The 144,179-nt window shown below is 34.2% G+C and overlaps 2 pseudogenes; one reads left to right on the forward strand and one right to left on the reverse strand.

Annotated features, from left to right (window-relative positions):
• Nucleotides 1–23,166: 23,166 nt before the first annotated feature.
• LOC143388626 (zinc finger protein 280D-like) lies at nucleotides 23,167–116,224 on the reverse strand (annotated as a pseudogene).
• On the forward strand, nucleotides 82,198–82,655 carry LOC143388625 (ran guanine nucleotide release factor pseudogene; annotated as a pseudogene).
• Nucleotides 116,225–144,179: the final 27,955 nt, after the last annotated feature.

Raw genomic sequence — 144,179 nt, forward strand, 5'->3', positions numbered from 1 at the left:
AGATTGTTAACTTCAGTGACTATCTTCTTGGTTAGTTATTTACTTAGTTGTTGGTCACACTCTAAAAGTGTGACCTCAGGGGAAATGCCAAGGAAGATATACAGTAAAATAAGTAGAAACTATCAATTGATTATACCTTTGTAACTTAAGTAAGGTTTTTGAAGTACTATATGACTTTAATATCTCTCTGCCTTCCATTTAAAATCAAAATATAAAATTCATCTTTATTTTTTATGTATCACCGATAACTTTCTAAAAATACAATTTACACCTATTTTTTCTAATCCTGTTCATGATTTGTCTATTTTCTTGATTATATGATTTTTTTATAACTGATACTAACTTGATAATCTGTATCATTTGTATCATTTGTTTACAAACACTTATGGATTTTTGTATCTTTTTTAGTTATAGTTGGCCTCCAGTAACTAAGGGAAAGACCCCTTTCTGTCTGCTCCTTCCAGCCCTCCTCCAGGCTCTCAGCTTCCCAGACCCTTATGCAGTTGGTTGAAAATTCTACAAAATTTTTCACTATTTTTCAAGACTAAAAAAAATCAAAAACTTTAAGATATACTTTGAAAAAATGTGCAGGGAGAAAGCAGCAACATATTTTTTCATAATTAGGCTTTTTAAATTTTTTTTAACATTTGTCTGTATTTAATGTGGTTCAGCCACTGATACTTCATCAAAATAACAGTTTCTTTGCTGAGTTCAGGTGACCAAGGAATAGCCACACCCTCAGAACAAAACAAAACACACACACAAAAAAAAGAAAAAAAAAACAACACAGAATCATCTTTAACCTAACTTTTTAAGGATGTTTCATATCTCCATAAGATTCTGTGTTTAGTTGAATTTTAACTTCTTTTTGTATTTGAGGAGAGTGTGACTCTTGAACTTGAAACCTTTTATTCTAAGTAACTTTGTGGTTTCTGGTGAGGTTAAGGGGGTGAGAGGGTGAAGGGAAAGTGGGGGATTCTTTTGTATCATAACATGAAGTTTCCCACACAATCTGCTTTCAGGTGCCAGACTTCAAGTTTTTCTTACACTGGTATACTTTGATTAATTTTACTTCCCCTTTACCCAAAAGTTTTAACAGCATTTTATCAAACTGCACTTATTTAGAACAATTTTAAAAAATATAGTTATAGTTCACTTCACCAGTCTGCACTTATTGCTATGGTTTCACTCCCCTGCTATGCCACTTTTTGGTGTCTGAAAAGTAAACATAGTATTTTCCATATTTTACCCAGTTTCCTGTAAGTATATACTGGAAAGAAAATCAGGTCTGGAAATATTCCACTTAGATTGAATGCTATATTCAAGAAAATAATATTTAAATATGCTAAATATATCTCCAGAATTTCTCAAGTAGCTACGCTTAAAAAAAAAAAAAAAAAAAAAAAAAGAGAGAGAGAGAATATCCTGAAAAGAAAAACCATGGTCAGCTTCAAGAAAGCAAAAATAGAACCTAAGGATTTATCTCTAATGATGAATTATAGATGATAAATACAGAATAACCTCATGATTTTAAGGAAAACTAGTATTCGATCTGGTATTCTAAACTGAAGCAGACTGTCCTTTAATGATAAATAAAAATAGATTTTCATAAATGATAAAATTCTAAAAAGCTATTTTCTGTGCCTAATTTCAAAGAGAGTTACTCAATATAGGAGAAATATAAAACAAAGGGAGCTGAATTTGTGGACGAAACAGTGGCTATAACTACAGAGCTGAAGAAAGTTATGCTGATTCTTCAGTAGACCTTGAAAATGGTTTTGTTAGCATACCTCAGTCCTACCTTCAAAATGATGGTTTAATAGAAATATTAGCTAGTGAGTAGTCAAGTGACTGAATTTAGCAAAAGTTAGAATATTCTAGTGATCTATTTTCCTCACCACACACACAAAAAATGAATATTAGAAAATACAGAAAAAAAATTGAGGAAAAATAAAGTAAAATCCCAATAAACATAAATAATGGAAACTCAAATTCTGCATATGAAATACAGTAAAATGTGCAATTTTTTAACATTTGATGGGATAGAAGAAAGTAGTATTGATTGTTCTTGATGGGAAGAACATCCGTCCATGAGCAGCATTCATGTCCTGATATTGGATATCAGAAAGGCTAATAAATTAGACAAAGAAATCATTCTTACTTCTGGTGTGTGTTTTGAGATGAAAACTATTTTAAAGTCAAATCTGTGAAAATTCCTACTGGTTTTTAAACTTTATAAATTTTATGTAGACAAAGAATGCAACACATAATTATTTTTAAAAGAGAATAACTAACTGATGAAGCATGAACACAGGGACTTGTAACTATTAAATAATACAGTGGGGTGTAGTGGTCTGTACAGATGCTGATACTCAGAAAAAATAAAGTGTCCAGTGTAGATTAAGCAGGAAATCATAGAACACATATCATTATGATTACATAAACAATAACCAATTAAACACTAAACACTTTTAATATTTGACTCTTTGACCTTAAGAGAAAGAAATGGCCCCATAAGCTAAATTGTTTTTCCTCCCTCTCTCATTGCAATTGGAGAAAATAATGGGAATCCTTAATACTTTGTGAAGGGTCTTCTATGTATATATTTCAAAATTATGATCAATATCAGACAAGTAGTAGTAGGTATTGCTAAATTTAGTTGCCTTTTAGAACTTTACAAAGTTGCAGATAGATTGGAGGCTACTGATTTGGGTGAAAATTTTGGAAACTACTGTTTTATATAGTCCTGGGGATTGAACCCAGGGGTGATTTATTACTCATATATATTCACAATTCTTCAGTATTTTATTTTAAGACCCGGTCTCAGTTACCAAGGCTGGCCTTGAAGTTTTGATCCTCCTGCCTCAGACACTATGATTTTTGAGATTACAGGAGTGTACCACCACATCAAGCCTGGACACTATCTTTTATATTTTTTACACGAATCTAATAATCAAAACTATTTTAAATATCCCTGCTTTTTCTTTGTTATAAGATATTCAATACTACCTTCCCAAATTGATTTTCACCATCACATTCTTTTTTTTTCAAAAGGCCAATCTTCATGTTGTGTAGTTATACATTTTTTTTACCATAAAAATATACTCAATAGATTGTATTCTGAGTTAGCAAGTCAATTTTATATGTTTCAGAAAAACAAATTGCCATAAATTGTTCTGGTCATGCTATTAATAGTAGTACCTTTCTCTTAGTCATCATCAAAAAAATAGGAGGAAAATTTAGTAAAGTCAAAATCTAAGATTCAACAATTGGCTAGTTGTTTCAACCAGATGTTTAGATTTGATTGATTCTCTTTAAAATTTCTTATTCTGATTGCTCTGATGGCTTTTCCTATGATATTTAAAGCTCAATTTAAAAGCACTGGTTTATGTGAAAAGTGGATACTAAGGGAAATAAATATCTGGAATAAATTAATATTACTCAATATATTTCTGATGATTATGTACAGCTTACTCCTACCATTCTGAGATTGCAATTCATAGTTTTAAATGACTTCCATTCCTCACTATATTTCACTAATCAGCACATGCAGAAATAATTTCTCAACAAATTTATATTAAATAAGTAGCAATTTAGAGAAAATCAGATGTACTTCACACCTGTGAAATTAAAAAAAAAAAATATATGTTGCATTTTGCCAAAGAATACTTGGCATATTCAAAGAATAAAATGAAGAAATATTGCTTTCCTTTATGTCATAGGGAACAGTTTATTGTCATGTTTTTTCAAAAAAGCATTGACAGGATTCTGGGGATTTGACTCAAGCGGTTGTGCACTCACCTGGCATGAGTGTGGCCCGGGTTCGATCCTCAGCACCACGTAAAAACAAAGATGTTGTGTCCACCAAAACTAAAAAATAAATATTAAAAAATTCTCTCTCTCTCTCTCTCTCTCTCTCTCTCTCTCTCTCTCTCTCTTTCTCTCTCTAAAAATGGACAGTTTCCTTATGAAGAAATAGTTGTTATTGTTTAACATAAATTTTACTTGAATTTTTTTTTAAAATTTTTACCCATCTGAACACTGAGAAGGTATTTGCTGTGGTCAAACACAGTGAGATACTGTTGTAAAATGCATATCTGGAACATTTGCAATTGTTCTCATTTTATATAATAGCATCATGCACACTCAGCACGAAAAGAGGTTGCTCATTAATTTTGGTATCAATACTGGGTTAAGTACATTGAAAAGATGCTGAGAAAATTACTTCTATAATGTTGGGATCTCCCAGTTCTTTGTTTTCTTTTTTCCTGTGGTGCTTCTACTATTGATATTAGTATGTTAACTTTAATTTGAATTGTCCATACAGTTTCTTAAAACATAAGACACTTAGAATTGAGGAAGTCACATATAGCATGTTTATTTCATAAACTGATATAAGATTCAATAAAATACTTCAGCATTATTAATGCACATTTTATCAAAATTCCATTAAATCACAATGTGAGATACAGTATTAAAATTTTATATAGCTAAAGGTTTTTTAACATTGAATTATTGGAACCCTAAGCAAGTATGTAGTTCCAATTATTCATTTACTTAACTTCATTCATTCATAATATAATAGTGGATAAAAACCACACATCAGAGTGCATGTTTTCGAAAAAAAATTGTTTGGTGAATTACTAACAATGAAGCATGCAATTTTTATTTATTATTGGTTTATCATACCCACAACTTACCCACACAGTAAGATTGTTATAATATTCAATAAGTTGTAGCTAAAAACATGAAATACCACATATCATATTGTACAGATTATATATATTCTCATATTATTTCTTCATCCTTTTCACAAATATTTATCAGGAATTTACTATATGCTAATTAGAACTAAGTTCATCCTAATTATTTCAGATATTTAAAAAAAAAAAAAACCTGCAAGACCTCATTTGAAAAGGACAATATCTATTTCAGAAGTAACTACTGTTTCTCTAGTGAATAATGTATATAGAAATCTGCTAAGGTGTTGGGGTATGCAAATATATTCAGGATGCATCAGAGAGTGCATATGAAAAAAACATACAATTTATCATGTTATATAAATGAAGTAAAATATCATACCAAAAGGTTAAAAAATTAACTTTTGGGGAAAAAAGCAAAAGGGTGCACTAGTATTTGAAATATGCTAATAATAAATTTTACTATAATTAGTTGTTTCTGGGTATCATTTCACACTTTACTTTAATTATCTATCCATTTTGTTAAATAACCCTAGGGTGTTATTTGAAAATATTGGCATTCAGTGAATAATGCCACCAATTTTCTGTTCTGCAATATTAAAGAACTATTTCAAATTTATTGCAATGAATAGTTTTGTTTAAAGGTAACAATAGTTTTTCAATGTACAAATTACTATGATAAATTTGGGTGACCCCAAAAAGTCTTTAACACCCATATTTGATGCGTTGGTTTCTAGATTGTCATGGATCCCTCCTAGTAAATACTGACATGTGTGAAAGGTTTAACAAGCATAGAAATTTTCTTATGAAAAATAAGCCATGTTGTACATGGGAAGTAAAAAAGTAAAGATGCAAAAGTACTCCTCTAAACTTGTATATGCTGATACTACACAAGGTTATTTTAATGATGTCTGCTTTGGGGTAAGGAAGCAGCTTTTCTTATACATTATGACACAAACTTCATGTGCTGACATTCCCATTTACACTTTAATAGAAATTCATTGGATTGCAAAAAGGGCCTTTGGTCCAAATCCTAAACTCACTATTCTTCCTTACCCTACACTGGAATCCTGCCTACTCTCTCTATTTCACTGCAAGTTCTCTTTTACATTCAGTAGTCCCAGGTACAAGATCTTAGGCCATTGTCTATGGATTTAGAGGATTCATCTCTGCAGAACATAATTCAAAACTATGTATCCAAATCAAGGGCCCAACAAACTTGTGTGCTTCAGATCTTACCTAGTTTTCTATTTACATACTTACATTTCACCTTACATTCGTACAAATATCCCAGTTGCCCAATACCTGTATTCATCCAGCAGAATGACTCCTATCCCAAATCGAACATGATATGTCCCTTAACCATACTCTGTTCCCTCAATCTATTTTCACATGACAGCAGGTCCTGAGTTGATCTTGCCATACAGGTATGTAGGGAAACCTACAGCTGCTGAGAAGCTCAAAGGTAGATGGAGAAATGATCCCTGGATCAAATGTAGGCAGCTAGGTAGGACCTGTGAGGTCTAAAGTCATCTTCCATGGCCAACAACCCAGTCAGGATGAAAGGATGAGGCTGAACCAGCCTCTCGCTTCTCAAAGCAAGGAAGATGGACACAATCAGTTCTGTGTGGATTGCTGATCCCGGGCTCCTAGGGTATATAGACCTTTATGTCTTGTGAAAATGTCACAGGAAGGTGGGGCAGCCTCCATCTCATGGGACCCTTGGAAACAACTGTTAGGACAAAGTGGTTGCCAAGGCAGTGACCTCATTCACTTCCCTGAAGGAAGTGACCTCACCTCACTTCCTTGGTGATGGAACTCTCTGAACTTGGGATCCAGGAGGCGAGGCATCCAGAGGCAGTTCCACTCCCAGTGGGCTCACTTGATTGTCTGTACTAAGGCCAGAGTCATTCTTTATTGGTACCTAGTGATGTGTGGATAGCCAAATGCCTTGAATGGTCTCAACAGGGGCCTTTCCTGAGAAAGAAGTGTTGGCTCATTGATGGCTCCTGACAACTACACAGAGAAGGCCAAGGAGACCAGAGCTGAGACAGGACAGGCCACTGCTGAGGAACTTATTTTCACCCACCAGTCAGAGGACAGAGTGGATAGATGCAGACCAAATACAGGGGTGGTTTGTGTGTCTCAGTGGGTATGTGTTTCAATTTGTCATTTTGTCTCATGTTCTGAGAACACGAAGGAAAAAACTTGTTTTTTTTTTTGTTGTTGTTGTTGGTGGTGGTTTGAAATGGACTGTTAACTAGTGAGCCTTTTTATGTCAGTGGATCCCACTGGGTTTGTGGTTAAAGAGAGTAGAGAGAAGAATGCAGCCATGAATGTGTCCTGTCTAGTGGAAATCTTTGCAGGACTCCTCATGGCTAATTTATGAATGGACTGCTAGATGGGCAACATCTACCAAGATCCTAAGTTTCTGTATTCTTCCTGATTTTTGGCCACTCTCTGAAGGGGTTCGAGGTTTTGTGTCCAAGATGTGTACCACATTCAAGCTCTGTGACATGGCCATGGACTGGATTGCTGAAGGGCATGCCAAGCATCTCAGAAAACACAAAAATTAGCATGACTGGTAAGGATCTCTCTGGAGAATCCCTGCTTGCATAGATAGTAACCCAAGTTGCATGATCAGGAGCTGTCAGTGCCACAGTGTTCAATTAAAGACAAGTTTTTCTCCAGGCTTCTTTATTCCCTATTGTTTTGTTCCCCTGAATGTCAGGGAGGTGTTTGCCTTAGGGCACTCCTTTGGGACTCCTCAAGAAAACAGTTTCAAATCGAAATGAAGAGGCCTAATCTGTGCGTTTTAAGTAAAGTGCTTTGTAAAAGCTGTGTCTTAATCAGACTCTTGGCCCTGTGTGTGGCTGTGAATTACATTCTCAGCACCCCAGGAAACTCAAGAAAAATCCCATGTGTCCATCCCAATCTAAAAGGATGAAAAAGAAGTGTACTATTGGATGAAGTCTCTTGCCTTCCTCTGGTCAGGCTCCTGACCCCGATGAAGTCAGAACAGGGATCCTCTGGGTCAAATGAGTTGTTGCAAGCCCTCCAGTAACTGGTACACAGGTGTTTGGGTTTTTTCATGAGTCCAGTACACATAAAGAATCTACCCTTGGCAGGCAGGAGGCCTCTAATTTGACAAGCAGAGCAGTATTAACTACAGGCCCATTTTATCTATCCTGTTTATCAGGAAGGGTGTCCAGGCCACCATGACATTTGGCATATGATGGGCATGAGAGCTTTCTTTGCACACCTTCTAAGGCTGCTCACCCTATAGAAACCCCCAGCCAGAATGTTATGATAAGTGTCTGTATGGAAGAAGATGATGGCCATGTGGGAGTGTTTTTGTTAGAATAGTGGTCTTTTGTGTGGTGATTGGAAAAGATGACTGGGTCCACCTCAGCTTGAACTCTGGTGCGATGCCATTAGAGAATGAGTACTGGAAGTGATCTCAGAGAACGATTGCCATGAATTGTGTTGGGATTTTAGAAGGCCAGGCATTAGAGGAGCCTTTGGAAACTGAGATCTAGGCCGAGGGTGGCTTTTTCCACAGCACTGGGAATCTCAGCCAGGATTTCACATGATTTTGTTGTTAAAGCCTTCTCAGCTATAGTTGAGAGCCAAAACTCACAGGAACCTCATATTTTAGACCCCCATGGGCCTGGAATCCTGTGACCTTTCTCCACTCTTTGGGAACCTTGTCTGCATGCTTTTACTGAAAGGAGATTCCTCAACACTCAATCGCTCCTGAATGAATTAAAACCCACAGTGTCCACTTCTTCATTCTTGAAATATGGCTAGGCCAATACCATGATGTTTTTGAGAAACCCATGACCAGAAATCCCTGGATAACCTTTAGATCTCCTGTTGCTCTTTATGACTGAACCAGCGAGTGCCATTTTTGACTGAGTGGAATTCATGACCATGGTGAAGAACAGAGAGGACAGTGAGTAGGAGCCAGCAGGGAACTTGGCCTGGAGCAATGGAGTGCAGGTGTGTGATCCAACATCTGTTGCGAGCCCCTGTGGTTCTGTCATTGGCTTCCAAATGATATGTGACTGACAAGGTGCAGCCAGTAGACCCGAAAATATAAAGGCATGTTGTTGTGGGGAGAGGATGTGGTGCAATGCTCAGAAACAAGTTGCTACGCTCAAGTGGGAAAGATATATGGGGTAGCAGCCCAGTTTGTGTTTTTGCCTTCAGACACTGACTCACCCCATGTGGCAGATCTCCCTCCAGCACTGTGTCCTGGTTGACCTTTTTTGTATTTCAAAAACAAACACCAATTTTCCAGGGAAGCTGCAAGAAATGCCATTAAAACTGGGCTTTGAGCCAAAGGCTTCACAATGCACCCAGGGAGACATTCATACCCCAATGGCCACAGTGACCTGCATAGATAGGATTGAGCTTTGTTGCCTCCTGTTCTTATTGGAAAATATGAACCCATGTCCTCCTGTTCACATAGACTCAGACCAAGCTTTTATGATCTCACTACAAAGGAAGCTAAAAGACCAAGCTATATTTCTAGTGGATGAATGACAGAGGCAGATAGTCAAGAAGTCATTAGGCCAGCAAAGATCCATGTTTGTGGAATGTTTACCCTGTCCTCTACTTTTGGGATCTCTTCTGCCACACCCAAGTTTGTGAGCTCCTCAGAATTTCCAAATCCAGATATGTATTCACAGATTTTTTTCCTCTTCTCCTCTCATTGTGTCTTCTTTGGGATGATAGTAATGTCCAAGCATTGTGGTGGATGACAGTGGAAGATTTTTATGTGCCACGTATTCCCATATGTATTAGACTCATTTTCCGTTTTGCCATCTGAAATATTGAATCTCTGACACTAACCCATAACCTTCTAGGCTCTGACTACTTATCCTAACATCGATAATAATAATCCTAAAGGAATACAAGTAGAGGCATTAGATAGGAGGCATGGTGTATACTTGGACTTGCCTTTTGCTTCATCAGAGATACATATTATAAAACCTGTGACATATTTTTCTCATATTACTTCTCCAAGAATTTTCAAAATCAACAAATATGTAACTTCCTGTCTCCCTGTCTCTGTCGCCTGTGTCACAATGTATATTTTTATATACATATATATAATCCTACTGCCATCACAGGTATATTTTTGAGAGTACTCTCACTTTGGTAAATACGAATTTCATGAAGAGATCACTGCCCCCCAATACACTGAAGTAACTAAAAATTCAAGCTGTGGTGAGCTTTATACTTTAACAAGTTTAGACATGAAACAATTTAGAGGAAAATGAATATTTTGGGTACATATGTGAAGGATATATAAGGATATATATCCCCTTAGGAATTTCGATTGGCATACATACTATTACATTTTAATGTATTAAATATATATATATATATATATATATATATATATATATATATATATATATATATTATGAATTTGGAAACATGAACTATATGTGTCATATACTTATACTACCTTGATTCTTTCATGTCCATCTGTGTGGATTTATAATCAACTTTTCAGGAGATATTTTTCAGAAATATTCATTTTCTTGACATACATATTCATTTCAGAATACTCAAAATGAACTTCTGTGAATATTGAATACTAACCCTAATGTTTCTACAGTAAGTGACCCAGTTTAACATCAATGAAAGTATATTCATATGGGACATGATGTGTATTTTGAATTAAATTTTTATTCAAAATTGTTATATTCCTATTTCTTCAGTATATATACATCATTCACTTTCATTCACTCTCTGTATCAGATCCCATGTATTTCTCCATTAGATTGGGAAATTTTCTCATATTATGTCATTGTAAAGATTGTGCAGTTTAGCTGTTGTGAACTGTGCCGCTATAAACATTGATGTGGCTGTGTCCCCGTAGTATGCTGTTTTGAAGTCTTTTGAGTATAACCGAGGAGAGGGATAGCTGGGTCAAATAATGGTTCCATTCCACATTTTCTGAGGAATCTCTATACTGCTTTCCATAATGGCTGCACCAATTTGCATTCCAATCAGCAATGTATGAGTATACCTTTTTCCCCACATCCTTGCCATCACTTATTATTGTTTGTCTTCATAATAGCTGCCATTCTGACAGGAGTAAGATGATATCTTAGAGTAGTTTTGATTTGCATTTCTCTAATTGCTAGAGATGATGAACATTTTTTTCATATATATGTTGATTGATTGTATATCCTCTTCTGAGAAGTGCCTGTTCAGGTCCTTGGCCCATTTGTTGATTGGGTTATTTGATTTTTTGGTGCTTACCTTTTTGAGTTCTTTATATACCCTAGAGATTAATGCTCTATCTGATGTGTGAGGGGGAAACATATGCTCCAAGGATGTAGGCTCTCTGTTCACCTCACAGATGGTTTCTTTGCTGAGAAGAAACTCTTTATTTTGATTCCATCCCATTTATTATTCTTGATTTTAATTCTTGCACTAGAGGAGTCTTATTAAGGAAGTTGGGGCAATCCCACATTATGAAGATTAGGGCCTAAGTTTTTTTTTTTCTATTAGATGCAGAGTCTCTGTTTTAATTCCTAGGTCCTTGATCCACTTTGAGTTGAGTTTTGTGCATGGTGAGTGATAGGGGTTTAATTTCATTTTGTTACCTATGGATTTTCAGTTTTCCCAGCACCATTTGTTGAAGAGGCTATCTTTTCTCCAATGCATGTTTTTGGCACCTTTGTCTAATATAAGATAATTGTAATTTTGTGGGTTAGTCTCTCTGTCCTCTATTCTGTACCATTGGTCTACCAGTCTGTTTTGGAGCCAATATCATTCTGTTTTGCTTATTATTGCTTTGTAATATAGTTTAAGGTCTGGTATAGTAATGCCACCTGCTTCACTCTTCCTGCTGAGGATTACTTTAACTATTCTGCATCTCTTATTTTTTCAGATGAATTTTATGATTGCTTTTTCTATTTCTATGAGGAATGCCATTGAGATTTTGATCAGAATTGCATTAAATCTGTATAGTGCTTTGGTAGTATGGTCATTTTTATAATATTAATTCTGCCTATCCAAGAGCAAGGTAGGTCTTTCCACCTTTTAAGGTCTTCTTTGATTTAGATGCTCTTCAGTGGATGAATGGATTTTAAAATGTGGCATATATATACACTGGAATTTTACTCAGCAATAAAAGAGAATAAAATCATGGAATTTGCAGGTAAATGGATGATGTTGGAGAAGATAATGCTAAGTGAGGTTAGCCAATCCCAAAGAAACAAATGCTGAATATTTTCTTAGATATAAGGAGGCTGATTCATAGTTGGACAGGAAGGGGGAGCATGAGAGGAATAGATGAATTTCAGATAGGGCAGAGGGGTAGGAGAGAAAAGAAGGGCTAAGGGGATTAGCAAGGATGGTGGAGTGTGATAGACATCATCATCCAAATATATGTATGAAGACATGAATTGATGTCAACATACTTTATATACAACCAGAGATATAAAAAAGTGTGCTGTATACATGTAATAAGACTTGTAATGCATTCTGCTGTCATTTAAAAAAATCAATAAAAATTTTAAAAAAACATTTAGCCAATGTAAAAAAAAAAAAAGAAAAATTGTGCATTCCTTTGGTTTGTATCTCCACACCTTCATCTCTTCTGATAAATCTTAAATTTGGTCTTTTCATGTTATTCCATGTTTCTCAGATGTTCTGTCCATGGTTTCTTACTGTCTCTTTACAGTCAACTTTATATTCAAGAGTATATATTTTGTCTTTATTGTCTGAGTTTCTGTTTTCCATGTGGTCTAGTCTGTTGGTGATATTTTCCATTGAATTTTAAATTTTGTTTATTGTTTCTTTCACTTTGAGGATTTTTTTTTATAATCTCTGCCTCTTTATTGATGTGATCTTTCACTTCCTGCATTTTCTCTGATATCACCTTTCATTTTGAAGATCAGTCTAATTATGTACCTTCTAAACTCCTTCTCTGACATTTCTTCTACTGCATTGTCTATGGATTCTATTGTTGTAATATTTTGGTTTGTTTGAGATGCTCTGTTCCCTTGACTTTTCACATTGTTTGTGTGTCTTCCCATCTAGTGGTATAGATCTGAGGCAGTAGAGTTTCTACCCCTAGTCTTATAGTGTCCCTGAATGCTTCTGGTACCTCACCTTTAAGGGAGAGAACAATATTAACAGCATCCAATGCAAACAACAATATACAACCTTAGTCTAAATAGCTCCTATTAAGGTGTCCACAATTTTGTTGCAATAAACATAAAGGATGTGTTTAATTTTTGTGTACAAGATAAACAGTAAGTTTGCTAAAACGGTTTACCATTTCAAATTATGAACATAGAAGGAACAGAAAAACTGTAGGATGTGATGTTTATGAGGGAGGAAAGAAGACAGATGTAAAAATTTATAGTAAGTGTGAAGAAAGAATTAATAGAGGTTGGTTGTTAGCATGAGAGATGTGAGCAAGAGAATCCAGGGAGATAAGTGAGAGAAAAAATATATACAGATTTTTTTAAGAAAAAGTAAAAATATAAGACTACACAACCAAACTGTAATATACTATTCAGACATCCCACTCCTCAATAAATTGACATTTGAAAAATATTTGGATTCAAAGATGGTAGAGATGTGGGGGTGGGGCTTTCAAAAATTTTCTCAGCTTCCCTCTCCACTGATAGGTGGGGTTGTCTGAAGTTTAATGATAGCTCCAGTCTGGTGAGTGGCAGACCAGTTGGCTGGGCTAGCCAATAGTAAAGTGCCCACATGCCCTCTTCCATGCAATCTGATGGACCTGGGCTTCAACTTCCCCAGGCTCTACCTTGCTGCAGTTTCAAGATCTCAATGCCATTCCAACTTGCAGAGAGACCACTAGGGATGTGGTCACACAAAAGAGCATCCCTGTAAATGGGCAGTCAGATAGTGGCCACTAGTGCACCCAGCAGGAAAACCTGGAGGTGCAACCAAACCTGTAGGTACCCTGACAATATATCTCCAGACCCTGGCTGGTAACCCAAGATGGTGGCGGCTTTGTGTAACCAAACCTGTGGGTAGTCTTTTGACAATTGACTTCTAGCCAGCAATGGGCGGGGGCAGCAGGCAGTCTGTGGGTGGTCTGCGGGCAAATGAAGGTGCATGGCGGGTGGATATCAGCTGCAGTGATGGGCAAGCAAAAAGCAGGCAAATGGGCAAGCAGCAGCTGGCAATGGTGGTCAGTGAGCGATCTGCATGCAAAAGGTGGGTGATCTACTGGCAAAGGGCTGGTGATCACAGTGACACAAATGGGGTACAAAGAGCAGGGGATTGGTGGGCAGTGAGGGTTGACTCAGAGGAACAGTATTTCTTCTGTTTGAATCTAGAGTCACAGAGTGACAAGGAAGGCAGCCTCCCTCTAGTTCTCCAAATTGGATCCCTGCTGCCATCCAGGATTTTTAAAGGTATGTTTCCCAAACTCTTCCTCATGCTTAACTGGAGTACCCTGAGCCCGTAGATGTAGGTGGAAGACTGACACTTTACTCTGTTTCCTATGTGATTTTGTCTAACTGAAAAGATTCTTTGGGTATTGATATTTTCAAATTCCTGACAGAGATAAATATTTAGATTTTTGTTGTTGTTGGTACTAGGGATAGAACCCAGGGGCTCTCTACATCTGAGCTACACCCCTGGCTCTTTAAAAAGTTTCATTTTGCATCAAGGTCTTGCTAAGTTACCCAGACTGGACTCAAACTTGTGATCTGACTCAGCCTCCTGAGCTGCTGGGATTACAGGCATGTGGCACTCTGCCCAGCTCATCATTATTTTTTCATATCATTATACTTAACATTTTTAAGTCATTGGGTGACCAAGATAAACTGAATAATTTTGTGATAGTTATACTAAATGTTTCATAAACATTGTTTAAAAGATAAATGTATGTTTTTTATTATTATACAACAAGATGATATACATAATATAGATATCTGAAAAGAGAAAATAAAGGAAATAGTAACACAAATGTAAAAGTAATCTTGAAAATTGAAAGTACCACATATTATTTATTTAAACTTTTTCTTAAAATGTAATTTCAAAAAACAAAATATTAGTTGCCCTGATATTCCTTATTTTTTTAAACAAGTAGTTCAGATATAAAAAAATAGTTTGATTTTCATTGATAAGTTATTAAAGGTGTGTCCAAAAATATCTTCAAGTTAGTATTAGGTTAGATTACATATTGCTTCATAGAAGTTTACCATGTCCCATCACCATACTGGGGATTGAATCCAGGAATTATGCTCTACCACTGAGCTACATCCCCAGTCATTTTTATTTTTTGAGACAGGGCCTTCTAAGTTAGAGTTTTCCTCAAACTTGTGATCCTCATGATCCAGCCTCCACGTAAACAGATTATAGGCATGTACCACCATGCCCAGTGATTTTTTTTTAATGATGAAAATATTTTGTCTGTTTGCTCTGATTTAGTGTTGCTATTGGAGTTAAGTTTCTAATTTTTTTCATGTTCCACAACATTCACATCATCATTTCTTTGCATTTCTTAAGTATCTGCAAAGAATAGTAGCCTTTGGCAAATCAACACTGGAAAGTGCCAACAAATTTATTTGGTAATATTTGCATAATGTAACATTTGGGTTTTTTAGAAAGGTTCACAGCACTACATGAATCATAAGTTGAAACTGCCAATTGAAGGATTTGTTTTGCTTCCACAATGTGTTATTTCTTAGAATAGCATTGATAAATTTGCATAAAGAACACTATGTATAACTTTTTAAGGGTGATTCACCAGTACCAGCAGATATGAGGCACAGACATGTACATACAGTACTTAAGTGAGAAAGTGATTAGACTGTGACCACTTCTTTTTTATGGGCTCTTGTTCTGTTTCCTGGAAATGTTGACCTTACCTGTAAACTCCACTTGTCAACTTTCCTTGCTCTTGGTTTTGAGCTTGACTTAAATAGATTACCCTTCAAACAGTCATGGTTCTAAACTGATTATTAAACTTTAATCTCAAAGTACAGTATAACACAGTTCCCTCTTTCAACAATTTCTTGATTGAGATTTGAAAAATAGATAATTTTCCCAAGAAATATTGGAATTCCCACACTACGAGTTCTCTTTTTAACCTAGTTACAAGTTTAACAACTAGTGTGATGGCTATATTGTTGATTTAATTAAGCTTTTGTTTAAAGGCCTTCTCCTTTTACTGGTTAGGGATAAGAAGTTATTGCTTCTTCTAACTCTGTAAGTATCTGAATTTCTAAACCTTTTGATCCTCTTTTGTTCCCACTTGCAATCCTACCATTTCCCATCTGTCTCTTTACCTTAAATTATCTTACCAAAAGCTGTTAATATAGTAATCAAAATACACTATTAATGTTGTTATTGAAAGTGTCCTAACAGAAAGATTACCTCTAGATAGGGAATAGGGGTGGAAGGGAAAGGGAGGGAAAAGAGGAATAGCATGGATGGTGAAAGGACACCCTCATCATTATACAAAATAAATGTATAAAGATGTTAATTTGGTGTCAACATATCTTATATACAATCAGAGATATGATAAATTATGGTATAAAGGTGTATTAAGAATTGTAATGCAAAAATAAAAATAAATACCTCTAACTATAAAAAAAGAAAGTATCCCAACAGAAATAGATGTTCATGAAGTACATTGTCTTTCAAATATTAGAGGCAACAGTATATCAAATCTTCCATCACCACAGAATGTGGATTTCCTCATGTAGTCTCACCATCTGTCACCAAAGCCTCAGTAATAGTTTAGATTTAATTTATGCCAGTACTCCACTTTCTGGATTAAGTCCTATATTGGTCAAAATAGGCTAGGTTATACTTCAAGAACAAAAATTCCTTAACTCTAGTAGATCATAACAAAATGTTTTTCTCTTTCACCTTCCCTTCTGAATACACAGAAAGGCTCTGTTCAAAATAGTTCCTCAGAAATTCAGCCTGATGGAGCAATCACTGTCTTGAATATGACTGGTCAAACTGCCATGGGGAAAAGTGAGTTCTAAAACCTCTAATATCAATAATTAAATGCTCTAAACCAGAAGTCTGTTTCACTCACAACTCATCTAGCCAGGAATTAGTCACATGGTCACACAAAAGAATTACTTGTTGAAATAGCAGGGATGACTGTATGCATAAGAGCTGAAATTCTGACTGGAGTGAGATGAAATCTTAAGAGTAGTTTTGATTTGCATTTCTCTAATTGCTAGAGATGATGAACATTTTTTCATATATGTGTTGATTGATTGTATATCCTCTTCTGAGAAGTACCTGTTCAGGTGCTTGGCCCATTTGTTGATTGGGTTATTTGTTTTTTTGGTGCTTAGCTTTTTGAGTTCTTTATATACCCTAGTGACTAGTGCTCCCAAGATGTAGGCTCTCTATTCACCTCACAGATTGTTTCTTTTGCTGAGAAGAAACTTTTTAGTTTGATTCCATTCCATTTATTGATTTTTTATTTTAATTCCTGTGTCAAAGGAGTCTTATTAAGGAAGTTGGGACCTAATCCCACATGATAGAGACTAGGACCTACTTTTTCTTCTATTAGATGCAGGGTCTCTGGTTGTATTCCTAAGTCCTTGATCCATTTTAAGTTAAGTTTTGGGCTGGGGTTGTGGCTCAGCGGTAGAGCGCTCGCCTCACACGTGCGAGACCCTGGGTTCGATCCTCAGCACCACATACAAAAATAAACAAATGAAATAAAGGTGTTGTGTCCAACTACAACTAAAAAATAAATATTAAAAAATGGGGGGCCAAGTTGAGTTTTGTGCATGGTGAGAGCTAAGGGATTAAAACAACAATAAGTGTTGGAGAGGATGTGGGGGAAAAGGTACATTCATACACTGCTGGTGGGACTGCAAACTGGTGCAGCCAATGGAAAGCAGTATGGAGATATCTTGGAAAATTGGGAATGGAACCACCATTTGACCCAGCTATCCCTCTCCTCAGTCTATATCCAAAGGATTTAATAACAGCATACTACAGGTACACAGCCACATCAATGTTTATAGCAGCACAATTCACAATAGCTAAACTGTGGAACCAGCCTAGATGCCCTCCAAAAGATGAATGGATAAAAAAAGTGGCATTTATACACAATGGAATATTACTGAGCAATAAAAAGAATAAAATCAAGGCATTTGCAGGTAAATGGATGGAGTTAGAGAAGATAACGTTAAGTGAAGTTAGCCAATCCCAAAAAAACAAATGCCAAATATTTTCTTTGATATAAGGAGGCTGATTCATAGTGGGATAGGGAGAGGGAGTATGGGAGGAATAGACAAACTCTAAATAGGGCAGAGGGGTGAAGAGGGGAAGGAGGGGGCAGGGGTAATTAATGATAGTGGAACGTGATGATCATTATTATCCAAAGTACATGTATGAAGATACAAATTGGTGTGAGTATACTATGTATACACCCAGAGATATGAAAAATTGTGCTCTATATATGTAATAAGAATTGTAATGCGTTTGGCTGTTATGCACAAATAAAAATAAATAAATAAAGAAAGAAATAGCAGGGATAAAAAAAATCACATTAGGTTTAAAAAAGAAAAAGGAAATTGACTTAGAAGAATGGAAAAAAATTCTAGATGAATAAATTCTCAGCTCTTAAGAGTCTATGCTGAGACACGAAGCTTTCCAGAAGTATTGTGGTAGGAGAATTTTCACTTTTCATGTTACAGACTTATGTAGTGCTTTCATATTTTCGTCTAAAGATTATTTTAATTTAACAAAACAAGTCTGGATGACTTCTAATTTAAAAGTAAAATATTCATCAATCTAATAAACTACACACTTAGAAATCTAGTACAGTTAATAAAAATGTAGACCAAAATTTATGAACTAAGAGTTTCACAATATTACTTATAATAGTGAAAATAAAAGACTGGTTATAAAAGTATAATCTGCCTATACAAAAATATATAGCAGGGATTGGCAAACTTTTGTTTAAAGAACCAGATTGTGACCCTGTAGGCTTGTGGGCTATATGGTCTCTGTCACATATAACTGCACTGTATATAGTCGAACATATAAGACGCTATGTAAACTAAATACCAAAGAAAATATATAAACAAAATGGCATGGCAGTTCCAATAAAATTTTGTTTATAAAAATAAGAGGCCATGAGCTGGGGTTGTGGCTCAGTGGTAGAGCGTTTACATACCACATGTGAGGCACTGGGTTCGATCCTCAGCACCACATAAAAATAAATAAACAAACAAACAAATAAAGGCCACCTGTTGGCCATAGTACAGTAATTAAAACATCTGTAAGGCAGTGGTGAAAACCAAGATATTTTAAAACTACACTATAATGTATAGTTCTCAAATTCTCCATAAATGGTATACTTTACTTTAAAAATATTTAGGGAGAAAAAAATCATTTTAAAAAGTGGTTGGAGTGGACAAATAATACAGGCAATATTTCTGTTCTGCTTTTTGAAAAGACAAATGATTCCAGAATTACCGGGGATATTTTCCAGAAATCAATATCTGAGGGATTGTGTATTATCAGCCATCATTTAGGCCATTAATATCTGCAGCTAGATCTTCATTTATAGCTTTCTCCATTAATCTTCATTATAATGACAGTATATCATCAATAAAGTTTAACTATGCTTAGTATATATATTTAATAATAAAATTAATTTTATAGTAATTTTAACAAGCAATTAAAAATCAGCTTTCATTAACTATAAAAGTAATTTGACTCAATATATCTCCTTCATTAATCATATTATGGGTTTTGTTACAGATGTGTTTAAGTTCACACAAAATGATGTGTTAAAAGTATCTTTTAGTCTAAGGCTTTTGGGTTGAAAATGAATATTTTCACAACTTTCAAAAATCTATGTCTGTATTGATCTGCAGATGCTGCTGAATAAAAAAAAAACTAAAAAAATAACTGCTTCTTTTTAACAATCAGAAACATGTAAATTATTTAATTTCTTAGCTGAATAAAGGTCTTAGTGCTATAATAATCCAGTAAAAATTAAGCATTTATAATGGTCTTTTAGTTCCTGTATACATAAAACGTCCTATTTCATTAAAGTCAATATAAATGAAAAGTCATGGAGTAATTTTGTTGAAACAAAAATAATGTCAATCATAAAGTCAAATAATGACATAACAAAAGCCTAAAAAAATGTAATGATGTTGGGGCTGTGGCTGTGGCTCAATGGTAGTGTACTTGCCTAGTGTGAGTGAGGCACTGGGTTCAATTCTCAGCACTGCATATAAATAATTAAAGGTCTATCAACAATTAAAAAATATATAAAAATGTGATGATGTTAAAATTTCAATAATTATTATATAAAGTAAAGTACATGCTTTTCTTTGCTAATAAGAGATTTACTAATCCTGTTGAGGTTTAAGTCTTTGATTTCTATTAATAAAAGGGATGATTAGACCTTTTTATTTAAGATAAGTCTTTTATTTCATATGCAAATAGTCACCTATAGGAATAATATGTGAAAGTACATTAGTCATCAATGAGTTGTTTGCAAAAAATGTTTTTTGTTTCTTTTTTAATGGTGAGGATTAGGCAAGTGCTCTATCACTAAGCTCGTCCTCAACCCCCAAAATGAATTATTTTAAAAGAGAATATTCAAGATAAATGCTAGGAATTATAGGTGTGGTGGGAAAACAATAATTTCAGAATCAGATCAAATTGGGCAAATCTTGGCTTTGTAACCTTAGCCAAATAATTTCCCAGATATTTGGTTTCCTTATCTGTTTACTTAGAGCCCAAACAAAGCAACTCATTCTTTGTCAGGTCCTCTTAACAAATGTCTATAATAGCTCTTTACAAATTAATGGGGTAAAAGACAAAACAAACAAACCAAAAAAACTTATAATTTCTTCCCTAAAACATTTGAGAGGCAAAGGAGAAGAAATAACACAAATAAAAAAGGTACTCAGATTTTCAATATTAATTAAATATTTAGTTCCATAAAATGAACATAACATGTCTTAATATCATGAAACTGCCCTTGTGTTCAATAATAATTCTATTATTAGGTAACAGAGAACTATGAGCCATCTTGGATAATCTTAGGCAAATTCACTAGTGTGCCTAATCTAACTGGCCTTCATATCCACATTGAAGGTGTCTAAGTACTTTATGCAAAACATGGTCCATGGGCCAAATCCAGCAACATCCTGTTTTACAAATAAAGTTTTACTGGAATATAAACAGGCTTTTTATTTACATATTATTCATAGGCTGATTTCAGGCTACATGGCAGAGTTGTACAACTATCACCACATGACCCACAATTATTTATTATCTGGTCTTGAGGAGAAAAAGTTTGCCAACCACTACTCACTGATCACTACTCAAAGATTTAGTTTGTTTATTTGATGTGTTAGTTTCTGATTGGGGATTAGACAAAGAGATTGTGTAAGAATGTAAACCAATTATGCTACCAAGTTCAATGCTTATTTCAACTTTATTTTTTATTGCCAGACTTTCTCAATAAAAGACAGTCAGATACAGATTCCTTTTCTCAGTTGTAGGTAAAAATCATTTCATTGACCAGCTACTTTGAATATCACTACTCTAAAGGTATATGGTGGAAGAGGGTAGAAATTACCCAAATCTCAAAAGGGATTTTGGTGTTACTTACAGATGTAATTTGGCACAAATTTCTATAGAGTTTTGTGGCATAAGGTGATAGGCTTGGCAACAAATTAAATAAAACTGAGAAAGTGGTTCTTACAAAGACATTTTTCTACTCCCTGCTCCTCTATCGTTTATATTATTCCCCAAATTTTCCCTGCTATAGATTTCTGTTTCAACAAGGTAAAAGATGACAGTTAATGGGTTTCCCTGTCTTTTCTTGTGAGCAGGAAAGATGAAATATTAGTTCTTCATCAAATATTCAAGAAAATAATACAATCATATATTTTTTCCTATTTAGTCTGAGCATATTTAAAAATGTACAATATTAAATTGTATTTCTGTTTAAGTAAAAGAATTAATAAAGCAATTATTCTCTGTAAATATTGGCAATATTATCCCTTGTATTTTAATTTCTGATTTAAAATAAATCATGCCAGGTGAAGACTACAGAATGGAATTCTAATAACAAATTTCTTTGAATGAGTATACAATTTCTAACAGCACCAAAAGTAATCTGAATCAAGCATTGATCTGAAAAGTAAAATGATTTAGGGACAGATTTTTATTGCAAATATTTACTCAAAAACTACTATACAACAGAATTTTAATAGCCACTTAAAACATTTAACATTCAGTGAAAGAAAATTTAAGAATTCAAAGCACATTTTAAGAAGTAAAAATGTAGCATTTAAATAAAGTTTATTAGTACTTAAAGCAAACTATTATTCTTCATATTATTCTATATCTATTATGTTCTAGATGATAAAAAACTGAAAAATCAATTTAGCAGTCAACTTATGGGTAAATTAGGCTACTTTCCCCAAACCAGTCTTCTATATCACTCTTTTAGGTCCCGTTTGAAGTTTCTATTTTACAATTAAGAAAAAGTCACTTAAACATGACTGAATACATGTTAGCACATGTTTTCAGTTTACTGCTTTACGTTATCTACATTATACCATACTTTGGTTTGGCTTCCAGATCATTTTTATGGGTCTATTTCTAAGGAAGATATTAAAACAATATTAAAAGGATAGTAGCTACAGGAGTTTCAACAATGAATTTCTACTTTATACAACTAATACATCAAGGGATTTTTTGCGCAGCTTACATACTGACCAAAAGCACAAATATAAATTTATGTTTTATAATTCCACTTTCACTTAAAATTTAATTAAAGGTAAGCTTACAGCCTGGCAGGCTAACACTTGTTATGGAGGTACACAGATTCAAAAATTCTGTTTACATGCTTCTGACAGACTGGAATGTTATACTGAATTCAAAATTAAGTTTGTGTTCATCCAAATTCTCATTAGATCAATTTAGCACTCTAAGCATGCTCCATTTGCCAGCATTATACTTAAAGCCTTTATTAACCATGCCAATCAGCCATTATTTAAAATCTATTACTCTGAAAAGTACATGATTTCCAAATCTCTTTCTTTAAAAGTAACTTAAAAGGTTATACAGATAATAAGGATTTTAAGCTTAGGACTGAAAGTTTGAAAAATTTTAATAATATAACTAATCTCATAAATCCATTCATATCTACAACCAAGTCCTATTTCTCCAAAAACATAGCCTTTGATCTCACACTTAGCTTTCATTAAAATCCTGTTCCTGTTTTTAAAAACTTGGAAATCCATACCATGCATGCTGTAGTTGGTGAACTGATTTAATAACTTAGATTGAACATACATGTGAAGCGTATGAATTACCTCCCTCACATTTTCTTATTTCTGAACTCTACCACAGCACTACTGAGCTCACCTGATTGCACTGTTCCAAATGCTCTTTCTGTTGGCGTGCTACAACTTAGAATGACTAAATTATTTCAACTTTGTTCTTTTTCATCTGCCAAGTCTACTGTTGTCTCTCCTGTGCTTGGACTATCTTCTCCAGGAATGTCATTTGTTTGATCAGATACTACTTCATCAGTGTTGGCAGAAGAATCACCATTTTTCTGAAGAATCTCTGTACTTTCATACTCAAGTACCTCTGATGGTGTCAAAGGTTCCAAATGAATACTGCCTTGCTCGCTAACATCAGAACTAACAGATTCTGATTCATCTCTTTTTCTCAAAAACTGATCAATGCTAACATCACCTGATGGTAACCACAAATCCTTAATATTCTTCGAAGAAAACCTAGCTTCACTGGACTTGTGATCTTTAATCTGATCACTTGAAATTATGTTTTCTGAACTTTGGCCCATTTTCAATTCCATTTCCTGACAAATGTGCTGTCTTTGTTTTTCTTTCTCCATTTTATCTGCCTCAATATTTGAATCATAACTGAAGATTTTCTTTGAGCCAGTTTCCTTGCCTGCAAGACAGTTATTATTTTCTTTATCTGAAACTGTTGTGTTTTCTTCACTTTTTGTTGCTAATGAATCTTCAAATAAATTTGTATCACATCCATTTTTTTCTTCTGGTGAAGAAGCTTTATGTTGCTTGCTGAAAAAGAAAAAGTCATTTATTACCTTTTTCTTCATAAAACAATATATTTGAGCACCATCAAAATAAAGACATTTGCTAAGAGAAAAAAAATCAAGGCATCTTTGCTAACTGAAAAGGAAAACATATGCAGATTCCCTGTCTTTGATGGGAGGTTACAATTTAGGAGGAGGCCATTTTTTTTAAGCAAGACTGAGAGAAACTTTGGAGACATGTTAAAAAGACACTCAGGTAGTCTATCAGCTGATTTTAGTCTCAGCTGTCATTATTTCATCTGTTTAAGACCCTGGCCTGTTTTTAGTTAAAATTTAAGTGTTGTTATTAATTTGTCAGAGCACCTAACATGAGGAATATATTTGAAAAAAAATATCTTTTTCTATACTGGTTTTTGTATTCTCTTATGCTTAAAAAGTCTTTTCCTATGCAAAATCAGATATGCATTGACAAACACGTCCCTAATTTTTCACTAGCTTGATTAAAAAAAACTGCCTGAAAAAACATATACATATATACAACATAGGCCTATCTTTGTGTGTACAGATTAAAACTACCTGCAACTCCCAATGAATTATGCCAATATCCTAGAAACAATTTCAAATAGTCATTTATGATTTATTGAATTAATATATCCATAAAGCTATTTTTCTAAAATTTATGCCATTCCATTGATCTGTTTTTAGATTATTTTGGGGCCAATACCACACAGTCTTAACAAAAGATTAACAATGTACTTTATTAGGTAGAGCAAATCACCTATATTCTGTTACTATTCATAAATTTTATAATTTAAAAACATAAAGGACATTTATTTGCACAAAAATGATCATTAAAATTGTGCTTAAAATAGTAAACACACAAATTAGTATCTAACATGGAGAAATAATAAAATACATTATGGTATTAATAAATGGAAATATATAAATCTTATTTTAGTTTGCCAGTTTCCAAACCAAGTCTCACTGAAATATTCAACTTAATACTGATTAAATCTACAAATTAATTTGGCAAATCATCCATCATGCAAGTTATCTCAGTAAACTTTTTCTTTGTTTTATACACATTTCTCATTTTTGTTACTATTGTGAATGAGATTTTTGTTCAGTATGTTTTATAATCTCTGATCTATCAGAAAGATTCTGTTTTTTTAATTTTTTTACATTAAACCACCTTATTAATTTCAATCATTATTAGTTAATTTTCTTAGATTTTTACTGGTCAGTTACATCACATGCACCACCTACCTACTCCAGAACTCAAGGAAATTTGATAGATGAAGATAAGGTTAGATTACTTTACTACTAAAGTCCAATATATACTTTCATAAGGCCTTATTCAGTTATTTACTTTTGGGGGGACAAGAAATTAATTAATCTCAACAGACTACTAATTAATCCATTGTAAAACACAGAATAAATAAAGAAAATGGTAAAATACTTAATCTAGAACCCTGAATAAAGTTCTAATTAGAATGCTTAAAAGGACTATGAAACATGTTGTGTTTCATTGAGATCTACCTAAGCACTGAAATTTTAAAAACCTCAACCTCTGAATTTTCAAATTTTTAGCTTTATAGCTTTTTGAAAACATTTTAAGATTTCTTATTTGCAATAATTGTCCAGTGTTATAACCTGTAGGATCTTATAACTGTTTTCATTTAATAGGGATAGCTAAAATTTATTAACATTTAGTTACTTAGTAATGTAAGTATTATTAAGTACTTTAAAAATATTTTACAACTTATTTAATGTACTGTACATGTTAATAAGATTTAAAAACCAAGAATCTGGAATATTTTTGTTGAAATAAAAATTTCAACAAAATCATTATTGAAACCAATAATATATACAAAAGGCTATACAGCCCTTTGTCAGTTAACTATGAAATAATGTGGTTTACATGTTATTTTATAGGCTTAAATTAAAAGAGATTCAGTTTTTCCTTATATTTACCTTTCAGAATTTGATGATTCTGTTTTTTTTTTTTCAGTCACATTAGATCTTGCAATTTCCTGACATGATTCACAATACTTTACTTTTACATTCCTGGCTATTTTTATAAGACTAAACATTCTGGATAGAAGGAACTTAAGTATCCAACAAAGAAATTCTGAATACAACAAAGAAATAGGAAAACAATTTTTTAATCTCAACTAGATTAATTCTCATAATAGAAATTAGAATACTTATAATTATTAGAAAAAGTATTAGAATAATTCTCATAATAAAACTAGAATTTGTAAAAATATCAACCCATAAGGATTTCAGTGAATCAAAAATTTCTGGATCAAATTCAAGAAGTAGTTATCCAGTGATATCAATACCTCTTTTCCTTATATCTCTTTCAAATATCAGCTATAATTACAGTGGAACAAAAAACTAGTAAAATAAAACTGAATTTTAATAACAAGATGCATCCACAGGGGGTGGGAGGAGGAAAAGAAATAACTGACAGTATTTGCTACTAACAAAAGTAAAAAATTAATACTTTGGAAAAATTCACACCCACCACTGATGGTTAATTATTTCACTAATAATGGTTATTTAATATCACTAATATTAATGAATGTGATTTCTTGATATTCTATAACATAACATGTCAGCATTTGGGATATCCAAATAATTCAATGAACCAATATTCTTCAAATGACCAATGCATAATGTTACAAAATTACACATGGTAAAAAAATCCATTCAAAGTTTAAAACAGACCAATAGATTTTGATGTACAAAGTATAAAGAAATTCAATGATGCAGAGTCAGATTGTACACTGCAACAAACAAAAAGATTTCACTTGTCTAGTTCTGGTGTAGTATCAGAGGAAAATAATCACAATTATCTGAAAAGATTTAAAATACTGGGTGAAGCTGGATATTTTTCAGATATTTCTACCAAAACAACATATCACATTATACCAAATTCAGAAATATAAGAATCTAGTTTTCTTCTACTAAGACAGACATTAAAAATATATTCATGAATGAGTATAAAACAATACCATTCTTCTAAATTTCTTTTGTTTGGGAGAAATAGTTATTTTTCAGAAATAAAAAATGTTATTTGTTAACATACACTGGGTTTATTGCTATTATATTAAATCAATCAATAGCCATTTTAAAAATTTCTAACATGGTAAATACAGATTATTTTTTATAGTACAAATGGGTATATGTAAAAAGTACCTTCGGAAGTTCTGCAGTACACACCTATATGGCTATGCAAGTCATCCCTGTCTCCATCTAAACGCAACATTTTCAATGGACTTTTGAGCCTCACTCTTTAATCATATGTGGACAGTAATCAATACACTACAAGACATCTGCTAACATGAGAAAGACCAAAATAAACAAAAAAGGAACAAAGAAAGAGGTCTGAATACATGAGAGATGTTGCTGGGGACAAAAGAAAAAAATTGTACCTATATACTTACTATTATCAGAGAGGTATGTTATTGTACCTATTAAACAATAAGAAAACCTCCAAAAACAGAACAAACTGAGAATAAATGACTAAAGAGCTCTTCAAAATTATAAATATTGCAATGAAAAGAGATAAGCAAGCAAGAAAAGAAAATACCATACACTGAAAGGAGTTAATGCAGGTGATCCAATGCAGTAAAACTGACACAGAGCTCATGAGTGAGCAAGCACATGACAGTAACAAAGAAATAACAAAAGGAAACTGTCTAAAAACAGAAGTCTTCAAATGCAGGTTTGTCAAATATACCTACCATAATGAATGAAAAAAGGACAATGAGCAAACATCACGAAATTTCCAAACACTGGTATAAATATAATCATTACGGTTTCTAGAAAGAGCAAAGTAACCTAAACACCAAGAAAAAGAACAAAAATTGCTATAAGACTTATCAAAAATACTGGGTGAAAGACAGTGGAATACCACTTTAAAACTGCATAGAAAAATAGTTATCTATCCACATTAGCCGAAATACCATTTAAGTAAATATATTTTTAGAAGTGCAAAGACTGTAAAAGAAGATGCTCTGCTTCTGGGAAAGCTGGTAGAACACACAATCCAACAAACAATAAGGAAACCAAGAAAAGAAGAATTTATGCTTTAGGAAACAGAATATCCAACACCACAGAGTGACAAAGGAAAACGCATCAGGCTTAAAGAGCAACTAGTTTAAACTGGAGCAAGGATTGGAGAACTCCAGACCTCTTCAAAATTTCTCGGTGTGTAAAAACTTTGAAAAAAATATTTTCAAATATTAGAAAAATTGTACTTTTAAAAAAGCATTATATAAACGAAAATTTTTTAAATGAGCAAAAAAAAAAAGTTTTTTTTTTTTAAATTAGCTTTTAAATAGTTGGACACAATACTTTTATTTATTTTTATGTGGTGCTAAGGATGGAACAGAGCACCTTGCATATGCTAGGCAAGCGCTCTACTGCTGAGCCACAACCCCAGTTCTGCAAAAATGGATATTTTTAAAAAATTCATTTATTTATTCTAATTAAGTGTATATGATAGCAGAATGCACTTTAATTCTCTGTGCACAAATGGAGCACTTTTCATTTCTCTGGTTGTACACGATGTAGCATTGTACCCTATGTGCAGCCACACATGTACCAAAGGTAATGATGTCCGCCTCATTCCACCATCTTTCCTGCCACCATGTTCCCTCTCACCCCTCCCCACCTTTGTCCAATCACATTTCCTCCATTTACCCATGCCCTCCTGCCCATTATGGATCAGCATCCACTCATCAGAGAGAACATTCAGCCTGTGTTTTGGGGGGATTGGCTTACTACGCTTAGCATGATGTTCTCCAGCTCCACCCATTTACCTGCAAATGCCATGATTTTATTCTCTTTGAATGTCAAGTAATACTCCATTGTGTATATATACCACAATTTCTTTACCCATTCATTTATTGAAGGGCATCTAGGTTGGTTCCACAGTTTAGATATTGTGAGTTAAACTGCTATAAACATTGATGTAGCTGCATCACTATAGTATGCTGATTCTAACACCTTTGGGTATAGACCAGAAGTTGGACAGCTGGGTCAAATGGTGGTTCCATTCCAAATTTTCTGAGGAATCCTTTACTGCTTTCCATAGTGGTTGTACCAATTTGCAGTTCCACCAGCAATGTATGAGTATACCTTTTTCCCTACATTCTAGCCAACACTTATACTGCTTGTATTCTTGATAATTGCCACTCTGACTGGAAGTGAGATTAAATTTGAGAGTGGTTTTGATTTGTATTTCTCTAATTAAAACATATGTTGAACATTTTTCATGTATTTGTTAATCTTTTCAGAAGAGTCTGTTCCGTTCCTTAGCCCATTTATTATTATTATTATTATTATTATTATTATTATTATTATTATTAGTGTTTTTTGAGTTCTCTATGTGTCTTGGAAATTAGTGCTCTAACTGATGTGCATGTAGTAAACATGTTCTCCCACTCTGTGGGCTCTCTCTTCACATTATTATTTCCTTTGCTGAAAAGAAGCTTCTTAGTTTGAATCTATCCCATTTATTAATTCTTGATTTCATTTCTTGTGCTTTAGGAGTCAAGTTAAGAAAGTCAGGACCTAATTGGACATGATGAAGATTTGGGCCTAGGTTTCCTTCTATTAGGCACAGTGTCTCTAGTCTAATTCCTAGGTCCTCGATTCACTTTTGACTTTTGTAGATGATGAAAGAGAGTGGTTTAATTTCATTTAACTGCGTATGGATTTCCAGTTTCCCCAGCACCATTTGTTGAAGAGGCTATCTTTTTGCCAATGTGTTTTCAGCACCTTTGTCTAGTATGAGATAACTGTATTTATGTAGTTTGTCTCTGTGTCTTTTATTCTGTACCATTGGTCTATATATCTACTTTGATGCCAATACCATGCTGTTTTTGTTACAATATCTCTGTAGTATAGTTTAAGGTCTGGTATTAGAATGCTTCCTATTTCACTCTTCTTACTAAGGCTAGCTTTGGTATTCTGGGTCTCTTATTTTTCCAAATAAATTTTATGATTGCATTTTTCATTTCCATGAGGAATGTTCCTGGGATTTCAATTGGAAATGCATTAAATCTGTACAATGCTTTTGGTAATATGGTCATTTTGACAATATTAATTCTTCCTGTCCAAGAATATGGGAGATCTTTCCATCATCTAAGGTCTTCTTCAATTTCTTTCTTTAGTGTTCTGATGTTTTCATTGTATAGATCTTTCACCTCTTCTGTAAAATTGACTCTCAAGGTTTTTTTTTTTTGAGGCTATTGTGAATGGGGTAGTTTTCCTAATTTCTTTCTCAGCGGGTTTATCACTTATATATAAAAATGCATTTGATTTATTGGTATTGCTTTGTATCCTTCTATTTTAATGAATTCATTTATTAATTCTAGAAGTTTTCTGGTGGAGTTTTTTGAATCCTCTATGTATAGAATCATGATGTCAACAAATAGTTATAAGTTTGAGTTCTTCTTTTCCTATTTCTATTCCTTTAATTTCTTCTGTCTAACTGTTCTGGCTTGAGTTTCAAGAACTATGTTGATTAGAAGTGGTGAAAGAGGGAATCCCTATCTTGTTCCAGTTCTTAGAGGGAATGTTTCCAATTTTTCTGTTTTGAATGATGCTGACATTGGGCTCATCATAAGTAGCTTTTACAATATTGAGGTATGTTCCTAATACCCCTAGTTGTTCTAGTGTTTTAAACATGAAAGGATGTTGTATTTTGTCAAATGCATTTTCTGCATCTGTTGAAATGATCATATGATTTTTATCTTTAAGTCTATTGATGTGATAAATCATGTTTATTGAGTTCCATATGTTGAACCCAGCTTGCATACCTGGGATGAATCCCACTTGATTATGGTGCACTATCTTTTTAATATATTTTTGAATGCGATTTGCCAGAATTTTATTAATTTTTATATCTATGTTCCAGGGACATTGGTCTGAAGTTTTCTTTCCTTGATGGGTCTTTGTTTGCCTTAGGTATCAGGGTGATACTAGCCTCATAGAATGAGTTTGGAAGGAGTTTTCTATTTCATGGAATAATTTGAGGTGGATTGGTATTAATTCTTCTTTGTAGGTCTTGTAAAACTCGGATGAGAATTCATCTGGTTCTGGGCTTTTCTTTGTTGGTAGATTTTGATGGCATCTACTATTTCATTTTCAAAATTGATCTATTTGTGTATGTCCTCATAATTTAGTTTGGAAAGATCATATGTCTCTATAAATTTGTTGATGTCTTCAAGATTTTCTATTTTCTTGAAGTATAAATTTTCAAAATAGTTTTCAATTACCTTCTGTATTTCAAAAGTATCTTGTGATATTTTCCATTTTATCAAGAATTTTAGTAATTTTGAGTGTTCTCCTTTTTTGTTACGGTGGCTAAGGTTTATCAATTTTAGTTTTTCAAAGAACCAGATTTTTGTTGTCATTTTTGTCAATTTCATTGATTTCAGCTCTGACTTTATTTCCTGTCTTCTACTTTTGCTGTTGATTTGTTCTTCTTTTTCTAGAGCTTTGCATATTAACTTCTTATTGATTTTATGAATGAGCTCAATGCAATGAACTTTCCTCTTTGTAGTGTCCCAGAAATTTTGGCATATTGTATCAGAGTTCTCATTTACCTCTAAATTTTTTTTGAGGATGTCTTCTGCTATCCATGCATCATTCAATAGTGTATTATTTAGTCTCCAGGTATTGAAGTAGTTTCTATATTTCACTTTATCATTGATTTCTAATTTCATTTCATTATGGTCTGGTAGAATGCAGGGTAGTATTTCTTTTTCTTTCTTTCTTTCTTTCTTTTTTTTTTTGTATTTGCTAAGAGTTGCTTTGTAGCATACCATATGGTCTATTTTAGAGAAGGATTCATGTGCTGCTAAGAAAAAACTATGTTCACTCATTGATTGATGAAATACTCTATATATGTCTGTTAAATCTAAATTATTGATTATATTATTGAGTTCTATAGTTTCATTTAGTTCTATAGTTTCTTTGTTTAGTTTTGTTTGGAAGATCTATCTAGTGATGAGAAAGGTGTGTTAAAAGTCACTCAGTAATATTGTGCTGGGTTCTATTTGATTCTTGAAATTTAGAAGGGTTTGTTTGATATATGTAGATGCTCCATTGTTTGGGGCATAAATATGCTTGTTATGTCTTGTTGATATATGATTCCTTTAAGCAGAATGAAATTTCCTTCTTTATCCCTTCTGACTAACTTTGGTTTAAAGGCCACTTTATCTGATATGAGGATATATACCCCTGCCTGTTTCCACAGTTCATATGAGGAGAATGTTTTTTTCAATCCTTTCACATTTGATCTGTGGATATCTTTTCGAAATAAAATGAGTCTGTTAAAGGCAGCATATTGTTGGGTCTTTTTTTTCCAATCTACTAGTCTATGTGTTTTAGTTGATGAGTTTTTGCTACTAACATTCAAAGTCATTATTGAAATATGGTTTGTATTCCCAGTCATTATGGTTTGTTTTTGGTTTTGTATTTGACTTGGTTTCTCCTTTGATTGTTTTTTCCTTCAGTGTAGTTACTTCCTTTGCTGATTTTAATTTCCTTATTATGGAATATTTTGCTGAGAATATCTTGTAGTGCAGGTTTTCTCATTGTAAATTCTTTTAACTTTTGTTTATCATGGAAGGTTTTTATTTCATCATCAAATCTGGAGCTGAATTTTGCTGGATATAACATTCTTGATTGGCACCCATTTTCTTTCAGAGGTTGGTATATGTTGTTCCAGGATCTCCTAGCTTTGTGGGTCTAGGTTGAGAAACCTGCTGAGATACGAATTGATTTTCTCCTTTACATAATCTGGAACTTTTCTCTTGTGGCTTTCAAAATTCTATCTTTATTCTGTATGCTAGGCATTTTCATTATAATGTGTCTTTGTGTGGATCTGTTGTAATGTTGTAGATTTGGTATCCTATAAGCCTTTTGTATTTGATTTCCCAATTCATTCTTCATGTTTGGAAAATTTTCTGTTACTATTCATTGAGAGCATACATTCCTTTGGTTTGTATCTCTGTACCTTCTTCTAATCCAATAAATCTTATATTTGGTCTTTTGATGCTATCCCATAATTCCTGGAGGTTCTGTTTATGGTTTCTTACCATCTTCACTGTGTGGTCAACTTTATTTTCAAGATTATATATTTTGTCTTCATTGTCTGAGGTTCTGTCTTTTAAATGATATAGTCTACTGGTGATGTTTTCTATTGAATTTTATTTGGTTTATTTTTTCCTTCATTTCAAGGTCCCCCGCCTCCTGCAAATCTATCTTTTGCTACTTGTATTTGCTCTTTGTTGGAGTGATGGATTGTCACCTGTATTTGCTCTTATTTCATTGTTTGATATGTAGATCATTTTAATTATGTACATTCTGACATATTTCTAACATTTCATCTACTCTACTGAAAACGGATTCTATTATTGTATCATCTTGGTTTGTTTGGGGCACCCTTTTCCTTTGTCTTTTCATTTTTCCATGTGTCTTCTCCTCTAGTAGTGCAAATCTGAGGTGTTATAGTTTCTATCCTATAATCTTACAGTGTCCCTGCAAGTTTCTGGTGTCTTGCCTTTAATGGGGAGATGGATATTAACAGCACCCAATGCAAATGATATACAGCTTTAAACCAAATAGTTTCTGTTTAGATGATTACAGTTTTATCACAATAAAATAAATGATGTGTTCAATTAATATCTGCAATATAGACAGGTTTGCAAAAGAGTCTACAGTTTCTATTGGTGGACAGAGACAGAAATGGGGTTGGGGGTGTAGGGTATGTAAGGTAAGAGGTGAGAATATAAAAGTATTAGATCATAGGAGTGAACATGAATCAAAAGAAGTTGGCTTTTAATAGGAGAAAAGAAAGAGGCAACCCTGCTCAAGGCTCTCTCCTGTCTGCAACAAGATGGTGGCTATTAGCACACCTAACAGGGATACTTCTGGCATAACCAAGCTTGATGAACTTGATGATAAGTCTTCCAGGTGCTGACTGTTGTCCCTAGATGGCAGTCACCACATTGTAGTTGGCAGCAGTGATAGCATCAAACCTGTAAGTACCTTGGTGTTGAGCTTTCAGTCAATGGCTGGTGTCCCAAGACAGATACTACTACAACTAAAGATAGTAGCAGTAGTAACAGAGGTAACTCAGAATGGCAGTGGGGGTGTCCCAAGATGGAGGCAACCACTTTCAGAGGTGGGCTGAAAGGGTGGGACTTACAATGACTTTGGGCTGCCTGGTAAGAGATACAGTGCTGTGGCATGCAGTGCTGTGGTGGGAAGCTGCTGCCAGTCCCTTTCTGTTGTTCCAAGGTGGAGGCTAGTATGTGGGGAGAGCTTTGGTGATGGCTGCAGTGTCCCAAGATTGAGGTGGGCCTAGGGAGCCATTCATTGGATAAATGGGGTGCAACAGCCTGGTTGTCTGCTCCATGCAGTGGTGGTCCTGGGCCTGGGCCCCTGTGCAGGTCATTGGGTCAGGGAGTGTGGTCCTGGGCCTGGGTCCCTGCGTGGTTCACTGGGGAAAGTCCTGGGCCTGGACTCTTGCATGGGTCTGAGGGGCAGTCCTAGGCCTGGGCTTGGACTTTTCCACAGGTCACTGGGGGCCAGCCTGGACTGATGGGGGCCAGGATACATATTTTTTTAACACCAGAAAAATAATAAATATAGGGAAGGAAAGGATCATAGTACACTTACTGATCCAGCATACGTAACAGTATTAAAAACTGTGATGTAACTACGCTGGGATCAGTGCTGTGTCAAGCCACACATGGGTCTGAGGAGGAAGAAAAAAATGCATATCTCTATATACAAGTTTTTGTGTATTTAATATTATTTCTCAGAACATTAGTCTACGAATAATGAAAAACTGAAAAGTTCCTGAATTGAAACCCAAAACTGCCGCAGTCTCTGGCTGGGCACAAATCACGAGTCACCACACAGCTTGTAGATTCAAACAGCAATTCTTTATTCCCGAACTCACACCGGGCCGTCTACAAACACGTTCTGGGGGAATCCATGTTCCCTGCCCAAATCCACCACTCTCTGCCCAAATCCACTCTCTGCCCAAATCCACTACTCCTGGGCTTCTGTCTCCCAAAATATACTGTCTGACCCTAAGAACTCAAGAGGAACTCAGCAGCAGGATACGCCCTATTCTAAAGGGGGAACACCCAATCTCCTATTATGCTAAACCAGGAACACCCTAAACATGGATCCGTCCTGGTCCTTGAGCAAGGTCACCTTACATGCAATGTCCTGCAAAATGTCCTATTTCCATGAGTCCTTCCACTAAAGAAACATGGGGGTACGCTGGCAAGGAAATTGTCATACCTACTTGGCTGATGGCTCCCAGCACAAAACATTAGCTTAAGTTAAATATTCTAATCAAATCAGGATTTATTATCATTTAACTTTCTTGGCCTCATCGAAAGTAAACATATCAATAAATATTTTCAAAATCTAAGTTTTCTCTTGTTGCAAATGAGCAAACTTCCATGTTTGACAATTTCTCTTGACCAATGGACAATTTTGAAAATTTTTAACATTGTTAATTTACTGACATTTCTTTTGCAAGATGCAACTATGGATACAACTGTTAAAATCTCAGAATACCATTTGAAAATCTGTATTAGACTGCACTAAGCCCAATGTTGTTTTAAAACATTATGTCAGTTGTATATTACAAATCATTGATATGGTATATTGCTTTAAACTATTTCAGATCAAACCTCAACAGAGATTAAATTATCAAAAAATTTAAGTGCCAAATCAGTGGTTCTTTTATGTAAATTGTATATAGTTACAGCAAACAACTATTCTCTAATTTAAAAATTTGAAAGCGGGGCTGGGGATGTGGCTCAAGTAGTAGTGCACTCATCTGGCATGTGTGAGGCACTAGCTTCAAGCCTCAGCATCCCATAAAAATAAAATAAAGACATTGTGTCTACCTAAAAGCTAAAAAGCAAATATTAAAAAAAATAAAAATTTGAAATCTAAAGAACACTTCATTTTTCATGTCTATTTCAAATATAAAATCAGGCATGTGACTATATGGTTGTCTTCTTCCTCCCTTACCACTCCACGAGTGTCCTACCAGAAGCTGCGGGTTTGGTCAAGGGTATACACATAGCTGTGCTAAAATCTTTCAAACAAGTTCTCAAAACATTGGTAATCTTAATTTCTATTTAATAAATACTTTCCTCATAACTACTGATATTCTCATGCAGTGATTCATGTATTTCAACTTCTTAACTTTTTCATTTATTTTAAAAGTTGTAAAGAATGTTCATCTGTGGCTAATGTTTTGCATTTATTGACTATACTTTCAAAATTGCTTTCTGTCATTTGTTGTAAGCAGAGAGAGACAGCCTTTCATGAAATGTGCAGTTTTATGTACACTCATTGTATTTTCACTAGAGAGCTTCAAATTATTCCATTTGATTCAAATTTCATACTGTAAAGATAGTTTGCATGGTATTTTATAATCAAGATGCTTTTGGGCTGGGGCTTGGGCTCAGTAGTTGAACTCAGGAGCACTCAACCACTGAGCCACACCCCCAGCCCTATTTTATATTTTATTTAGATACAGGGAATCTCTGAATTGCCCTAGCCTTGTTAAGTTGCTGAGGCTGGCTTTGAACTTGGGATCCTCCTGCCTCAGCCTCCCAAGCCACTGGGATTATAGGTGTGAGGCACCATGCCCAGCAAATATCATCTCTTTCTAATTAATTAATAATTTCATAAACCAGATAATATCTAGATTTTTTTAAGTTTTATTGGGATAAAATTTTCTAATTATTTCTTTTGTGTCAATCAAATCAACAAAACTTTATTTTTTGTCATGACATTATTCTTAATGTAAACATAACTAATAATCAGATACATTTATTTATGATTGATTACATAAATAAAGTATTTTCCTTTTATTTTCAATAGTATTTCAGATTTAACATAATTTTCTAATAGCATTATAAATGTTTTGAATTTTCTTAGACAAATAAGACATATTCCTTTGTATGATTATGCATATCATTACAATATGTCTTATAAAAGTTCAAATAAATTAGAAATAGTCTTACATCAGACTTTCAATAATTTCTTGTGTACTCTTAAGAGGCAAACTGTTTTTGCATAAAATATATATCTAGAACCACTCACAAATATTTTAACATATTCTATAAGGCATCATCTATTATCAGTTTAAATATATTTTTTAAAAATCTTCAATTTAGTGACTTGGGAGGCTTAGGCAAGAGGATTGTGAGTTCAAAGCCAGCCTCATCAACTTAGCAAGGCTCTATGCAACTCAAGGAGACCCTGTCTCTAATAAAATACAAAAAGGGGCTAGGCATGTGGCTCAGTATTAAGTGCTCCTGGGTTGAATTCCTGGGACCAATGGAGGGGGGAAAAAAAGTATGAATGAAAACGCAATAAAGCAAGAAGTTTTAAGTATACATGAGGAGATCATGATAATGAATTCACTAATGGAACACTTTTAAAAGATTAATCTTCTGCAAATCTTTGCCCATTTTAAACAGATTTTCAAAATCTAAATCATGAGCTTAGCTAGATCCACACTCTTTTAAAATCACTTTTATTTTGGTCACAATGAAGAATTAAAGTTTACTTCAAAATTATTTTTTTTTTCTTTTTTTCTTTTTTTTTTGGTACTGGGAATTGAACCCTCAGGTGTTTCCACTGAGCTACATCCCCATCCCTTTTTATTTTTTAGTTTGAGAAAGAGTCTGACTACTTTGCTTGAGAGTCCTGTTAAGGTTGTTGAGACTGTCCTTAAATTTGTAATCCTCCTGCTTCAGCCTCCTGAGTTGCTGGTATTACAGGTGTGTACCACAACATTCAGTCAGTGTTTTCTTTTCCTTGTGCAACTAGTATGTTCTCAAGCTTTTGAAATTTCTAACATATCATTTTCTTTCTTTTTTATAATTCAAAGAAAATTCTTAATTGTAACTCTGAATTTCATAGTAATTTTGTCTAAGGGTTTTAATGTTAAGAACTTCATCATTTTTAGTAGATAAACACTGTTTTTCTAGACAGACCTGTTACTGCCCTTGTAGTTTTGATCAATTTCTTCACACATTTTCTTCTGAACATTGTACCACTTGGCTTTTTAGATACAATATTTGTTTGAGGGAAAAAATTAATGTGCATTGAAAATGTTTATTTTTAACTAACTCATTTAGCTAAATATATTTAATTTATATAATGAGAGTCAGTTTATGAGTGAGACAAATCATAAAAGAGAACATTACCCTACTCCCTACCACCTTATATTGGCTAGCAAACACTAAGTAACAAGCACCAGCAGTACTGTTGGAAGAAATGCAAGAGTGTAGATAACGACACTCCTGGAGGCTCAGTCTCAAGTGAAAGTCAAAAGCTGAGTATGGAGCAAGAACACTGAGAAGAAAATCCCCATCCTCAACATAAGGAATTACTACAGGAATTGAACCTGTAGTTGTCTTGAGGTAATCATAGCAATGAGAAAACCAAAATTCAGGTGAACGCCTTCCTAGACAACTGCAAACTCTACACTAAAGGCCTAACATAAGAAAAGGTATGCACATTTCCACATACAAATACTCTTTACCCCAGTCTCACACATAGTGTCTGGCTTTCCACCAAACATGATACAACATACAGAAAAGCAAGGTGAAAAAAACCTCTAAGAACACAAAGGTAGACATGATCCAGATTCTAGAATTATTAGACATAAAATTTTAAATTACTACAGTTAATATGTTAAATGCTTTAGTAGAAGAAGGGTCAATATGCATAATCAGGATAGGATTTTCAATAAAGGGTCAGAAATTCTAAGAATCAAATCAAGTCCTAGAAATAATAAACAAATTTATCATTATAGAAGTTAAAAATGCCTTTGATGGACTCATCTGTATACCTGGCACAAATAAAAAAATGAATCAGTAAATCTGAAGATTAAAAAAAAAAAGAGTCAGTTGGGGAGTGGAAATTAAAACCAGGCACTTAAGAACAGTGCTAACATTAAATGGTTTAACATTTGTGAAATTGAAACTCCTGAAGTAGTAGATAAGAGTTGGTTCAGAAAATACAAATTAGGATAAATGCCAAAAACAGTTAAAGACACAAATAGATAAACATATAAAAAAGCAAACAAACAAAACAGACTTAAGACATGTCATGTTCATACTGGTTGATAAAACTTAATCTTGAGAGTATGCAAAGAAAAATCACATATTACAAAAAGATACAGACAATAATTATAGAAAGACATCACATCAGAAAATATGCAAGCTAGAAGACAATAACATTATTTAAACCAACTGTTTGAAAGAAAAAACAAAGACAAAATTGGAAATTCTGTACCTACCATAAAATATCTTTCCAAATGAAAAAAGATTTGATTAAACAAAAAGCCTTGGAAGAATTAACTGCCAGCAGGCCCGCAACATAAGATATAGCAAGTAAAGGGAATATGACAGAAATGGAGAGCAACATCAAGAAATGAAAAGATCTGGAAATGTCCCAGAATATAAAATCATTTGAAACTACTAATTTTCCAGTGTGCCAAGTGATTGACGTTTTAATTATTTCAGGATTTTTACTTCATAAATTCATATCTATTACACAATAGTAAACTAACATTATGCAAGTGAAATACATGTTTGTCAAAATGAAAAAACCTTAACATTTTACTTAAAATTAGGTATTTTTATAAGATGAAAATTTTTAAATCTATTTTTCCTATTACATGCCAATATTGTTGCTGACATATGCATTTTGAAATTTAATTTTTTTTAAAAATCACACCAACAATATTTTCAAAAGTCTAAACCATTAAGGAAAAAAAACGAAACAAACTTTACCTTAGACACAGATTCTTGTTCCTTAATGGGCACTTCATTTTTTAATCTTGAAAACAAAATAAATACTCATTATTTTATACTTAAAATGATGAAATATGAAAGATTTTGCATGATTATAATAATTAAAATGTAAATCTAAACCAATGTATATTTTATGACATAATAGTAAATTGGACCTCATATCAAGGTAAAAGTAAAATGCAGGCTATTAAACAAAAGATTTATTAAATGGTTAAAAATCAATAAAGACATGTATTTCTCTATCAAAAAGCAAGAGCATTTAAGGAATGTACTCTTTGCTAAATACAATTTAAAAGACATAAAGAATTACTCCTTAAAAAGAAAAAGCAGGATATATATACATATATGTATACATATACACACACACATATAAAATATACATTAATATTTATTATAATAGGACTTAGAAGTGAAAAGAAACTTTTTCTATAATGAAATTCCATAATAATGTCACTTCAACATGTATTACAATTAAGTTACTCTAGAAGCAGTAACATCTCAGAAATAATCTAGAATTTTGAAGACTATATTCTTAAAAACCTCCATAAACACTACTCAACAATTAACTATACTTTATAAACCTCCTGACTCCTAAACAATGCTTATTATAACTTATTAACAATATTAACAAAGGTATATACCATCTAGAAAAATCTTGTAAAATAATCAACAATGTAACAGATAGCTTTTCTAAATGACCTTTGTTTCATAAACTGATGACTAAAAAAATTATTTGGAGAATTTAGGCATCAAAAAATATTGATATTATATACTAAATTCAATTTTAATGCACATAAGTATGTCAGCCAACCTGACCTGAAATGTCATTAATCAAGAGTTAATTGATGAAGGCTCAGTAACTATAAGAAATAGTATATTTAATACAAGCAATAACTACACTGACTTTTAAATTTCATGGACAAAAATGAAGATATCTAATAGGACAAAAATGTCATCTCTTAAAATGTTCTCTCATGGCTAGTCAATGACAAAGAGTCTTCCTCTTTATGAAGTGCCTATGCATTTTTAAAATTAGGAATATAGGGGCTGGGTTGTAGCTCAGTTGTAGAGCACTTGCTTAGCAAGCATGAGGCACTGGGTTCGATCCTCAGCACCACATAAAAGTAGAAATGAAATCAAGGTATCTTGTCCATCTATAACTAAAAATTTTTTTTAAAAAAAAGTTAGGGCTATAAAAGGAAAGAATGTATAGTTCAGTGGTAGAGAATGTGCTCAGTATGCACAAAGCACTGGGTTCAATATCTAGCACCACTAAAATAACAATGATGGTGCTGATGACAAAGTGGCTATGGCCTTTTTTTGCATACTATTATAATTGGTAGTACATTACAATAAGTTAAAATTAATTTGTTAAACAAGTTGAACTGAATAAAACTTGAACAAAAGATTGATCAGATACGTTTGAGGTTAAAGACTGTGTGATTATCTCTATTATCTAAACAATATAAATAAAGATGAGTCTGTATAAAGAATATATATCTTCATTGTTTTAATGGAGCATATGGATAAATAATTGTTTTAAGAATAACATGTTTAATGAAAAAACATTGTTAGTCTAAACATAGATATTATATTAATGAAGCACTGAAATAAATTTATCCATTACAACTTATTTTTATTTCTAAGCATTTGATCATTTTAAATTCAATTTGAAAACACTAAAACAAATGGGCCAGAAAACACCTAAAAATATAAAATATTTTGGGGGCTGGGTAGAGTGCTTGCCTAGCATGTATGAGGCCCTCAGTTTGATCCCCAGCAAAACACACAGTTATTTTCTTTTCAGCTTACTATTGAAATGCTATCAAAGATCTTATACTCTTAAAAATTACCATGCTAATAATTTTTGATATGGGTATTATAATAAGTTAGTTTTATGTAGCAATTAAAAATAAAAGTCATTAAGCATGTTTAACTGGTATTGCTTGCATTTCCACTGGGGAAACTGAGTCCTCTGAGTATCACTGCAATGGAGGTTAGTGATGTAAATTGTTATAATTCTCCATTTTACTAAGAAACTGGTAGATGAGATCATGTTAAGTTATTGGAATAATTAATATTAAGATGTCTATGATGGGCTGGGGTTAGGCACTGGGTTTGATCCTCAGCACTACATAAAAATAAAATAAAGGTGTCCACCTTCAACTATAAATAAATAAATAAATAAATAAATAAATAAATATTTTTAAAAAGATGTCTATGACCCCAAATATTGTTTTGTGCCTTTTACTATAAAATAATTCTCTTCTTAAGGGACAGGCTTATAACAACCAGTGAAAGCATTTAGAAAAATAACTCTAATATCAATTAGAAATGTACTTTATAAATTTCATCATAAATTTATAACTAAAATTTTATAACTACAGACGCATACTCAAAGGTTAATAAGTTCTAACATAACTACTGATATATTATTAACATTTCAGGAAAGAAAAAATTTTTCATACCTGTAATTCTTATTCATTAAAGATACTTACTGAAATAATCATCATTTGAGATATTCAACTGCTTTAGAGAAGACAGTCAAATTTGCTAAGCTCAAAGTTCTGAGCTAATGACCTGCCTTTAAGTAATTACACTTTTCACCTGTAAATGTAGTTTTTTAATAGAAAAATATAGTGTAGTATTTAGGACATCTGAGTTCAATGCAAAGAGAACAGAAAGACTGGTGATCAATTTCAACATCATTAGCAAAAAAAATTGAAAGTATGTAAGTTTTCTTCTCTATAGAAACCTGTTTAAATATATTTGTTTTTAAATAATAATCCCTTTTCTGTAAAGTCCTAAATGAAGTAAATGGTTTCCTGTATTTTTCTGCAGGTCACAGGAACAACATAAGGCTACATATAAAAGGAATATTCTGAATCAATGACACTAGTAATGTTCTTTTGAGGCTTCATTCACACTATAAACATACCACAGGATGGGGAGATAAGCTGTAAGGAGGGAAATATTCATTCATCCATAAACTCAGGCCAATAATAGCATTTATCTCAGAAATTGGCGTGAATTAAATGAGTAAATGAACATCAAATACTTGGAAGACTATAGGGCACATTGTATGTGATCAATAAATGTTACCTATTATTATTTCCAATCTTCCTGCTCAAGACTTGCTTGAGAGTGCACAACACAGGCCACTTTTACTCCCTAAATTATCTCCACTGTTTTGATTCTTCTGCCAAGCTTCCACACTACTCTTAAACACAATATATTCGATACTTCTTTTGATTTTTTGTCTGGGATCAGACTTATTTGTTCTAGTATGAAATGATCTAACTATTTCTGAACACCTGGTTTTGAGCTATCATCTAAAGTTAGGGAAGAAAGCAGAAAAATCATTCTAGATAGAAGACAGAACTAGAGAAAGACAGACAAGCAAACAAAGAAAACAAAATATCTGCATGTGAAAATGTAAAGGAAGAAAAAGACCACTGATGTAGGCAGAATTAATGAAACAGTAGGAATCTATTGTGTTATGTGGTTTTGTTGGCAAAACTGAATTATACCCTAGACATTTCATTTATAATCTATAAACTACCCTCAAGACCAGGAGACCAAAAAATTTTTTTTTAATGGCAGTAACTACAGAATCACTAGCCAAAGCTGGTATGGTTTGTTCTAAATGATGAAGTACACAACAGTTTCATTTATCTTTGCATTTCACTGTTTCTCCCATTCTTTCATGCTAATCAGATATCAAAGGCATTAGTCCCAACTGCCAGGAACCACTGTTATTAGTATTATTATTTTATATCAGGGAGTGAACCCAGTGGCACTTAACCTTGAGCCACATCCCCAGGGTCTTGCTAAGTTGCTTAGGGCCTCAATATACTGCTGAGACAGACCTTGAACTCTTGATCCTCCTGTCTCAGCCTTCCCAGGTCCTGGGATTACAGGCATTAAATATGTCACCATGCCTGGCCAAGAAAACCACCATATCTTCATGCACAGCTCTTATCTACTGACTAGCAACTTCATATGAGGAACAAATGTGTTATATCCACCTTGAAAAGAAAAAACTATCTTCCAGTTCCCAAAAATTTGATTTATTAATGACTGTGAGAGAATCTAGGGAAAAGAATCTCTCATACCTCCAACCCCAGTCACATTTCAAGTTAAAGAAAGATACCCAAACTCATAGATCAGAGTGGTTTGGTGTTTTTCCTCCTTCTCCTCTTCCTTCTTCTAACTTAAATATATGAAGACATTTTGACCATTTTGAACACTTAAGATTCTATAACTTGGGTTAAACAATGATTCTTCCAAGTTCAGAAATTAAGAAAAACAATGGTGTAAGCCCTTATTCTTTGATGTTCATAGACTCAATGTGAGTAAATATTTTTAACAGAAATTTTGATATAGTTTCAAATGTAAGAAAAATATTGTCATTCTACCCCTAGAAGAGTTTACTTATTGCTTGCATATGTGAAAAACAATTAATGACTTAACAGTTTAGTTGCGAGTGGTATAATAAAATAATATTTCACTTTTAAGAACAGGTTCTGATTCCTTCTGGGATAGTATTTCACAAAAATTATAGCTATTCAATATATATAATTATAATGGTTTAAATGATTATGAAATCAGCTGGCTATGTGGCCCTGTGAAGATATGAACTTCATGTCTACATTTTTGATTCTCCTATTGTATAATTACCATAGTGAATGACATCAATCATGTCTTTTATTCATGTGTTCATTTCCAACAACTGACACAGAGTCTTGCACATTGAAGGCAGGACATCAATGTCCAGTGTAATGACTTGTGAAAAGATTTATCTATATTATACTATGAAAAGAGCAACGTGCTAAGGATGAAACCCAATATTTCTCTTGCAATTCTTTAGCTTTAAGGAAAGTCAGAATTCTGTTTCTATTTCTTCTTAGTACATTTAAATTAGAGGGAATTTAACAAAGTGTATACATAGATTTAATCTTTAAAGCACACTGTGCATCTCTTAAATCTTCAAAGATTACTATCAACTTCATTTCACAGATGAAGTGAGGCAACTTGACCACAAAGTTGGTCAGAAAGTGCTAGGACTGATATTTTACCTTTAGTCAATACACTGCATTTTGCTTAGACAAACCTGGAAGTCACTTGAAGAACTAAATTAATTTTTAAAACCACTTCCAAGTGTGCTTTTTAGGATATCTGATTCAGTCAATAAGAAAGATAACTCATTAAGTAGCCTAATTTTCCAAATTTCAGTTATTGTGCATTTACCACAGACTCTTACACTCTAAAAATGTTCTAGAGGGGAATTACCCTTTTATTCTCACTTTTTGTCAAGAAAAAGTATCTTACAAAACTTTACTTCTATTCTGTGTTACAACTGATCTACACAGGTAGGTACGCTGGAAAAGAGGAAAAATGGAGATTTGGGAAACAGAAAAGAGCAATTTCATGACTAAGTTCAATAATATCTCTAACATTTAAGAGAGGCATTGTTGAAAAATCATTTCAAAGTTCTGCAAAAGAAATAGCTATGTGACTACTGCTAACTAGAAGAACTATACACTCTTATAAAATTAACAGCCAAGATTTATGGACATAAATACTTGGTAATAATAAAATTTTCTGCAAAAAAAAATGATTCTGTAAGTTAAAAAAGCATGATTTCCTTCTAAACAGGATTCTGTACCAGTTTTCAAAAAGGCAGTGTTTTTTCCCAGTCTTTAGACAGAAAAAGCCAGAGTTACTCTCATTCTACATTAGAAAATTTGTACACAAGATTTGATTAAAGCACTGTGATGAGATGTCATCCACCAAGCAGTCTGGAGGAAAGTACTGCTTGAGTCAAAATTACAGATAACCACAATGCCAATGTACTGCCACTGAAACTCCATGATGATAAGATTCTATAGATTCTAGGATCCCCTGCCATCAGGAAGTGGCAGTACTCACAATAGTAACAGGATTCAGAGCAGGAAAGCTGGAGTAGGAGCAGTGACAACAGTGAGTGTGGGCTTTCTTCCAGGTCAGTAACAAGTAATTTAGAATCAATAGTTAACCGAATTACTTAAACTGGTAATTTAACTAATTAATTTCCATGCATTATTTCTTAAAGCCAACCTAAAAAGAATTATTGCTTATCTTTCAGTGATGAGGAATCTGACTTGAAGGTTAATAATTTACTCAAAGTTATAGAGCTAGTTAGATATAAAACTAGGATTTAAACCTCAGTCTATCTTATTTCAAGGCTACATTTCTTTCACAATACCAGACTTCACAGTGAGTTGTATGGACAGTTTCAGTGTGGACAATTAAAAACATTAAGATCCCTTATTTTAATAAAAAAATACAGAAAAGAGATGCACAGGAGACCCTCTAATGAGGTAGATGATAGTAAACTTTTGTATGTGATCAAATACAAGCTGAAAAGAGTGAGACTGCAGAAACATCTCAAAATCAGAAGTGAATTATGTCATAAGTACAAGATGTCCATACTATAGTCAAGTTAAGGTATTACAACTTAGGGGAAAATACTGATTCGATTTATAAAAGACACTTATGACTAAAATAAACCCAGAAGTGTTCATAGAGATTCCTTAAAAATATAAGTTTAATGAGCTTTAGAGACCGAAAATCGAATGGTATGATTTATACATGATGCAGCAATTACCTCTAAAGAAATTTAACAGAAATAATTTGTGTAAATGGTTTGAGAGGCCTAGAAAGAAAAATTGAAGGCTGAAGATCAGGGCAATTCCACCTGAATAAAATGTAGGCAGAAATAAAATCATGGAGTATAGAAATATAACAACAATAGAATCATTGATAAATTCTATAGTGTTTCCTATGTGCTAATATTTTACTTTTCTTTTTTTTTTGGGGGGGGGAGTACTGGGGATTGAACCCAAGGTTGCTTAACCACTGAGCTTTTTACTTTTTTAATTTTATATAAGGTTTCCCTAAGTTGCTCAGGGCCTTGATAAATTGCTGAGGCTGGCTTTGAACTTGCGATCCTGCTGCCTCAGCCACCAGAACTAGCTAATCACTTTTGAAGTACTTTATGTGAAAACTAATTCCTTTAATTCCCTCAAGACTTTCAGAGTAGGTACTTTTGTAATCTTTGTTTTATAAATAAGAAACTGAGGTACAGAGATTAGGTAGCCTTTGCATAAGTCACTTACATCTAGAAAACAACAGGGTAGGAACTCCTAATTGGGCAATCAATTACAGAGCCTAGACTTGTACCACATCACTCTGTCACTTTAAAGTTCTTTAAATGTACTTGCTTGCAACTAAATTAAATCTGGGTATCAAATGTTCATATCTTATCATCAAGAAAGACCTCTTGATCTCATTAAGAAAGGCAATTAAATTTAACAAAATGAGAAAAAAATTCAAGAATCTTAAGAGATATTACAAATGCTGGTAAAATTAACAGTCTCTATTAAAGCCAGGTACAAGAAGTTACAGAGAGAAACTAGACATAATTATGAGAAACTCTTAAGCTTCTCAGTGAAGCCATGTTAGGCAACCATACTCTTCATCAAAAATATCCCTTGCTGCTATAAGCAGAAGAGGCTCTGCACTGTTATATATTTCTTAGACTTTATAAATGTAATAATGAGGAAACCATTTTTTCCAGAAAAAATTTCTGAAAATGTGAAAATGTACTTGCTTGCATCTAATTATGCACTCTACCTTATAAATGATTCAGAAACATGAATGAAATTTCTAGAAGTCCTTCTTATTCAACACCACATTTATATTTTCCAATAGAAAAATCAGAATGATAAATCTAATCATTATTCTATAGCCCATTCTATGGAGATTGTCATGAAATTAGTAATGATAGAAGGGAAAAATTCAAAGGCTGAATAAATATTTTTTGTATAGTCACAGGCCAAATGTAACGTGGTAAATCCCACATTAAATTTAATTTAAAGAATTTTAATTTTAACCTGAATTTTGACCACAAAAACAGTTTTCCCAAAACTATGTATAAATTATGGGCATTAATTTTACAGTACAGAACAGGAGAAATAATGACAAAATTACCTTCTTTTATAAAAATGCAAGAGGGTTATTTTTATAAGAGTACACATACAGAGTTGAATGTGCCTAAGAATAAGATGGATATTAAATTTTCTCAAGATCAAGAATTCCTGTTTCTGTTACTGGGGTAGATATGTAAATTCATAAGAATAAACTATGAAACTTAGTCATAACCAGTATTGAAAAACAGATCCATAGACCTCTAAAACTTAGTAACTGCATTTACAAATAGGGCATCACCATACTCATGATTGTCTTCCCACATCTCTGTCCATACCTCCTTTAATTTCCTTTGTACATTCCTTCTCATCTCTCTAACCTTTTATTGTCAGAGTCCTCAGAGCTCACCTGTGGACCTTGCCCTTTCTCTATTTCCACTGTTATCCCTTGATGAGCTCATATACTTCCAAGAATTTTTTAAAATTGAACTTTTTCATGCTGGAACAACTGTAGATTCACACATGGTCGTAAGGTTATAAGAAACAATACAGAGCAATCTCAAGTACACTTTGCTCAGTTTCCCTCAATGATAGCATCTTGTAAACTATAGTTCAATATCACAACCAGGATATTGACAATGATTAACAACACACTGATCTTTTTAGAATCCCCCAGTCTCACATACATCCATTCTTATGACATTTAAAAATATTAAATGATACTTATAGCCTAAAACTTACCCTTAAATTCATAAAGGATAATGACATCTCCACTTAGCTATCAAATAAGTATCTCAAAACTAAAACATGTCTCAAACTAAAATCCTCTTCTTCACTCCCAAACCTATTCCTCTTGAGTCTTCTGCATCTCAGTTGATAACAATGCTATCTTTTCAGCTGATCAGAATATTAACTATGAATCATCCTTACATGTTAGCTTACACTTCATATATAAATTACCAAAAAATTCAAAACACATCCAAAAAGGAGTCACTTATCACCTACCCAAGTGACCACCAGCTCCAACTTGTTTTATTAAAATAACCCCTTAACTAATCTCCCTGATTTTGCCCTTGGTATCTTTGGACTATTCTCAAGAAAGCACACAATGGGATACAGTATTGTTACATTTAGATATTTATTTATTTGGAGTTTTACTGAGGTATCCTCTATTCAAAATTCACTAATGGCTTCTCATTTGAAAGTAAAACCCAAAGTTTTTACGATGGTCTTTAAGTTCATATACCACATGGTCCACATTATCTCACAGGCCTATCTCCTACTAGTCTCCTTCTTCTTCCCCCTACTGCAGCCAAACTGGTCTCCTAACAGTTCCTTAACTCAGAATTATCCCATGTTGGAAGTTTTTTCCTCCCAGAAATGCTCTTTTGATATCCAAGTAATATCCATATAACCTCCTTCACACCTCTACTCAAAATGTCATGTGTCCGAGAAGTTTTCCCTGATACCAGATTTAAAATGGTGGTCTCCTAATTTCTACCCCATATTCCTGTATTTCTCTTCCCTACTTCATTCTTCTTCAAAGTATTGACCATCATCTAAAATATAGGCAAGATGTTTTGCCAAAATGTGACAATAAGGCAAGAATCCAAGTTTCTATAGCTTAAGAGTCATTTTCTAAGAATGACAATAGACTCAAACTAAAAATTAGACCTATTCAACAGTAACCAAAAAGCATAAACATGTGACATGGCAATAGTTGATGAGGCAAATCAACTATTTAGAATAAATAACTTGATGGTAAAGAAAGATCAGGCTTAAGCTAAAACCTATTAGTATCACACAAATTCAACTAATTACCTATAATAATTAGCAAGCTTTGTCCTGCTTTAGTCAAACCAATTTTTAAAAAATGAAGGTACAGGTGATAATATAGTTTATAGTTCAAGGAAATGAACTTGATACTACAAAAAATCAAGTCTCAGAAAAATTATCATATATTGGTATATCATATTTTTTAATTACAATAAAAAAAGCAGATTTTCTATTCTATAACATATAAAGAACTAATGTTAAAAATGGAAATAAATTGTTGTTTCTGGGCAAAATTTTTAAAAATTGGGTAGAAAGAAGGAAGATAAACTTCAGGGAGCCAGATAAGGAAATAAAGAATAATATATTACTAAGTCCAATACTAAGAAACAAGTCACCTTTGGACATTTTGGAATATCCTTCATTTACATTATAAATTTGTCCAGATAATTAAAGCTAACAGGATTTAATTTTTTGATTAATACTCATAAGATAAACATTACAAAATAAGCAGTCATCTAAACTGGCTTTATCTCTGATTTTAGAATAAAAGAAACCACACCTGAGTTATTATTTCAGAGTCTGATGATCCTTATGGCTATTAAGACATAAAAGGCACTTTGCTAGTCTTTAAAATTCAAGAAATTAGTATAGTATAATAAAATTTAATTATGCTAGAGGAAAAAATGCAAGATGCACTAGCTCTTAGGTTTGCATGCCACATAACAACACTTCCATATAACAATTAAAGCAATAGGATAAAATAGTTTTTATAAGAAATTGTTTACTAGCAAAGAATGAGACCTTTAAACAAAAAAATTTTTATTAAATTACAGAATAGATATACAAATATGTTACTTTAAAACTTGTTTTTAAGATCTGCAAGCTTTACCAATTTTAACACCTTCAAAGCCAAAATTATTGAGGTAATATAAATAATAATCCTGAAACAAGACAGAAGATATCATAACTGTCTGAGAACAGTCATACTATAAAGCTATCAACAGGTAGATAAGTGAAATCTGAAGAGAATTCTTAAGAAATCTTCTGGTGTTCTTAAAAACATAAACACTGAATAAGTTTTAAAGAACAGAATAGAAAAATAGATATCATAAAGTAGATATCACTAAATTTAGAGAACATAAAATCAAGCTATTAAAATTAAACTAATTTTTTTAAAAATAAAAAAATCTGAGAATAGGTATTGTTGAGAAAATTTTAGAGTTAATACTGGGTGATAATTTTAAAAAACAGTAAAAATAACTATGATTTTGAATCATAATTATAGAGACCTATTGTTCCAAGGACATGAAAAATAGTCATGATTTCCCAACGACTAGATTTTTTTATATTTCTTGGATTGCATTCAGGATAGAGGAAGATTTATGGGTAGCAGCCAAAATGAGTAAACTTTAATTTGTATGCCGAACCATTGATTTGATAGGTTTTTCTTATTTATAATTGGCCCATGAGCTTATTAAGATGGAGAGCCAAAGCTGCCAGTGGGAAGTATGCTCAATTTGGTGGGCCCCGAGGCCAACTCTGGCCAAATCAACATCAGCCTTACAAGAGGCCAGTCATGCAGGAAGGGAGTTTCCCTAAGATATGATTTCTTGAGGCCAAAACCTAGAGCAGGTCCCACAGTCAAATTATTCACATTCCTTGGAAAGAGAGAACAGTCATCAGTTGTGTCCATCGAAGGGGGACACTGTCCAGGTGTACCCTGGATATTTTTTGAAATCTCTGGGCTGCTTCTGCACCTGAAAAAAAAAAGATAGCACAATGACAGACAACAAATGAGAAAAAGGACAATCATCTGGTCCAAAAACTTACGACATGAAATTAAGAAGCAGACAAAACAGAAGACAAACAACCATATCACTTGGAATGTATTACTCTGAAGGCAAGTGCAGTAGAGAGAAACACAAATCATTTTAAGCAAAGTAAGAAAAGACCATAGCAATACGTTATTTTTAGAGAAAATCAACTGGAGAAAAAAAAATGTATGTTAAGATACGTCAACTTAGGTATCTCCATACTGCTTTCCATATTGGCCGCACCATTTTGCAGTCCCACCAGCAATGTACAAGTGTACCCTTTTCCCCACATCCTCGCCAGCACTTATTGTTACTTGACTTCCTAATGGCTGCCAATCTTACTGGAGTGAGATGGTATCTTAGGGTGGTTTTGATTTGCATTTCTCTGACTACTAGAGATGGTGAGCATTTTTTCATATACTTATTGATTGACTGTATGTCTTCCTCTGAGAAGTGTCTGTTCAGGTCCTTGGCCCATTTGTTGATAGGGTTGTGTGTTATCTTATTGTTTAATTTTTTAAGTTCTTTGTATATTCTGGATATTAGGGCTCTATCTGAAGTGTGAGGAGTAAAAATTTGTTCCCAGGATGTAGGTTCCCTGTTTACCTCTCTTATTGTTTCTCTTGCTGAGAAAAAACTTTTTAGTTTCAGTAAGTCCCATAAGAGCATGAGGAAAAGATTAACATTTAACAGAGATGAGTGGGGTGGGAGAGAGGGAGAGAGAAGGGAAACTGTATGGAAATGGAAGGAGACCCTCATTGTTACATAAAACTACATATAAGAGTTTGTGAGGGGAAAGGGAAAAAAAAAAGGAGAGAATTAAACCACAGCAGATGGGGTAGAGAGGGAAGAGGAGAGGGAAGGGGAGGGGGGATAGTAGGGGATAGGAAAGGTAGCAGAATACAACAGTCATTAATATGGTATTATGTAAAAATGTGGATGTGTAACCGATGTGATTCTGCAACTTGTATTTGGGGTAAAAATGGAAGCTGATAACCCATTTGAATCAAATGTATGGAAGATGATATGCCATGAGCTTTGTAATGTTTTGAACAACCAAAAAAAATATTTAAAAAAAAAAAGATATGTCAACTTGACACAAAGATAAAGTAGAACAGGAATCTGAACCCATTTACAAGCTGAACAGAGCTGAATAATGAAAGCTAGTGTCATAAACTTGGCTGCTTGACTGACTTTGTGTAAGAAAATATCTCAGAACTTTGAACTTAGGAAATTCCAACTTGTCTTGCACCAGGTCACGAGCTCCACAGAGCAGGAACCTATTTCAACAAGCAGGTTTAAAAAACATTTTAAAATATATTTTTCATTGCTATTAATGATACACTTAAAAATGCAATAGGTGCTAATTTCCATCAAAGTAAAATGCACTGAAAAAAAATTAAACTTACTCAGAAAGATGTTCAGAAGTTGGGATACAGACAGAAATTGAAATTAGAAGAAAAGTTTTATATTAATTAGAAGAAAAGTTTTATATTTACAACAGCATATGAACTATGATGAGAGTAACGATTTAGTAAAGAGTTCATATTGTGGTTGACCAAAAATAATGGAATAAATATCAAAATCCACAAGAGCACAGTTATATATACGTACCTTTCTCTACTACAACTTGGCAAGTATGGGTTTCATGTTGACTTAAGTGTGCAGCCATATTATCTAAGCCAGAAACATCAGTTAGGAAATCACAATTAAGGCACACTAGAGTAATGCCCCTATTAAAAAAATAGCATAAAAGAAAAGTTTTTATCTGTTGTTAAATCTATATACAAGTTCAATGATTATTTTTCCACAAATTATCTTTTTGTGTAATAAATGTAACTTGTTATTTGTTATATAAATTTGATGTAACTGAAATTATTCTCTATAAAATGGTACAGCTATGTCCAAATTTTGCTACTACTTATTTACATAGAGTATTTATGTTTTATAAATATTTATCTTTTGTACCAGTCAAAAGACCTACAACCAGTCTAGGTTCCATTAACAATTTGCAATAATATAGGCAAGTCACATTCTATTTGTTCCTATGCCCATCTGCAAAGTGAGAATAGCATTCATTCACTCAATATATATTTACCGAGGTTGTCTATACAACTGTATCACTGTTATTATGAACAACAACAACAACAAAAAAGCCAGTCAGTACTTGAATGAAATTTATAATCTAGCATTTTATTTAGTTGAGGACAAAATTAGAAGAAAATTATAAAGTATTTAGAAGTATAGTATGATACCTGCCACTACATGCCAAAGTTTTAGCATGATCTTCCAAGGGTGGTTATTATTTAACATGGAATTAACTGACGTAGTTAATAAAAATGTTGGAGTCCACAAATTTGGAATCCTCATCATCCCAGCACTGTGAATGCTATTGCCTACCTGATGGGGCCTATACTACTCATACTCTTTAACAAAACTTGTGAGTGCTGTACAGAGAAAGGAGAAAGAAACTCAAGTCCAGAGAAAATAAAGACAGAATCATGCTGCCTTAGCAGGTCAAAGCAGGGAGAACTCCAGTATGTTCTTGATTCTTAAATAACACATGAAATGATTAAGGACTTTCAAAGGAAGTTAGGAAACAAGTCCCAAAATCATGAAAAACTTTTGCTGAGTCTAGAATAGTTCTTACACTCACTGAATTAAACTGAATAACATTTGCTATCTGAAATATTTAAACATAATTGGCATATTAAAGTTATGTGTCAATGGCCTTAAGATTCATATTTAAAATGTGTTTGATCTCGTGACTTTTAGTTGAAAAGTATCTTAAATATTATTAAGACTGTAAAAATATTGAGATGGTTCAGAGAACTTAGAAAGCCACTATATAATTGAACTTATTATATTTATTAAAATGTTAAGCAATTGGGAGCTAGTTGGGTCAAGCATTTGAAGTGCCGTTTAAAAGAAAATCAAGTATATTTAATGGATAAATGACACTAAATTGTTTAAAGTAATTTGAACTTAAATGTCACTGTTGAAAAAAATTCAGTCTGTTCAATTTAAATGAACTTCATTTTACATTAAATTAAAGTTCCTCTAGAAAGTGATTACTAAAAAGTACTCAAATTCTAAATGGAGTATTTCTAAAATTCTAAATTGAGTATAGAGACTTAAAAGCTTAAAGAAAGTTAAAATGTAAAATACTTAGCTTAAATAACTAACTACAATTTTTTCTATGAACAAACTGCCCTCATAGATACTAAAAAGAGTTTCACTGGTAAAGAACAGGCTACTGCCTATTCCACTGGATATAGATAATTTAAAAAGGGATGGCATGACTAACTCAATATGTTTTTAAACAGGGATTTGTAATTGGAATTTTTAATCAAATTTCTTGATTTGGGAAAATATGTGAGTCTGGGAATATTATAGTTGGGTCATTAGTAGAGAAAAGATGGTCTGTACAGAGAAAGCAGAAAGAAACCCAAGTCCAGAGAAAAGAAGACAGCATTGTGCTGCCTTAGCAGGTCAAAGCAGAGAGAATTAAAATAAGTTCTTGATGACTTTTTGTTTTCCTTATTTGCTCTGGCTGTTGCTCCTCTACTTAGGGGTCTATAAGAGTCTTTGAAATCTCTCTAATAAATCAAAGTTTCACCTAAATTTTGTTTAGGTGAAAAAAATTGATCATTTAACTGATCACTGTTATTATCAGTTTAATACAAAGTATATACATTCAACGTTCATATATTTGATGTTCATTACATAATATATATGTTTTACCAGTATATGAATACAAACAAACAGGATACTTCAGACTGATTTCTCCTCCTTAAGTTCTATTCTAATTGCATACTATATATGTGCACTGACAGAATTCACTGGTACATCAAATCTAAAATCATCTGCTTTCTCCCCAAATCATCTCCTCCTGACTTTCTTATGGTCCCATTTCATTTGACACTAAAGCTCAAACCATAGTTACCTATGACTTTCTCCTTTCTTAAAACATTTAATATGTCAAGCATTTTATAATATAAACAACTTATTGAGTACTTATCTGTGCCAGGCTGCTTTTAAACATATCATCTCATCTAAATCTTACAACAACCTGAAGAGTTAAGTGTTATAATTATTACCCTTTTATACAGTACAGAGTTAGCTTAGTAGCCTACCAAGGACATAGAGCTGGTAAAGGTCAAAATCAGGTGTAAAATTATGCACTTTGATTCCAGAGCCCATATTACATCATAAACACAATGTAATACCACCTCAGCACCTTAATTCAGATCCCTAATCTAAATGATTTATGCACCTACAACTCACCTTGTATGTCCCTGAATTCAACTTTCCTTCAGTATCACTTGAATCTACACAAAACACTAATGGTTCTCCAGTGCCCTCTGAATTAAGTCCAAATTTCCTAAGTTTAATTTTCAATGCATTCCAATATGATTGTAAGCTCAAAATTGTTGCTACAGACTTTAATCCATTACTATCACACAAACATCATGTTCCATCCATTTACTACTAGCCATACTTTCCGTATGCCTTCTCTTTTTCATTTCTGCACTTTTGTGCTATTTTCTCCAACTAGAAGATCCCTCTGCTCCTTCTGCCAGTAAAAAAAAAAAAAACAAAAAAACAAACAAACAAAAAAACTCATCCTTAAAAACAAAGTAAACCTAATTCCTATCCAGATTATTTCAAGTAATCTCTCACTTCTCTGAAATAACTTATTGCACTTATTAAAATCCATAGTTACTTCTGTTCATACTTTATTTGCCACCTAATAAACAACATTCCCTGAAGGCTAGTTCCAAGATTGCTTTATCCCTATCATCTACACAGAACCTGCTACAATACATACATGATAAATGCATAATACACATAATATACACAATAAAAATATTCCATTTCAATAAGTGATTACAAAGATTGGGGGATATGGAATTTTATAAATATGCTAAGTTCCACTCACAGAAATTGACCAATTTCAATGTGAGACATAATGGGAGTTGAGAGAAAAACACTCCAGACCTTTAAAAAATCAGATAATTCATTTAAAAACTAACACACAACTGAGCTAGACAACAATGAGGTAAAAATCAAATAAAAATCTGATTTTTAAAATGCAATAAATCCTATTCATTCTTTTAAGGCAGTACCTCAAGTAACAATCAATTTCTCTGAATACAATAAACACTCTAATGAGACTAAAAGTTTTAATATTGAACCATTATTTTTTATCTTCCTGTGAGCTACTGGCTCAGCATCATAAATGGGACCTTTTGTCCAAATACATAATTTTTTCCATAGACATTAATTTATTCAAAAAATATTTACTGAATGCCTACCATATGCTAGGCTTAAGAAAACAAAAACAAATGAACAACAAAAACAACAAAAACCCCACAAGCCACATAGAATGTAGTAAGAGTACACAGACCACAGACAAACAAAAAGTAAAATATACAGTATTGCAAATGCACTATGAAATAAAATTAAAAGGAGGTAAAAGTGCTAGAGTGAAGAATGGGGGAGTGGATACAATTTCAAATGCAGTAATTAAGGAAAGGATCACTGTAAGAGTGGAGATAAAGGAATGACCATATAATATCTGGGAAAGAGTAAACTACGCATAGGAGATAATAAACACAAAGATCCTAAGATATAATGCCATTCCCTCTTCCTCCTTTTCCATGAACCCAAAGCATCAAACAAGTCTTTGGCTAAACTTATCAATAAATTAGTTTGGTGGAACAAAGATATTGTTATTTCAAGGAGAATAGCAACATAAGCAGAAAATAAAGAAAAAGAAACTAAGGAAATCAGAATTTTAAAAAATGGTGCTCAATGGATTTTGAATTCAGTGTGTGGTATAACCAATGCTAATTATCAACATTCATCCACAGTTTCTTTACAGAAGCTAAGATGTATACTTCTATTTGAAAAAGAAACAAACAAAAAAGAATTATGAAGACTACTGATTTCAAGAATTTCAGTGGTTTCACATATGTGCTTCAAAAATTAACAGCATCACTTTAATAGGTATCTTAAGTAACTTTTTGATATTCAAATATTGTTGGTGGGCCTGATTTTTTCTTTCATTTTACAATGCAAATGCATGAGAATTTCATCTTGACACCATTTGTCACCAATGAAATAAATTTACCAAGAGATCAATGGCGTATCTCAGGTCTTATAAGGAACAATATAATATCCTTAGGAACCACTCAGATTTCCCAACTGGAACTCCAGGCAGTTTCATTTAAAAGTGCAAACCACAATGATACAGCACTTCCTAGCAACTAGGATGACTATGACAAAAAAGATATAATACCGAATGTTACAAAAGATTGTAAAAAAACTAGAACCCTCATACACTGCTGGTGGGAATGTAAATAATGAGGCTACTTTGAAAAGCAATTTAGCAGTTCCTCAAAAGGATCAATGTACTATAAAATCCAGCAAATTCAATGTTAAGTATATACTAAAGAAAAATAAAAAGACATGTCCTAATAAAAACTAATATGTAAATGTTCACAGTATCATTATAACAACCTAAAGTGAAAATGAACTGAATGAATGGCTAAACTATGGCATATTCATAATATGGAATATCATTCAGCACTTTGAAAAATAAAGCATTCATACATGCATGCTACAATATACATAAACCTTTATAGGCAGTTGGAAAAGACTACATACACAGTCTATTATTCCATTTGTAGAAAATATCTAGAATGAACTAATCTACATAGGCACAAAGTAGATTCATGATTGCTTAGTAATGGGGAGAGTTGAAAAGAAATGGGGATAACCACTAATGAATGGGGAAAGGGTTTCTGTTTGGAATGACCAATATGTACTAAAATTAACTGTGGTCATTGCTGTACAGCAGCAGTACAGTATAATACTATAACCTATTATAGGTTTGGATGCTATACTATACTGTATAGTATAATATAGCACAATACCATAACCTATTAATTTTATTGTTAAATGCATATTGTACAGCATGTGAATTATATTTCAATAAATTTGTTATGCAAGAAAGAATGTAAATTATAACCATTGTTTAGTAGAAAGAATTAAAATAAAATCAACTAGTTACCTAAGATCTTCAGAATGCTCCTTAAATATACAAAACCTTTTACTTGGACGACTACTGTGAATGCTGGAGAGACAGAAGACATTTTAATAATTTTAGTATAGAACTCTATTATTTTATAATAATAATTATATTAATTTATAAACATATTTCAAGTCTGTACTTAAGTTTCTAGTTTTTAAAAGACTACAGAATAAATACTGAACCATTAACTCTGTTTAATTTAACATTTGATCTGATATTCCATTTTGCTTTTAATTCCTAATGACACATACTTTTTTCCCTAAGCATATACTTAGATGATCAATAACTCACCATTATGTAAAAAGGAAATGCTCAAAGAGTTAAAAAACAAACTAAATTTTTCATTTATTATACATTTAAAACAATTCTAAATTTTTATTAACAAACTAATTTTGCTTCAATCTGAATTATCATTAAAAATCAACTTTTTGAAAATAACTTTTTAATAATCTTAGCATGCTGGTATAGAGGGAGGGGAACAGAATTCAATTGATCTAGAAAGTACACACTATTTCAGCTAAATATTACTGTTTACCATCTGTAAATTCAAACATCTAGACAGTTCTTTGTAATTGTTAGTAGAGGTTTAAGAAAAAAAGCAGAACTCATAACTTAATGCTTCCTCTAATCACAGAACAAACAACCACTAACCAAACATTGTAGCCAATAAGGAAAGCTTTGTGTACTAGAAAACCAGAAGTAGTTTAGCACACTATATCTGAAAGTCACAGACAACCGTATCACCATCACCTGAGAGTTTATTTAGAAATGCAAAATCTTAGGCTCTTCACAAACCTACTGAATTAATCTCTGGCAGTTGGATCCAGGAAACTGCCTTAACAAGTTTTTCAGTGGTTCTTACATAAGTTAAAGTTTGAAAAGCAGTAGCCAACAAACTAGGTAAATGGTTACTCACATCAGTGAAGCCTGTATGTAAAGGAACAGAAATATTCTGGCTAAATATAATTCCTTGAAAACAGCCTCAGAAGATTTCAAATATCATTTTTTCAAGCTAGGGTAATTATTATTTGGAGATTTATGAATTTAAGATATTATCACAAAAATAAAGTTTTTAGAGAGATCAGGGGGTTGGGAAGCCCTGAAATTGTGTGCAAAAAATTATATAAATAATTGTTTCCTTAGAGGAATGAGTCCAAGACTGGGAGGCAGGTTTACTGGGGATTGAACCCAGGCGTGCTCTACCAGTGAAATATACCTCCAGCCCTTTTTATTTTTAGACTAGGTCTCTCATAAATTGATGAGCTGGCCTCCAACTTGGAATCCTCTAGCCTCAACCTCCCAAGTCACTGGGATTACAAGTATGTACCACCAGGTTCAGTTCAAAATAAGTTATTTTTTTAATGACATTTTAAAGTTTTTTCTCTTCAAGTAAGTATACTGTTTTTATTTATTCTTTGATAAGGAGAGAGAAAAATTATATATTAGGGTCTTTTTGATGGCTTCCACATCTATCTATAACTTGAACCAAATATCTACAAGTGTTTCTAATTAAATTTTTAGTTGTCTGAATCCAGTTATGATTTAGAGTTCCCTATCTTTGGAAAAAGAAGCATTTATACTGCCTCTTTGACTCATCTATATTTACTACATAACTTCTACAACTGCAATTTTGTGTAATGTAAGAATGGAAAAGTGAATCACAACTCACAAATAAAAAGGAGGAAAAAGCTACCTTTCTTCCCTATTTCCACAAAGTTGATAGAAATACAGAAACACACCTAAGAAAACAGAAAAGACTAAGACTTTTATTCAATACAGTAAAAATACAGTGTTAAGACGTAGGTCTAAAAAACCTGCTACCCAACTGCATGACTATAATTACCAAAAGCTCATTGAATTGTTCTTCACAAATAGGTAAATTTTATTAGGTATAAATTATACCTCAAGGAAATTGAGGACAAAATCCCTCTTTGACCATATTTTTCTTAATAATCTTTATTCCATGTAAGAAACAACTTAACTTTCTGAGAAACACAAAAGGAATGACTTCCTTAACATCCAACAATATTGATGGTATACCTACTATTTAAGACACTAAACTGTAGAATGATGATATAATAACTGGAGTGGTAAGTTGCCTGCCCTATAATTCATGGTTGAGTGAAAGAGAAGAAGATTGTTTGACACAGAATAAATGCTAATAAATAAATGTGGAATGAATATATATTCGTAAATTAATGCAAGAAAAAAATCAACAGTGACACAGAACTCTGTGTACAGGAGCAAATCATTACAACAGCTTTCTTTTTACTTGGAAACGTTTAACATCTTTCTTCAAAGCCTAAGAGAAATGTCATTTATAGAAAGTCTTCTCTACTTCTTATTTAAAGAATTTATTCTTACCTTCTCTGTGCTCTCATAGTCATCTGCTTATCACATTAACCTAGGTAAACATATTTCTCCTACTAATTAGCAAAATTAACAGCAAGGACTTGACCCCCAATACTACCTGCCTATCACACTTTCTAGAAAACTGTATGGTTTCATATGCCTCCCAAACCTCATGTGTGAGCATTGCAAGAAAGTTTAGAGATGACTCAATTAGGTTATGAGAGCCTTGACATAATCAGTGTATTGATCCCAGATAGGGATTAACTGGGTGGTAACTGTAGTCAGATAGGATGTGACTGGAGGCTCGTCTTTGGATATATATTTTGTGATCATGAGAGTGCTCTGCCTCTCCTTCCTGATGCCATGTTCCCAGTTGCTTTCCTTCACCATTTGCTTCCACCATGATATTCTGCCTCATCTCAGGCCCAGGCCCATGGAGTCAACCATCTACAGATGGAGACCTCTAAAACTATGAACTCCAAAATAAACTTTTCCTTCTCTAATTGTTCTTGTCAGGTCTTTTGACTAAAACACAAATTGTAACTTCCTAGTATGTAATAATCAGTATTTGTGAAAATGAATCTGGGTCATATAAATACTATTAAAAATAGATATTAGTAATGTCCATTAACTTAATTCTCTAACATGTAGAAGAAAAAGTTGTCTCATATATCTTTTTGAGGAATAACAGTAATATTATATAGTAGTTAATTGTCACTTTCTCAGGTGATTTCGATTACCACTTACAAGCTATTAGCAAAGTACAATAATTTAAATAACTGACCCCAATAATACTTTCTTTAAAAAATAATTTATAATTATGAAGTTAATGATCTGTTTCCTTCAAAGAGTCTGACTTTAAAGATGTTTCAACAGCTTCAAGATTTTTTAATCTATTCTTTGAGATTACGTTTGGGGCCTCCTCTAATTATAAATAATGATTATCATTTATAGTTTATAAAGTAGTAAGTGATATGATAAATACAAAGATCACTTCTCAAGGAGATTCTACATACACAAACAAAATGAAAGGCAAATCAGATGAATGGTACACAATTCAAAAGAATTGACCAGACATTTGAAATATGAACTTGGAGGGAAGGACAGGGTGTCATGAGGACTAATAAAGAATAAGAAAAAACTACTATATAAAATAAGTATGGGAAGAAAAATACTTTAGAAAATATTAGCCAACTTATGAGGATCAGAGTCTCTCTTTATAGAAGACTGGGCAGGTATGAGACCAAAAAGAAAAAGACTACTTGAAAGGCTACAGAGTTGGTATGGTATAGGTAAGAACTGAATGTACACATCTTTTGGAGAAATGAAGCTTCCCTTCATAAAAACCTCAAACCTAGATCAAGTATCTGCAATAAGTAGAAATAAGGGTGTGCTCCTCAGTGAGAAGGCAAAGGGAAACGACAGTATCAATGAAGAAAAAACAAAACAAAAAAAAAGGAGAAAGGAGCTAACAATGAATCAGGAGTATATGTGATGACAATGAAATGCAGGTTTGGGTGGTTTGGAAAAGGGAAAGAAGAATGTCTTGAGCCAACTGCAAATGGTTGGAGATATAATGGATTTGGAAGTTCTTCAGGACAGGAAGGAAACCTATGATAAATGGGAGAAGGAAGGCCAGATGAACCTTAGTTTAAGAAACACAAAATACTTTCCAATTTGATCCTTTAGAAATTAAGGGCAAAATAAAAGACATCCTTAGGTAGCTTTGTGTTTTGAACAGAATAAGAGATTAGCATTCTACCCAGAAGTATACTAGGGGAAAAAATGATGGGGGCTGGTTTAGAGCAATTGGAGTATCAGATATTGCAGTGGTTGGGAGGCAGTCTCAGGAAGCCATGATACACAGTGAATCAAAAGAACTTCTTGAGTTTCAGAAACTTGGAACAGTAAATTATTTCTAGCTGGAGCTAAACATTCACACAAAATGGTGCCCTGAAAGAGATGGAACTTAAAATGTTGGGATGGTAGTAATGTGAATCTGACACAGATAATAATATTTGGCTTTTGTTGTTGTTGTTGTTGTTCTATGGAGATGCCAGTGGGTCTAGGGTAAAAGCATCTACAAAATAATTAGAAACACATATTTGGATCTTAGAAAAACAAAAGATTGAAATTCTAAGATTTCAAGTTGAAAGCTGAAAGTGCAAGTGCTAAAATTACTAAGAAAGGGAATATAAAGAGTTGGAGACAGGCAGTGAAAGAGAGGTGTTACCTAAAAAGAAGAAAAATGGTATTAACCGCTTAATAGAGTCTAAAGAGAAACGTTTCAAAAGTGAGTGGCAATAACGTTAAAAATAAAGTTAAGGAGTAAAGAATGAAAAAAGAGGAAAAGTGTGGTGATAAGTACATGACACAATAATCTTTAAAGGGGCAGTGTCAGTTGAAAGGTAGGGATGATACTCAAAAGGGTAAAAAAATGAGTCACAATTAAGCTGGCAACAAACATTTTGAAAAATGTTGATGGAAATAGGCAGACAAGAAATAAAGAAAATACGCAGGAAGGACACAGTTCCCTGATCCTGAAATTAAAGAAACAAAACCTTGAAAGTGTTTATAAGCAGAAGACCAATAGTAAGATAGGGATGAAGATACAAGTTAACTGAATTAGGTTATGGTGAATTGAAGGAGATAAAAGATAGAACTGGATATGGAGAAATGGGACAAGCTTAATTTCTGAGATTAATATCTGGATGAAGAAAAATATTTGTAGTTGAAAAGAGCTAGCTTTTAGGAAAAATGAAAAAGATGACCTTCAATTGAGCAATTAATAAGTTGGGTTAACAACTGAAAGATGAAAATAAAATTTTTAGGATACTGAAAAAGAATTAAACAAACACTGTAGGTAAAAATAAGGAGGTCTTTAAAAAGAAAAAATAGATAGGTCTTAATCAAAGTTAAAGATTATAAAGTCAGAATGAATAAATAAACTCTTGTATTCTAGAATTGAGCATACATAAAGATGAAAAGGGGAAGAGGCTGAAATCTTAAACTGGCTTTTATGCTAGGTGAGCATGAATAAAAATGTAGAAGACAAAGAAAAGAACAGGATTCGAAACAGAGGACCACGATGACTATAAAGTTAGATGAATGCTGCTAGACTGGCAAAAAGAGTCAAAACTCTGAACATCATGGAGTAATAAGAATTCAGAAGGAATGAAGAGTATATAGGATGAGACTAAAAATGAAGAGGACCCAAAACTTAAAAGCTGATGTGAAGTGCTGGCACTAAAGGAGCCAAAACACCAGGAGGTAGGCCAATCATCAAGGCAGAAAAACTGAGAGAGAAGGGCTAAAGTTGCCATGAAAGGTAGGAGAATTCTGGAAAAGCAGTATCTGATAATGATAAGAAAGTAAAACAGAGGTTATGTCATGATCTCCAAGAAACTCAGTTATACATTAATTCTAATATTTATTTAAATGGAACAAACTCACGAGGAATAAGCAGTATATCACATTTATAATGGAATAACTATTTTTAAAGATAAAAATCCACCCTGATAGAATAAAATATTCTCCTATTAAAGAAATACAAATGAAAATAATGTGGGTTCTGAAGGGGTTTCTTAGCATAGTGTAATGATAGGTACTCAAACAACGTAAATTAAATGAATTAATGAAAAAGAATTCCAACAGTGGCATCATAACCAGAATAGTCTCTCCTTTTCACTGAACAAATGTATGTATAGATGGCCTGACAGATGAAGGACCATAGAAAGAAAACCAGATTCAATGAAGTTCCTAACATCACTGAAAATCCTCTAATAATGTTAGCTATTAATTAAAAAGCTACAGCTACTAGTTGAATAAAAGGTTAATAGTTTCAACTATCAATAAATTTAGGTACAGCTATTCCTCTATGAGCAGAAGCAGTAATCACTGGATTTCATCACAAAACTACAGCTTCTCTCAAAGTGACTAATTTGAAGAGGATATTCCTAATGAGGAAATTTATTTGTATGCTAAATAAGCTTAAAACACTTAAAGTTTTATTTGAAAATCACCATTTTTAAATACCTATAGGGAAAAATAAAAAAAAAACAGAATAATTATTTCCCCAACAAACCTATCCTAATTTTATTAGTTTAATTAACCGTTCTTACAATTTAAGACCAGTAATTACTTGAGTTACTATGTTGGAAAATAACATCAGATAGTATCTTAGAAGTTCCTTACTGCTAGGTCCTTTTGGCTCTTTGAGGAGAAAAACTAGTTTCTAATAGGGATAACTTTGCTTCAAAACAAAAACTTCCTGTACTATAATTTTAGTTGTCAATTTACAGGTTTAACTCTTCTTACCTCATCATATGATTTACATAGGCTTTACTACAGCTAGTGTTGTATCTGCAAAAGCTACAGTGGACATATGTAGGAAAATTGTTTGCAAAATCTTTTATTTCAGAACAGCACTCAATGCACTTGTGAATGCCCCGACGACACCTTATGGAGACACAAAGAAAATGGTATAAATATATTTTAAAACAAAAGTAATAAGTAAGAGCCATATTACTATTCTAATTAACTAAAGTATAATGTTTTTATACTTAAATTTAAATTGGTATTGTATATTAGGAATAAAACATTACCTTAAGTTCCTCAATGCAGTATTAACTTTGATTTTTTTATTGCTATTAGCCAATGTGCTTTGTTTCTTTTGCATATTAGAGATTTTTGATTTGTATTTAGATTTACTTACATTAGGCTTATTTCCATTAGGTTTATTTGCATTGTATTTGGTTGTATTAGGTTTACTTGTATTTGATTTTGTGGGATTTTTAGCAGTTATATTTTTAGTCCTTGGAGGTGAGAGCTGAAGGGTAGAAGTGCTTGCATTAATGGAAGATGTAGGTGAAGATCCTGACTGAAGAGGTCCAACTGAAGCTCGAATAGTAACCTACAAGAATGCAGAATATATTTACTTCAAAAAAATCACTATATTACTATTAAAATATCACTGTACAAAAACCATTTAAACATCAAGTATTTTGAAAGAGTACACATAATCTACAATTGTATTTAGTCTTATTTACTCCAAATGTTCAAAACAATTAAATAAAGTTAAATTTGATATTTGTTCACTTAATGTAAAATCAGTTATGTGTAAACACAGTTATTAATGAGTAATTAGGAGTTAATAAAAATTGTATGACTATCAAAAGAGCACATTCCATAGCTATTTTTATGATGTGACATAATTTTTAAAAAATTCATATATAGGTCTAAGTTTCACAAAGCTTGAAAAATAACTCTAGAAAGGCCTACTGATGTCACCCTTTCATAACTACAAAACAAATAGATCTATAGTAAATGTGACCTCTCCTTTACGGGCTCATTATCCTGGATTTATACTTATAAAATGTTATAAGAAAGAGTTAAGTCAACTTTTTGCACTGTGTGAAGAATTTAATATTGAGACTTCTCTTAAAGGGAACTAACACAAAATTTATCATTTAGTGTTCAAAATAGAAAATATTCAATTATATCTGTTAGTTGACAATGGAAAGGTCAATTGCCTACCAACATTCTCATTGATCACTTGACTATACTCTCCTCATGCATGTGAGGAACAGACTATGATGAAGTCCTATGAAACATGTGCTTAGGTATTATAAAAAAGCACTAGGTCAGGAATCAAAAGAACTGAGGTTGAATCTCACATTATGCCTTCCAAGCAATGTAATCTTGAGTAAATAAGATATCCTCTTTAAACTTCTTCATATCTAAAATACAGGGCACTATTTGCCTTTTCTACTCACTGAATGATTGCATGGATTAAATAATACAATGTATGAAAAGTACACTGAAAGCCTCATTCTAAGATGTCATAACAACATTTAGTATCATTATCATTAATATTATTATTATTATTATTAAGGGGAAAAATGAGAGAGGACTGCACTGCTTACATTAGTGTTCTGCATGTCTAGTTCCAGCATGAAATGAATGGTTTGCAGGGAAGAATGCTGGATAGCTTCTCTTGCTCTAAGTCTTCAGAGCATGGCTTTATATTATTTTATTTAATTCAAGTACCAGACATACCAACATTCAAAGGTAAGTACCCAAAGCCAAATATAAATGTTTTGGGGGTTATTTTACTTTGGATTTTCCATGCCTCTGTTTCCCTCCACTGGAGCAAATATTCAACAGCTGACTGTATGTAAGGAAGTTAGAGAAAACAGATGTATATAAGGCAAAAAGGGAAAAGCAAATTACAATCATCAGTATGCAGTCAGACATGTGTTTCTTCACTTAAAATACAATGCTGTCCAGCAGCAGTACTTGCTTCTCTGAGAGTAGACTAAATGATAACAATTTCAACAAACATCTGAGAACCTTTGGCATTCAAGGCACTATGCCACACACTGGGGATACAAAGATAAATAAAATAAGATTCCTGATATCAAGTCTCTTAGAGTTTAGCTGCTAAAACTGACATAGTTCAAAAATACCCTATATAATATTGAAACAACCCCCTGACCCAAGGAACAGTTAAACTAGGTACACTTTTAATGAAGGAATGCCATTTCAACATAGTACCCACCACTGAACTCAATGGTTAAAGCTTTCCTTTCTAAGCATAAAAACAATGAAATCTAAAATTAGTCAATAAAAATATGAATTCATTTTTAAAAAGTCATATTTAATAGATAAAACCAGGTTAGAGCTAATTTTTATTATACAAAATGTTAAAATATAACATATTTGAACTCACTTTTGTTCCAGGAGGCAATCCTTCTAGTTGTTTAGGTTTTATAAATGTTCGATGATGCTGTGTCTTGAGATCCATTTTCTCCTTGCATGTCAAAAATTGCAGTCTACATTTTGTACAATGATGTATTGCTTTTTTCTATTGAGAAACAGAAAAAAGAAAAAATAACTTTTATAACCACAAAATTCTGTGTCCTGGAACTACTCTAACTTAATTTTAATGAAAGTTTATAATTTCTTATCATAGATAGTATTTTTTAAAACTCATATTACTATCAAATGTATTTGTTACTATATAGAGTCATACATTAAAGTTCTATTAACAGGTTCAAATAGAAGTTATACCAAATGTATGAAAGCTTTTAATTATAAACTTAAATTATTTAAAAACATGATACTATGAAAATGAGCTAAACATGTTTTAATTTTAGAAAATGTCAAAATCATTTTAAAATTTTGCTATTTTCAATCATTTGACAAGTTGGTAAAGTAAATTACACCCTCTAAACTCAAGTAAATCTAACTAGATATTTCAAAGGTTAAGTTACAAAAATGGTTATATAAAGCAATGTTGTCCAATAAAACTTCCTGCAATAACGAAATGCTCTAGAGCTTTGCTGTTCAACATGGTAATTACTAGCCATATAATGGTTACTGAGCACTTGAAACATGGCAAATGAAAGTGAGGAGCTAAATATTTTAAATTTTATTTAATTAATTTACACAGGTAATTGTGGCCAGTGGCTACTACACTGGACAACATAGATACAGAGGCATAAAATATAACTGATCATAACCTATGTTTCAGTTGAAAACTCCCTGAGTTCCTCCTAATTTCCTGGTCCTATCACATTCTACACATGGGAAATAGAACCCAAGAGAAATCTAAGTCCCTCTCCCATAGCTAGATAATAACAATGCTAGACTCCCTGATCCAGTGTTTTTCCTACTGTATAATATCAACTGAAACCTTTACACATTTATTCTCAATAATATAAAAAATATATTTCATATACATATGCTTATAGTATATAGAAATTTAGAATAACACATGCAAAATATCTTCTTCAAAGCTGTATCTCTGCCAGATACATCACTATTTCCCTTTAAATACAACCAACTCTTCATAAAATTTAAGGTAATATTTCTCTGAGGTAATATACAGAGAAGTATCTAGCAAAGTTACTAGCACACAGCAAACATTTCATTAAAAAAAAAGCCAGACATAGAAATACAATATCACATATTCAGCTGGGTGTAATGCTCATTCCTGTATTCCCAGAATTTGGAAGGCAAAGGCAAGAGGATTTCAAGTTTGAGACCAGCCTCAGCTAATTAGCAAGACCCTGTCTCAAAAAATGAAAAGGGCTGGGGATATAGCTCAGTGGTGACGTATACTTGGGTTCAATTCCCAGTACCCTCCCCCAAAAAACATCATATGTTTTCACTCATACATTCAAGATAAAAAAGTTGATCTAATGGGAAGTATATAAAGTGGTCACTAGAGGCTAGGAAGGGTGCAGGGATAGGGATGAGGGAGATCAGACACTGGAAAACAAAACACTTTGATAGGAAGAATAAGTTCTAGTGTCCAACAGCACGGCAGGGTGACTATGTTTATAATAATTTATATATTATTATAAAGAACTAGAAGAGAGTTATGTGAATGTTCCCAACACAAATGATAAAAATGTTTGAGGGAAATGCTAATTACCTTAATTTGAACTTATACATTGTAAACATGTATTGAATTATAACTCTATTTCCAATAAATATGTACAATTGTTATATGTCAATTAAAATTTTAAAAAAATAGAAAACAGTTCTTCACAATGTCCAAAGCAATATGTAAGAACAACATGTTAGAATAATTTTAGCTGTATGTTAAGACTAGAAGTGTAGTGCACTATCTTATATCATCGATATAAGCAACTTAACACAAATTCACTTATAAAGTATTCAAAGAGAGGAGGAAAAAAGAGAGAAAAACTTGGCCAAGAAACAGATACCAGAACAACAGGACAGAACAAAAGTTCACTAGAATTCATTTCCCAGAACTCTTTACTAGAATCACTTACTAGGTTACCTCATCCAGCTTCATGATTTTAAATACCATCTACCCAAATGCTTATTTGGCAATATTACTTGACATCTTATATGCTTCTCAAGTCAACATGGGCAAAACTAAACTCTAGGTTTCCTATATCTCTCTCCTACCATCCTAAATCTGCTCCTTGCTCAGTTTTCTCCATAGCTTAGAATATTAAAACTCCATTCTTATAAATGCTTAGGACAAAAAACTCAGTGTCCCCTCCTGCCCCCCCTCTCTCTTTTTAAGACATTAATAAAACCTGCCAACTTCACTTCCAAGACTAATGATGACATTCCTATTTGTCATTACCTCCAACCACTGCTACCATACTGGAGCAAGTTACCCAGACTATGGTTTAAAAAAAAAAAAAACTTCTATCTTCCTTTCATGTCTTTTTCTGCCCTGTGATCTATTCTTTCCATGGTTGTTGGTAATTCTTGAAATATGCTAGGTCTCTCACTTAAAACCTTCCAGGAGATTTCCAAATTCCTGACTCTGGGTCCACACAAATTGGCCTGCATTCTATTGCTACAACCTTATCTCCTACAATTCATCCTTCTGTTAGTTAACTCTGCTCCAGCTTCAATGGTCTCCTTGCCAATCTTATTAGTAACTCTGGTTTATAATCACTTCATTGCCTACATAATGTTACCTCTCCCACATGGCTTACTCCTTAATTTCCTTTGAAGAGGCCCTTTAATGCCCATGCTGTATATAAAAGAGCAAACCCTCCTCCCCAGTGCTTGGCACTCCTTATTTTCCACATTTATTTCCTACCCACAATACTTATCACCAGTATATACAAACACACATTCACACAAATTTATTATCTTTCTCCATTACAGTACCAATTCCTAAATCACACTGCTATATAATACCTAAAACAGTTCCTGACATACAGTAAGGCATCCTAAATAAATATTTGTTGGATGACAAAATAGTGAAGCAGAAAGCAAGAGACTAATGCAGAAAAATACATGAGCGGCAGGTACAATTTAACTAGTTCAAATGACTGCTACTTCATTCAATGCACATTTATCCAAAATCCTGAGACAGAAAACATCAATCTATAATTCCCTGAGGTGAACTCAAGTCTTATACATCTCTGATGTTATGTACATATGCATTTTAATGTGCTAAGGGTGATGAAGATACAGTATCACAGTTTTTAATAACAACAATGTTCAATCAAAGATATAATGATCTATTCAGAGTATAGAAAAATAACTGTACTGAACTTTTTGAGAGTCTTGAGGGATTTAAGGGTAACTCTTACTATATGTAATTTCTACCTTTAGATCTAATGCCAATGTAAAATCAACTCCGTGACAGCAGTAAAAACTAGTGCTCTAAAGTCATGTTCTGTCTTTGCCTTTTATGAGACAATGCAACATTAGGCAAGTTACTTTCACTAAAACCCTGTTTCCTCATTTATAAAACATATATAGGTTGTGAGGATTAAGTACCCTGATGCCATATGGTGATTACTATATGTTAACTGCTTATTGTTTTATCTAATAAGCTTTTTTAATATATCAGAAATTCTTAAATTATTTCATAAAAGTCATATAAACTGGGTTGTTTGCTCTAAAATTACTCAAGACATAACAATATAATCTTTTAAAGAAACAATTACAAGTGAGGTCTTCAACATAATAAAATGAGACACAGAATCAACAATTTTTATTACCTGATATTGCACTGTCATCTGTTAAAAGTTTATAATTCTACTCAGTGAAGTTTTCCCAGTCTTTCATAAATAAGTATACAGATTATAAATACATTGGAGGATGCCTGATGATCCTTCTTTCTTACTAATAGATTGCCCTATCTTTACTGCTGGCTATCTACTTCCCAGGCACACCCAAACAAAAATTTTAAAAGTTAGGAACCCATGGCAAGTCAAGATGGCTCCAGGCATGAAGGTTTGATTTTAAATAACATAGCCTAGGCTGGTGACACAACTTAGTAGCACATGCTCAGCATGTGCAAAGTCCTGCATTCAATGCCCTACACCACAAAAAATAAATAGAACACATTGTACACCCCACACACTGGCTCCACGCATCTTATCATTATTTTTATGTCTATAACTCAATGTAGAGCTTAGTAAAGCATCTGGGGAAAGTTACATTAAAAAGCCTCAAAATAAAATAGTTTATACCTTACTCTCCCTTTTAAAATTAAAGGCTAAAGATGAAATACAGAATACGAAGGACAATATTTCCCAAACTCTTTATCAAGAAATGTTAATAGGTATGTTCAAATAAAGTGTTCAGTGGTCAAATAAGTTTGGGAAATGATACATACTATATCTTTTGCTTGGAGATTTACAATGTCCATTAGCATATTAAAAGCTCTGAGAAGTCCTGTTTTAAAAAACAGACAAACAAAACTGTTTAATTTTTTAAATCCAGGCATTTACCAAATTGATTTACCAGTGACAGTACTGGGAGAACCCCTATTAACACCTGTTGGAATACTTTTGGGGGACCATCAAATAAAAGATCTTTCCAGAACTTCAAGGATGAGTGGTATCCCAGTCACAACACCAGCGATCCCAAATTCATTTGGAAATGCTACTTTTATCATCTTTCCCACTTAAAAATTACTACCTGATTTCATGAATATCTAACAACTGCATCACATAGCAAGATGAGTATCAATGGTAAATAAATTGGTGTGCCAGTTTTATTCATAATACGGAAATGCTTAATGAGTTGAAAAAACCTGATTATATGATCAGGTGCAATAAATCCATTAGGTTCTGATTTTGACAAAAACACTGTTGTATCAACATTTTTAGCATAAACATGGATAATTTAAGTGCTTCAGGAAAAAAAACACAATAAGCATAACATCAGAATTCCAAGCACTAATGCTGAGTTCCAAAAATTACACAGCAGAACTGGCAGAAGTAATTCAGGAAAGAAGTTAGGATCTAAACACAGTTCTCTGGCAGAATTCAGACATCAATCCATCAACAGCTTCCTTTGCCTTGTAGCTGCGAAGGATGAACCTAGGTCAATGACAACACATTTTCTCATAATAACAGAGCTTTAGAAAGTGGAAATAAAGTTTGGAAAGGAATAGAAAAACATGGTTATGTATCCACAATCTTTTTTTTTCTCAGTTCAAAATAATATTCCCCCCATCCTGCTTCTTGAAAACTCCTTCAAAATCATTCCCAGATCTACTCTTAAGACCTAACTATCTGCCACTTGCTTATTTCACTCACCTTCTCTCTTGTTTTTTTTTTTCCCCCTCAATCCTTGGTTGCCTATTTCTAATCATTTTTCACAATTTTATTTATGGTCTTTATTTATGGTCTACACCATCACTGGAAAGGAGGTAAGGAAAGAACTGGAAGTTTCACAAATAATTCAACATAAATTATAAATTTAATTGGGTTATTTGGAACAACTCTGCTTCATTTGCAGAATAAAACTAATCAGTGTTTCAAGACTTAACCTGTTTTTTCATTAAGATAATATGAACAAACAGGAATTAGAAAATCTCACCTGATGTTTCATATAATGATGCATATAGGGTGTTGTGATTTTAATAACTTTGAGGCAAAAAGGCCACAGCAAGTTCTTAGTGTTTTCATGGGATGTTCTAAAGTGAGTTTCCACATCAGAAAATGATGATGATCTATAATTGCAAACCTAGAAATAGAAAGAAAGTTTTGTTTGATTCAAAAATTTATAACTGATGTGCAATTACAAAGCAAATTATGGATCATTTGTTTAGAAGAACACTGTGTACTACTACTATTGCTGATGCCTATACACCCAAAATTTCCACTAACAGAAACACCAAAAAAAAAAACCAGAAATTATCTTTCAAAATTAAAGAATTCTTCTCAAAACATAACTAGGTTGTGTGCTTTTTAGCAGATCGTTCATCTATCACTGCCTTGACTGAAATTTTCAAATTTTGGCACCTCCTGTCCTATAAAGTGCTTTTTCTGCTACAAAAATAGCACTCTTCTTTAGACTGTAAATGGACCCCACACTATGGTGGTGGCAATCAATCTTTTATTTTTTTGTCTTCCTATTCCTTCAAATTCTGGAAAAATACTGGTCACAAAACATTAGCTATGGTTCTTTATAACTAACAGCATTTCAAATTTCCCTTGTATACACCTACATTCTTCCCTATATGGTAAGACATGTCCATCTGTATGTCTAGCTGGGCTCTTCTTTGACTACCACAGATGTAAGCAAGCAACAGTCTGTGGGCCAAATGCCGCTCACTGCCTACCCCTCATATAATGAATGTGTTATGCCTTCCACTAATAAATTATTTATAAGAGGGACTTTAATTTTGGTAACCAATTTACCTAAATGATTAAAGAATAAAACACTGATATATTTTATGACACATGAAAGTTTTATGGAATCAAATTTCAATGTCTATATATAAAATTTTATTGGAACATGCCCTTGTACTACTATGGCAGAGTTGCTTGTTTCCAACAATGACAGTAAACCATCAAAACCTGAAATATTTCCTGAAAAAAAATGTATTGACCTCTGGGTTAATGGGATTAAATCTTGTAGTTAAAACACAAACACACCACTTAAAAGAACACAATAAAAATGTGTATGTACCTGGCAGATATATGGCATTTCACCGGGTTTATGATTATCCTTCATATGTTGTAAAAGAACATGTTCTGTTTCAAATGATAATTCACAGATTTTACAAATGGCTAAAAGTGAGAGGGGGTAAAAGGTATTACATTTTAAGATATAAAAATTATTTTACAAATTTATATAAATAGTGGTAGTAACAGCAGCAGCAGCAGAAGTGATCAATCATATAGTTTGTTAACTGGTTGCCAAGCACATTCCTAAACACTTCACCTAAATTAACTCACTTGATTCCTATAACAGCATATGAGGAAGGCATTTCTATTATCCTCATTTTTCAAGAGTTCATGTTTCAATTCTTATAGCTATAACAAAAGGAGGATCTGGTATTTAAACTCAAGCTACTTAGCTTCAAAATCTGATTTTAACTACAACCGTAGTTACTTAAAGTTTAAATGAAGAACACTGATTTCGCATTTGATATATATGATTTGAGGCTTCTGAATCCCCAATATGTAATGCCCAGATTATGCCAAGGCAATTACTATAATGAATTACTTGCCAGAGGGACTTTAATTTTAGTAACAAATTTTATTTCAAAATTTCTAAAAGTTAAAACTTAATTTTTCCATTTTGCCCCCAAATTCCAGAGTCTATTTCTTATTTTTCTTACAGAGTTACTCAGGTTTTCTCAGAGTTTCTAGCTTTAAATTCAATAATATTCAACATTTAAATGAAATGGCAAATTACTAGAAAATTCATGGGGCGTATATGTACTTTCAATGTGACACTGCAGCTGAAATGGTGTGGGAAACTGACGGTAGCAGTGCTGGCAGGTGGTGTGGTTTTCCCAGCTTTCACTGCTCTGCTTCTCAGGTTCCAAATAATGTTTCATGTGGTTCATAAACCTATAAATGATTGTCAACAGGTGCAAAAATTTAGATTTAAAAACAAAATCTCACCAATAAGTCTCTGACACTTAATCTTAAAAATACCAAGTATTACTCAAAATCCAAAATGTCTTAAAAGTCCTCTAGAAAAGAGTATATTTTAAATATTGCCTTTTCAGTGAATTTTTTCAAATTTATTTCAAAATAATCAAAATATCACTCATTTTCTAACTCAATCATTACTTCAGATTATTTTTAAAAATTTAAGGTAAAAGAGCAGGCTTGTTTTTTATACCTTAAATATTATTTTTAGTTTAAAATAAAACACTGAAAGAAAGAAAACCCTAACACCAAAAGAAGCTAGAGTCATGAGAGAAATCTTTTAAGATTGTGAAGACATATAATAGATTCCAGCTGCTTAAAAGACAAATTACTGGTATTTTTACTTGTGTCTTGTTTTCTAAATGCATGTAATAGCAATTTTAATGCCTACAATTACAAGAACTTTTTTTTAAATGATACTGGCTTACTGTTAGCACATACTGTTTATTTTAACTTGCAGACTGTGCCCTTTATAAAAAACGTAAATTTTTCAGTTTTACATTCTGCTATTTCAGTTTCCCTAAAAGGCTCCTTATGAAAAGGAACTATGACCTTCAACAGCAAAGAGTGTAGCATAAATGAGAATACTTATTTAGAAGAGCTTACTGAAGCTTTTTGCTAAATTTGAAAATAAAAGTTATTCAATCAAAACAACACTTTTTGGACTGGTCAGCTATTTACAATTACTCATTTTGAAGCCCTTTAAGAAATAATCTTGCAACTATTAACATTGATGATAATGTCATTAATCTGGATAACTATCATCAAGAAGGTTATAACATATATCTCTTTTTTTACACCTCTACCACACTACTCTTTATAGCAAGTTATGATACACCTTAAAATATCTTTCTTCTTTGGTTTTAACACAAGCTCTACAACACCTACCAAAAAAAGTCCTAGTCTTGGTTAAGTATTTACATATGCAAAGCCAATATCTATTAGCTCAAAATCATAAACACTTAAGTATATTTATATAAAGAATTCTTTAATCAGCTAGTTATTTTTCTCAATTATTAAATAAGCCCAATCTGGAGTTCATATTTTTCAAATGAACAGATGGAAATGGGAAAAACTAAATGGGCAAATTTCTTGGAATCATGTTCACAGAATGAAATATACCTGTTTTCATTGATAAGTAAGGGGTAAAATACTAATATCGCAGTATGATAATAACAGAACAGAGTAGAAATCTTGAGCTGTACGTTTCTTACCATCCTTGAAAAATAATTTGCCTTCCCAGCTTTACTGGAAAAATTAAAAGCAATGTTATATAATACACTTAATTTTGGTTATGAGGTACTTTACTTTAAGGTTACATTTATCAGATAACCAATATATTTTAAATGCTTAATCACTGGATGTTATCAAATGGAGCATGCTGAAAATTTCTAAATATTCTGATAATATAGACCTATGTCTCCTGAAATAATTCCTGAAAAAAGGAATATCCCATTTTCATGTTTGATATGAAATGGAAAAGGCTAATCTTAAAAGCAAAAAAAAAAACTTGTTGCTCAAATAATTTCTAATATTATATGTGTCATATTTAATTTGAACAAGGAGCTTAAATCAGTGAATCACACTTCCATGCTTATCATTGCATCTATTTTTTTAAATATATATATTTTTAGTTGTAGTTGAACACAATACATTTTATTTATTTATTTATTTTTATGTGGTGCTGAGGACAGAACCCAGGGCCTCACAGGTGCTAGGCAAGCACTCTACCAAGAGCCACAACCCCAGCCCTCATTGCATCTATTAACATGATTTCTGACATATTTTACTATTAAAATGGTAAAAATATGTAAATAGGTGGTAGAGTTCTATTATAGTACTGTTTCAGTGTTATATGTCAAAGCACAACTTCCCCTTTGTTAAAGAATGGGGACCACTAGCTCTTGATGGCAGTTAACAGTGTCACAAAGGAGGTAAAACAATGATAAAATTCATATGATATAAGATATGGGAAGAAACTTGGAAAACGTTCTACCATAAAGCAACCATTAATGATTATTATAGGAGCATATCATAGAAGACAAGAACACAAATAAATGCTGGGCCCAGATGTGAAAGTACGTGCTTAAAAATGCTACAGGTGATAATTATAAAGAGTAAATGAAATATACACATATATATGTATGTTTGTACACACAAACACACACATATCTTGTCTAAGTACACTGATATCTGCAACTTACTTTGAAATTAATTTAAAAGTCAGATAGTCCAAAGGAAGAAAAATATGATAAAGCAAGTACAGTAAAATATTAAGAATAAAATAAAAGTTGTAAGTGTAGAAGTGCCCAATAAGACTTAAATTTTTGATGAGTATTTGAAAATTTTTATAATGAAATGGTAGAAAGTAACCTTATATACTATAAATGTAATGCCATATAATCAATGAAAAATACCATTCAATATATCTTGTTATTTTGTTCTTGTTACTCACTTACATAAGATATCTTTATAGTACGTCATGTAACGCAAAAATTCTAAAGTAAGTTTCTAAAATTTAAAACATTTGTGTACACCTCTTCAAAATTTCATTGTGAATGAAATCTCTAATTGTTAAAGGTGTCAAATTATAAAATCAAAGCAGACACATCTCCTAGAAATGGTATATCTTTAAAACACATTGCTTTTGGCTGGGCTTGATGGCACATGCCTATCATCCCAGGGGCATGGGAGGCTGAAGCAGAAGGATCTCGAGTTCAGAGCCAGGCTCAGCAAAAGCGAGGTGTTAAGCAACATAGTGAGACACTATCTCTAAATAAAATACAAAATAGGGCTGGGGATGTGGCTCAGTGGTTGAGTGTCCCTGAATTCAATCCCTAGTAACCCCATCCCCCAAATAGATCACTTTTCCCACTAGGTAAATGTTCTTAATATGAATTGAAAGCTTTGAGCATTAAGATTAGCATAAAGAAGTTCAAAACTGGACACTTTTGAAGTGCTTTCTCCTATTACTGAAGAAAAATAAAATGTAAACTACCTAAAGATTCACTGCTAAAACAAAATAAACTTATTTTTTTCTTTTAAAAAGTCTGCCTTTGTCTATAGTAGAAAGTATTAGAATTGTTTATCTAGAATAGCATAGTAAAATGTAACCTAAAGATACAACATTTATATTTGTAGGATATCAATTTTCAAATAGAAATAAAAATAAATATTTACATACCTAATATTATTTTTTAGAATTTTCAAGCAACTGAAGCATTTAAAGGTTGTGTGAGTTTTCTGTTCTTCCTGGGCATCTCCTTCATGTTTTCCATAATAAAAGTCATTAACTAACATGATCAATTTTCCTTTCTCTGAATCAATAGTCTTATTTATATTTGCTGTATTTGAAAATTCTGTTTTAGCCAATCCCAAAAAGGTATTTATCATTTCTGGACAACAATACTGAAAGAGAAAAAAATTAGAAGCCTTATTAAAAAAAAAAAAAGCAAAAATTATTCTGTGGTTACAAGTAAGGTCAGGCTATGTAAAACTCTGCTTGGTAATATATCTGGAAAAATAGTCACCAAAAATTTGTGGTGCACATACATATTCTAAAAAACTCAAATGACAAACACGTATTGTCTTAATAAACAAATTTTTTTTTCAAAAAGTAATGAAAACCCTTAAACAGGACTTGGCTATAGATGTAAAAACCATTGCTTTGCAATTTATCTGTTCAGGTGTAACTATTTAATAATAATTTATTGCTTGGTCCAAAATTATTCATTTCACATCTATTTCGAGAGTACAGAAAGAAACATTTCATATGCCTTGATGTATATTTTTAATTATCAAGTAACACACAAAAAAATTGTAAAACCTTAATGGAACTAGACTTTGACGCAACTAACCTGCTATTTCTTAGACTCAAGGTACTAGAAAAGGTATGGAATGCAAAGATATACAAGACTAATCTTCCTTCTTAAAAAAAAAAAAGAAAGAAAGAAAAGGAAAAAAATCCACTTTTTTACATTAGGTATAAAAGAAAAGTGTTTTTACATCTTAAAACCTAGAATGCTAAATATCTGAAGAGGAAACTTACCTCATCAGGAGTAAAATCACAATGTCACATAAAATGATTTTAATATGGAATTTGTTCATATGTGAGCTTTTCTTTTTCTTTTTCAACAAGATAGAACTAATTCTATCTTTTATTTATTTATTGCACATAGCATTCAGTTGTATGGTTTTTACTTAAAGGGCAAGCTCAGGAAGATGTGCATTATAATATTTGTTAAAATGCTAATTCCTGGGCCTCACTTCAGAACAACTAAGCTACAATGTCCAGAGATAGGGCCTAGAAGTTAATATATTATCTATTTTTTTTGATAGTTGTCGATGGACAGCATGCCTTTATTTTATGTTTATTTTTATGTGGTGCTTAGGATTGAACCAAGTGCCTCATATATGCTACGCAAGAGATCTGCCACTGAGCTAGAGCCCCAGCCGTAGAAGTTATATTTTTTAACAAGCGGTAATTCTTTTACAACTTAAGTGTTTTCTATATGTGTTATGTGTTAAACTGGCATCAACATAAAAAAATTTTAAACTCTTAATACACCTATTTCATTTCTAAGATAACAACATCCACTTCTACCACATGTGAAATGTTAGACAACTGGTGGAACACTCTGTATTACAAGGGACAGTGGGCCTTTCTGGTCCAAGACAGACTTATAACATTTCTTTCACGGTTGCATTTTACTTATTTTGTTTTACTTATCAATTTATAAATCTGAAAAGAAAAAACACACACACACAAAATCTAAAATAAATACAAAGAAAAAAAATACTAAGTAAAATGGGCCACAAATAAGTGGTATAACTAACCTATGTTAAGGAGTTGAGGTTTCACCCATATGCAAAATTAGGACAAATAGATTAGTTCTCTAATACAACATGAATCTCTGTAGTCTTCCATTCAGAATAAATTATAATTGAAATAGAAATACAACATAAAAAGGGAGGTAAGAAAGGTTTTGCTATTTATGTTCCTATATTCTTCTTGCAATATCACATAATATCTGAGAGCTCAAACTTAGGAAATTCAGACTATTTCTAAGGATTTTTACAAGACTAAGTTCCTTCTTTTTAAAAAAATGCTACTTTCTACTTTAAGGATAAATGAAGAAAAACATGGTAGGGAATAAAACAACTAGCATTATTAGAAAAATTACTAAAAATGTGTATCTTCTTACTACTACTAATATGTATCACTGGCACCATTTTGACAAACAAAACTCTTCACTTATTTGAAGGATTCCTTGGAGGAAGATCTCAAACAATGAGAAGTTATAATGCACAAAAATAAATAATAGAGAAAAGTCTTCCTAATAAGAAATGCAGATTATTTTGTGTCCTAAACACAAGATCTGGCTTTTAGTAGAAGTTATTCTGAGTCATATTCAGCACCTGATTATTTTCTGAAATCTACAAAATAGTTTATGAGAGAGTATGTTGCAAGGTTTATAGTCTCCAGAAATGTCTAATTTGAAATTAAAGTTGACCTAGAGTAATAAATTACAATATATATAACATATAATCAATTACTTGCTGTTCTTTTTTTTTCTTTTACAGAAAAGACAGGATCAGATTTTTAAAAATTAACATACAAATCTTGTTCACAGTAACTTTAAAAAATTGTTTTTAAATTGTAGTTGGAAACTATACCTTTATTTTATTTATTTTAATGTGGTGCTGAGGATCGAACCCAGCACTTCACACGTGATATATGAGTGCTCTACAGTGAGCCACAACCCCAGCCCTCACAGTAACTTATTTTTAAGCAATATTTAAGATCCGTATGAAAAACAGCTGAATAATAAACTGCTGACAACCAAACGTGGACAATGTCTATAGTGAATGAGGGAGAAGGGAAGGAGCAAAATAGCCTACAGGAGGGAAAAAAAGACAGGCAAGAAATAAACTTAAGAAATGAGCACTAACGACAGTGAACTATGGTCCAAAATCAACTGGTTATCTTTTGTTCAGCTCCCGAACCCTTTTAGTTCTCACCCTTTACTACAACCCTTCACACAGCCTTTATTTTCCTGGGCTGGCTAGTCTACAAATATTAAATGTCTTTAATGCTATTCTCATCTTTACATTTCCCAATACATAGGTCATCTTCCATAGCTTTGTTAGTGCCCTAAAAATTTAGGTAGAATTTTCAGAGCAAAGGATATGGAATGCAATTTTTAAATAGTAAAATAGGACTTCTCATACAAACATCCTACATAAGTCAACATTTCCCCACTTATAGGAATTCATCCAAAAGCCACCAACAACCAAATTCCACAAACCCGATTTTCACTGAAACAGATTCAGAGAAAATCCAGAGGCCACAATATACAAAAGCACTACCCAAAGCATCCAAGAAATAAAGCATGTAGTCAGAAGGAGATCAAAGACAAAAGAATCCAAAAGATCTTAGAAAGTGTCAGTAAAGGGAGCTGGGAATATAGCTCAGTGGTACTGCACTTGCCTAGCATATGCAAAGTCCTAAGTTTGATCCACAGCACCATAAAAGAAAACAAACAAACAAACAAAACACCACCACCAGCAACAACAACAGAAAAACAGAAATATGACAATTTAAATATATATCCTGAAAGAGGTGACATGATAGGCATATCCTGAAGTGCAAGGATAGATAGATAGATAGATAGATAGATAGATAGATAGATAGATAGATAGATAGATAGATGATAGATAGATAGATAGGCAGGCAGGCAAACGCAGATATAGAAGCTGGTCAAGAGCATGGCAGAAGAAGTAACCCAGACCTACTTTGGAAAAGGAAAGCTGAAAAGGCAGTGCTATAGAAAGAAGCAGACACACACACTGCATTTGCAGGAAGTCTTCTGCCAAGCAAAGAATTATATAACCCAACTAGCAGGCTGTGAGACTTTACTAGAAATCTAGGCTCTCATATAAACAAAAATACTTTCAGATAAAAGGAGGCTAATAATAGGAATATATACAATTCTAGCAAAACATCAGGAAAATGTTATCCTGGAGCAGATGTAAGAAGAGACAGCAAAGCTGAGGAGATGTGTCCCCATGTGGGTTGCTTTTAAATCTCTCTAGAGCCTATACTCTAGTCTCAGGCCCATGAAGCCCACAAGAAACTATCCACTGTTTGAGGGTACCTTCTTCTCCATCCTACCCCCTGAGGCCATTGATGTAAGTGACCTCTGAACAGTCTCACACAACCAAGAATTTTTCTGTCATTCAGTGACCAACCAAAGCCTGTTGGGGCAACGTTCGGAGCTCCAGGCCCAGGTGTGGGGTAAAACAGCCACACAATTAACGAAGAATATAACACTGCACCAGGTCTTTCTGTGGCTGCCCCAGCACAAGACTGGTCTCTTGCTCAACTTCAATCAGGACCCCTCCCCAACAACAGGTCATCTCTTAGACCTGGAAATCTGTCATCTGTACCATGAAGCCTGGATGACTTTAAACAATTGTTGACCAGTCTGACACTTCATGATCCTAACATCTCTGGTCCCAGTAAGAATGCTAAAGCACTGCATGATGTTGCTGAAAACTTAGAGACTGGGTTCTGAGAAGGGAAAAAAAAAGAGGCTGAATACCTAGGTTTCCTCTTCCTCTTCCCTGTGCACAAACACAAAACATGCCCTTTCTACAGAAATAAACTTGCTTTAGAATCCCACCTCACCCCCAGAGAGAGATTAAGAAGTAGCACATCAAGGGAAAAAGGAGAGGGAAAAATGAATAACCAAGAGGTAAGATAAATTAGAGACAAGGATAGTAGTAAACAGATACTGCAAAATAAAAGAAGGGAAAGAGAGGCCAGTAATGAGAAAAGCAAGGTTTAAAAAAAGAGAGATTAAGATTAGAGAGAAAGTGACAGATATAGCATGCAAAGAAAAATTTATTTTGGACATACAACTGTATGGAATAAATATTTTAAAATATAATTCAGGAAAACTGTGCTAAAACAAAGGAAGACACAAATATAAAGTCAAAAGAATACACTGTACACTAGAGAAGACTGACTCAAACTTTCCATAGTAAGTTATGTCACTATGAAATTATTAATCTTAAAAATATTAGTCTAATATAGATAGATAGATAGATAGATACATAGATAGATAGATAGATAGATAGGTAGACTGGGATGCAGCTCAGAGGTAAAGTGTCCCTAAATCCCCAGTATCAAAAAAAAAAAAAAAGAAAAAGAAACTTATTACTTTCTAGATGAGACCTTCTGCAATTTAGTGAGACCGTGTTGAAAAAAAAAAAAAAAAAAAAAAAAAAGAACTGGAATGTAGTTCAGTGGTAAAGAGCCCCTGAGATCAATTCCCAGTACCAAAACAAAAAGTAACAAAAAACAAACAACAAACACTGAACACTAGAATCAAAAACAAAACACTTTTTTGAACATTTAAAATGTTAAGGATACATTCATGATACAGTTATGAAAGCTAGATTCTTCTGTTTCACAAATATCAGCTATGTAATGAAAGATATGGATTGAGATGTGATTATATATCTAGGACAGAATAAGTGAAGATAAGGATATGTAAAAAGTTTTATCAGTGGATACTAAACTACAGTTAGATAGGAATACAAGTTCTGGTATGCTATTATTACATAGTAGGGTGTCTATAGATAACAATAATGCACTGTACACTTTAAAAAGCCAGAAAAAGGGAGTGGGGATTATGGATCAGTGGTAGAGTACTCACCTGGTGCGGGTGAGGCACTGGGTTCAATCCTCAGCACCACATAAAAATAAATGAATAAAAATAAAGACATTGTGTCCACCTACAGCTAAATTTTTTTTAAAAAAAAAAGCCAGAAAATTTAAAGTTTTCACCATAAAAAATTGATAAGTGTTTGCAGAGTAAAACATTAAACAATGGACACATATCAAAACATTGTACTCCATTAATACATAAAATTTTCTGCTTTATGTACCAGTCAAAATTAATGTAAATAAAGACTAAAATTATAATGAATACTCTGGAAAAGTTTATATGACAAGCAAATAATTTACTTATTATTTTTAGTGTACCTCACTATCTATAGTACATCTTACTATATCATACAAGTATTTTCAAATTTCTACCTAATAGTAAAGAAAACAACCTACAGACATTTTTGCTAAAGAAAAAAAAAGTATTCATCAGCACTTGGGCTTTACTATAAGAGGTATGGTTAGAATACCAATTAACTAATGATACAATAAGAAAAATGTCTAACTTTAAGAAATTCCTAAAGAATAAATGAAATAATGTATTTATTTAAAGCTTAGTTTTATGTTTGACACATGGAATCAAATAAATTATTATAGGATATTTTAATATTTTTCCATTGGCACAAAAACATTAACTGTGATATAATGAACTTTGATTTATCAAAAACTTCTATTTAAGTTTTTTAAAATTATTGATCTAAAAATTACATTATTTTATGGAAATTATATTAAATTTTAACTGAAATATAAAAATATGAAAGCTAAAATGTAAAAAATGTCCTGAGTTTTCTATTTTTTAATTTTTATGATCAATACATTATATTTATACATTTTTGAAACAATGTGATTTTTACATTTTTATGATGCAATTGTGTGAACACAATCAAAATCCTCTTCTAATATGAGATATAGAATGCATTACTGTTAATTATATTCACCCTATTATGCCACAGAACATAATAATTTGCTGTGCCTATCAAACTATAACACTGTACCTGGTGACCAACCAATTTCTATTCCCTTCCCCCTCTACTTGTCCCCAACTCTGATGACCTCTAGTCTATTTGATTTCTATGAGATCAACTTTTTAAAACTGCCCACTGAGTGAGATCATGTAGTATTTGTCTTTTTGTGCCTGAAACTCTCCAGTTTTAAACATTTCCTTCCTAGATTTGTGACTATGCTTTGAGACTTCATTATTATAAACACATATATTATTCAATTGCATTCAATTTAGTTAAATAGTATTTCTTACACATTGTCCCAGTTTATCTATCATAGAGATACTCTCCTTTCATAAAATGTTACAGTGTTCCATTACATAAATCTTTTAATATTTTGGTTATTTCCAGTACAAGTAATCACAAATAATGCTATAACATGTAAAAGTCACACTTGGAAGAAGGTTGCCAATCTCTCCAGGCCCCGAAGTGTGTATGTTTTGCATGTTGAACTGATTCTATTTTGTATACAGACTATATGCAAAATAGAGGGGAAATAAGAACATTCATGTCTACTTCTATATGTGGAAAGAAAATCAGAAAGGATATAAAACTGGCAACCAGGTCATAAGAGTTTGAGGTAAAGATTCTTCCCATACACACCTTCCTATTTTTAATTTTTAATAATGTGACTTTGTTACCTAGTAAAAATAAATAAATAAATAAATGTGACTAAGAGAACATAGTAGCAAGAGATCTTCCAAAAATGGTAGATTAGAGGCATTATACACTTGCCTGCATCTCCTTGAAACCAAATTAAAATAACTGTAACATAGTTGCTCACTGATATGAATGACTATGAGAAAATACCAGGTTTCAACTGTGGATAGAGATTTGGAGAAGCCCAAATAAAATGGACTGTGGAAGACAGAATGAAACAAAATGCACCAGTGCCAATCCCAGGGAAGTATGCCCCAGAGGTAGAGAAGAAACAGAGTCCCAACAAACATGACTGGCACAGGATCCAGCCTCCTGCAGAAATATAGACTAAGCAAACAACAGTACAGTTTGCATGTTGAATTGGCTCTGTAGAAGACCCCTGTACTTCTTTGCATATTCTCAGTTTTATAATTTGGAGCCATCTTAGAAAAGGTCCTATTGTCTGAGGTTACTTACTTCTTTAGCAATCAGCATATGCAGTAACAGAAGATGCATCTCATTAGACCTGGCAGTTTGCCAGATGCAGCTCTCAGAGTCTGGGGAATGAGCAGTCACATGTAGCCAGGACTGGAAACACCAGAACCATGGACTGTGGATTGTGCAGAACTCACCACCATCCCTTCCACCACAGATCTTTGAGACTCTATATCCTCTCTCCATTCTTGGAGGGCCATACAGGGACACTCCACAGAGCTAGTATTAGCTCTACCCTCCAAGTGCTAATCTCTGAAGAGAAGATTTGGGGAGTTCCACATTCTGACATGCCATGATGTCAGCATCAGCTCTGCTCTAGAAGTGCATAACACAAATAGCTCCAGAGAGAATTTTTTTCTAGGGAACTCTGCATTCCACACTAGCTCATTCTGGTGTACAAAGCAGCTGAGAGGTATTCCAACTGAATCTAGCCACAAATTACTACCATCAGTCAACTGACTAGTACCACAAAAGAAAGGAGTAAGCCCCAGTCTTTTCTCTGTCCAAGCAGCACACAGACTAAAGACAAAGAAATTCTCTGATCAGCACAGTCAAAGAGTTTCTATCCTTCCTGCTCACTTGGGCACCTGAGGGAAAAAAAATTTTCATTTTTTTTATTCATAGTTTTATAGTTTTACTTTTTTTAAAAAAACTCAGGGGTACTTTCCAAACTGTGCTACATCCCCAGCCCTTTTCATTTTTTCAGACAGGTTCTCTTCCATACTGGCTTTGAACCTGTGATCCTCCTGCCTGAACTTTCTGAATAACTGGGATTACAGGCATATACCACCACACATGGCTTAAGTTTTTGTTGTTGTTGTTATTTTTATGTGCTGTTTTGTGGTTATTTCCTTTTTTCCCTCTTATTTTTTTGATATTGTGGACTGAACTCGGGGACACTCGACCCCTTGGCCACATTCCCAGCCCTTGTTTGTGTTTTATTTAGAGACAAGGTCTTACTGAGTTACTTAGCGCCTTGCTAAATTGCTGAAGCTGGCTTTGAACTCTTGGTCCTCCTACCTCTGCCTCCCAAGTCACTGGTATTACAGGCATGTGCCACCATGTCTGTATTTTTCTCCTCTTTTTAATATGAAATATTTTTCTTCTCTTCCCTTCTCCCTTTTCTATTTTACTTTTCTCCAACTATATTTTATCCCTTTGATTAATTCTATTTTTATTATTTAACTTTTTGCTATTTAATATTATTTTTCTTCTTTCTTTTCATTTGTTGTGGTATTACTGTTTTTTGTTTTTGGATTTTACTTTATTTGTCTATCTCATTTTTTTTTTCTTCTTTGTTCCTCTTCTTTTTTTTCAGTGATTGAGATTGAGTCTGATTGTGTTGAACACATCAGCTGGGTGCTCTGCCACTGAGCTACACTCCCACCCCAGCTGAGGGGAATTATGCCTTGCTTGTGCCACACTTAAACCTTGGCAGATACTTCAACTTAGAGAATAGGAGTAATAAAAGCCCACAGACTATAACCTGTCCCCAAGCAAGCATGGCAAGGTGGGTGAATCTGAAGTCCCTCTTGGGAACCCTCACTACTATAACAAGAACAGAAGAAATAGCATAACTGTTATAGGCACCATACTTATGGTGCCTATATATGGGGCCTCAATATCTGTCATTCCCATACCCTATCAGACAGCATATTGCTGATAGGGTTGGAGGTGAGTGTGACAGTGGAGGGAGCTGTAACTGGCCATTGTTTCTCCCCATGAAACAACTAGAGATGCCCTGAATGTCTAAACAAAAGATAAAGGCTCCAGGACATCACCACAATTGGAACAGCCAGTAGCAGAACTGCTTCCAAGTTAACAGCCAAGATCAACAAAGCCCAGAAAAACCCCCAACACATACCTGATAGGGGCTTCGATTCCCACTATAGGAGTAATCACAGAGGGTACACTCTATATCTATTGCTGTCTATAGCAAAATTGCCTGAAATACCAGACAGACTACCTTCTTGCAAGTCCTATAAAGAAAATAAATCATTTAGGCTCTGACATATTATATATTGTGTAAAAATCTTTAACCACAGCCAAAGAAGCCACAGGAAAGTACACAAGGAAGTACAAATTGAATTAAATTCAATACTAAATAGAAACCCAGTAACCCAGGGCTCACCAAGAAATAGTGGAAAAGAGTGAAAGATATCCATCCCAGTGGATGAGCAAATCTCAACATACAAACACAAGAAATATGAAAGCACAAGGCAGTAGAATAGCTCCTGAGGTTTATAAATCTCTAATAAATCTCTAATTCAAAGATATAAAAGTAGATGAACTACTTGACAGAGAAATTAAAAGAATAATTTTTTTTTAAAAAACAGTTCAATGAATTCCAAGAGGATATAAGAGCTGAATGAATTAAGGAAACCAATGCAGGATATGAATGAGAAATTTGATAGACAGGGATTTTGAAACAGAACCAACCATAATTCTTGGAAATGAAAAGCTCAATAAGTCAGATTTTTAAAAACTCACTTGAAAGCCCCACCAAAATATTAGATAGACCAAAAGAAAGAATAACAAGACTTAAAGAAAAAGTTGAGGAGTTATCAGAATCAGAAACTAATTTTAAAAAAATCAGTAAAAATGAACATAATATACAAGATCTCTAGGATACCATTAAAGAACCAAACACAGGTATGATCAGAAAGAATGAGGGAGAAGAGCTACAGATTGAAGGCATAGAAAGTCTATTCAGTGAAATGTCAGAAGATAGCTTCCCAAATCCTGGAAAAGACATGGATATCCAGGTCAAAGAGACATAAAGAGCCCCAACTAGCCAAGTGCCATGGTGCTTGTGTGTAATCCTAGCAACTTGGGAGGCTGAGATAGGAGGATCATGAGTTCAAAGCCAGACTCAGCAACTGCCAAGGCACTAAGCAACTCAGTGAGACCCTATCTCTAATAAAATACAAAATTGGGCTGGGGGTGTGGCTCAGTGGTTGAGTGACTCTGAGTTCAATCCCCTGTATCAAAACAAAACAAAATAAAACAAAAAACCCAAGTAGACATAACAAAAAGAAAAAAGAAAAGAAAAAAATCTTACCCACAACATATTATATTTAAACTCCCAAAAGTACCTAACAAAAAATATTTATAGAGCTGCAAAAAAGAAGGATCAAGTCATATTTTAAGACAAAGACATCAGAGTAATAGTGGATTTCTCAGAAGAAACTCAAAAAGGCCAGAAGGGCAAGGAATGATGTATTTCAAGGCCTAAAAAAAATAAATGTCAAACTCAATTACCATACCCAGCAAAGTTTCCCAAATCAAACGAAAAATAAAGAACTTTCATGATAAGCATACATTAAAAGAATTCCTGACCACTAAATCAGCATTATAGAATATACATAAGGGAATTCTACACAGAAGTGAGGAAGAAAGACTAACACAAAAATAATGACACAGGAAAAAATAAATTTCAGTAGACGAGATTAGAACAGCTAATAAGAAAAAAAAAGGAGAGAACCAAACAGTATTAATAAAATCATCAAATCTCTAAGATGAATAAAAGAGCAAGACACAAAATAGAACATTCAAAACAACTAGGAAAAAAGTTCAGCCTGGGCTGGGGATGTGGCTCAAGTGGTAGTGCGCTCGCCTAGCATGCGTGCGGCCCGGGTTCGATCCTCAGCACCACATACAAAGATGTTGTGTCCACTAAAAACTAAAAAATAAATATTAAAATTTTTTTTCTCTCTTTCTCTCTCTCTCTCTAAAAAAAAAAAAAAAAAGAAACTTCAGCCAGGCATGGTGGCACATGCCTGTAATCCCAGCACCTGGGCAGCCTGAGGCAAAAGGGTTGTGTGTTCAAAGTCAGGTTTAGCAACTTACCAAGACCCTAAGCAACTCAGTGAGACTCTGTCTCTAATAAAATACAAAACAGGGCTTGGGAAATGACTCAGTGGTTGAATGCCCCTGAGTTCAATCTTTGGCACAAATAAAATAATTTTAAAAATTACAGAATAACAAGAAAAAGTGCACACGCACTTTGAATAAGAATTCTCAACATAAATGGTCTTAATTCTTCAATTAAAAGGTGCAGATTAGCTCATTAGATTAAAAAAGAAGACCAAATAATATACATCCTAAAAAACTCACTGGCAAAAACATACAAAAACTGAAAGTGAAAGGATGGAAAATGATACTGTAAGCAAACCAAATCCAAAAGCAATCAGCAATAGCTATACTCATAGATGACAAAACAGAAAAAACAAAGGAGGCCATTACATATTGATAAAGGAAATAATTCATCAAGACACATTAACAATTACAAACATATATGCACCAACCATAAGAGCACCAATTTTATAAAACACCACAGGACACAAAGGGAGAGATGGCCCTAATAATGAGTAACTGCAGTACCCACTTTCACCATACAGACCAAATAAAATCAACAAAAAAACATCAGGGGTGAATTATACCAAAGTTCAAATAACTTAACAGACATATACATCTAAGGGCTGCAAAACGTGTATTCTTTTCATCAGTGCATGAAACTTTTTACACAATAGATCATATTTCTGACCATAAAGCAAGAGTTAACTAATTCAGAAAAACTGAAATGATTACTTGTATCTTATTGTATCATGATGGAATGAAACCAGAAATTTGTAACAAGAAAAACTGCAGTAATTATATCAAAACATTGAGGCTAAAAATACACTGGTGAACAAACAGTAGGTTATGGAAAAAATCAGGAAGGAAATTTAAAAATTCCAAGAATCAAATAAAAATGAAAACATAATATAGTAGAACCTGTGGGATACAGTGAAAACAGTACTTTGGGGGAAGTTTATAGATATGAATGGCTATATTGAGGGAGGTAGGGGAGCAGATCCCAAATAATAACCTAAGATAAATCTCAAGGTCTTTGAAAAACTTGAATAAACTAAGGGGCCAGGTGCAGAGGCTCACACCTATAACCCCAGTGGCTAGGGAGGCTGAGGCAGGAGCATCACAAGTTCAAAGCCAGCCTCAGCAACAGTGAGACCCTGTCTCTAAAGAAAATACAAAACAGGGCTAGGGATGCGGCTCAGTGGTTGAGTGCCCATGAGTTCAATCCCTGATACCAAAAAAAGAAAAGAAAAAATAAATGAAACAAAGAGCTGTTTCTTTGAAAAGAAAAATGAAATTGAAAAACTTTTACCAAATTTAACCAAAAGAAAGAGAAGACCCAAATTAACAAAAATAGAGATTAAAAAGGTATACTACAAAAGACAACATTCATAAGATCCTTCAGGAAAATCTGGGAAAACTGCATACAAAAAAAAATGGAATATCTAGAAAAAATGGAGGAGATTCTGGACACATATTTTAAAATCCAAATAGATCAGTAATGAGCAATGTGACTGAAGCAGGAGAAAAGTCTCCAAACAAGGAAAAGCCCGCCTAGACAGATTCAATGCTGAAATTTACCAGACTTTTAAAGAACAGCAATGCTTCTTAAGCTATTTAGAAAAAAAAAAAAGGAAGAAAATGTTTCCAAACTCAGCTTACCAAGCTAGAATTACCCTGCAACCAAGACCTGATAATGACACAACAAAAAAGAGAAAACTATAGACTAATATCCTTAATAAACATAAATGCAAATAAATGCAAAATCCTCAATAAAATACAAATCAAATTCAATGGCACATTAAAAAGCTTGTCCACAAGTTGGCTTCATGAAAGGGATGCAAGGATGGTTTAACACACACAATTCAATAAATGTAATATAGCACATTAATACAAAAATTAATAGAGGATAAAAAAGCTTGATCTCATAGATAAGAGAAAAAAAAACTTTGATAAAATTCAGTAAAGCTTCATGATAAAATGCTCTGAATAAACTATATATATCACAATCATACTTTAACATAATAAAGGATATATATAACACACCCATATCCAACATCATACTGAATACAAAAAAAATTGAAAGTTTCCCTTCTAAACTCAGCAACAAAGACCTGGAGTTGTGGCTCAGCAGTAGAACGCTCACGTAGTGCATGCGGGGCACCGGGTTTGATCCTCAGCACCACGTATAAATGAATAAATAAAATAGAGGTATTGTGTTCAGCTACAACTAAAAAATAAATACTAAAATAAATAAATAAATAAATAAACTAAGCAATAAGACAAGTATACCTATTCTCACCAATCTTTTTTTTAATTGAATATCACATTGGAATGCATTACAATTATAATTTTTTATAAATATGACAGTGGAATGCATTACAATTTTTTTTATAAATATGACAGTGGAATGCATTACAATTCATATTACACATATGGAGTACACTTTTTCATACCTCTGGTTATATATAAAGTGTATTGACACCAATTGGTGCCTTCATACATGTTCCACCATTCTTATTCAATATAGTAGTACTTAAAACCTTAGCCAGGCCAATCAGGCAACAGAAAGAAATAAAAGGGATAAAGATAGGATAGGAGGAAGTCAATGTATCCCTTGATTACAGACACAATTCTATACTCAGAAAATCCTAGACTCCACCAAAATACTCTTAGAACTGACAAATTCAGCAGAGTTGTAAGATTTTACAAAATGCACACACAAAAATCAGTAGCTTTTCTAGACACCAATAACAAACTCACTGAGAAAGAAATCAAAAAGCAATCCTATTCACAGTAGTCTCAGAAAACAAAAACTAAAATACCTAGGAATAAATAAAACCAGAACTGTGAAAGACTTCTATAATAAAAATGACCCCAAAGAGGTATAAACATAAAGAACTTGAGGGAAAAAGAAAAAACTAATGGAACATGGGAAGGCTTCCCATGTTCATATTAGGAGAATATAATTTAAATGCCTATACCACCAAAAGTGATCTACATGTACCATGCAATCCCTATGAAAATATCAATGACATTATTCATAGAACTTGAAAAAAATCCTAAAATTTGTATGGAATCATAAAAGACCTAGAATAGTCAAAGCAATCCTCAGCAGAATGCACAATGTAGGAGCCATCACAATACCTGACTTAAAAATACACTACACAGCTATAGTAACAAAGATATGTACTGACGTAAAAACAAACATGAAGGCTATGAATAGAATTGAAAAACAAGAATAAAGCCACAAATCTAGAGCCAACAGATTCTTGACAAAGGTGTCAAAAACATATCAGAAGAAAAAACCTTTTCAAACTGGATAGAAAACTGGATATTCACTTATAAAAGACTGAAAATACCAGACCCTATCTTACATCCTGAACAAAAATAAAGTCAAGATGGATGGTTCAAAGACTTTAATGTAAGACCTGAAACTACTAGAAGAAAACATAGGGAAAAAATGTCAAGATACTGATACAAGCAATCGTTGATTGCCTGAATAGGACTTCAGTAACTCAGGGAACAAAAGCAAGAATTGACAAATGGGATATTAAACTAAAATGCTTTTGCAGTGCAAGGGAACAACAGAATGAAAAGACAGCCTATAGAATGGGAGAAAACTTTGTCAACTACTCATCTAACAAATTATTAATATCCAGGACATATAAAGAACTCAAAATACTTAACAACAAAAGAACAAGTAAAGTAATCTAAATTTTAGAATGGGTAGATTTTCTACACAGACACTTCTCTAAAGAAATACAAATGGCCATAAATATATGAAAAAATATTCAATATCTTCACCCATCAGGGAACTACAAATCAAAACTACATTGAGATTCTATCTTACCTTAGAATGTTATTATTATCAAAAAAAAAATCCAAAAATGCTTGCAAAGACATGGAAAAAAAAAAAACCTCTTATACTCTTGTGGTAATATAACAGTACATACAGATACTATAAAAATGGGTATGAAGGTTCCTCAAAATATTTTTAAAAAATTAAAAATGGAACTATCATATGATTCAAGTTTATCAATTCTGGGTATATTATTATTATCCAAAGGAAATTAACTCAGCATACAAGAGATACCTACATATCCATTTTTACTACAGTACTATCCAAAATAGCCAAGCTATGGAATTAGACTAGTTGCTGATCAACATATGAGTGGGATAAAGAAAAACGGTATATATTTTTCAGCCATAAAAATAAATAAAATCACGTCATGTGCAGAAAAAAAAGATGAAATTGGAGGACACCATATTAAGCAAAATAATTAAGAGACAGAACAAGCATTATATTTTTTTCTTATATGTGGAAACTTAAAAAATAGCTAAGATGTAGCACAGTGGTAGAGCCTAGCATGCACAAAGCCCTGGGTCCAGTCAAGTCTCCAGTACTGCCCAAAATACATAAAGATAACCTGGAAATAGGAAAGACATTCTTAAGGAAGAGAAAAGGGACAAAAGGTAGGGGTCAGAAAGGAAGGACAAGAGAGGGTAGGAGAGTGGATGGATATGATCAAAGCAAAATATATATACATGCATTGAAACATCACAGTGAAACTTCTTAATTTGTACAATAAGGACATATTAATAATTATAAATTTAAAAATTAAAAAATTTCAAAAGAATAACTACAAGATTAAACTCTGATCAGTTGTGGGGAGGACTGAATGTAGTCTTTTTTTTTTTGTCCTTTCTACCTATAATGCAAAACATAAAAAACATCAGGTGTCTCACCAAAACATTATAAAGAAGAGGAAATTAAAAATACTCACAGGGGAATAGTTTCATATAGAACCTAAGCACTAAATTGAAGTGATTAGAGGCTACACTACACTACTACTAGAGCTGGAAGTGGTATAGATCAAATATAGCCTGTACATTAATAAAGAGCCTGTATTTAAAAATTTAAAAGGATCTCTTGCTTTTTTCTTTCTTTCTTTTTTGTAAAATGCGACAAAAAAGTTGTGTACCATTGAAATAGTGAGCAAGAATTTTTCCTTACTTCTTTGCCACAGAACCCTTCTTTTTCTTATATAATCTAAAAAATTCCTTAAAATCTGAATTTCAGAGCCTCCTACAATAATAAAAAGCTCAAACTAGTTCAAGAGAATTATATAAACTATGCTCTGAACTGTGTGTTAAAACAATTATTTCATATGAAACACTTCACCATTTGAAGTTTATGTCTGACTATTAAAAATTAAAATGTAAAAACTCAGATTTTCATATGTAATGTGACATGTACATGTTGGCGATTATGAAAATAAGGTAACAAAATATCTAAGTTATTAAAAAATTAAACAAATGTTTTCTAAATTTGAAAAACAATGTGACCAATGAAATATTGATTTTTAAAAGAAAATAAGAATAAGCATCCATTATAAATATATGAACTTAATTTCTTAAATCTGATGATTAAGGAATGCCAGTCTTACATAATTACTATGAAAGCAGATTTTTATCTAAGCTAAATAGAAATTCCATTATGAGAAGATTTCTGATCTAAATATTGAGATATGCCATAGTGACTGTAAATCTCAAAAAATTCCTTTTTGAGAGGGGGAGTCCCACTATGTTGCCCGACTGGCCTTGAACTTGTAATCCTCTATCCTCATCTTCCCAAGTAGTTGCAAATATAATCATGTGCCACCATGCCTGGCTTCAACCTTTATAAAAATTAAATTCTGAAAGTTTTACCTTCATGTGATTTTTCAAAGGATCCAAAAGATTGAAATGAATATTGCACTTTGGACAAGCTCTTGGAAAAGGTGTTCCATTTTTAGATTGATTTGATGAAGTGTTAGCACCTAAAATAAATTCAGAACATTTATGATTCAAAACTCATCACTTTTGAACATTAAATAATCACTGATAGTTTAAAAATTTATAATAATTTCTAAAATTTATGTATAAATACTATAGTAATTTTTATAGTATAGAATGTCAGATTTCATATTTACCTTTTGATGGCATAGCCTGGGAAGATGTCAGTGAAGAAGGTTTAAGTGAAGGGAATTCAGCTGGAGAATTTGTTCCAGAAACACCCTCACAGGGCTAAGGCTTTTTTGGATTAACACTGTTTACTTCAGAAGCAGAAGGACGTTTTGATAAAAATGAACTTTCATTCACACCTACAATGATTTAAACAGTGGAAAAAATATTTTAGAACACCTAGAATACTACTCATAACTAAGTACAAATACTTTGGAGTTAATTTACAGATAATATAATTAATTATCATATCACACAAATAACAACAAAAATTAAGTGATCCAAACTCAGGGCATATACAGAAATAGTATAAACATTTATTATAAACTCCAAGAATTAAGATAATTTGTAAAATAACCTTTCTATGCAAGAAGTTCTAAATGTGGCTTCAAACAGAAATATATAAACTGCTATTATAAAAGAAGCCAGACCAAAAATTTTAAAGCAGAAAACACTGAACCAAGTTCCCAGAAATAAATTACTTTTGGATACTTAAATGTGGTAGAATTTGTTAAAAAAAAAAAGAAAGAAAATCTGACAATAACTTTTATTTGTTCCAAAAATTTATACCCTCATATGCTTTTTTATTTAGCAACTTAAAATGTCTACTGCAATGTTAGCTCTTTTCTCACCTAACAAACTGAAGAGTGGTCTACTGACAGCTTTAGGTGATTTTAACCACTTATTGCCATGTACAAAGTGGAAACAACTAAGTTTGAATAATATTTTACTCATTCATATGAAAGGGCACTTAATGCAGGGAGTTAGTATAAGGATTTTTATACTATGTTCCCCATAATTTAATGGGGTCATTTTAGGGAATATATTGGGCCACGTCTGACAAAAATACACTTTTCCATTTTATTTATTAGATATTCACATAAAATTTTGTTTGTACAGGGATTTCATTAAAAAAAAAACCTCTTCCATTTAAAAACCATTACCTTAAGGATAAAGAATTTAGACCTATTTAGAGCATTACTAAGAAAAATGGGGATATTTAGACTATAACCAAGCCAGGCAAAGTCCTTTTAGAAAATAATACACAATGGGCTTTGTAAAAATGGATTCTAAAACTGTGCATCATATTTTAATAATGCCAACTATACACTAAAAGTAGAAGCAGTGAATGAACTACAAATATTCTAGGCTTTTAAGTGAGACAAGATAAGTTCAAATCCAGACTATGTCAGTCTCTAGATATGCACTCTTAAGCTTATTTAATTAATTTCTCTGAGTTTAAGCTTCCTTTTTTGTAAAATAAGTTATAATGCCTTATTTTACAGAGCTATTTAAGAAAAAGATAATATACTTAAAATATCCCAAGAAAATATTTGGTACATAAAAAGCACTCAGTAGAAAGTGAAAGCTACTATCATTACTAACTAAATATTTTCCATCTTTATTTTAGAGGGAAAAAATTATTCCAACAGATATAATAGTAAGAACAAATATGCCATAAAAATAAAAAGTATTATAGTAGTTAGTTTCTCTGCTCCATCCTTTGAGATAACATAAAAATGATCTCCCACTAATGAAGCACTCTATTACAAACTGCAGGTCCATAAGAAAGATTCCATGAGATCCCTTTAGCATTCTTTTGAGATGTTTAGGTTACCTGAAAAACCACTAAGTGCTAGCATTTCAAATGAATCAATTGATTTTACAACAGGCTAAATAGTAGAAATAGATTGCTTTAATGGAGGAATTTAACAGAAGAAATCTCAATGTTAAAAAAGTCACTTGCATTTGATTGAACTTCTGATTCTTTAACTTATCTCCATTCTATTAGGCTGTGCTATTCCCTACTTTTAAGAAATTCAATCTCTGCCAGTATAAATCCTACACTCACTCAAGATCAAACTCAAATTCAATCTTCTCTGAACCCTCATAATTTCTACAGTGTGTTACTGAACATCATAGTACATACAATTATTCATATTTATCATACATAACTGCTGTCATGTCATTTAAACCTTATTAATGCATTTTTAAATTTACTTATCTTATATGGCCATCAGAGAATCCCTGAATAGAATGGCAATCATCAACAATACAGGCAACAATAAATGTTGAGGAGGATGTGGGGAAAAAGGTATACTCATATATTGTTGGTGGGATTGAAAATTAGTACAATCACGATGAAAAGCAGTATGGAGATTCTTCAGAAACCTTGAAAGGGAACCACCATTTGACCCAGTTATCCCACTCCTCAGTTTATACCCAAAGGACTTAAAATCTGCATATTAGAGTAATGCAGCCATGTCAATGTTTATAGAAGCTCAATTCACAATAGCTAAAGTATGGAACTAATCTAGGTGTTCTTCAATAGATGAATGGGTAAAGAAAATGTGAGATATATATATATATATATATATATATATATATATATATATATATATATATATATATATATATATATATATATTTTAATGGATTATTACTCAGCTTTAAAGAAGAAGGAAATTATGGCATTTGCCAGTAAATGGATGGAGTTGGAGAATATCATGCTAAGAGAAATAAGCCAACCCCGAAAAATCAATGGCCAAATGCTTTCTCCAATACATGGATGCTAATTCACAATAAGATGGGAGGCACTAGAGAAGAATAGCATTACCTTAAATTAGGTAGAGGGAAGTGAAGGGAGGGGAGAGGAGGGAAGGTGATGTGAGATAGGAAGGATCATAGAATGAAACAGACATTATTACTTTATGTATATGTGATTGCATGAGCTATATGTTTCTACAACATGTACACTAAGAAAAATGAGAAATTATATCCCACTATGTATATCAAAGTGCATAAATGCATTCTCCTGTCATGTATAGCTAATTAAAACAAATTTTAAAATTAAAAAAAAAGCCTGGAATAAATTATATTAAAAATTAAAATAAAGGCTGGGGTTGTGGCTCAGTGGTAGACTGCTCACCTAGCATGCATGAGGCATTGGGTTCAATCCTTAGCACTACATAAAAGTGAAATAGATACTGTGTGTCCACCTACAACTAAAAAAATAAATATTTTTTTAAAAATAATTTAAGTGAAATCTCCAAATGGCTGATTCAGGTATGGTGAATGAATGCATAATATAAGAAAATTAAGTACCTGTACTTTGAAAAATATCAGAAAACAAAAGTGGAAAGAGGTTAACTGACTAAAAATTCTCCAGATTAGAGGTTCAAACTTACTTCTTTCAAATTACCTTATTTACTGCTCAGACTAAAGTTTCATTCTTTATATCAGAAAACCTGGCTAGAGAATAGGTGTCATAATCCTTACTTTTAAGAAGTTTCAAGAATTTATATCTTCTATGAATAAAAGTCCATGCGTTTTCTAAAACCACATTTAGCACAAATACATCCCCATTTCTCTTTGGGTCTTACCTACTTTATTAACTAGAAGTTTACTAGGTATGTAGTGACACCAAGAGAAGTGAGTATCAAATATTGCTGAAAAGAAAAACAGTGGTATACATCTAAAATCACAATGACTCATGAGGCTGAGGTAAGAAGATTGAAAGTTTGAGTGCAACTCAACAACAGCTAGTCTCAAGGAAAAATATTTTTTATAAAGTTCTAGCTCAGTGGTAGAATGCTTGCTTAGCACATGTAATGCCCTAGATTCAAATCCTCTATACCACACACACACACACAAAGGAAAAACGTTAAGCATTATTACTATGGAAAAAGAATGGACAGAAGTTGAGTTTGGTAGATTCTTCACACTGATCTGTTTAGTAAACAAACTAAAAACTCCAAAAAAATCATATACATCTCTACTTCATCAAATATTTGAAACACATATAAATTGCCAGTATATAAAATTAAGTACTTTGATTACAGAAAATTTTCAATAAGACAAAATTCATACTATACAAATGTATTTTGATTAATGAAGAATTTTGTTATACCCTCAATGAACTTAAAATCTTCTTCAACAGGTAAATTTCATTACTTCTTCAAATAGCATTTATTGAGTACTTACTATGTACAAATCATTTCTTTAATGTGGTTACTTTACACTAACACTTTAAAATCATGTTTTACTATCATATTGAGACCATTTATTGGACTAGAGTGACACTAACCTAATGAAGAAATCAATAATAACAAACACTTTTCCCCCTAACTGGTCATAGAAACTAATTTTTAAAATAGAATATTTAGGGCATATGAGGACCTCTCCAATTCATATAAATTACTTTAAGGTGTTAAGTTTGGCTCCAAGTGAGAATGAGTTCAAAGAAGTTTAGCCAAGATTTTATATAAAGTTACCCAAAAAGGCATTCAAAAAACTATTAGTACAACTCCATATTACAATATATGAAAGACTTCACAAGAGGATATGAGCTTCAAAATAGAAAGTTAATTCCATAAGCAAATTCATCAAGTTTTTCTTTTATACCTTTTTGGAAAAAGTACTAATACCAACCTGCTATGGAAAGTGTTGGTCCCCCTTGGTAATGTGATAATCCTGTCTCCTGGGTCAAGTCAAATAGTAATTCTGAAGAATTATTAGATACAACTTGTGATGAGCTCATTATGTAATCCTGTTAAAATATTTCAGAGAAAGAATATTACATTTATTCATTATAGTTATAATTATTTTTCATAAAATTTATAAATGCAAATTAATTATATGCCAATATTCTAAGAATAACCTTTGATGCCTCAATTATTAATAATCTTAAAAACACAAAGATGATTTCTAATTTGCCAAAATTATAATTTACTAAAACTTTGAAAGCAAGCTAATAGAGCTGGTCTATTCCTGAGTAGCCAATTAATTTGAAGGAAAAAATTATAGTCCAACATTTTCAAGATAAAAGAAAAGTAAATCCATTTTACATTAATAACAGTGATACACTCTGAGAGGGATTCTAAAAATGCTGTATCACCATCAAAAAGCAAATAATAGAACTGGGCAAAATCTTGGGCTAAACAAGCAGACAAGTATAAAACATATTAACATGGTTGCCGCAGTCTCTCGGCTGGGCACAAATCACGAGTCTCCACACAGCTTGTAGATTCAAACAGCAATTCTTTATTCCCGAACTCACACCGGCCGTCTACAAACACGTTCTGGGGGAATCCACGTTCTCTTCCCAAATCCACACTCTGCCCTGATCCACTCTCTCCCAAATCCACTCCGCATGGGCTTCTGTCTCCCAAAATATACTGTCTGACCCTAAGCACTCAAGAGGAACTCAGCAGCAGGATACGCCCTATTCCAAAAGAGGAACACCCTAATCTCCTATTACTAAACCGCCCTATTCTAAAGGGGAAACACCCTACTCTCCTATTATGCTAAGCTGCCCTATTCTAAAGGGGGAACACCCTAAACACGGATCCTGCCCTGGTCCTTGAGCAAGGTCACCTTTCAGAAGTCCTTCCACTAGACAGCATGGGAGTAAGCTGGCAAGGAATTTGTCATACCTACTTGGCTGATGGCTCCCAGCATCTCCCCCCTTCTGATTAATTAAACAACAAGTAATGTGGCTTAAGGACCGTGCCTGGTAGGTTGTCCAGTTCAACATATGGCTCTTACCCGTCATTGGAAAACTGACCTTTAGGCGTCAGCCTCCTGTCTTAGGTTGATACCACTGCAACTGGATCATACCCGTCACTGACTACCGGTCCAGCATACAGCCATACTTGTGGATAGGTCTATGCACCAGTGGGGGGGTGAGGTTCTTTGCCTCACCTCTGTTGGCCCCCAAATTTGGCCTTGGTGCCAGTGGGGGAGTGAGGTTAATGTGGCTTAAGGACCGCGCCTGGTAGGTTGTCCAATTCAACATATGGTTCTTACCCGTCATCGGAAAACTGACCTTTAGGTAACTGACCTTTAGGCGTCAGCCTCCTGTGTTAGGTTGATACCATTGCAATTGGATCATACCCGTCACTGACTGCCGGTCCAGCATATAGCCATTGGCCCCCAAATTTAGACCATCACTAGCAGAAGGGAGGAGGATACAGAAATGCCAGGACACCAAGCCAATTGACAGTTCCTTTGGAAAAATTGCATCATTGGTGACACCATCAGCAAATATATGCCAGCATTACCACAATAGCTGCACTAAACGTAGTTACATAGTCCAGGCAAGTTCTGCAAGCGGTTCAAAGTGGAGGAATCTATCAATCTGTCCGTCTCCTCCCAAAGTCCGTTGCCTCCCAAAGTAAGTTGACTCCTTGATTGAGCATACTTGTTGAGTTATATTCATTGGGATGAAGATAGGAATTCTGGCAATGATGCTAAAAAGACATTATCCTGAAAAGAATTATTAAATATAATGAAAAGGAAAGGTGAAAGTAAACAAACAGATCTGTTAACCTACTTAAAAAACAATCCTTAACAGCTGTTTACCTGATTTAAATTAGTAAACAAGCAGATCTGTTAACCACCTTTAAAAAGAATCCTTAAAAGCTGTTTACTTAATTTAAATTAAGCCATTTAAATCACGTGAATAAAAAATAAATAATTCGGATCCATTTTCTCATGAGCGCTCCTCATATATGAAATATGGACATACGCACACACAGACATATAACACAAAACACAAATGTGCAAACAAACGTACAACACATAAGATAATAATAAAGGCCTTGTAGCTTTACCTAGGTGAAATCTCCATTGCAATGTTTAAAAACTCTATAGTCAAAAAAATAAAACTGATCAGAAAAACATTAACCTAGGTTTGTATGAGCTCAAAAAATAAAAATAGAACCTTATGATGTGGAAAAATGCAATAATAAAATAGATATTGAAAAAAGCATCCTGGTTAATCACAGTCGCAGATGTAAGAATGGCCAAGCTGGAGTTCTGGATATCAGCTATTATGGATTTGAGTCAAATCATCTTCTTTTCGATCTGTAGAAATCGTTTTGGTTAGTCTTTCTGGAATCCAAATCGGTTGCTGTTCTTCCTGTGGAAAAACAAAAACAGAACCCCGACTCCAGACAATCACTGGCTCAGGACCTTTCCATTGTCCTGTTAGAATATTTTTCCAAAGTACCTTAGGCTTATGAACATTTTTTGGATACATATGTCTTTCCGCAGCACTAAGTTCTGATGAATCCAAATTTAAAAAGTTTAGAGTAAAAAGGGTTATTTTAAGTTTATCTTTGGGGGATATATACCCCTTTCCCATATTTAAGATTAACTAGGCTTCGAATGATGCAATCTTTCCTCCGTCATGAAGGCATTTTAACCACCTTCAAATTAACCTTTTAAAGCCTTCCAATTATCATCTATATTGTACTTTTAAATGTACTTTTTCATTACCTACAGCTTCGCTCTTTTAAACGAGGCTTAGATTTTGTTTAAATCGCTTAATATTAGTTTACATGGCTGCCCTTCAACCAAAGGCCTTTTTTACTCCATTAAGAAGCTTTGTCTCAATCTGCCATGTACAAATACTTTTTTTTTCTTTCTTCCTATCTCAAGCTTTTAAAGTACAACTTTTTACTTTAAAACAGAGATTATCTCATCTAGAAACATTTCTTTTTCTTTTAACCTTCCATATTAAAATATATTTTCACATCTTCAATCTTTTAATATTTCTTTTCTAGCCATTAACCCTTTCTATAAATTCACATTCTGAAATAACCCTTATAAAATTTCTGAATTTAGACAAATTATTCCACTTTAAGAAGATGAAAGACTTTCATGTTTTTTATGATACTATAATACTGTATTTGAAACCCAACTGAAACTTCTTATACTTATTGTATATAAATTACACATGATAGAATCTTAACACTTAGTAACCTTGTTTCAGCAAAGATACAGACCAAAGCAATATTAAACATTTTTCCATTCACCAATTTATGAAAACACACATAATGATTAATATATTACCTTATGGAACTTAATAAGTAAAGAGTACTTGATTTTATATTTAGTGGTTGATATTTTAACACTTTAGCTTTGTAAATTAATTAGATGTCTTTAAAACCAAGATCTTAGACAAGCATAGTAAACAGAATTAGCCATCTCTTTCTTGTTGAAGAAAAATCCTTCTACAGGATACCATGATGGTCCCATTGACATATTTAACAACTTCTCGTTAAAAAGCCATGAGCTACATTTTTGTATTGTATCAACATATGCCCTAATTGTTCTTGGTCTTACTGGGTTGCCTCCTTTCTCTAACAATTTCTCTTCCTCGGAGGCGAACAACTTCAAACTTTGAGCAAACCATTTTCCCCAGTTTGCCTGAGAAAGTTCTAGGAACAGGCAATTGAAATAAAAACAAAATAAATCAAAACAAGAACACACTGTTTTTTGAAATGCTCACCCATTCTTTCGCTCTCCTTCAGGGGCGAGTAATTTCACTTACTTCCAATTTTTAAATGTTCCGCGTACGAGCCACCAGATGCCGCAGTCTCTCGGCTGGGCACAAATCACGAGTCTCCACACAGCTTGTAGATTCAAACAACAATTCTTTATTTCCGAACTCACACCGGCCGTCTACAAACACGTTCTGGGGGAATCCACGTTCTCTTCCCAAATCCACACTCTGCCCTGATCCACTCTCTCCCAAATCCACTCCGCATGGGCTTCTGTCTCCCAAAATATACTGTCTGACCCTAAGCACTCAAGAGGAACTCAGCAGCAGGATACGCCCTATTCCAAAAGAGGAACACCCTAATCTCCTATTACTAAACCGCCCTATTCTAAAGGGGAAACACCCTACTCTCCTATTATGCTAAACTGCCCTATTCTAAAGGGGGAACACCCTAAACACGGATCCTGCCCTGGTCCTTGAGCAAGGTCACCTTTCAGAAGTCCTTCCACTAGACAGCATGGGAGTAAGCTGGCAAGGAATTTGTCATGCCTACTTGGCTGATGGCTCCCAGCACATGGTTATAAAAATTAAAAGTTCTTGTGCCTCTAAAAAATTCTGCATCCTGGTGTCTGGGGTGTGGCTCAGCGGTAAAGCACTTGCCTCCCACATGTGAGGCACTGGGTTCGAGCCTCAGCACCACATAAAAGTAAATAAACAAAATAAAGATACTGCATCCATGCACAACTAAAAAATATTTTTTAAATCCTGCTTTCAAAATATCAATACAAACAGAAACATTAAGGACGAATATATCAGACAATATAAATTTTGGAACCATGTTTCTTGGAGAATGTTATAGATCAGAAAAGGCTGGTCCCCTGACTCTTCCTATCATCCCACAGAAAGCTGTGGTAGGCCAACCTCTCCTTTTATAAGGCAAATATAAAAGCAACCTGGCCAGTAGGCTGAATAAATAAGAATGCCAAGCAGACAGGGAATAGAATAGAAGTTATTTACAGAAGTGATCTGGGTCAGCAGCCCTGCTCCTAGAGACCAGAGCCTCAAAGGAAATTTCAGCCCTTCCATGAGGAGAAAGGGTGGTTCAAACTAGCAGGAAGATCTCAAGAAAAGAGAAGTGAAAAGTATGAGATGAACTATGCTGTGGTCAAATATACAGTAATGAATACATTTATATGAAAATATACACATATATTTATTATAAATAATTATGAAAATTGTGGTCAGTAAATTTAGGAATATTCAAATAGCATTGTATATTAAGAATACTGACACATACACAAAACACACACCACAATATTATGCTCCAATGCCATTTTCATAAAAGACAATCATTGTTGAGAGTAAGCCAGACCACTCTACATGTTGTAATATATAGCAAGCAAGTTTTAAGATTAACAATGCTTAAAAATCAAACTGGAAAAAAAGACAGCTACTTTTAGAAAAAAAAAATGGGCAAAGGACATAAACTGAGATAATTAAAACTAAAATGCAATGGCCAATATATTCAAAATACATTTTTTCCAATATACTAGTCAAAGAAATGCAAATAATAGTGTTTACTGTATTGGCATTCTTCAATACTGCAAAATATATAATTAGCGGCTACTCTTAAGAGCATCAAGATCAAAAAAAGAATTAATAACTGCAGAAAACATAAGACTAAGAATAAACTACAAGGTGAGATCATGAATAGGATCCTGGAAAGAAAAGGAACATTAATGGAAAAACTGGTGAAATTCTAATAAGGTCTGAGGTTTAGTTCATATTAATTGCCTGTGATAAAAAGTTAACATTGGGGGAAAATGGGTAAGAGAAATATAGGAACTGTTTGAATTATTTTTTTCTTGTAAGACTAATGATAGAACTGTTATGTCTTATTGATATATGGTTCCCTTAAGCAGTGGGAGGGAGAGGAAGAAAGGGAGAAAGGGCATAGGAATGATGTGGAATGAGTTAGACATCATTACCCTAAGTATATGTATGAAGACATGAATGGTGTGAAAATACTTTGTGCACAATCAGTGACTTGAAAAAATGTGCTCTATATGTGTAATATGAAATCAACTGCATTCTGCCACTGTGTATAACAAATTAGAATAAATAAATAATTTATTTAAAAAGACTAATGATAGTTTGAATTAAGTTAAAGTTTAAAAATGATGACTGGGGATGTGGCTCAAGCGGTAGCGAGCTCGCCTGGCATGCATGGGGCGCTAGGTTCGATCCCCAACACCACATAAAAATTAAAAATAAAAATATTATATTCACCTAAAAACTAAAAAAATAAATAAATTTTTTTAAAAATGATGAAACATTCACTACTGGCAAAGTAGAGATCATATTTTGGTATAATCTGCATAAAAATGTTAGCTTTAGTTACCAAAGCCTTTAAAATAAGGTTCACATGATTAAATTATTCTATATTCAACAATTCATGATAAGGAAATGAAAGTGTAATGGAAAATTATTTATAATAGCAGAAACATAAAAACCTATATATCCAATAATAGAGGAGTGGTAAAATAAATTGATGGATAATCATGCAGTTATTAACATCAAGATTTTGAGAAATAATCAATGATATGATCCAAGTAGAATGTTCAGTAAAAAGTGAAATACATATTGACATATACAACATGATCTGGATATATTCTTCTCTCTTTTCTAAACTTTCCTCACAAGATACATATTATTTTATAACAAAATTTGAAGTATTTTGTTTATAAATTGAGGGCTGATCAAGTTTAAGAATTTTGCTTTGTTACTAACTTTCCAATTGACACAGGACTGTTAAGAAGTTATAGAAATAAGTTATTACTGTAACACAAATAACATCTAGAATTTAGTACCAAAAAGGCAGATATGGATATTTGAGCCTTAAAATGTAGTTTAAAAAAAATCAATAATGCCATACTGAACTATAAGTAAGCAAAATTTTACTTCAATTTAAATATTTTTTCTAAATATATGCACTTTAAGAATTGAAAATTTCATTTTCTAAAATAGTTCTTTTAACATAAGTATAATAAAGTTAATGCTGTTAAACACTTTTCTAGAAGAAAACTCTGGTTAATTATCACAATTTCAGAGAGCAGGCAATCCACTAATCAACAATAACTAATTAAAATAATTCTCCAATTGAGAATTTTTAATGTATTATAAAAACAGTCCAGAAAAATGTCATATACAATAATAAGAGTAGAACAAGCACTTTACTGGCATTCAGAAGATTTGCATTTTTATTTAACTATGTAACCTTGGGCAATTCACTTCTGAACTTCAAGTTATTCATCTTCCGACAAATAACGGCCACAATTATGTTTATATGCAACTGCTCGTCATAGTAAATATATCAAGTAGTCATCACAAAAGAACTAATAAAGCCCTTCCTGGTTGAGGAAGGTTTCCTAATACAGCACCATTGTCAACTACCCAAAATTAAAGAACCATGCCTGGCAGATATATACTAAATTTGTTTTGGATGGAGCCAAAATTAGAATCCTGGTCTGACCCTTAAGCAGTATCATACTAACTTTATAAGTAATAATATATTCCATCCCTGCCTACCTGAAAGAGATGATGAAATACAAAGACAGTTCATGGAAAAAGTAAACATACACACATATAAAACATGACATAAAATGGGAAACTATTAATCAATTTATTAAAACGAATGGCTTCCAAAATACAGGGAGAAAATTCCTTAAATAGAACTCTCAATGCATTCTAGAATACACCTCTATCATTCTTAACTTTATGGAGATCTCTGGGAGTTCTTAAAAATCTATTATTTCCAGGCCCCACCCAGACCAACTGGCAAAACTGTTGTTGGTTTATTTGTTTTTTTTTTTTTAAAAGAACCCAAGAATTGGGAACCACCAATTGAAGTACTTTGATTTTAAAAGTTGGCCTACAAAAACACAACAGTCCAAGTCAAAAAAATCTCTAGTTTTTAACTTTGTAACATCAAAGATACCACCTGGCTTTGTTATTTTTCCCCCAAGTTATGTTTGAAATGTTTTTACTTATAAACTCATTAAATAATTGAGTTTTCGCTTTCTCTTTTTCCCCCTAAATGCCAAACAGCTATGACAATCATGAGAACACCATTAAATTAATTTGATTCTAACTAACAGCAAATAATTTTTACATTCTGGGTAGCCTTCCACCTCATTTCAAGAAATAGTAGGATGCTGTCAAGATCAGAGTGGCAGATGTTAAGTTTTTCAAAATTCTAATTTTTGCTTGGAAGCTCAAATTTTACCATAATCAAGAAATACTACTATCAGTCATTTTCCTTGAGATGGCAGGTACACTGTGTTCAATTTTGAGGAAGTGATTGTCAACTACCCAAAATTAAAGAACCATGCCTGGCAGATATATACTAAAGTGGCCACCACAATTCCCACCTCCTGTTAATCATATGCTGTGTGATTCCCTCGCTTTGTGTTGGACCTCTGACTTGCTTCTAACCAGTAGAATACAGCAAAAGTAATAGGATAAACATGATTTTCTATTCGTAATTACATTACTTCAGACTCTAATGACATTTTGCTAAGGATTCTCCCTTAATACCTATGAGAAAGCAAGTAGCCAACCTGGGAAGACCCATCTGACAAAGAATGAACCAAAAAACAATCAGATACTGAGACTCAGATTGACAACCTGTAAGGAAATGAATGCTACAAACAACCATGTGAACTTGAAGCAGATACTTCCCCCACAAAGCTTCAGATAAGACTGCAACTTCAGGAACCACATACGGTGAGATAATGCATGTGTTGTTTTAAGTACATACATGTGTGATAATGTTGATACAAAAAAATAAATTAATAATACACCATGGTTTGTCAGTCATTGTTTCAAGTAAAAATGGTGTTCTAATTTTTGTTGTAATTAATCTTGGAATTTTATTCCTTTACAATTGCCAAAAAATAAAGATAAACAATAAAAACAGCACAATAAGGAAGTCTCAAGTCACACAATGTACACAAATGGGCATATATTTTTCAAATTAAATTCATTACTATATTTCTTATAAAGAATTATTTATTAGTTCTTAGGGATTACCTGAAAAATGTAGTCCTGGTCAAAAGGAAAGAAAAGATCAGATGCGGAGAATTTCTGAAGTGTGAAAGACACAATATACTTAGTTGTATAAGTACAAGATTACAGTCCCTGAACAAAGGACTGCAATCTTGTGCAAAGGACCTATAGTTTCCTCTACCAAAAGTTATCCTTTACCAGTAAAACCATCAACAGCTGCTTGAGGATAGGGTAGGAACCACTCAAACTTGATTAGGCACATTGTAGGAAAAATTTGAGCCCAGGTTTGTGCATACACAGAATGGGTCTGATTATCTATGTTTGGTGTAATGATTCCCTTTCTGCATTTTTGGAATACTATTCCTAAGTATAGGATGCTCTATCTCCAAATCACTTGAAATGGAATACTTGTGTAAAGTTATGGTAAGGGACCAGCAAGAACAACAGAAACGTAGGAGAACAATACCATCTATTATGTGTAAACCTGGATACCCAGGGAATAGAGTGAAATGTCAAAGAAATTTCATGGTACACAGGGAAGACAACCAAAAACCAAAAAAACAGCCTTCTTCTATCCATGTGTTATCCAGTAAAACTCTATGCCTGTAGCCATTAAATTACCAGGTAAGGGTTCCATATACCATGCCATAAATAAGGAAAGAAAATTTAGACTAAAAGGAATATAAGACAATAAGAAAAAGATAACTCTTTTGATTCTGGGCTTAAGGAATGAGAATTTCCTAAGATATAAGTAAAACAAACTCAAACTTTCAAATTTCCATACACCAATTCCATTTATAGTCTAGGTAAGGCATGACCAATATTGAAAGGTAATTAAAATGAAGCAGAAAAATAACTGCTGGTTTCGAAATCCAAAAGGTCATGACCTGGAAACTCACCTGGATCCCTACCCCTTAGACCATCTTGTGCCATCTACCGATTTCATGAAACTTTCAATGAAGGGCTCTGAAAAGGACTTGGCACACTGCTTGAACTGTTAGGCTTAGAAAAGAGCTAATTCTTCTGTAAGAATCTACAGTCTTTTAACAAAAGGATTATATATAACTTGGGATTAGTAATATCTAGGGAAAAAACATTCCAGTATGATGGATTAAGCAGATGTCTTACACATAGTCTCCGCCTTATGGGAGAAAACAGGGGAGGCTCATAATGGTCACCTTTTTCAGGTTTAATGAGACGAGAAAAAAACCTATATGCCCTACATAGGGATCACTTACATTATAAAGCTATTATTAAATATTTAGTTCAAGAATAAATTTGGGAAATATCTATTTAGATAAGATGTTCTATTTTTAAAAAACAGATAGTGTAGCTCATAATTCAATCACACAAGCACCAAACTTCAGACACAGAAGTACTTTATGTATACTATTTCATCATGCAAAATATTTTAAAAGAAAAATATTAATGGGTAGAGTTTAAAAATTAATAACATTAATGTTTCATACTTAAACTGGTGTTAATAGATCTTAGTAGTTTCATCAAGGAAATGAATATAACTGGAATTTTTTTTATTGTAAATATTCAGTAGGTGACTAATATGAATACTACTGGTACAGTTTGGTGCCACTGCTTTGACTCCCACTTAAGGCATAAGTAGCTTACTCACACCATTGCTTCAACATCGTCAATGCAAATGTCAACATAGTAGAAAAGGCAAAATTAGTATCTTCAACTACGATGACAATATCATTGATTTCCAAACCCAGAGAGAGTTTTAGGGAACCCCAGAGGACTTTACAGACTATCCATTGAGAACTGTTAGAACTAGGCAATGCTTCCAATTTTTAGAAAGCAAAAATTCATATACAATGTATAGTTATGTGTGTGTACCCACACATAAAAATGGTTTAACCTACAATGAAATCTCAGATCCTCACCAGCTGTGTGATCTTGAGTGAATCATTTAATCTCTATAAGCCTAAGTTTCCTCAACTATAAAATGGGGATAATAACAGCACATACTTCTAGGGATGCTTAAGAATTAAATAAGATTAATTTATGCATAGCACTTAGCATAAATCCTTATGTATATTAATAGCTCTATAGATGATAACTATTACTATTAACTATTACTTTTTATTAAGATTTTAAAACTAAACCAAGAAGGTATGTTTTTAGAATAAAAAGCTATGATGGTCTCTCAATAATTTTCCCTATTAAGAACACCTGACCCAGTTTGTGATCTTAAATATTTTGCCATTATGCAATATTCATTATTAATATTTTAACTCAAATTTTGATACATAGTTTTCAATATTGTATCTATTCAACTTAAGCATATTACCTGACTTATTAATAGGCTGGGGACGTAGTGCCTGCAATTATTACTTTGGGTACTATTTAAGCTATTATAAAAATGGTGACATTTTCTTATGATTTTGCTCCTACTGGATAACTACCTGTGACAGTCCAGAATTTTAACTGAGTACTGCTGATACTGATTAATAATATCAAACATAACCCTGGGCTGACTATGTAGTTTCAAAAACACTTACAGGTTTAGAAAAAGGCTGAACAATAACAGAGCTATCTGAAGATCTAGATTCAGGATGAAAATTTACTGGCGAGGCAGCCACTGGATTTGATGTTGGGTTCGTATACTGTTGACATGTAGGCTTGAATGCAGCACTAATACCTGTATTTTAAAATTACACAATATATTGAAAATGTTTCTATTAATTTTGTCAAAATACTTTATTTTAAAATTAAAATAGTACAATAATACTGTACCTTGACTGAGTATGCCATTCTTTATTCCCCTTGAATATGAGCTGGGGTTAACTCTGTTCAAAATATCTAAAAAAAATTATATTAATTTTAAAATATGTACTAAGAAAATAAAAATCACAAATTGAAAAGAAACAGGTTACTAGAAAGAATATATAAATTATCACTAATTTAAGAATACAGTTAATTTTAAACACATACATCTTTAGCTTCCAAAGAAACAAAAGAAACAAGATTATTAGCCTTAACTATTTTAAAGAGTAAGCACAACTGTTCTCATTAAAACTCAAGATCCAAAAGCCAGAAGAAAAAGGATGACAAATCTGATTATACACAAATCAAAACTTTCTGCAAGACAAAGAAATAGTACACACATTCAACAGGAGTCCAACACACAAAAAGAGTCTACATATTTGAAGTGTTCTAAAATGTATTTATATACAATCTATATCTTTCTTTGAATGGTGACAAGGTTGTACAGAAACTTGAGACTCATTCACACTTTTAAGCATTGCCATAGTAAGTTAAGAAAACAGTAATATGCGGGGCACATTACATTCTTTGATAAATTCTCCTGGTTTAAAACAAATGTATAAATAAAATCAGAAAGGATCTATTTTCTACTTCTACTTGAAATCCATGTTATTTCTCTATACTTCAGACATCTCAGAGTGGATATCTTAGCAAGTATTGATAACAATATAACAATGTCCAGCCCAATTACTGTATATGAAAGCTAGTAATTCATAGAGGCTATTCTGCCAAAAAGTTAAAAGGATTTAAGTATGCTAACTGCTACATCATCAAAGTACAGTGGCTATAGGTGATGTCCCTCTTTTTCATGAATATAAGTTGCTGAAAAATGGATATGGTCAGAATCTACAACCCATCAAGGACTTAAGCCAGAAACTCTGAATCATTCACTGCCTATATACAGTTTTAGCCATGTATGAATGGCAATGCAATTAGGCCTAGATGTGAGAACTTCCATCTGATACTAATATACACTTAGTATATTCCAAAATTTTAATCTAAGCATTCCAAATCCTTCCTTATGTAACTGCTAAATGAGAAAAGACAGAAATAAACAGATAAACAGTTCACTCGGATGAACAGTTTCACTAGAAATTATTTCGAATCTCAGAAGACCTCCAATGCAACAAGCCAATCTAAGCCTACTTCTTTCTCACACATCTGATATTTAACCTTTGGCTTCCTTCTAGTCTCTAATCACATCCCCATTTTGATTCTCAAGTTCTTACTGGCCTCCCCCTCATCTCTCATCCCTAACTCCTTACAGTAGAATAAGTACACTGTGTCCCATAAGACATTCACAAGTTTTCCATTAAAAATAATATCTTATAAAATTTGGCTTTAGTAAAAGTAAATGCTTACTGGAAATTGCTGGTTTTGAACTTGATATCTCTCCAACAAAGATGGACTCATCATCATCATCATCCTCAACTTCTTTTAATTTCTTCTGCCATGGTTCCAATTCTTCTTCTTCACATTCCATAAAGAGTTCTGCCATTTTTAAGTTATCTAATTTTCAAAAGGAGAGAAGTAACCTTATTTTCAAAAAGAAAAATAAAAACATTTTGCAGGGTGAGTACCAGGGATTGAACTAGCAGGCACTAGACCACTGAGCCATATCCCAACCCTATTTTATATTTTATTTAGAGACAGGGTCTCACTGAGTTGCTTAACACCTCGATTTTGCTGAGATTGGCTTTAAACTTGTGATCCTCCTGTCTCGGCCTCCCAAGCTGCTGAGATTGCTGGGATTACAGGCTTGCACCACCATGCCTGGCAGTAAAAACATTTTTGCAATACCTGATATTGAAGATCTATTTTAACAATTCTAATAGCAATTTCTGAATTGATATTTGTAGTCAGTACCCTGTAATAACAGTAAGAAATTCAGATCTCACTAGGATAAAAACTAGTACAATTAAGATAGATTAAAAGGTAGATAGGAAGACAGAAAATGAAAGATATTAGTTATTTACCATAGATAGAAAACTTAGAGATAATAAAATCCAAAGTGAGCTTCAGTAGTACACCTAAGTAAACATATTCTATCTAATCATTATCTTTCTAAAGAGATATTAACCAAAGGTAGACTAAGACTAAGAAATAACTACCAAATTCAGGAACATTAGGCCCAGAGCAAAGCAGAGATAGGTGCTAAATTAAAATACAGGAAATGAGGGAGGCTTATACCAGCCAGGTTATATTACATTTTCTCACCTGAAGAAACCGATCAAAGCAATATATACAGTAAATACTACTTCTCAGAAATTATGACCAAGTATACTGAGCTCCTAATAAGCACTTAGATATAGGTGGAACACCAATAGCACCAGGATTTTAGGAAAACCTCCTAACCACAAAAGAAATAAAAATTTCCGGGGTTCTGGCAATATCTTTAATACATCATTTTTAAAAGGCAATTTTTTATTAAACTAAAATAATATCATTTCTACTTTTAACTCAAAATTCAAGCAATATTCCACCATAAAACTGAAAGATATCAACTGAAATTATGCTCTGGAGACAGCATACAAAGCAAATATTTCAACAAATTAGATGCCATTCTTTTATAATTATATAGAAAAGTATGTCACAAACCATTCCCTGGTCTAATATTTAAATGTTTAGTAATCTACCTATCAAAGGCCTTCCTATTTTTTCAAATGTCATCGACATCACAAACTGACCCCTTTCTTTTATAATTGTACTATTTTACTAGTTAGATAAGAGTTCTTTAAGTTTTTTAACTCAGATCATTAAAAATACTAAAATCTATATCACTTCTGCACAGAGTACTTTACCTTTATAGTCTATATCATTCCAGTCTACGACATAAAAAGGACATGGACTTGAAATCAAATTGAATGGTTCAAATCTTCACTGCCTTGTAATTGTATGACTGAAGAAATTATTTGAAGCTATTTATGATATCTACCTAAGTTTTATATACATTCAAGAAAATGAAATACACCATGTAAAACATCCATTTTCAACTAGAAACTCAACCAATTAATTACCTGTTTGCACTAATCCTTGGTTCAATTATAACTTCCTCAATAAATCATTATATTTTTATTTTCCTTTGAATTTTGAACTACATTGACAGTCAATATCATTCAATTCAAATGTTAAAACACATGATCTCAAACTACTCTCTTTCTTCATGTCTTAATTTTACATAGCCACAGTCAAATTTAATTCACTGAGAATACATTTCCCCCAGAACATTAGATAATCAACATACCCACAGCATGAGATAACGTATAGATAAGGTGAAGTAAGAGAGTACCTAATTTTGAAAAATTAGGAAAGATCCACTGTGAACTGATAATAAAAGTACTATTTATTTCCAGCTGATATATGTAATGCGTTAAATTGTGTTTTCTCAAAAGCCATATGCTAAATTCCTAACCCTCACTACCTCAAACTTTGGCTATATTTATAGATAGACCTTTAGAAATAATTATGTTAAAATAAGGTCACTAGGGGATGGGTGATAGCTCAGTGGTAGAGCACATGCCTTGCATGCATGAGGCACTAAGTTTGAGCCTGAGCACCACATATAAATAAGTAAGTAAGTAAATAAATAAATAAATAAATAAATAATATTTTTTAAAAAGGTCATGTGGGTGGCAATAAAATCCATATAACTGGTGTCTTTTAACAGAAGTGAAAATTGGGATGCAGGCATATGCACAGAGAGAGGACCATGTGAAAACCTAATGAGAACATGGCTATCTACAAGCCCAAGAGAGAAGCCTGACCATCCCCTTGTGGCCCTCTGAAGAAACCAACCCTACCAACAAGTTAATCTTGGCTTTTTAGCCTCAAAAATTATGAGAAAGCAAACTTACATCCTATAAGCCACCTAGTCTGTGGTACTTTGTTGTGGTAGCTCTAGAGAACTGATAAGAGTATGCAAAGATCTTCCTTGTTCTTTCTCACAGGACTCTGCCATTGTTAAAATATACAGAATACACTGGAGAGAGAAACGTTAAGATCACATAGCACTTTTTTAATGTTTTCTAGAAATATTTTTTGTCTATGCATAGAAGACACACATGAATATACTAAATTGATATTTATCTCTGTTAACAAAAAGAATAAAGTTCACTTCTACTTTACTTTTTTTATATGAACATTTGCTACTCCAACAATTTTAAGTTTTTAAGAATAAGTCCTCCACCTTCTCTTGAAGCAGTTAAACAAAAGCCATACACACTGTCATCTGTTGTGGCCACAACACTTACCTTTTGGTTGAAAAGGGTTTTCACCCATCAAGTTGCAGAGCTAATTTTCTGTAAATTGTCACCTAAGTACTGATACATGAGATCAGTCAATTTTATGAATCACTTTAAGGAAGACTAAATATTAAAACATGGGACTTGGGATTAAGAAATTATTGGGGAGAATTTTGATCTTAAAACTCACCATGTGACTCCAAACAAGGCAGCAAGTTATATCTGTTTTCCGTCCTGTAAAATAAAGATATATTATCATTAGGGTGGGGTAATTAAACTACAATAAACTCTTTTTTCCTATAAAAAGCTCAATTTTTAAGTTGGATATGTTTGATATATACATAACTCATATAATTGATTCATCCCTAAATAAACCCAATTAAATAAATAAAATGGTGGTTGATGTAAGTACTTAATAATTGAATAAATACAATTAATTACTAAATAAAAACAATTTTTAAACAGTATTCTTTCATAAAAACTAGTAATCAAACACCTCATGATGTATTGTTTTAGTAAATCTGACTTTTGAAATGCCAATTGGCATTCATCTTTATTACCTACTTTTCACGTTTCAGAAATGTAATAATTTCTGTAAGAAAACAAAAGTTAAAATAAATTCTAGTTTATTATTCTATTTTTTTAGCAACTGAAAAGGAACAAAAACTTGGTTGGATACATTTCATCATAGACTGATACATTCAAAATACAACTACTGAGATCCACCCACACTGGCCTCTGCCGCACAGAGCCCAGACACGCAGGGCTTAGGTGCACAGCCCTTTCCCAGCGGGGCAGACACTCGCCATAGCCTAGCCTCTGGTGCAGGACCACCCCGTCTGGGTGGAGCCCAGATCCAGCCCAGACTGCCACTCCAGCACACTGGGTTCATGCTCTGAGTAGGTCGGGTTCATCTCTCCCCCAGCGGGGCAGACACCTCCAGAGCTTAGCCTTTGGCAGAAGACCACCTCTTCCTACCAGCAGACTACCACAGGAGGTCAAGCCCAGTGGCCCAGATCCACCCACACCAGCTTCTGCAGGGCCCAGATCCAGAATGCAGTAGCATTCATTGAGGGTCTGAAAGCCCAACATCAAGGTGAGGTACAGACAATCTGCACAGGTACCACAAGAATATAGGGAAGAAACTGTAATGTCTCAGATCCACACTGCAAGAAAGGAAGACACATAGACAACATGAAAAAACAAGAGAGGAAAGTGCCCCAAACAAGACAGGACACTATAATAACAGAACGAATGAACAGCGAAGTTGATGAAATGTCAGAGAGGGAGTTCAGAAGGTTCATAATCAAAATGATTTGTGAATTAAAGAATGACCTAAATGAGCAAATACAAGCACAAGTTGATCACTCCAACAAAGAAATAAGAGAGCAAATACAGGTAGCAAAAGATTACTTCAAAATAGAGATAGAGACTCTGAAAAAAAAAAAACAACAGTCAGAAATCCTTCAAATGAAGGATAGCTTAAATCAAATAAAAAACTCAATAGAAAGCATAACCAACAGACTAGATCACTTGGGAGAAAGAATGTCAGATAATGAAGACAAAGTATACAATCTGGAAAATAAAGTTGACCACACAGTGAAGAAAGTTAGAAACCATGAACAGAACATCCAAGAATTATGGGACAGCATCAAAAGAACAAATCTAAGAGGTATTGAGATAGAGAAAGACACAGAGTTTCAAGCCAAAGGAATGTACAATCTCTTGAATGAGATAATATCAGAAAATTTCCCAAGCATGAAGAACAAATTGTAAAACCAAATACAAGAGGCTTACAGGACACCAAATATACAAAATTACAACAGATGTATACCAAGGCACATTATAATGAAAATGCCTAACATACAAAAAGAATGAGGATAGAATCTTAAAAGCCACAAGAGAGAGGAATCAGATCACATATAGGGAGAGACCAATTCATTATCTCAGCAGATTTTTCAACCCAGACCTTCCAATCCAGGAGATCGTGGAACAACAAATACCAAGCTCTGAAAGAAAATGGATTCCAACCAAGAATCTTATATCAGCAAAACTAAGCTTTAGATTTAATGATGAAATAAAAACCTTCCATGATAAAAAAAAAAGTTAAAAGAATTTACAACTAGAAAGCCTACACTACAGAGCATCTTCAGCAAAATAGTCAAAGAAGGGGAAATGAAAAATAATGATGAAAATCAGCAAAGGGAGGGATTACACTAAAGGAAAATCTCATCAAAGAGAAACCAAGTCATGTTAAATATCAGAAATAAACAAAAATGGCTGGGAATACAAATCATGTCTCAATAATAATGTTAATGGCCTAAACTCACCAATCAAAAGAAATAGACTAGCAGATTGGACAAAAAAAAAAAAGACCCAACAATATGCTGCCTCCAAGACTCATAGAAAAAGACATTCAAAGACTGAGGTTTTGGGTTGGGAAAAAGCATACCACTCACATGGACTGCAGAAGCAAGCAGGGGTTTCTATCGTCATTTCAAATAAAGTAGACTTCAAACTAAAGTCAATCAAAAAGGATAAAGAAGGACACTACATTCTTCTCAAGGGAACCAAACACCAACAAGACTTAACAATTATAAATATATATGCCCCGAACAATGGAGTAGCTATGTTCATCAAACAAACTTTTCTCAAGTTCAAGAGTCAAATAGACCACAACACAATAATTTTGGGTGACCTTAACACACCTCTTTAATCACTAGATAGATCTTCCAAACAAAAGCCGAACAAAGAAACTATAGAACTCAATAATATAATCAAAAACTTAGACTTAACTGAGTTAAGAATATTCCAACCTTCAATGAGAGAATGTACTTCCTTCTCAGCAGCACATGGATTCTTCTCTAAAATAGATCATATACTATGTCACAAAGCAACTCTTATCAAATATAAAAAAGTAGAGATACTACCCTGCATTCTTTCAGATCATAATGGAATAAAATTAGAAATCAATGATAAAATAAGAAATAAAATACACTCTAACACCTGGAGACTAAATAATATGCTACTGAATGATCAATGGGTTACAGAAGACATCAAGGAGGAGATTAAAAAGTTTTTAGAGGTACCCAGATAGAATATATCAAAATTTCTGGGACACTATGAAAGCAGTTCTAAGAGGAAAGTTCACTGCATGGAGTTCATTCCTTAAAAGAAGAAAAAGTCAACAAATAAATTACTTACCAATATCAAAACCCTAGAAAAAAAAAACAAAAAATCAACACCAAAAGCAGTAGACAACAGGAAATAATTAGAATCAGAGCTGAAATCAATGAAATTGAAACAAAAGAAACAATTGAAAAAACTGACAGAACAAAAAGTTTGTTCTTTGAAAAAATAAATAAAATTGACAGACCCTTAGCCATGCTAATAAAGAGAAGGAGAGAGAAAACTCAAATCACTAACATACATGATGAAAAAGGAAATATCACAATAGACACTACGGAAATACAGAAGATAATTAGAAATTATTTTGAAAAGGTATACTCCAATAAAATAGAAAATATCGAAGGCATCGACAAATTTCTAGAGTCATATAATTTGCCCAAATTTAAGTAGGATGATATACACAATTTAAACAGATCAATTTCAAGTGACGAAATAGCAGACGCCATCAAAAGTCTACCAACCGAGAAAAGCCCAGGACTGGATGGATTCACAGCCAAGTTCTACAAGACCTTTAAATAAGAACTAATACCAATAGTCTCCAATTTATTTCAGGAAATAGAAATTGCTGATGATATGATTCTATACCTGGAACACTCTAACTAGTTTTCTAGTTTTCCACCAGAAAACTTCTAGAACTAGTAAGTGAATTCAGCAAAATAGCAAGGTATAAAATCAACACCCATAAATCAAAGGCATTTCTGTATATCAGTGAGAAATCCTCGGAAAGGGAAATGAGGACAACTACCCCCTTCTCGACAGCCTCAAAACTAAATAAATAAATACATAAATAAAATACTTGGGAATCAACTTAATGAAAATGATGAAAGAACTATATAATGAAAATTACAGAACTCTAAAGAAAGAAATCAAAGAAGATCTTAGAAGATGGGAAGATCTACCTTGCTCTTGGATAGGCAGAATTAATATTATCAAAATGACCATACTTCCAAAAGCACTAAAAGATTTAATGCAATTCTGATCAAAATACCAATGGCATTCCTCATAGAAATAGAAAAAGCAATCATGAAATTCATCTGGAAAAATAAGAGACCCAGAATAGCTAAAGCAATCCTTAGCAGGAAGAGAGAAGCAGGTGGCATCATTGTACCAGACCTTAAACTATACTACAGAGTAATAGTAACAAAAACAGCATAGTATTGGCAACAAAACAGACTGGTATTCCAATGGTACAGAATAGAAGACACAAAGACTAACCTCCAAAACTACAATTACCTTATATTAGACAAAGGTGCCAAGAACATCATTGGAGAAAAGATAGTCTTTTCAACAAATGGTGCTGGGAAAACTGGAAATCCATATGCAACAAAATGAAATTAAACCCCTGTCTCTCACCATGCACAAAACTCAACTCAAAATGGATCAAGGATTTAGGAATACAACCAGAGACCCGATATCTAACAGAAGGAAAAGTAGACTCTAATCTCCATCATGTGGGATTAGGCCTCAACTTCCTTAATAAGACTCCTATGACATAAGAATTAAAATCAAGAATCAATAAATGGGATGGAATCAAACTAAAAAGTTTCTTCTCAGCAAAAGAAACAATCTGTGAGGTGAATGGAGAGCCTACATCTTAGAAGCAAATCTTTAACCTTTACACATAAGATAGAGCACTAATCTCTATTATATAAAGAACTCAAAAAAACTAAACACCAAAAATAAATATAAACCAATCAATAAATGGGCCAAGGTCCTGAAGGGACACTTCTCAGAAGATGATGTACGATCAATCAACAAATACATGAAAAAATGTTCATCATCACTAGCAATTAGAGAAATGCAAATTAAAACCACTCTAAGATTTCATCTCACTCCAGTCATAATGGCACTTATTATGCATAAAAACAACAATAAGTGTTGGCGAGGATGCAGGGGGAAAAGGTACACTCATACATTGCTGGTGGGACTGCAAATTGGTGCAGCCAATATGGAAAGCAGTATGGAGATTTCTTGGAAAATTGGGAATGGAACCACCATATGACCCAGCTATCCCTCTCCTTGGTCTATATCCAAACAACTTAAAAATAGCATACTACAGGGACACAGCCACATCAATGTTTATTCACAATAGCTGAACTGTGGAACCAACCTAGATGCCCTTCAATAGATGAATGAATTAAAAAAAATGTGGCACATATACACAATGGAATATTACTCAGCAAAAAAAAAGAATAAAATCATGGATTTGTAGGTAAATGCATGAAGTTAGAGAAGACAATGCTAAGTGAAGTTAGCCAATGCCAAAAAGCCAAATGCCCAATGTTTTCTTTGATATAAGGAGGCTGATTCATAGTGGGATAGGGAGAGGGAGTATGGGAGGAATAGATGAACTCTAGATAGGGCAGAAGGGTTGGAGGGGAAGGGAGGGGGCATGGGGCAATTAACGATGGTTGAATGTGATGAACATTATTATCCAAAGTACAGGTATAAAGACACAAATTGGTGTGAATTACTATATATACAACCAGAGATATGAAAAATCGTGTTCTATAAATGTAACAAGAATTGTAATGCATTCTGCTGTCATATATAAATTAAACACACACACACGCATGCACACACACACACACTCACTCATGGCCTTCTGTAAACAAGGTGTTATGCTAAATTCTAAAGGGAAACAGATGAATAAGTCTCAGCCGCAGTCTTCAGAAATTTATGACTGAATGTCTGTCATTCATTGGACTTAAAAAATTCTGTTACAAAATAAACCATTATCATAAAAACCACAATTAAACTGCTTTTTGAACCAAGAATTTGTTATCTGTGGGGGTCTGGAGATAGAGTTCAGTGGCAGTGTTTGCCAAACAAGTACAATATTCTGGGTTAAGTATCCTAACACACACAAAAAATAATTTGTTATCTGTATTTTCATGTATACAGAACAACATAAATTTTATAGAAATTCATTTCCCCTTACATTCCTATAAATATCCCAGTTGCCCAATACCTGTATTCATCCAGCAGGATGACTTTTAACCCAAATCAAACATGATATGACCCTTAACCATACTCTGTTCCCTCAATCTATTTTCACATAACAGCAGGTCCTGAGTTGATCTTGCCATACAGGTATGTAGGGAATCCTACAGCTGCTGAGAAGCTCAAAGGTAGGTGCAGGAATGATCCCTGTAGCAAATGTAGGCAGCTAGGTAGGACCTGTGAGGTCTAAACTCATCTTCCAAGGCCAACAACGCAGTCAGGATGAAGGGATGAGGCTGAATTAGCCTCTCTCTTCTCAATGCAGGGAAGATCGACACAATCAGTTCTGTGTGGATTGCTGATCCCGGGCTCCTAGGGTATATAGACCTTTATGTCTTGTGAAAATGTCACAGGAAGGTGGGGCAGCCTCCATCTCATGTAACCCTTGGAAACAACTGGTAGGACAAAATGGTTGCCAAGGCAGTGACCTCATTCACTTCCCTGAAGGAAGTGACCTCACCTCACTTCCTTGGTGATGGAATTTTCTGAACTTGGGATCCAGGAGGCGAGGCATCCAGAGGCAGTTCCACTCCCAGTGGGCTCACTTGATTGTCTATACCAAGGCCAGAGTCATTCTTTGTTGGTACCTAGTGATGTGTGGATAGCCAAATACCTTGAATGGTCTCAACAGGGGCCTTTCCTGAGAAAGAAGTGTTGGCTCATTGCTGGCTCCTGACAACTACACAGAGAAGGCCAAGGAGACCAGAGCTGAGACAGGACAGGCCACTGTTGAGGAACATATTTTGACCCACCAGTCAGAGGACAGAGTGGATAGATGCAGACCAAATACAGGGGTGGTTTGTGTGTCTCAGTGGCTGTGTGTTTCAATTTGTCGTTTTGTCTCATGTTCTGAGAACATGAAGGAAAAACGATTTGTTGTTGTTGTTGTTGTTGGTTTGAAATGGACTGTTAACTAGTGAGCCTTTTTATGTCAGTGGATCTTATTGGGTTTGTGGTTAAAGAGAGTAGAGAGAAGAATGCAGCAGTGAATGTGTCCTGTCTAGTGGAAATCTTTGCAGGACTCCTCATGGCCAATTTATGAATGGACTGCTGCTTGCCTTGCAGATGGGCAACACCTACCATGATCCTAAGTTCCTGTATTCTTCCTGAATTTTGGCCGCTCTCTGAAGGGGTTCATGGTTTTGTGTCCAAGATGTGTACCACATTCAAGCTCTGTGACATGGCCATGGACTGGATTACTGAAGGGCATGCCAAGCATCTCAGAAAACTCAAAAATTAGCATGACTGGTAAGGATCTCTCTGGAGAATCCCTGCTTGGATAGATAGTAACCCAAGTTGCATGATTGGGAGCTGTCAGTGCCACAATGTTCAATTAAAGACAAGTTTTTCTCCAGGCTTCTTTCTTCCCTATTGTTCTGTTCCACTGAATGTAAGGGAGGTGTTTACCTTAGGGGCACTCCTTTGGGACTCCTCAAGAAAACAATTTCAAATGGAAATGAAGAGGCCTAATCTGTGCCTTTTAAGAAAAGTGCTTTGTAAAAGCTGTGTCTGAATCAGACTCTTGGCCCTGTGTGAGGCTGTGAATTACATTCTCAGCACCCCAGGAAACTCAAGAAAATTCCCATGTGTCCATCCCAGTCTAAAAGGATGAAAAAGAAATGTACTATTGGATGAAGTCTCTTGCCTTCCTCTGGTCAGGCTCTGGACCCCTTTGAAGTCAGAACAGTGATCTTCTTTGTCAAATGAGTTGTTGCAAGCCCTCCAATATCTAGCACACAGGTGTTTGGGTTGTTTCCATGAGTCCAGTACACATAAAGAATCTACCCCTGGCAGGCAGGAGGCCTCTAATTTGACAAGCAGAGCAGTATTAACTACAGGCCCATTTAATCTATCTTGTTTCTCAGGAAGGGTGTCCAGGCCACCATGACATTTGGCATATGATGGGTATGAGAGCTTACTTTGCACACCATCTAAGACTACTCACCCAATAGAAACCCCCAGCATGTATGTTATGATGAGTGTCTGTATGAAAGAAGATGAGGGCCATGTGGGAGTGTTTTTGTTAGAATAGTGGTCTTTTGTGTGGTGGTTGGAAAAGATGACTGGGTCCACCTCAGCTTGAAGTCTGGTGTGATGCCATTAGAGACTGAGTTCTGGAACTGATCTCAGAGAACTATTGCCATGAATTGTGTTGGGATTTTTGAAGGCCAGGCATTAGAGGAGCCTTTGGAAACTGAGATCTAGGCCGAGGGTGGCTTTCTCCACAGCACAGGGAATCTCAGCCAGGATTTTACATGATTTTGCTATTAAAGCCTTCTCATCTATAGTTGAGAGCCAAAACTCACAGGAACCGCATATTTTAGACCCCAATGGGCATGAATTCCTGTGACTGTTCGCCACTCCTTGGGAACCTTGCCTGCATGCGATCTCCAGAGCTTTTACTGAAAGGATATTCGTCAACACTTAATGGCTCCTGAATGAATTAAAACCCACAGTGTCAACGTCTTCATTCTTGAAATATGGCTAGGCCAATACAATGAAGTTTTTGAGAATCCCATTACCAGAAATCCCTGGAGAACCTTCAGATCTCCTGTTGCTCATCATGACTAAACCAGCGAGTGCCATTTTTGACTGAGTGGAATTCATGACCATGGTGAAGAACAGAGATGCCAGTGAGTAGGAGCCAGCAGGGAACTGGGCCTGGAGCAATGGACTGCAGGTGTGTGATCCAACATCTGTGGTGAGCCCTGTGGTTCTGTCATTGGCTTCCGAATGACATGTGACTGGCAAGGTGCAGCCAGGAGACCTGAAAATATAAAGGCATGTTGTTGTGGGGAGAGGATTTGGTGCTGTCAGGGACCAAAAGGGAGTTCTCCTTCAAAGAATAGCCTGACAGTTACAAGAAACAGCCTCTTGGGAGACATCTTGCCTGAGACACCCCTGCAGCCATCTATCTCCCTAAGACATCCTATGGCCATCTGTCTTCCTGAAGCATCCTGCGTTATTTCACCTTGTGAAGACTTCTAGCAACTGCTGATAAGAGAGCTTTCCCCATCCCCAGCCCATACATACCCCTGTGTGAATAATGAAAGTTTGCAGCTTGATCAGAACTACTGTCTTGCTGTCATCTCTCTGTGTCTCTTGTCCCTTCATTCCTCCCCATCTAGGTTCGCTGCCCATGTTGATGTGTCCTGCAGGTAGGGACATTTGGCGTCCAGTGTGGGGCTGGAGCCTTTGACTGAGAAGGAACACCGTCCTCCGGGGAAGACTTGGCCAAGCGGGAGCTGGAGATCGCCTTGGCAGACACAAGGGAGAGACAGTTCCAGGAGGAGAGTGAGGAGGACGCAAGGTGAGTGACCCACCATGGGACAAGCAGTTTAGTCACATGAGTTGTTTTTGTCAGGCCTCAATGAGGCCCTCAAGACACGGGGGGCTTGTGTTAAGAAAAAGGACTTAAAATTATTCTTTTCATACATAGGAGAATTGTGTCCATGGTTTCCCCTTGAAGAGACCATTGATGGTAAAAGATGGCTTAGAGAAGGTCACTGTTTAAAAGATTATTATGAATCCTTTGGCCCAGAAAAGGTGCCTGTTCCTACCTTTTCTTACTGGAATTTAATTAATGAAATTCTTAAAAGTTCACCCTTTGACAATGGTACCTTAAAACTTGTCAGGATTGGGGAAGAGGCTATGCAAAAGACCTCTCCTCCCTCTTGTCCCCCCTTGGCATGCCCTTCAGTTAGTATAGACACAGATCCTTCTCAGTCTCCCCAGGACCCTGGGAGCTTTCCTGGTCCCGCTCAAAATCCCACCCTAATGAATAAGGCTCCAATGGTTACCAACCACCTTTATCCATTGATCCCTGGGGAGGAGGCTACCTTGGAGAAGGAAGCAGCTCGGTACCATTCAGAAGACCTGCCACCTCTCAGGACCCTGCCACAGTCTATTGGACTTACACATCCCCCTCCCTCCTATATCCCTCCTGCCTTTTTTGCTCCAGCCCTTCAGGGGCCAACTGCCGCTTCAAATATTTTTTTCTCCACTTCCCCTGCCTAACCTGGCTCCCTTGGGAGAGTCTCTCCAACATAGACTGGAACAGATCCAACTCTTAAAAGAATTAAGATCCCTTGACTCTGAACTCCGCTCATTAGCCTTAGGCAGGAGTCAACCCGAGCTGGCCCAAGGCGATCTAACATAAATGCTAAGCTGTGCCATTTGCCTGTTCTTGCCTTCCCAGTCTCCCACAGTCAGACAGATAAGCCCTCCCAGGCTGAGGACAATGACTTAGACAAGGATCTAGAGGAGGAAGCAGGGGAAATGGATCAAGGGGTTGAAGTGGGGGGGAGGGCAAGAGGAAGAGCAGGACTCAGAGGATGAGGAGTTCACCCCTAGGCAGGAAGAAACCCAGAGTGTTTACAATAAATTAAGCCTGCACTTTCTCGAAAAACTTAAAAAGGCTTGTACTCACTTTGGACCCACTGCGCCCTACACATTGGCTTTACTAGAGAGTCACAGCGCACAATGGCTTACTCCTTTTTTTTTTTTTTTTTTTTTTTAAGATTCAAACAGCAATTCTTTATTCCCAAACTCACACCCACCGTCTACCAACACGCTCTGGGGGAATCCACGTTCTCTGCCCAAATCCACTCTGCCCAAATCCACTACTCTGCCCAAATCCACTCCACATGGGCTTCTGTCTCCCAAAATATACTGTCTGACCCTAAGCACTCAAGAGGAACTCAGCAGCAGGATACGCCCTATTCTAAAGGGGGAACACCCTAATCTCCTATTATGCTAAACTGCCCTATTCTAAAGGGGGAACACCCTAATCTCCTATTATGCTAAACCGCCCTATTCTAAAGGGGGAACACCCTAAACACGGATCCTGCCCTGGTCCTTGAGCAAGGTCACCTTTCAGAAGTCCTTCCACTAGACAGCATGGGAGTAAGCTGGCAAGGAATTTGTCATACCTACTTGGCTGATGGCTCCCAGCATCTCCCCCCTTCTGATTAATTAAATAACAAGTAATGTGGCTTAAGGACCGTGCCTGGTAGGTTGTCCAGTTCAACATATGGCTCTTACCCGTCATTGGAAAACTGACCTTTAGGCATCAGCCTCCTGTCTTAGGTTGATACCACTGCAACTGGATCATACCCGTCACTGACTACCGGTCCAGCATACAGCCATACTTGTGGATAGGTCTATGCACCAGTGGGGGGGTGAGGTTCTTTGCCTCACCTCTGTTGGCCCCCAAATTTGGCCTTGGTTCCAGTGGGGGAGTGAGGTTAATGTGGCTTAAGGACCGTGCCTTGCCAGCGCACCACATGTTAATTGTGGTAATGCTGGCATATCTTTGCTGAAGGTGTCACCAATGATGCAATTTTTCCAAAGGAACTGTCAATTGGCTTGGTGTCATGGCATTTCTGTAATATCTTTGCTGATGGTGTCACCAATGATGCAATTTTTCAAAAGGAACTGTCAATTGGCTTGGTGTCGTGGCATTTCTGTATCCTCCTCCCTTCTGCTAGTGATGGTCTAAATTTGGGGGCCAATGGCTATATGCTGGACCGATAGTCAGTGACGGGTATGATCCAATTGCAGTGGTATCAACCTAAGACAGGAGGCTGACGCCTAAAGGTCAGTTGCCTAAAGGTCAGTTTTCCGATGACGGGTAAGAACCATATGTTGAATAGGCTTACTCCTAATGATTGGAAATTTTTAGCCCGAGCCACCCTCAGTGCCGGAGACTTCCTGTTACGGAATGCAGATTTTAAAGAGCACTGTCGGGACACTGCTCAAAAAAATTTGACTAAGGCTTCCTCTAAATCATGGACTTATGTTAAGCTAGTGGGCAATGCACCTTTTGACACTAATCCTAAACAGGCGCGTTTCCCTGCTGGACTTTTGGCGCAGATTTAGACAGCTGGCTTACATGCTTGGAGACACCTCCCTCAAAAGGGCTCGGCTACCACTTCCCTAGCAAAAATTCGACAAGGGCATGACGAGCCTTATAGCGACTTTGTTGCCCGGCTTAACCTAGCCACGGAGTGCCTGCTTGAACCAAGCGAAAGCACCTTTGTAAAACATCTTGCCTTTGAAAATGCCAACCCGACATGTCAGGATGTTCTTCGACCACATAAGGATAAAGGGGAACTTTCTGATTTTATTAGACTCTGTGCCGGGGTGGGTGCAGCCCATGCCATGGGTCTCGCCATAGGTGCTGCCTTTACCAAGGTCTTTCGCAATCCTGGCTCACGTACTTGCTTTACTTGTAAACAACCTGGCCATTTTGCACGTGAGTGTCTTACAGGCAAACAAAGCCCTAGGGATAGCGTCTCCTCAAACCAGGACTAAAACCACCCCCAGCCACCCTTTGCCCTAGATGTGGTAAAGGTCATCACTGGGCCAGTGAGTGTAGAGCTAAGATGCCCTTGGACAGCCTATTTCTTCCCGCTTCTCAGGAAACTCCCTCTTCCTTACCTGCAATTTAAGGATTACTCCACCTCTGTCTACTTAAAAAAGGGACAATAAATGCAGTAATGTGTTGATATTATAGATTGTTTCTTCGGGATGATCTTGGCTAAATGTGTATCTAAAAGTTGATTTTTTATTGTAACAATCTGATATCTGAATGGGTTTCTAAAGCATTGCACAATCTTGCAGTTAAAAGTTGGGTTTAAGTAATTGTTTAGTTTGTGATTTCAGATAGTTAATGCTAAAAAACTTAAATACTTAGTTTGGAAAATTAAAAAACTCTACTTCCAAGTTGGCAAGTAACTCCCAATCATTGAGTTTTATTTTTTCATCGTTTTTGAACTGGGTAGCCTAAAAAGAGTTCACTAGGTGTACCAGTATATTAACTTGGGCAAAAATAATAAATTATGATATGATATCTGTTCCCCTCAGTGTATAAGATTCAAAAAAAAAAACTGTTAAATTAAAACGTTAGTCTGGCTTATTAAAATGACATTAATTAGCAACAGTCTTGGGAATTTTCAAAGCTTAATTTTGGATATACATGGTAGTGTGTGGATTTTTTCCAGGTAATTTAATGTAACTTAATACTACTTTAGGAACTTCAGAACAAAGAAAGTAGCTTAATGATCCTAAAGAAATTTCTTCTGATGGTAGAGATCCTATTTTCAGTTTTGTGTGAGCAAGTTTTTCTAGTGTAGAAAGATATAAGGATATAAAAATTTGAGAATTACATCTTAAACTTGTATCATAATTTTCAACATCCAAACCTGGAAATTATGACTTATGGTTAAAATGCCTTAGGCATGAGGTTTCTGCTCAGGTTCCTTCCAGACCTCAGCCAGGACTTAAGTTGATATGCAAATAGAAGAAGCCTGGAGTCCGCTCAGTAGGAGATAGATCTGATGATAGACCTAACCTGATTTTTTTCTTAAAATTGGGCATCTCCCCATAAAACCATAAAAAGATAATTTCAACTTTACTATAAATTACTGCAAATTCTGAACCTGCTTGGAATGCCTGTCCATGCCTTGAACTCACCCATGCCTGGCTCTCTGACCAGATAGCAGCCCTCTCTGAAACTTAGTGACACCTCATACATATTGGCCTTCCCTGGCCAGACAACAACCCTCTCTGAGTCTCTAATGGTCCTCATAAATTCTGATGTTGGGGCCAAAAAAAAAATGTAAAACTACCATTAGTGTGATGCTTGTCAGAGTTCTGTTATCTGTAACCCCCCTTTGTGTAACTTTCTGGGCTATAAAGCTGGGCTGTAGGAAAGGTGAGGGCTGTCTTGTTCCCGCCGTTTTGGGAGGGAGAGGCAGCCCGGCCGGTCGAAATAATAAGCTTGCTTTAATTTGATTTTAATTGGAGTCAGTTGTCTTTTCTTGCATCCTGGTCTAACATTTTGGAGTTCCCCAGCGAGATGACCCTGCCCAACCAGATCACAAGACCAGACTGCTGAAAATTCTGAAGCCGGCCTTCACTCCAGGGCTCCGGGATGGAGAGCCACTTTAGGGGGTGCACAACTTGAGATGTTCCAAGGCCTCAGAGTGAGCCTTCAGTCCCAGGAGCACTGCAGTGAACTGCCGCACTAAAACTATCAGCAAGCACCTAGTGGAGAAGACCTCCATAGGTAAGTTAGGCGCGATACAGAATAATACCTATGCTATTGATGTTGGAGTTACTTCCTTTGGAAATTGCTCAACAGTAAAAATTATTCCTCACCCACCCCATCTCTTTGTCATCCCAATGGCACAGTTTTTATGTGTGGAGGAAACTCGGCCTTCCCCAGGCTTCCAGCGAATTGGACCAGTGGCTGTGTTCTTGCCTTATTACTCCCTGATATAACTATTGTCTCAGGAGATGAACCTCTACCCATTCCTAGCCTAGACACCTTAGTCAAAAGACACAGGCAGGCAATACAGGCCTCACCACTCCTTGCCAGCCTTGGAATAGCTGCTGTGGGAACAGGTACAGCTGGCTTAGGCATGGCTATACACTCCTACCGCCGCCTGTCTCAACAACTTATAGATGATGTACAAACTCTATCAGGAACCATTAAAGATTTACAGGACCAAATAGACTCCCTGGCAGAAGTGGTCCTTCAAAACAGATGAGGCTTAGATCTGCTGACAGCTAACCAGGGAGGTATTTGCTTGGCCTTAGGGGAGCGATGCTGCTTTTACGCCAATAAATCAGGCATAGTAAGGACTAAAATTAAGCAGCTTCAACAAGATTTAGAAAAGAGACGAAGGGAACTATTTCAAAACCCCCTCTGGACTGGGCTTGATGGACTTTTACCCTACCTTCTTCCACTATTAGGCCCTTTGTTGGGTTTACTTTTAGTGGTGTCCATAGGACCCTGTGTTATAAACAGGCTGGTACAATTTATTAAAGAACAGATTAATATTTTGGCCTCTTAGCCCATACAGGTTCACTATCATCATCTGGAGATGGAAGACTGTGCTGCCAACATTTAAAAGGATGTTCTACCCTTCTCACAGGCTTATTTCTTAAGTTTACATCCCCACAGATCCCCCCTTTCTTCAAAGTGTCTTTTTACCTGAACTCAAACAAGACTAAACCAAAAAATAAATTGTATGGTATTTACTAATTACTGGACAGTCATCTTTTTAGGACTCTTGCTTTTCTTAGATTCTGTATTTTTTGAGCTCATAATTTTGATCCTACAGACAAGTTAATGTTTTCTGATCAGTTCTATTTTTGATCAGCTGTGGAGTTTTTAAACATTGCAATGGAGATTTCACCTCAAAAAACAGCTACAAGGCCTTGTTTATGTGTGCACACTTGTGTTATGTGTTGTATGTCAGTATGTCTGTATGTGTGTATGTCCATATATCATGCAGTTATATGACAATTGGCAGATATGTGAGGAGCACTCAGAAAAATAAATAAATAAATAAATATGGATCCAAATATCTTTGATTCACATGATTCAAATGGTTCAATTTCAATTGGGTAAACAGATAAAAGTAAAGATGTCTTTAAAATTAAGCTTATAAGTTTTTCTAGGTGCTCAACAATAAAATGTAATAAAATGTTGATGTCTATGAAATAATTGCTTAAATTCAAAAATTTACAAGGATTGTTTCATAATGTCAACAAAAAAGAAGGTTAACCGATGGAAAAGAAAAACTAAAAGGTTCTAGACATGGATTTAATAGAGAAAAAATGTGTTTCTGGATAAAAAGTCTATACGATTGAGTTAACAAAAGGGTTAAAGATAAAAAAGGTCTGTGTAAATGTGTAAGTTTTTGAACAAGGGATCTTAAAGAAATTAAAAATTATACAACTATGGTTAAACAATAACTGTTATTTTTCAATATTGTAATGTTATTTCTTTAAGAACTAAACTTGGTTAATATAAAATCATCAATGTAATTATGGTGCTATTAATTCATATCTTCCAGGTATTCAAGTCTGTAAGGTAGAAGCTTCAAAAGAGTATTATATCAAGCTGGTGTTCTGAAGTTGTATGGAAATTTTTGGCTTTAAAAAAAATGTTGGAGATTTATTTATATCATTTGTGTTTTCTAACTGGATTTGTTATCAATAAGATATGTAAAGTTCTATGTTACTTTACACTGAGATACAATTCAAATGTATTTTTAAGTTAATGAGAGCCTAATCTGTGTGAAGGTTTTATTGTACAACACAAAAGTATATTGCTACTTTTCTGAAAAAAAAGGGGAGGGGTTAGAAGTTTTCAGCCTTTAATTCATGTTTTAGATGTGATATTATGTTGTGCTAGCTAATATTCATGTAAACTTGAACATCAATTTATGTAAGCTTTGTAAAATGATGTCTAGAAAGCAAAGATCAGCTTCAGAACTATAGTGCTTAAGATTTATGAAGAGCCCGAGACTATGAAAGAAGTAGGCCAGATTTCGGTACATTTAAAGTTGTGTCCAAAATTTGGTTTTTGCCAAGATTACTAGGATCTCAAACAGGGGATTATAATGTATAACCCTGCCAAAATTCGAGGTAGCTATTATATAAACTAAATATGTTTTTACCTTAGTTAATCTTAGTTTGTAGTTTACCTATAGATGGTTTAAAGATTGCCTGTTAATGTTTTGCAGAGGTACTACTTTAAGAACTCACGACCTGGGTTAATTTAAGATAATGAGTTACAAGGAGCTATCACCTACAGGATAGAGAGATAGCCTTATATCAAGAGTACTGGGCTTTAATGGCTGTTAATTTATTTGCTGGATGTTTAGGATCAAGTTTTAAATTTAAAGATTTGGCTCCTGCCCTCTGAATCAGTCTGAGTCAGGGAATAGGGGACTTCTTCAAAGAGCTTTGTAACTCTCGGCCACATAACTTCCCGAGCAGGGAGATTAATGAGACCAGTGGAGGACAGAAAGCCAATTAGTACATTTGCTGTGAAGAGGAGGGTCATCAGATAAGGGAGAAATCCCTGATGCTTCCCAGGGAAGCCATATGGTCAAACAAGGCCTGGACCCACCCTAGCGCAAATGGCACTAGCAGAACTGAAAAGCTGCTGTAAGCTCCCGGAGGACTCCCAGGGAAACTCGGCTGACTGTTAACAATAGATAAAAACAAAAGTCAGTTTGACTTGCTTCATCCTAAACACTTAGCAAAGACAGTCAAAGCCAAAACACTGCTATTCCTGAGTATTTTAAATAATAATAATAGTTAAATGTAACTTCAAAGAATAAGTAAACTGGAGGCTGTAAAAGAGATTATCAGACAGGAATGCCTGATAACCATGAAAAGGGACTGCCAGAATAGTTTTTAGTTTAAGGCCTTTATTTCTAACCTACACAGGTAGGCATAATGTTTGCTAGTATGGTTATCCAGCCCTAAGTAACAGAATTAAAGATTTCTCTATTAGACACAGGCCGGTAAGGTATGGTCAAATACTTTATATAAGTAAGGGGGAGATGCCAGGGACCAAAAGGGAGTTCTCCTTCAAAGAATAGCCTGAAAGTGCCAGGGACCAAAAGGGAGATCTCCTTCAAAAAATAGCCTGACAGTTACAAGAAACAGCCCCTTGGGAGACATCTTGCCTGAGACAACCCTGCAGCCATCTATCTCCCTAAGACATCCTACTGCCATCTGTCTTCCTGAGGCATCCTGCGTTATCTCACCTTGTGAAGACTTCTAGCAACTGCCAATAAGAGAGCTTTCCCCATCCCCAGCCCATTAATACCCCTGTGTGAACAATAAAAGTTTGCAGCTTGATCAGAACTACTGTCTTGCTGTCATCTCTCTGTGTCTCTTGTACCTTCATTCCTCCCCATCTATGTTCGCTGCCCATGTTGATGTGTCCTGCCGGTCGAGACAAACAAGTCTGTAGCAACAAAAACAAGTTGCTACACTCAAGTGGGAAAGATAAAAGGGGTAGCAGCCCAGTTTGTGTTTTTGCCTTCAGACCCTGACTCACCCCACATGGTAGATCTCCCTGCACAACTGTGTCCTGGTTGACCTTTTTGTATTTCAAAAACAAACACCAATTTTCCAGGGAAACTGTAAAAAATGCCATTAAAATGGGGCAGTGAGCCAAAGGCTTCACAATGCTCCCAGGGAGACATTTATACCCCAACGGCCACAGTTACCTGCATAGAGAGGATTCAGCTCTGCTGCCTCCTGTTCCTATTGGAAAATATGAACCCATGTCCTCCTGTTCACATAGACTAAGACCAAGCTTTCATGATCTCACTACAAAGGAAGCTAAAAGACCAAGCTATATTTCTAGTGGACGAATGTCAGAGCCAGATAGTCAAGAAGTCATTAGGCCAGCAAAGTTCCATGTTTGTGGAATGTTTACCCTGTCCTCTACTTTTGGGATCTCTTCTGCCACACCCAAGTTTGTGAGCTCCTCAGAATTTCCAATTCCAGATATGTATTCACAGATTCTTTTCGTCTTCTCCTCTCATTGTGTCTTCTTTGGGGTGATAGTAATGTCCAGGCATTGTGGTGGATGACAGTGGAAGATTTTTATGTGCCACGTGTTCCCATATGTAGTAGACTCATTTTCCGTTTTGACATTTGAAATATTGAATCTCTGACACTAACCCATAACCTTCTGGGCTCTGACTACTTATCCTAACATTGATAAAAATAATCCTAAAGGAATAGATGTAGAGGCATTTGAAAGAGGCATGGTGTATACTTGGACTTGCCTTTTGCTTCATCAGAGATACATATTATAAAACCTGTGACACATTTTTCTCATTTTACTTCTCCAAGAATTCTCAAAATTAACAAATATGTAACTTCCTGACTCCCTGTCTCTGTCGCCTGGGTCACAATGTATATTTTTATATACATATATATAATCCTAGTGCCATCACAGGTATATTCTTGAGAGTACTCTCACTTTGGTAAATACGAATTTCATGAAGAGATCACTGCCCCCCCATAAACTGAGGTACCTGAAAATTCAAGCTGTGGTGATCTTTATACTTCAACAAGTTTAGACATGAAACAATGTAGAGGAAAATGAATATTTTGGGTACATATGTGAAGGATATATATCCCCTTATGTATTCTGATTGGCATACATATTATTACATTTTGATGTATTAAATATATATATAAGTTGCAAACATAAGCTATATGTGTCATATACTTATACTACCTTGATTCTTTCATATCCATCTGTGTGGGTTTATAATCAACCTTTCAGGAGATATTTTTAAGAAATACTCATTTTCTTGACATACATATTCATTTCGGAATACTCAAAATGAACTTCAGTGAATATTGAGAACAAACCCTAATATTTCTACAGTAAGTGACCCAGTTTAACATCAATGAAAGTATATTCATATGGGACATGATGTGTATTTTGAATTAAATTTTCATTCAAAATTGTTATATTCCTATTTCTTCAGTATATATACATCATTGGATGTATCATTTCATTCACAATTCACAAATTGATATGCATATGATTCACTTTCATTCACTCCCTGTATCAGATCCCATGTATTTCTCCAGGTTGCTTTACTTGCTTTTTCATGAGATTTCTTTTATATCACATAACTTTTGAATTCCATCATCAGTTTCGAAGCAAAACTCAAAGACAGTTTGTTATAATTAGTAACCCTAATATTACCACTACATGTATAACTACTTGGATTGAATGTTTGTATGTGAATACCAGCCTCTATGTATTTTTAAAAATAATAATTCAATCCATTATTTAAAATAGTAACCTGTTATATTTTTTATTCACCATTTGGTCTATTCATGCATTATCTCTATATACATAAACCCAGGGTACACCTATTTTTATCCCCAAACTCTAAATGATAGTGTTTCAAAACATGCTCCAAGAAATGGTGAAAGAAATATGCATGTCACCTGCTCCATATATTCCTTTCATCACATCATGTTCTGGACACAAAATGCAAAACTCACACTTATCTTATTCTTCTACCAAAGCCTCATTTTAAAGAGAGCAGGGATTACTAAAATCATCTACATCTGCATTGCCTATTGTTTTCAAATTTCAATCCTATGGTGAGTATACACTTGATTCTTTCAAGGATAGTGTGTTCAACTACCCCCCTGTAGAAATTATCCCTGATCCTATCACTCATTTTGTACTTTGCCTGATCTCCTAACATTCTTATTGATATCTATTTCGCCAAGTGCCTTGTTGTGACTGACTCTTCATGTGTGCTGACATTCCCATTTACACTTTAATAGAAATTCATTGGATTGCAAAAAGGGCCTTTGGTCCAAATCCTAAACTCACTCTTCTTCCTTACCCTACACTGGAATCCTGCCTACTCTCTCTCTATTTCACTGCAAGTTCTCTTTTACATTCAGTAGTCCCAGTTACAAGATCTTAGGCCATTGTCTATGGATTTAGAGGATTCATCTCTGCAGAACATAATTCAAAACTATGTATCCAAATCAAGGGCCCAACAAACTTGTGTGCTTCAGATCTTACCTAGTTTTCTATTTTCATACTTACATTTCACCTTACATTCGTAAAAACATCCCAGTTGCCCAATACCCGTATTCATCCAGCAGAATGACTCCTAACCCAAATCGAACATGATATAACCCTTAACCATATTCTGTTCCCTCAATCTATTTTCACATGACAGCAGGTCCTGAGTTGATCTTGCCATACAGGTATGTAGGGAAACCTACAGCTGCTGAGAAGCTCAAAGGTAGGTGCAGAAATGATCCCTGGAGCAAATGTAGGCAGCTAGGTAGGACCTGTGAGGTATAAAGTCATCTTCCATGGCCAAGAACCCAATCAGGACGAAGGGATGGGGCTGAATAAGCCTCTCTCTTCTCAATGCATGGAAGATGGACACAATCAGGTCTGCGTGGATTGCTGATCCCGGGCTCCTAGGGTATATAGACCTTTATGTCTTGTGAAAATGTCACAGGAAGGTGGGGCAGCCTCCATCTCATGGGACCCTTGGAAACAAGTGTTAGGACAAAGTGGTTGCCAAGGCAGTGACCTCATTCACTTCCCTGAAGGAAGTGACCTCACCTCACTTCCTTGGTGAAGGAACTCTCTGAACTTTGGATCTAGGAGGCGAGGCATCCAGAGGCAGTTCCACTCCCAGTGGGCTCACTTGATTGTCTCTACCAAGGCCAGAGTCATTCTTTGTTGGTACCTAGTGATGTGTGGATAGCCAAATGCCTTGAATGGTCTCAACAGGGGCCTTTCCTGAGAAAGAAGTGTTGGCTCATTGCTGGCTCCTGACAACTACACAGAGATGGCCAAGGAGACCAGAGCTGAGACAGGACAGGCCACTGTTGAGGAACATATTTTCACACACCAGTCAGAGGACAGAGTGGATAGATGCAGACCAAATACAGGGGTGGTTTGTGTGTCTCAGTGGCTGTGTGTTTCAATTTGTCATTTTGTCTCATGTTCTGAGAACATGAAGGAAAAACGTGTTTTTTTTTGTTGTTGTTGGTTTGAAATGTGCTGTTAACTAGTGAGTTTTTTTTATGTCAGTGGATCCCACTGGGTTTGTGGTTAAAGAGAGAAGACAGAAGAATGCAACCGTGAATATGTCCTGTCTAGTTTAAATCTTTGCAGGACTCCTCATGGACAATCTATGTATGGACTGCTACTTGCCTTGCAGATGGGAAACACCTACCAAGATCCTAAGTTCCTGTATTCTTCCTGAATTTTGGCCACTCTCTGAAGGAGTTCGTAGTATTGTGTCCAAGATGTGTACCACAATCAAGCTCTGTGACATGGCCATGGACTGGATTGCTGATGGGCATGCCGAGCATCTCAGAAAACTCAAAAATTAGCATGACTGGTAAGGATCTCTCTGGAGAATCCCTGCTTGGATAGATAGTAACCCAAGTTGCATGATTAGGAGCTGTCAGTGCCACAGTGTTCAATTAAAGGCAAGTTTTTCTCCAGGCTTCTTTCTTACCTATTGTTCTGTTCCCCTGAATGTCAGGGAGGTGTTTGCCTTAGGGCACTCCTTTGGGACTCCTCAAGAAAACAGTTTCTAATGGAAATGAAGAGGCTTAATCTGTGCCTTTTAATAAAGTGCTTTGTAAAAGCTCTGCCTGAATCAGAATCTTGGCCCTGTGTGTGGCTGTGAATTACATTCTCAGCTCCCCAAGAAACTCAAGAAAAATCCCATGTGTCCATCCCAATCTAAAAGGATGAAAAAGAAGTGTACTATTGGATGAAGTCTCTTGCCTTCCTCTGGTCAGGTTCCTGACCCCTATGAAGTCAGAACAGGGATCCTCTGGGTCAAATGATTTGTTGCAAGCCCTCCAGTAACTAGCACACAGGTGTTTGGGTTTTTCATTAGTCGAGTACACATAAAGAATCTACCCCTTGCAGTCAGGAGGCCTCTAATTTTACAAGCAGAGCAGTATTAACTACAGGCCCATTTAATCTATCCTCTTTCTCAGGAAGGGTGTCCAGGTCACCATGACATTTGGCATATATGGGCATGAGAGCTTACTTTGCACACCATCTAAGACTGCTCACCCTATAGAAATCCCCAGCCAGAATGTTATGATGAGTGTCTGTATGGAAGAAGATGAGGGCCATGTGGGAGTGTTTTTGTTAGAATAGTGGTCTTTTGTGTGGTGGTTGGAAAAGTTGACTGGGTCCAACTCAGCTTGAAGTCTGGTGTGATGCCATTGGAGACTGAGTTCTGCAACTGATCTCAGAGAACTATTGCCATGAATTGTGTTGGGATTTTAGAAAGCCAGGCATTAGACGAGCCCTTGGAAATGGAGATCTAGGCCGAGGGTGGTATTCTCCATGGCACTCGGAATCTCAGCCAGGATTTCACATGAATTTGATGTGAAAGCCTTTTCAGCTATAGTTGAGAGCCAAAATTCACAGGAACCTCATATTTTAGACCCCAATGGGCCTAGATTCCTGTGACCTTTCGCCACTCTTTGGGAACTTTGCCTGCATGTGATCTCCAGAGCTTTTACTGAAAGGAGATTCCTCAACACTTAATGGCTCCTGAATGAATCAAAACCCACAGTGTCCACTTCTTTATTCTTGAAATATGGCTAGGCCAATACCTTAAAGTTTTTGAGAATCCCATTACCAGAAATCCCTGGAGAAGCTTTAGATCTCCTGTTGCTCATCATGACTGAACCAGCGAGTGCCATTTTTTAATGAGTGGATTTTATGACCATGGTAAAGAACAGCGATGTCAGTGAGTAGGAGTCTGCAGGGAACTGGGTCTGGAGCAATGAAGTGCAGGTGTGTGATCCAACATCTGTGGTGGGCCCCTGTGGTTCTGTCATTGGCTTCCAAATGACATGAGACTGACAAGGTGCAGCCAGGAGACCCGAAAATATAAAGGCATGTTGTTGTGGGGGGAGGATTTGGTGTGATGCTCAGAAACACGTTGCTACTCTCAAGTGGGTAAGATATATGGGGTAGCAGCACAGTTTGTGTTTTTGCCTTCAGACCCTGACTCAACTGACATGACAGAGCTCCCTCCAGCACTGTGTCTTGGTTGACCTTTTTGTATTTCAAAAATAAACACCAATTTTTTAGGGAAGCTGTAAGAAATGCCATTAAAACTGGGTGGTGAGCCTAAGGCTACACAATCCACCCAGGGAGACATTCATACTTCAACGGCCACAGTTACCTGCATAGAGAGGATTCAGCTTTACTGCCTCCTGTTCCTATTGGAAAATATGAACCCATGTCCTCCTGTTCACATAGACTCAGAACAAGCTTTCTTGATCTCACTACAAAGAAAGCTAAAGCACAAGGGTATATTTCTAGTGCACGAATGACAGAGGCAGATAGTCAAGAAGTCATTAGGCCAGCAAAGATCCATGTTTGTGGAATGTTTACCCTGTCCTCTACTTTTGGGATCTCTCTTGCCACACTCAAGTTTGTGAGCTCCTCAGAATTTCCAATCCAGATATGTATTCACAGATTTTTTTCGTCTTCTCCTCCCATTGTGTCTTCTTTGGGGTGATAGTAATGTCCAGGCATTGTGGTGGATGACAGTGGAAGATTAATTTTCTGTCTATTGCCATTTTTCAAATGATACTTTTAACTTATGATTAAGAGGACTATATTGAGTATATATTCACCTTTTTTAAAGCAATTGTTTGCACATGATTTCTATAAATTATAAATTAATGTTACATATTATTTAACTTACATATTCATATGCTATCTAGAAAACTAAGTATAAAATATTATTTTCTATTCTCCTAGGCAGGAGATAGAGCTAAATTTCAGTTTACCTGGGACATGTCCATAGGTAGACAATATTGAAACACCCCTCATTGAAAAACAATATTAACACAAGGCTATCAAAATCTGTCTTCTTCCGTTTTTCTCCTCAGGTCGCCATTCCATTTCTGTGTGTTATAATCTGTAATGCAGAATTAGTCAAGCAGTCTCTTTCAAATGTGCTTCTTTAAGTTGCATTGTATATGATATGTTAATGTTCCCATGCATGTAAAAAATATTAAAATTACTTTCAGTAATTATTTATTTTTAGAGGACTTTTGATTATTCATAAAGATGAGAGGTAGACCAGCAACAGCAGCAACAGCTTGAGATTTGAAAAGTTTAGTATTTATTACACATCAATTAAGTGAGAATCAGGATTTTAATGATGTCCAAAGGTTGTGTATGTATACATTAAAGTTGGTAAAACACTGTTCTTGAGTATCCATTGGTAAGGAGCGACTAGCCCAGAGGAAAGTTTTCATCTGGCAGGCAGTTTATGGAGCACTTAATTGTGAGGCCAGTGAAACTGGATAAATTTGATTTAAAACATGGTTCTAAAATATAATAGTTTTCAGATTTTGGCAAGTAAGATAAGCTTTGTGTACTGCATTTTTGAAATATATGTGAAAATACTATTTAACATTTTATAATGAAATTCTACACATGTAAATGTTTTATATTGGCATCTAGACTATGGTAAATTCTCAATAAATACCCTGGTTTTGATATAACATTGAAAAATTTCAAGATTGCTGTTCTGGTTTGGTTATGGAATGTCTTCCAAAGGCTAATGTATAATGCAGTAATGGTCAGAAGTGGGGCTCTTAGGGACTGATTGAATCATGACTCTGATCCCATGAGTGGATTAATTTATTGAGGGTTTCACAGCTGAGTGGATTCCTAGGAGGTGGCAGAAACAACAAGAGGAAGGTGATTATTGGGAGAGTGTGGGAGCTTAGGAGTGGGATTTTGGGGACATATTAGTCTCCCCAGCACTTTACCTACTCTGCTTCCTGGATGCCATCAGGTAAGTAACTTTCTTCCACCACATGATATTCTGTTCACCTTGAACCCAAAGCAATGAAGTCACATGACCAAGAGTAAAAACTCTTGAAATCATAAGCCAAAATTTATTTTTCCTCTAAGATATTTTTCTCAGATGTTTTTTCTCAGTGATGTAAAGCTAAGACAAATATTGGTACCAATGAGTGGGGTAGTTGCTGTGATAATATCTTGATCATGTAAGTTTCAGACGCATTTGGGATTGTACTGCAGGAAGAGTTTGGAAAGGTTTGGAAATGCAGGACAAAGAAGTCTTAGAATATTACAAGGGCAACTTAATCCCCAATTCTGTTGGGAGCTTGAAAGATTAGAATGCTGATAGGAATGTGGACAGTAAAGACACTTATGATAATGAGGATTTTTGTTTGTTCAGAGTCAGAATCATTTTATTATTCATGCTACATTCATTAGAGAAATCAGAACAATACTTATAAGGTGAAATTCTCTTGAGGTTTTAGATGGGAATGGGGATTCTATTGGGAATTAGAGTTGAGGCCATTCATGTTATATTTGGTAAAGAACTTGTCTATATTTTGTCTATGCCTTAAGACTGTGAGGTTGAATTTAGAGGTGATGTACTAATTCATCTTGTGGATGAAAGTTTTAGACAAGATAGGATTCAGTCAGAGAAGAAATTTTGGGCTTGGAATTTTGAGCAATGCTTTAACTGTTGAGATTTTGCAGCCTCTTAAGAGATGAAATAAATATATTTTGCATTAAAAAAAATGGACACCAGTCTTTGGGTACCAGAGACAGAATGTGATGGTTTGGATGTGGAATATCCCCCAAAAGCTCAAGTTTTGAAGACTTAGTCCCCATGCAGCAATGCCCATAAGTGAGATTTTTCAGAAATGATTAGATCATGAGAACACCGACCTCGTCAATGTGCTAATCCATAGAGGAATGATTTCCTACACCATGCCCTTTTACCATGTTGTTATGACCACCTTCAAGCCCAAAGCAATAAAACCAGCTTACCATAGACCTAAACCTCTGAAACTATGCACTTAAACCTCTGAAACTATCAATCAAAGTAAACTTTTCTTTCAGTTGTTTTTAATCAGCATTTTGTTCCAGTAATAAAACCTGAGTAACACAACAAAATTTATAGCCAGATAAACTATATTTATCTTCATTTAAAAATATAGTTATTTGCAGTTGCTATAATATTAGACATTTGAATTAATAATTATACACATACCTTGTCACATCATCTATAACATTGTAATAAGGGAATTAAAGAGAGATATTTAACATTTTATCTGTAAAAATAAAGGAATTGTGTCTTCAAAAAAAAAAAAAAGAAAAAGAAAGAAAGAAAGAAAGAAAGAAAACAATACTTAGCCCAAGGGAAAGATTATTGTAGCCTAGAAAATATGAAAGTCAGTTTAGGTAGAAATCATTTTTAGATGTAGAAAGCTTTGAAATAATCTTACTTCAAATGATCTTATCACAGGAATGCTATAGAGTCATAAACGCAAAGGAGATGATCTTTTCTAAGATTCCTATTCTTGAATAAATAGGCAGAAAATAATATCCTACTTTAGGAAGACTTCCTCCTCTTATGATTCCATGATACTATCATCATGTAAAATTTCTGTATCTTTCTCAGTGATCTTTTTGTAATTTCTGCCCAATCATCAATTCTCCTTGTTTTCCTAAAAAAATAAAGTTCTTACAAATAAACAAATTGAAGATAAAAAACATTTTGAATAAATAATAATAATATATTGCTCCATTTCTCTCTTCCCAATCTTCTCTTTCTTTCTAACTGTTTTAATTTTTTTTAATGTAGCTAGTTTCTATCATGACATTAAATAACAGTCTTATGCAACATTGCTTGATATATTTAAGTTAGATTCTGAGGTTTATTTTCACATCACTACAATGGTCTATTTGACATCTGTATCAGCACCTAAATCCATGCACCTTTTTTCACTGCTGGATTTCCTATGATAGAAGAATGCTTGGGATTTAGTAGGCACTCAGAATTTTGTTGAGTTAACAATTAATGAGTAGAAAGATCAAAATTGCTTACATATTAATCCCCACAGTTTTTAACCTCCAATCATTGATAGTAGAAGTATTTTCTTTTTCTTCTTTTGTTTACATTGTCAAATTATATATGCTACCTGTATTAAGTGCTTTATTTGGGGGGCTACAATCTCCTAATTTTCAAATTATGGGGTCTCTCAATTTTTATTTCTCTTAGTTATTTTCTATTTGGAGATCATGTCTCCTAAGCAATGCTATTAATATTTATGGTCTTCATTTGATTTTTTCCAAATTTATATCTGTATTGAATATGACCTATGAGTCACAAATTGGTATATTAAACTTCCTGGTTGATAATTTCATTTGGCTACATAAAGTAAATGTACATTTTCCTTTTTTGTTTAAAACAGTATTTGCATTTGAGGTTTCACAAGGCATTGTCTTTACTGAGGGGTTGAACCTTTGGAATAAATTTTCTATTTATATATGTGTTTATGTTTTCTGACTTTCTTTCCTTCTTTCTTTCTTTCTTTTTTGATTTTTGCAAATACATTCATAGGACTCCCATTATATTTTCTCT

The sequence above is a fragment of the Callospermophilus lateralis genome, unplaced genomic scaffold, assembly GCF_048772815.1.
Source record: "Callospermophilus lateralis isolate mCalLat2 unplaced genomic scaffold, mCalLat2.hap1 Scaffold_121, whole genome shotgun sequence".
Taxonomy (NCBI): Eukaryota; Metazoa; Chordata; class Mammalia; order Rodentia; family Sciuridae; genus Callospermophilus; species Callospermophilus lateralis.